This window comes from Pipistrellus hanaki (genome assembly GCF_964339955.1).
Source record: "Pipistrellus hanaki genome assembly, chromosome: 5".
In the NCBI taxonomy this organism is placed as follows: Eukaryota; Metazoa; Chordata; class Mammalia; order Chiroptera; family Vespertilionidae; genus Pipistrellus; species Pipistrellus hanaki.
In genome coordinates, this window is record NC_140507.1 from 101,620,701 (window position 1) to 101,744,883 (window position 124,183).

At 55.1% G+C, this 124,183-nt stretch overlaps 2 protein-coding genes across 2 annotated transcripts in view; one reads left to right on the top strand and one right to left on the bottom strand.

Moving 5' to 3' along the window:
- Positions 1-771: 771 nt before the first annotated feature.
- SEC24D (SEC24 homolog D, COPII coat complex component) lies at positions 772-68,294 on the bottom strand. Its single transcript, XM_084883398.1, has 23 exons — positions 68,144-68,294; positions 66,274-66,429; positions 56,393-56,519; positions 53,846-53,991; positions 52,547-52,780; positions 52,155-52,282; positions 48,479-48,590; positions 46,440-46,567; positions 33,614-33,752; positions 31,982-32,097; positions 21,848-21,972; positions 16,458-16,649; positions 15,978-16,071; positions 12,793-12,909; positions 11,181-11,351; positions 10,033-10,129; positions 9,793-9,938; positions 8,618-8,756; positions 7,566-7,684; positions 7,075-7,254; positions 6,422-6,619; positions 3,694-3,783; positions 772-2,610 (listed from the first exon to the last, which is right to left on the bottom strand). Exons 2-23 carry the CDS (start codon positions 66,389-66,391, stop codon positions 2,470-2,472), a joined length of 3,057 nt encoding a protein of 1,018 aa, XP_084739524.1. The 5' UTR covers positions 66,392-66,429; positions 68,144-68,294; the 3' UTR covers positions 772-2,469.
- Positions 68,295-84,096: 15,802 nt separating this feature from the next.
- Positions 84,097-124,183, top strand: part of SYNPO2 (synaptopodin 2) — a 137,708-nt gene continuing 97,621 nt past the window's right edge. The window contains exon 1 of the mRNA XM_084883397.1: positions 84,097-84,388. Coding sequence (XP_084739523.1) covers positions 84,284-84,388 — 105 coding nt within the window. The 5' untranslated portion in view covers positions 84,097-84,283. The remainder of the gene's footprint in view (positions 84,389-124,183) is intronic.

Sequence of the window (124,183 nt, forward strand, 5' to 3'; positions counted from 1 at the left end):
TGACAGTGTGCGCCTCGCACACCAGCATCGGGCAGGCGGTCACACTTCACTGCGAGCGGGAGGCTTTGCCTGTAAATCGGGAGCTGCAGTGGAGGGAGGGGAGGGCTGTCCGGAGCTGGGCTCCTGTGCGTGCTCTCGGGGTCCAGATCAGAGCTCTCGCCCTGGCCAGTAGCCGGTTAGTGAGCGCATCGTCCCGACGCTCCAAGGTGGCGGGTTCCATCCCCGTCAGGGCACACACAGGAAGCAACCCATGAATGGATAACGGACAACAAATGGGTATTCTCTCAAATCAGTTCAAAAAGGTGAGAGCTTACCTCTACTGTTCTGTTTTATTGAAATAGGATTTTTAAAGCACTAGGAATGGCTAAAAATATTGTCTTTAAAGCAATTTTAAGTATAAAAATAATTCTAAAGCAAAATTTTAAATATAAGCTCAAATGCCAGCTTTTCAGCCAACGAAATCCCTGAATTTTAAGTCCCGCACCTCCTGGGGGTGGTGCTGACAGGAAGGTGGGTGGCCTCAGGGCTGGGGGGTCACTCCCGGGGAAGGCCGCCGGCGCAGCCTGGGCCTGAGGGTGACCGGCCCGCGGACTGGGCAGTCCCTGGGGGTGACTGTAACACGGGGCTTTTTGCACACGAGTTTAATGTTGTAAAGTCAGTCTATGGGCAAAGTCTCATTTCCCCTCATTCATAAACGTAGTCTTTTTGTCAAACAGGCATTAAACCCCACAGAGTATCCTAAAGCTGATTTCTTCAAACATGGGTACTGGCTTTGTTTTTAAAAATACATTTTTATTGATTTCAGAGAAAGGGAGAGGGGGAGGGAGAGAGAGAAATATCAATAATGAGAGTATCATTGATCAGCTGCCTCCTGCACGCCCCTTACTAGGGACCGAGGCCTTAACCTGGGCCTGTGCCCTGACCAGGAATCTAACCGTGACCTCCTGGCTCATGGGTCAGTGATCGACCACAGAGCCACACGGGCCGTGCACGGATACTGTTTTTAAAGAAAGGTTTTCATGGCCCAAAGAATACCAAGATTTGAAAAATTACAATAAAAAAGACTGGCTTAATAAACTAAAGCCTTAGTCTATAAAAGGTATTACAATGGAAAATTCATATTTGTAAAAGTTTTATATTGGTGGCTAAACTGGTAACACCTTCAAAAATATTGTCAAGAGGAACCCGCGGACCTGTGCAGCTCACCCTGCAGCCGCGCTGCACGGACAGCCTGGCTCGGCTCCCCCACAGCCGCGCTTCCTGTGCCTGACACGGGCCGGTGTGCTCGGGTGGGCGAGGCGCTGGGAGGTGCCGAGGACACGCTTCGGGCCGGCGTTCCCGGCCAGACGACGCCACGGAGGCCGTGACCTCTGAACCGTCTGAAGCTGCCATCGAGTGGAGGTAGACTCACCTGTGGGCTCCGCACACACAGGAGACGCGGCTGGTGGAACTTTCCAGCACAGCTGGTCTGCATGGCCGCTCAGCCTGCCTTCAGCGGGCCGAGCGCCCTGGAGGTGGCGCTGGGGATCCCAGCCTCTGGTGTCCGGTGTCAGCCTAGCCAGCACCCGGCCTGTGTCTGCAGCAACCCAAGTGCAGGTGCCAGCTCTCCCCAAGCACTGCCTTTTCTCCCGCCCGCTTTGGGGGCGGGTTCAGACGCGGCAGCCGCAGTGCCTCCGCTTGGGCACAATTCTGGTCCAGGTTATCTTTCCGCCTCCAGACACACCATCTAAGTGCTTCCTTTGCTCTTTATTGCTTCAGGAATGGAGAAACATGTTTCCATCTGACCAGACAGTAAACAAATGAACATTTATTCCTAGCGATTCCGTCTGTCACTGGGCTCTTCCAAACGCAGGCGGTGCGGAAGGGCCCCCGCACACGTGCACTGCCTGGCCCGCGGCCCCCGCGCCCCTACGGGAGCCTCCGCCGAGCAGGGCACAGGCCCGGCTGGTCACCGCTGCTCAGAGGCGCTCAGCACCGCACGGGACCCACGAGGACTGCGGACGCCTGTGCCGACAGAACAGACGCGGGGACGGTGGTACCGTATACAAGACGTAATCTTGAAAAAATGGAGAACACAGGTGGTTCTAATAGATCCCAAGGTCATTAAAAGTCTGCTATGCAAACCTCAAGTTGAAAAATGTGTTCAGTGGGGTTACATGATTCTAAAAAATACAATGTAAAAATTAAGTTTTCCCCCTTGTTACAAATGGGAGAGGAGCCAGGACAAGTTTTACCCAATCTGTACACGTGGAAAATAATTTATGTGGCGGCAGAGGGAGCGGTGTGGCAGCCCGGTGGCGGCGGCGGGGGCGCGGGCGCAGGGCGGCCGGGCAGACGGTCCAGGGGCGAGCGGTCTCCGCGCTCCCCGTGAGCACCGCGCCGGCCAGGGCGCCCGAAGCCGCTGCGGCAGCCGGGAGCCGGAGCGGCCGCCGTGCGGGGAGCCCGGCGGAGGCGCGGGCAGCGCCGGCCTCAGTTGAGCAGCTGGCAGACGGCCTTGTGCAGGCAGCACAGGAAGTCCATGTAGGACGGCGCCCCGTCCAGCCCCTTGTCCTCCACCAGCAGCTGCCGGAACGCCATCTCCGGCTGCTCCCGCTGCTTCACGATCACCAGCTGGGAGACAGACAAGGCAGGTTACCCTCTCTGGGCTCAGTTCCTGTGTCCCCTCTATGTCCCTCTATGTCCCCTCCCCCCAAACCCCGTGTCCCTGAGGCCTGGGGGTGAGGGCAGTGCCAGGTCCACACCAGGCGGGAAGAACAGCAGAGAGCGATCGGCCGGCCCATCCCCGAGCATGGGGAGGGCTGAGGGGCTGTCTGTGGCTCCATAGGGGAGCACGCAGGGCAGAGGAGGCTCGCTCCGGGCGGCGGGCTGCTGGCACCGGAAGGCCCTCTGCGGAAGGCGGGCGGCGGGGAAGCGGCTGTGCAGCTGGGACGGGCGTCCCCGCGTGCCCTCTGACCCCAGCCCTCCCCCCGTGACAGGAGACCCCTTTGTCCGCGTTTCCTGGGGGCCAGGGTCCGGAGCCTCAGGGCGGGGCTCCCCTGCCATCACTGGGTCTTGTCCTAAGCTGCACCCAGCAGAGCTGTGTGGGTGACACTGTTCTGGAAAGTGCTGTGTTCACCTGGCAGCTCTCCCTGCGTTTACTGGCACGAGGCACCTGGCCGAGGGGAGAGGCTGCTGGACGGCACCATGTCAGGGACAGCCTGAGCGCGGGCTGGGCCGGGAGCCGCCGGCGAGCATGTCCGGCGGGCCGGCCCGTCACCGGGCCCGAGCCGCAGGGCCCTGGGCTGGAGGAGGCCAGGGGCTGGCCCTCGGCAGCACAGCTCCCTGAGCAGAGGCACGTGCAGCCCTTCGCTCGTTCTCCGAAGGCTGAGGGCTCGGAGGTCGGACAGACGCGGCAGACGTCACGACTCTGCAGTCAGAGAAGGAACTCTGCCCGTGTCCTGAACGAGCTCTGACTGGCCTCTGTCTGCCTCGGCGCTGAGGACAGCATCACAGACTGACCAAGCGCCCCCGCCCCGGTGTCCGGTGGGGGCTGGTCCTCTCAGGGCGGGCCAGGCGGCGGCCGTCCACGCCGCGCATGGTGGCCGGTGGGCAGGCGGCCGTACTGAGAGGAGAGCTGCCTGTCTATGACCCCGCAGCACGCGCGTTGGGAAGTCTGTACGTTAACTCGGAGCCTGCGGAGGCGCGGCCGCTCACCTTCATGGAGTGCGGCCTCCTCCGCTGCAGCGCGCCCACGATGGCCCGGAGCGCCTGCGAGTGCGGGCTCCCCACCTCGGGCAGCACCGTCTGGGGAAGGACATCGGCAGACAGTCAGGTACTTGGTTACATTGGTGCGGAGGCAGCAGGGAGAGCATTAGAATCTAACGTTAAAAACACCCGCTAACCCAGGTAGTTCACATTGACTTCGTTCACTTACCCAAACATCACAAATGTGAACAGTGCTGAACAGCCTCACCCTGCGGCTCACTGCCCAGCGGCTGTGCTCGGCCTCACTGACCCCCGGGGGCTGTGCTCGGCCTCACTGACCCCCGGGGGCTGTGCTCCGGCCTTACTGACCCCCGGGGGCTGTGCTCCGGCCTCACTGACCTCCCAGGGCTGTGCTCCGGCCTCACTGACCCCCGGGGGCTGTGCTCCGGCCTCACTGACCCCCGGGGGCTGTGCTCCGGCCTCACTGACCCCCAGAGCTGTGCTCCGGCCTCACTGACCCCCGGGGGCTGTGCTCCGGCCTCACTGACCCCCGGGGGCTGTGCTCCGGCCTCACTGACCCCCGGGGGCTGTGCTCCGGCCTCACTGACCCCCAGAGCTGTGCTCCGGCCTCACTGACCCCCGGGGGCTGTGCTCCGGCCTCACTGACCCCCGGGGGCTGTGCTCCGGCCTCACTGACCCCCAGAGCTGTGCTCCGGCCTCACTGACCCCCGGGGGCTGTGCTCCGGCCTCACTGACCCCCGGGGGCTGTGCTCCAGCCTCACTGACCCCCAGAGCTGTGCTCCGGCCTCACTGACCCCCGGGGGCTGTGCTCCGGCCTCACTGACCCCCGGGGGCTGTGCTCCGGCCTCACTGACCCCCAGAGCTGTGCTCCGGCCTCACTGACCCCCGGGGGCTGTGCTCGGCCTCACTGACCCCCGGCCTCACTGACCCCCAGAGCTGTGCTCCGGCCTCACTGACCACCGGGGGCTTCACTCCGGCCTCACTGACCCGCGGCGGCTGTGCTCGGCCTCACTGACCCCCAGCCTCACTGACCTCCCAGCAGGCTTTGCTCTGGCCTCACTGACAGTTTATGAAGAGGACGCAGGACCCTGTGGCTCCCCCCAGTCTGGAAACGACGATGGGGGCACCACGGCTCCACATTACATCCAAACGCTGCTTTCTCTGGGGAGGTGGCCTCCCAGAGTCCCCTCCGCTGGTGAACGTCACAGAACGCACTGCGTGGGCCGGAGCTCTGTCCGGGACAGAGAAGCTGCCTGCTTCCCAGCCAGAGCCCGGAGTGCAGCCGTCCTGTGAGCGTGCCGCAGTCACACACGCCACCCCACACGGCCCGTTTCCACGGGACTGTAAACGGCAGAAACTCGCCAGTCAGTCCCAGGCCACCTCCCACGTGTATCATGGGTGTTAAGGTGGAGCCTTATCCACCAGGTTACACGTGGTGAGGGTACCGTGTGCATGGCTCAAGGCGTCAGCTGCCCTGCGGAGAGCGGCAGGTGTGCTGTGTGCACTCGGACCAGGCTGAGAGGAGGCAGGTGGAGGCGAGCAGCACACCCGGCGTGCTCTCCGTGGGGCTGGGACTCATGCACGCTCATCAGCAGAGGTGCCCTGACCGTCACTGCATCGGCGCACTGCGGAAGGAGAGGTGCTTCCACCCGGCCTGGTGGCTCAGTGGATAGAGCGTTGGCCTGCAGACCAAAGGGTCCCGGGTTCGATTCTGGTCTAGGGCACGTACCAAGGTTGCAGGCTCCTCCCCCTCCCAGGCCCTAGCTGGTAGCATGCAGGAGGCAACCAATCAAACACATCCATGTTTCCCTCTGTCCCTCTCCCACTCTTGCTAAAAATCAATGGAAAAATATACTCGGGTGAGGATTAAAATAAATAAATAAAGACTTTAAAAAAAGTAGAGGCACTTCCTCTGTTTCATAGAAACATTCTTGAGATTCATAGAGTTGTCTACCTATACTGAATTTTTTTTTAATTTTACTTTTTTTGGAAATTGCATTTCTAATCATTCCTTAATTTCAACCCCACACAGATACCTTTCCATTTTTCTAAAACTTCACCTTTATCTTAGAACTGGCCTCTGAAGGGGATACGGCCCTTTGACTCCCTTAAAGCTCTGCTGCCTCCTCCCGGCCTCCACCCGGGGCTGGGCGCTGCCCTCAGACAGCAGCTGGGCGCAGACCCTGGCTCGCAGGAGCCGCCAGCGGCAGAGCGCAGCCGGCACGGCCAGGAGCGCACGGGCAGCGGAGCACCTGAGGTTCCTGGTAAATGGCCTCAGACAAGGTGCACCTCACAGCCCCGTGCTCCCTCCGCGGGGACCTGCCCAGGGGCCGTTTGGGGAGTGTGGCTTGCAGGGCGTGGACCGGCAATGCCTGCAGCTGAGCGGGAGGAAGGTTTCTGCCCGTTAGAGGTGCGGTTCGCTCCAGGTGAGCCCGCAGCCAAGAAGGACGCGCCCTGGGAGCTGAGCCCAGCCCGGCGGAGCCTTCAGAGAGGCGCTGCTCGGGCAGCGACGGCCACGGTGAGCGCTCAGGCCGCTGGCAGCTCGGCTCACGGCGCGTGTTCTGTTCGCTTGTCTAACACTTGCCACGAACAACTGTACAGCAGCTAAGAGTTACCCGTCAAACACGCGATGCCCTCGTCCTCACGCAGAACCACCTGCCCGTGCTCTGTACACGGGGCTGCACGCGAACAAAGCACCTAACGAAAGGACGCTCACCAAGTCCGCGCTGACGTGCGCCAGGGACGGCACGCTGAACAGCCCCTGGATGAGCTCGGGGGGGCAGCTGGCGCCCAGCCACAGGAACAGGCGCAGCCCGTCGGCCAGCAGGAACACGCCCTCTTCGGAGAGACGGGCCTCCGAGCAGCGGACGGCAGCGGGCACCGCGGGGCTGGGGCTCTGGGCGGCCGCCGTGTGCTGGGCAGACAGAGGCGAGAGCTAGAAACACGTCCTCTCCTCCCCGCCTCTCCCCGCCCTCCTCCTCCTCGGCCTCCTCCTCTCCTCCTCCCCTTCCCTCCTGGGTGCTCTCCCAGCTGGAACTGGCCTTCACAGGACAGTGCGGGGGCAGCCCAAACGCCAGGGCCGGCTTCAGAGAAGCAGAAGGCACCACCGGAGGCTGAGGGCAGTCCCTGCACACGCAGGCCCCTCACACCCTGACCTGCTGACCCCGCCTCCGGGCAGGCCGCTCAGTGCGTGCTGACGGGGTGTGGTGACTGAGCCCACGGACACACGTGTGAGGCCCCCCGGCACACGCAGGAGTCTAATGCTCTCGGGTCTCAGCACCGCCTTTCCAACCTCCCCCCGCTCAGAGGCTGCGCAGCCGGGCGGGGCCCCACCCCCGGAGCGCGCCCCGCCCGCCCGCAGGCGCTCACGATGGGCAGGAGCTGCGGGTAGAAGAAGAGCTGGGAGTCGGCCACGCCCATGGTCATGACCAGCTGCCGCTGGAACGCCCGCTCGTCCGTGGGGGTGTCGGGCCGGCCGAGCAGCACGCAGCTCTTGAGCAGGGAGTTCACGTACACCGGCAGCACCTTCATGGAGTCCGGCAGGATGAGCTGGAAGAGAGGCACTGTCAGGGCCCACCCTCGCCCAGCCCGCTGCAGACGCGCGGGAACGGAGCCGCCCGGGTCCCTCCCGCACAGCCTCGCATCGAGAGAGACAGCGTGCCGAGGGACAGCCATCGCCAGCGCTGTCTGGCTGTGCACTCCTGAGCTTCCCTTCCCAGCTTAACCATGAACACGGTCCGCCCAATGGCACACTCTCTGGCACTAAGGTCTGACGTCGGCATAAAACACCGCACCCCCATCCTCAGCTTGCTGGTCCCCGAGTCCTGCACCTGCTGGATGTGGCCACACGGCGGGCTCACCTGGCTGGCGGCGGACGGGCTGGCGCAGTGCTTGCGGTAGCAGGCCAGCATGTGCGAGGTCTGGTTGACCAGGATCTCCCGGATGAGCTTCAGGGGCTGGTGCAGAACCGCCTTGAAAGCTGCGGCACAAGCAGAGCAAGGTGCGTTTCCGCTCAGAAACGGATCCTTCACACAGAACAGAAACCAAACTGCTCCCCGCGGCCACACAGCGACGGCAGCCTGTGAAGCGGCAGCCCCTTGGCCAGCGCCGCCTGACCCAGCAGGACGCGCCGCCCAGAGCACACCGGCCCCACAGAGGCCGGGACGGTCCGACCGCCCCAGGAAGTCCACCCCCAGAGAGAGCTCCCCTGCTGGCACCCGGGTTCCCACGCTGGATGCTGTTTCTCCTAAACCCTCGTTAGAACCTCCTCTGGGACGGGGGCAGGGGTGGGGGTGGGGGAGGAGGAGGGACACAGGGAGCTCCACCGGGCCTCTGCCGGTTCGCAATCCTGTGGTGTGCAAGCCCGTCGGTGCAGTCAGGGGCCATCTGCACTGTCCCGAGCGCCAGGGGGACACGCACTCAAGGAGGCCGAGCGCCACGGTCCACACGTTCAACTCAGACCCGGAGGGAAACGGAGGCTGCCCCGGGGCTGCCCCTCGGCCCCCGAGTCCTGCCTTAGAGATACTGGCTGCCTCCTTTCCCTTTGTGCGTGTAGATCCTGAGTTTACGCACAAGCCGCTGCACCAGCACAGCTGTGCCTCCTGCTACGAACTGGACAGCGGGATGGAAAACAAGGGATGCCGCTGTGGCGTGTCCTGCGCAGCCAGGCCCGGGTGGTGCCAGGACGGTCCCGTCCGCATTCCCTAGCGCGGCAGCAGAGCTGCCCGCGGCTCGGCACCGGTCAGGGCATCGGACAGTCGCCCGGTGGTTCAAGTCCCCGGGAGGGCGCGGGGAGGTGTGCAAACACTCCGCGTCTGTGTGTTTGCACGCCGCCTGGAGCAGCCGGGCCTGGCAGCCGGGAACCTGAGCCGCCCCTGCGGGCCTGGCCTGGCGGCCGGCCGAGCTCGCTCACCGGACTTGGCGAAGAAGTTGACCAGGGCGTCCGTCTCGCAGCTCTTGTAGACGTCGGCCAGCTGCGCGCTGCAGCTCAGGGCCAGGTTGTGGATGCGCAGCCTCCGCTGCCCCCCGATGGTGGTGTAGAGCACGGCGCACTGCGGGCACAGGGAGGTCACAACACGCCCCCCCAGCCCGCCCTGGCAGTCTCAGGCCCTGGCTGAAAGGCCCCCCCCCCACCCCCCGCAGCTGCATCTATGACCGAAGCGGCCACGCCTGGGCTTCCCGCAGGGTCCGGGAGAAGCCACATTGTAATCAGGCTTCCCAGCAGCCCACACCTCCTCATCCCCCGGCTCAGACCCCATCGCAGGGACGGGAGAGCTCACCCTCCTGTCCTGTGGCCTCCGCACCCTCCCTAGGAGCGTGCGCGGTGGAGCTCAGGTTCATGCCCATCAAGCGGCAGAGGCCGCCCACAGAGGCCGGCACCTTCCCCAGAGGCCGGCACCCTCTCCCCAGGGCCAGCACCCTCCCCAGAGGCCGGCACCCTCCCCAGAGGCCGGCACCCTCCCCAGAGGCCGGCACCCTCCCCAGAGGCCGGCACCCTCCCCAGAGGCCGGCACCCTCCCCAGAGGCCGGCACCCTCCCCAGAGGCCGGCACCCTCCCCAGAGGCCGGCACCCTCCCCAGAGGCCGGCACCCTCCCCCCAGAGGCCGGCACCCTCCCCAGAGGCCGGCACCCTCCCCAGAGGCCGGCACCCTCCCCAGAGGCCGGCACCCTCCCCAGAGGCCGGCACCCTCCCCAGAGGCCGGCACCCTCCCCAGAGGCCGGCACCCTCTCCGCAGAGGCCGTGGTTCAGCCTGAGCGTCAGGGAGCTTCTCCTCCCGAAGGCCGGCCTCGCTCTACGGTGACGCTGGTGTGGAAGCTGGGACCCTGAGACTCATATCTCTGTTTCAGTTCCCTGTCTCCCGGCTCCGAGCCAGTCTTCCTGACCACCATGCCCAGTCCCCCTGGCGCTTGCTCAGAACACCCCGACACCGACCACGGCCGCGGCTCTCGGGCAGCGACGTGATCGCTGCGGAGGGACAACGGGAGCACGGGGAGCAGAGCCTCTGGGGAAGGAGCGGTCCCTGAGACCCGTCCGAGGGCACCGTCCCCGCCATCACGCGGTAACGGCAGGCGGGAAAAGAGCCGCACCTGGATCAAGGCCCCGCTGTCCTCGCCCAGCTTGTCGTCGTGCTTGAACTCCACGGTCACCGCCTTGTCGCAGTCGATGGCCGCCATCTCCACGTCGGTCGTGTTGTTCATGACGATCCCCCCGAAGAAGTCAGTGGCCCGGAAACCTGAGGAGGAGGGAGGGGGCGGCGTCTGTCACCGTCTCCCGGCCGCTGTGACCTCGCGGGGGACCACAGGCCCGGAGGCCGCGGGGGCGAGTACCTGTGCTGGTGCGGACCCGCATGATGGCGTCGAAGCCGATCTTCTTCTCCACGTCGTTGCGCAGGTCGGTGAGGAACTGCTGGCTGTCCGAGTGCAGCTGCGAAGGGAGGTGTGAGCCATGCCCACCAGAGGGCAGCGATACACAGCAACTGGTTTTACAATCTTAGCTCTCACCCGCTTTACCCAGAAATCTTAGAAAGGATTCCTAAAGCTTTTTCAAAAGTATATTTTCATTGATTTCAGAGAGGAAGGGAGAGGGAGAGGCAGAAATATCAGTGATGATGAGGGAGAATCTGTGATTGGCTGCCTCCTGCACGCTCCCTATTGGGGATCGAGCCTGCAACCTGGGCACGTGCCCCTTGACCAGAATCGAACTCGAGACCCTTCAGCCCACAGGCTCTATCCATTGAGCCAAACTGACTAGGGCTCTTAAGACGTTCTCAACTTTATTACAGGTGCAGCCTTTGGTCTTATCGAGTGCTTTGACTAGTCTATAGTACTGACATGGGTAGGCGATTTAAGGTAATTGTCGATGGCAAATAAAAACAGACAATGACTAACACCTATCGTCATTTCGGGAAACGCTGGTGCCCACTCCATGTTCCCAGGGGCAGGGACATAAACCGGAGGCCCTGACCCTCTGCCAGGTGAGGGCAGGGGGGCTGATCTGATCAGTAAGGTTGGGGGAGGAACCGAGGGCATAGCTGAGCCTCTTCTGCTCAGGCGGCCGGTACATTCTGCCCTCAGTGTGGTAGGTTTCCGAGGTCCCGTGTCTCCAGAAGCCGTGGCTGTGCCAGCCTGCGCCTGGCGCCCGTCTGTGGCACCAGCAGACCGGCCTGTTACAGGCTGACACTCGCTCCTCTCCGTTCTCCCCGCCCGGGCTCTCAGGAGGGACGGGACTATGAGCTGACCCCAATCGTAGCATTTAAAACAACTATGCTGTCGCTTTAAAACAGCGTCTAAATGCACAGAACAGGTTTCCCGCTGCGGGTATTCAGCGCCCGGCTGCCTGAGCTCAGCGCCTCACAGGCCCTCGGGTGGGGGGTGGGGACCGGGGAGGGGAGCCCCCGGCTCTGAGCTCCCGTCACCTGCTCACGGGCGCAGCCCGGCCAGGGCTGAGAGCCCGGAACCCGGGCAGAGCTGCTTACCTGGAAGTTGTTGTACTTGTAAAGGGTCCCTCCCGTGAGCTGCGGCACCAGCCCCACGGAGGCCACGTCCACGTACTGGCTGGGGAAGAGGAAGAGCGTCACGCAGCAGCCGTGGGCCACGCAGTCCCGGGCCAGCGCCTCGTAGACCCCGCTCTGGGGCTGGAAGAGGACCTGCGGGAAGAGCGTGGGAGGACTTGAGACGGACGGCGGGTCTCAGTGGAGCCCCCCGCGCTCACGGCAGGAAGTGCCCTGTGTGCGGCAAGCCGCTGAAGGTGCATACAACCATCAGCCATTGGGAGACACGTGTGTCTGCACATGATCTGACCCTTTGACCTTCTGACCCGACCTGAGAAGCTGCTCCGAGCCCTCCCTCTCGTCCTGGACGAGGCCACAGGTCCTGGCTCAGGTGACGTCCTGCCCACAGACCAACCCTTCCCCAGGCTGCACAGCCCCGGTGTGAGCAGAGCAACTGAGGGACGTCCGCATAGGAGCGGCCCATCCCTCTGCCTGCCTCCACCTCCCCCAGCTCCCCGCCCTACACCGCCTCGCCCTACACCGCCTGGTCCTACACCGCCTGGTCCTATACCGCCTGGTCCTACACCGCCTGGTCCTACTCCGCCTGGTCCTACTCCGCCTGGTCCTACACCGCCTGGTCCTACACCGCCTGGCCCTATACCGCCTCGCCCTACACCGCCTGGCCCTACACTGCCTCGCCCTACACCGCCTGGTCCTATACCGCCTCGCCCTACTCCGCCTGGTCCTACTCCGCCTGGTCCTACTCCGCCTGGTCCTATACCGCCTCGCCCTACACCGCCTGGTCCTACACCGCCTCGCCCTACACCGCCTGGTCCTACACCGCCTGGTCCTACACCGCCTGGTCCTATACCGCCTGGTCCTATACCGCCTGGTCCTACACCGCCTCGCCCTACACCGCCTGGTCCTACTCCGCCTGGTCCTACACCGCCTGGTCCTACACCGCCTGGCCCTATACCGCCTCGCCCTACACCGCCTGGCCCTACACTGCCTCGCCCTACACCGCCTGGTCCTATACCGCCTCGCCCTACACCGCCTGGTCCTACACCGCCTCGCCCTACACCGCCTGGTCCTACACCGCCTGGTCCTACACCGCCTGGTCCTATACCGCCTGGTCCTATACCGCCTGGTCCTACACCGCCTCGCCCTACACCGCCTGGTCCTACACCGCCTGGTCCTACACCGCCTGGTCCTACACCGCCTGGTCCTATACCGCCTCGCCCTACACCGCCTGGTCCTACACCGCCTGGTCCTACACCGCCTGGTCCTACACCGCCTCGCCCTACACCGCCTGGTCCTACACCGCCTGGTCCTACACCGCCTGGTCCTACACCACCTGGTCCTACACCGCCTGGTCCTATACCGCCTCGCCCTACACTGCCTGGTCACCGCCTCGTACAGGGTTCCCATGAAGACGGTCAGACCTCGCTCTGTGGGACCCAGCTCACACAGCCTTGTTTCTAGGACAGGCTTCCTAGTCGCCGTGATTCCCCGCCCTCATGCATCCCACGTCCTGGCCACGCCGGCCCCTCCCTCCCCTACATGGCACCGGGCCTCCTGCACCGAGAGCGGCACCCACCTTCTCCTTGTCCGTGTTGATCAGCTTCCTGTCGTCCCGGTTCCGCAGCTTGCCGGGCGCCTCGGCCGTGGGCAGGGAGGCGTGGAAGATGAGCAGCTTCCCGGGGCACTCGGCGGCCTGCAACGGCACGGGCCTCGCTTAGGGACAGTCCATTAGACAGAAGTGCTTCCGTGAGCCGGACAGAGGCCTCAGCAAACCCCCCCCCCCCGCCCGCCCCTGCCCCCTGCAGCCTGCGTCCCGGCCGGGCCCGGGCCCCTGCGCAGCCATGGGGAAGCTGCGGCTTTGGGAAATGCGTGGTGACATCTAAATGCAGGTCTGTGTCCCGGAGCTGTGACAGCGGGCTGTGTCTCACAGCGCTGAGCACACAGCCGGGGTTCCCGGGCCGGGACTCCGGGGCCACAGGAAGTGACAGGCTTCCGGCCGTGATGCTGCAGACACGCTTGAGGAACTGGGAGACACGAGTTAAACCTGAAGCGCACTTCGAGGAGGGAAGCACAGGAATGCCGCAGGGCAGCCCGGCCGGCGTGGCTCCGGGGTTGGGCAGCACTGTAAACCAGGAGGTCTCGGTTCGATTCCCGGTCAGGCACATGCCCAGGTTGCAGGCTCCATCCCAGTGGGGGCATGGAGGAGACTGCCGGTCATGATTCTGCCATCATTGATGTTTCTCTCGCTCCCTCTCCCCTCCTCTAGAATGCAGAGGTGTTGGGGCAACAGCCCCCACAGGACCCGCCGCCAGGAGGGTGCGGGGAAACGGGCTCAGACTGTCCTAGAACGGAGACGCAGATGACTCTGCTCTGTGGGAGCGACCGCAGGACAGGCATCGAACCTGCTCCCGGAGCGGGGAGGCCCCTGACCGAGCACTGAGTGTTGAGGGTTCCAGTGCCTCCCGCGCCCTCCGCCGCCTGGCACGCAGCCCAGAGCGTGTCTCCGAACAACAGCTCTGGCCATGCCCGGGCTCTTCTCCTGAGAACGCTGGAGCCTCCCGCACAGGACAGAGCCTGGTCCTTTAGGGGGTGGGCGGGCGGAGCGGAAGGAAGGGAGGGAGCGGGGGTGAGCTGCCCCTCCCCGGCTGCACACACTGGCTCCCTGTCTGACTCTCTGCCTGCGGAGAAGGTGCTGCCTCTGAGGACAGAGCAGGGCCGGGGCGTCTGCCGGGCCTGGGCCCCAGGGCCAGTGCCGGGCGCTGCCGGCCTCTGCGGTTCCGGTGGACGCCGCTGTCCAGCCGGATCGCCAGCGCCCGCCGTGTCCCGCACTGGGGTCTCCCGTCTCCGGAACAGACCAGGCGCCTCGCACGTTTGTCCCTCAGCCGGGACCCGTGCCCCTGGCCTGGAATGGGGCTGGGGCACACCAAGGGCCGGCTCAGCTGGGAGGTCTCCAGAAGTCACCTGCTGCTTGGGTTTGAGAACAACTTCCTTCAGAGACAAGCAGAGAGAAGCCCCGTGAGCCTGCCCTCGTGGCCCTGAGGGTGTCTGCTGTGCTTGGCGAGCATCCCAGCGTGGACTCCGGCTGACACAGCGACGGCCCGCCTTGTGCTTGCTGCGGCCGGTGGTGATAGTGAGTGGGGACTCCATGGCTGCCAGCACAGCGAGGAGGAGGAGGAGGAGGAGGAGGAGGAGGAGGAGGAGAAGGAGAAGGGGGAGGAGGGGAGGGAAGGAAGAAGAGGAGAAGGAAGGGGAAGAGGAGGAGGAGGAGGAGGAGGAGGAGGAGGAGGAGGAGGAGGTAGGGGTGGAGGGGAGGAGGAGGAGAAGGAGAAGGGGGAGGAGGGGAGGGAAGGAAGAAGAGGAGAAGGAAGGGGAAGAGGAGGAGGAGGAGGAGGAGGAGGACCAAGAGGATGAGAAGGAGTAGGGGGATGAGGAGGGGAGAAGAGAAGAAGGAGAAGGAGAAGAGGGGGAGGACGATATGGAGGAGGATGAGGACAAGAGGATGAGGAGAAGGAGGAGAGGGATGAGGAAGGGAGAGGAGGAGGAGGAGGAGGGAGGGGAGGGGGAGGAGGAGGAGGGGAAGGAGAGGAGGAAGGGAGGGAGAGGAGGAGGAGCCGGGACGAAGCGCAGGCTGCACCACCTGTCCATGCACGGGAGGGACACCCCGCACTGTCTGGTGAGGCACACTGTCCAATGCCCAAATCCAAGCACAATGCCGGTAATACATGTCAAAAATGTGGAACTCTAGGACTACTTTTTCATTCCTATCACTTCTATTACAGAAGTATTTTTTGTTTGTTGTAATTCAAATAGCAGAAAAAGTAAAAACTTTAAAATCTCCACCTCCCCCTTTCCTGGCGGCCCACCAACTCCAGGCCTTGGCTGGGCAAGCTCTGTCCCCTCGGCGCCCTGCAGCCCGGGCCTGTGCTGAGGAGCGTGAGTCCCCGCCCACTCAGCCGAGTGACGTCTTTAAGCCTCAGTACACAGTTTGTGACAGAGGTAACATGCATCCTGTGAGAGAACTGTGAGCATGCCTGTGCTCAGCATGGCAAACACACGTCACTGCCCGTTACACCTCCAGGTGCAAAACTCCGAAGGGAAAACTCAGGGCCCGTTAAAAAATAGGGTTCAATATATATAATTTTAAAGTTCGATACTTTTAAAAAGCCATGTCTATTTCTTTTGGCCTTACGGTTATGAGCTTTAGACTTAGTTTCACTATTCACACACTTAAGAAACATTTTGTAAGCAGAATAAGAGAATACGCTCCTGGGCCTACAGCTCTGTGTCTGATTGGGCCGCATGACTGTGCTTGAGCACGAGATGAGTGACACCTGTCACTCTCACGGTGATGGACAGGGCGAGCACGGTCCCGGGAAGGACGCCGGGTTCCAGGCCAGCCTTACAAAGCGGGGCCCTGCCTGCACCTGCCGGGCTCTGGGCAAGGCCCTGGGACCCCGTCTGTCACCGACAGGCGCAGGCCCCAGGGGAGATGGGGGGCGTCCTGCAGGTCTGGAAGTGCAGATCCTGTGGAATGCATTATGTTAACGTTATAATAATAAGGGGACTGAATGGGGTTCCTCAGAGCCAAAGGGGGGCTGCGCTGGGAGCCCGGCAGACCGGAGGCGGCACGCTGGGGAATGTGCCGAGGCCTGGGGAGTCCGGACCAGCCGCCAGCAGCACAGGCGCCTCTCTTCCGTGGGGGAACTCCGTGGTGTGTGTCTGGCTGTACACTGCACTGACAGCCACCGAGAGGCTCCTCACCTTCAGGGCCTCCATGCCGGCCTGGATGACGGGCGCGAAGACGGTCTCGTTCTCGGTGGACTCGGCGAACATCTCGGGGATCTGGTCCAGCAGACTGCGGGAGCGCCGGGCAAAGGCAGGTGGGCGTGTGCTTCCCCGGACACCGAGGGGCTCAGGGGTCCTCCCCAGGGAATCACAGCCGGTGCGGTGTGGCACCCACATGTGGATTTGTTTGGAACAGTTACAGAATCATTCCCCTTGCGGATGTTTATTCTATCCCACATTTCCGATGGTTTAGCTACAATTCCTGAGTAATTATTCCGTTATTGCCGCTGTCACAGGACACACCCACCCACAGGCCACGCCGCCTCCTGGGCCTCCGCACGGAGCAGGTGCGGGTGAGCGCGCTGACGGCGGCGACGGGGTCAGAGCCCCGCCCCCGGGCCCCCCGTGCGACGGGACCGAGGCAGACAGCCGCCGCGGGCAGGACGCAGCACTCACTTGTGGATCACGGCCTGGGACTCGTGGTAGTTGACCAGAAAGCCGTCCAGCAAGGGCACGAAGACCTCGGCCACGTCGGTCACCACCATCATCTGCGGCTGCGCCAGGTTGCTCTTGACGTTGAAGAAGTGCAGCACCTTGTTGTAGGTGACGAAGCCCACGCGGACGGCAGACGGCGCCTCCGGCTGTTCCCTGGGGGAGACAGGCCGGCCCCTTAGCCCGGAGAGGCCCCCTCAGCCCGGAGAGGCCCCCTGAGCCCGGAGAGGCCCCCTGAGCCCGGAGAGGCCCCCTTAGCCCCGAGAGGCCCCCTTAGCCCAGAGAGGCCCCCTTAGCCCCGAGAGGCCCCCTTAGAGAGGCCCCCTTAGCCCCGAGAGGCCCCCTCAGCCCGGAGAGGCCCCCTCAGCCCGGAGAGGCCCCCTGAGCCCGGAGAGGCCCCCTTAGCCCCGAGAGGCCCCCTTAGCCCAGAGAGGCCCCCTTAGCCCCGAGAGGCCCCCTTAGAGAGGCCCCCTTAGCCCCGAGAGGCCCCCTCAGCCCGGAGAGGCCCCCTTAGAGAGGCCCCCTCAGCCCGGAGAGGCCCCCTCAGCCCGGAGAGGCCCCCTCAGCCCGGAGAGGCCCCCTTAGCCCCGAGAGGCCCCCTCAGCCCGGAGAGGCCCCCTTAAAGACCCCGGAGAGGCCCCGTTAACCCCGGAGAGGCCCCCGGGCAGCAGCGCGCTCCCAGGGCAGAGCGAGTCCGGGTCTCACCGGGGCCATGTGTAACAGACACCCACGGGGGAGTCATGGCGGGTGGTGGGGGAGCACAGACACAGGAGCTGGCAGAGAATTTTACTCAGAATTCTGAGTAAATACCCAGTAGATGTTACTAAAAATGCTCGGGTTCCGTCAGTCCCACACTTCTGACACCTGTTCTCAACCCACAGCTGTTTTATAACCAAGCGAGGCCCTCCTTCCTCATACACAGAGCCCCCAGAGCCCGTCTGGCCTGACCGGGAGCATCGGAAGCCAGAGGAGGGCGCGCTGCACCAGACAGCTCTTCCTGGGCAGAGGGCCCTGCCCCCCGTGTGGCTCCTCCCCCCGTGTGGCCCCTCCCCTCGTGTGGCCCCTGCCCCCGTGTGGCTCCTCCCCTCGTGTGGCCCCTGCCCCCCGTGTGGCTCCTCCCCTCGTGTGGCTCCTCCCCTCGTGTGGCTCCTACCCTCGTGTGGCCCCTGCCCTCGTGTGGCCCCTGCCCTCGTGTGACCCCTGCCCTCGTGTGACCCCTGCCCCTCGTGTGGCTCCTGCCCTCGTGTGGCCCCTGCCCTCGTGTGGCCCCTGCCCTCGTGTGGCCCCTGCCCTCGTGTGACCCCTGCCCCTCGTGTGGCTCCTGCCCTCGTGTGGCCCCTGCCCTCGTGTGGCTCCTGCCCTCGTGTGACCCCTGCCCTCGTGTGACCCCTGCCCCTCGTGTGGCTCCTGCCCTCGTGTGGCCCCTGCCCTCGTGTGGCTCCTGCCCTCGTGTGGCCCCTGCCCTCGTGTGGCTCCTGCCCTCGTGTGACCCCTGCCCTCGTGTGACCCCTGCCCCTCGTGTGGCTCCTGCCCTCGTGTGGCCCCTGCCCTCGTGTGGCTCCTGCCCTCGTGTGACCCCTGCCCTCATGTGGCCCCTGCCCTCGTGTGGCTCCTGCCCCTCGAGAACCTCACGGCCAGTGGGGTCTGAGAGCCACGTGCACACAGTCTAAGTGGTGAAGTAGGTCATACACACAGCTCACAGGTGACCTCTGTGGCGGCCCAGCACGATAAAGCTCAGTACTCAGCACACAGTGACGTTTGTGAGGCATTCCAGACAAGGCCTGCGTCTCGCCCGGAGGAGGAGAAGGTGTGAATGTCCTCACTCAGTCCCTGCCAAGCATGTTCAGACTGTGTGATCTGGACTCAGTCCCATGTTCACTGAAGGCGTGTCTGTCTGTGAGTCCCCCCCCAGGCGCCCTCCGGCCCTCAGAGCGGCTCTGGCAGAGCCCGGCTCCCGCAGCCTCAGGCCTCGTGCAGCTCTGCCGCGGCCGATGCAGCCCGCCGGCGGCCAGCTCAGTGCGGGCCTGCGCGGGGCACAGGGCGCACAGGCAGGAGCGGGAGCGCGGACGGGAGGGTCAGCTCGTCTGGCCTCTCGCCCCTCTGACGCCTCAGCGGTGACACTCTATGACCTCCGCCTTCGCTCCTGAGGGGTTTGTTCCTCATCGAGGCCTCGACCATGGTGGGCAGTTACGCAGAGCCTCATGACCCTCCAAAAGCACCGGGGCTTACATTCTGGGTCTGCACGTGCGCGCGCGCGTGTGCACACACACACACACACACACAATCACACACGCGTGCTCACACCCCTGGTGCCCCACACTGAGCTCCACGTGCGAACCACTGTCCACGTTCCCTTCCCGCCTGCTGCCGACGCTCCTCTTCCAGGCCAAGCACAGACCCCTCCCCTCTGGGTGTCCCTGTGGCACCACTGGGCGCGGTTCCGTGTGAACTCCCACGCCTCGTCCCCGGGCTCTTCAGTCACACACGGATCCTGAGGTGCACCGTGCGGCGGCGGAAGCCCGCGCTCTCCGCCCGCGGGTGCAGGGGAGTCAGGGCTCTGGGGGTGTCCCCGAAGGCGAGGCACCGGGCCGGCGTACGCATCCCCGGCTCAGGGCGTGATGGCGCCTCACTCAGCCCGGCGGAGGGTTTACACCACGGGCCTGGCACAGGGCCCTCAGGGCTTCGTCCGGGGGCTGGCAACCAGCATCCCACGGGGTGTCCCACGCCTGTTCCCAGCAAGCCTGCCGTTACGTCAGGCAGAAAGCGTCCCGCAGATCACAAAGGGCATGCATTTTCTTTTAATGGCTGATCTGGAGTCAACGAAGACATAAAGCAGAAAAGAAAACGACACACAAGAACCGGGAAAAGGTTTTCCCACTGGATTGGGACATTTGCAAGTGACGGGAAAGGAGCATCTGGGTTCGTGGCCTCCCTTAAATCAAGTTAACGTTTTAAAAACGTCTAATGAGAGCATCTCACATTATTGCAAAGTGTTAGCATGTATTTCCATGGGGACATGTTTTTTTATTTGTTTTTTTTCCCATGCTTTTTTTTTTTTTTTTAAATATATTTTATTGATTTTTCACAGAGAGGAAGAGAGAGATAGAGAGTTAGAAACATCGATGAGAGAGAATCATCGATCAGCTGCCTCTTGCACACCCCCTACTGGGGATGTGCCCGCAACCAAGGTACGTGCCCTTGCCTGGAATCGAACCCGGGACCTTTCAGTCCGCAGGCTGACGCTCTATCCACTGAGCCAAACCGGTCCCGGCGGGACATGTTTTTTTTAATTTGAGAACAGGAAACTGTCTTAAATGTTCCTGTAACAGCATAACTGCCTGGTTACATCCTATGGAGAGAACACTAACCCGGCCTGTCCTTTACAGCAATGCCGCCCGCGGAATAAGACATGAGGGACTCAGGCGAACACCACATTCTGCTCAGCGTGTCTGCTCCCAGCTCCCTCGGCGCTCACCCTGTCAGTGGGAGGACTGACAGCAACACTGAGGATGCTAGGAACCACGCAAACCAGAATGTTCCAGACCAAGCACCTGGAGATCTCAGCTCAGCAGCATTACACACGGTCAGAAAAAATGAGAGTTTGGTGGGCACAACAGGTGGAAAACTTCAAACCGTGTCTTTCCTCTTCCAAAGAGTCAGACAGAAACGCCAGGTGACCTGGCAGTTTCAGAGATGTGAGTGCAGAGTTAAACGTAAAAAAACGGGTGCCCAGCAGGAGTGGCTCAGGGGCTGAGCATCGACCTATGAACCAGGAGGTCACGGTGCAGTTCCCCATCAGCGGACATGCCTGGATTGGGACTCGATCCCCAATGTGGGGCGTGCAAGAGGCAGCAGATCCATGATTCTCTCATCGTTGATGCTTCTCTCTCTTTCCCTCTCCCTTCCTCTCTGAAATCAACACAAATGTGTTTGTTAAGAAGCGGGGCCTTCCCTTTTCTAAAGATCAGCTAAGCGACTGACACACCTGACAGTGATCAAGACCTGCCGCGCGTCTACGGCTGTCTGTACATCGCCTGCTCGGCTCAGAGAAGCCAGCAACACCGATGGCCATGTTACACAGACAAGATAAAGCTACCACACACATTCACACACACACACACACACACTCACACACAGACACACACACACTCACACACAGACACACACTCACACACACAGAGACACACACACACACAGACACACACACACACACAGACACACACACTCACACACAGACACACACACTCACACACAGACACACACACAGACACACTCACACACACAGACACACACTCACACAGACACACACACAGCACACACACACACTCACTCACACACAAACACACACACAGACACACACACACTCACACAGACACACACACAGACACACAAGCTCACACACACAGACACACACAGACACACTCACACAGACACACACACACACACTCACACACACAGACACACACACTCTCACACAGACACACACACACAGCACACACACACACACTCACACACAAACACACACAGACAAACACACACACACAGCACGGAGTAAACCCGGGGGAGAAGGAGCACAGATCTGCTTGGAAAGGTCAAGAAGAGAGGTATCTGGTTTGAATGACAACTCTTAAGAGGAGTCTGTCCCAAAGCACAGGGACCCTGCGGCCTGGGACTGTCTCGGCCTTCTGCCAGGTCACCGATGGGTGCCAACAGCTGTGGGCCGCCCGTGGAGGGAGGGGTCACACTAAGAGGGGTGCGCTCACACCGTGTGGAAGGGAAGGCGGCGCAGTGAGGAGGAGGAGGCCCTGCTCAGGGACAGGGCGGAGGGGAGGAGCGAGGCCATGTCCAGGAGTCAGCGCCCAGCTGGCAGCGCAGACCAGACGGCACCCGGGAGGGCGGGCACCCGGGGGTGGGGTGGGGGACCGGGGACCCGGGGAGGACAGGCACCCGGGGAAGGCTGGCACCATGTCCCGCTCAGCGAGCCCTCCCTCCGAGGCTGCGCACCGGCCTGGCCGTGCCTCTCATGCCCTCCTCCATGTGCTCAGCACCCTTCCCTTTAGGGTTCTGCTGAAAGCACCTCACTGTTTCTAAACAGCTTCCCCTTCCCCCACAACCCAGCCCCACTTCTCCAAACCATCCTCAGGAATGGATGGTTTCCTTGTCACAGATACAAACAACCCTGCTCCTGCCGTACCACCCACTCGTCTGCCCGCCCTCGGACCTGGGGCCCTGAGGCGGCGGGCACCCACCCCAAGCATCGCTCTCCAGACGGGTGCTCGTGCCCGGGTGGGGCAGTGCAGAGGCGGTGAGGCAGCCTGAGCCTGTGCGCTGACTCCGAGGCGGCGGGCACCTACCTGGGCAGCCGCTCCAGCACGGCCTTCAGCTCCTCGCAGATGAGCCGCACCAGCCCGCTGCGGATGTTGCTGTAGGACACGTCAATCATGAAGATGAAGGCGGGAGGGCTGGGCGGCTTGTTGTTCTGCGGGAAGCACACAAAGGACAAGCCGGTTACACACTGAGAGCGCACAGTCAACCACACAGCACTCCCAGTCACACACTAAGACAGCCAGTCACAGCACTCCCGGTCACACACTGTGAGAGCGCACAGTCAGTCACAGCACTCCTGGTCACACACTGTGAGCGCACAGTCAGTCACACTGCACTCCCGGTCACACACTGTGAGAGCGCACAGTCAGTCACAGCACTCCCGGTCACACACTGTGAGAGCGCACAGTCAGTCACAGCACTCCCGGTCACACACTGAGAGCGCACAATCAGTCACAGCACTCCCGGTCACACACTGAGAGCGCACAGTCAGTCACAGCACTTCCGGTCACACACTGTGAGACCGCACAGTCAGTCACACTGCACTCCCGGTCACACACTGTGAGCGCACAGTCAGTCACACTGCACTCCCGGTCACACACTGTGAGAGCACACAGTCAGTCACAGCACTCCCGGTCACACACTGTGAGAGCGCACAGTCAGTCACAGCACTCCCGGTCACACACCGTGAGAGCGCACAGTCAGTCACACTGCACTCCCGGTCACACACTGAGAGCGCACAGTCAGTCACAGCACTCCCGGTCACAGACTGTGAGAGCGCACAGTCAGTCACAGCACTCCCGGTCACACACTGTGATAGCTCACAGTCAGTCACAGCACTCCCGGTCACACACTGTGAGACCGCACAGTCAGTCACAGCACTCCCGGTCACACACTGTGATAGCTCACAGTCAGTCACAGCACTCCCGGTCACACACTGTGAGAGCGCACAGTCAGTCACAGCACTCCCGGTCACACACTAAGACAGCCAGTCACAGCACTCCCGGTCACACACAGAGAGAGGGCACAGTCAGTCACACTGCACTCCCGGTCACACACCGTGAGAGCGCACAGTCAGTCACAGCACTCCCGGTCACACACTGAGAGCGCACAGTCAGTCATAGCACTCCCGGTCACACACCGTGAGAGCGCACAGTCAGTCACAGCACTCCCGGTCACACACTGAGAGCGCACAGTCAGTCACAGCACTCCCGGTCACACACCGTGAGAGCGCACAGTCAGTCACACTGCACTCCCAGTCACACACTGTGAGAGCGCACAGTCAGTCACAGCACTCCCGGTCACACACTGAGAGCGCACAGTCAGTCACAGCACTCCCGGTCACACACCGTGAGAGCGCACAGTCAGTCACAGCACTCCCGGTCACACACTGTGAGAACGCACAGTCAGTCACAGCACTCCCGATCACACAATGTGATAGCGCAGTCAGTCACACTGCACTCCCGGTCACACACCGTGAGAGCGCACAGTCAGTCACACTGCACTCCCGGTCACACACTGTGAGAGCGCACAGTCAGTCACAGCACTCCCGGTCACACACCGTGAGAGCGCACAGTCAGTCACAGCACTCCCAGTCACACACCGTGAGAGCGCACAGTCAGTCATAGCACTCCCGGTCACACACTGAGAGCGCACAGTCAGTCACAGCACTCCCGGTCACACACCGTGAGAGCGCACAGTCAGTCACAGCACTCCCGGTCACACACTGTGATAGCGCAGTCAGTCACACTGCACTCCTGGTCACACACCGTGAGAGCGCACAGTCAGTCACACTGCACTCCCGGTCACACACTGTGAGAGCGCACAGTCAGTCACAGCACTCCCGGTCACACTCTGTGAGAGTGCACAGTCAGTCACAGCACTCCCGGGCACACTCTGTGAGAACGCACAGTCAGTCACACTGCACTCCTGGTCACACTCTGTGAGAGTGCACAGTCAGTCACAGCACTCCCGGTCACACTCTGTGAGAACGCACAGTCAGTCACACTGCACTCCCGGTCACACTCTGTGAGAGTGCACAGTCAGTCACAGCACTCCCGGTCACACACTGTGAGAGCGCACAGTCAGTCACAGCACTCCCGGTCACACACTGTGAGAGCGCACAGTCAGTCACAGCACTCCCGGTCACACACCGTGAGAGCGCACAGTCAGTCACAGCACTCCCGGTCACACACTGTGAGATCGCACAGTCAGTCACAGCACTCCCGGTCACACTCTGTGAGAGTGCACAGTCACAGCACTCCCGGTCACACACTGTGAGAGCGCACAGTCAGTCACAGCACTCCCGGTCACACACTGTGAGAGAGCACAGTCAGTCACAGCACTCCCGGTCACACTCTGTGAGAGCGCACAGTCAGTCACAGCACTCCCGGTCACACTCTGTGACCGCACAGTCAGTCACAGCACTCCCGGTCACACTCTGTGAGAACGCACAGTCAGTCACACTGCACTCCCAGTCACACTCTGTGAGAACGCACAGTCAGTCACACTGCACTCCCGGTCACACTCTGTGACCGCACAGTCAGTCACAGCACTCCCGGTCACACTCTGTGAGAGCGCACAGTCAGTCACAGCACTCCCGGTCACACACTGTGACCGCACAGTCAGTCACAGCACTCCCGGTCACACTCTGTGAGAGCGCACAGTCAGTCACAGCACTCCCGGTCACACACTGTGAGAGCGCACAGTCAGTCACAGCACTCCCGGTCACACTCTGTGAGAGCGCACAGTCAGTCACACTGCACTCCCAGTCACACACTGTGAGAGCGCACAGTCAGTCACAGCACTCCCGGTCACACACTGTGAGAGCGCACAGTCAGTCACAGCACTCCCGGTCACACACCGTGAGAGCGCACAGTCAGTCACACTGCACTCCCGGTCACACTCTGTGAGAGCGCACAGTCAGTCACACTGCACTCCCAGTCACACACTGTGAGAGCGCACAGTCAGTCACAGCACTCCCGGTCACACACTGTGAGAGCGCACAGTCAGTCACAGCACTCCCGGTCACACTCTGTGAGAGCGCACAGTCAGTCACACTGCACTCCCGGTCACACTCTGTGACCGCACAGTCAGTCATACTGCACTCCCGGTCACACTCTGTGAGAGCGCACAGTCAGTCACAGCACTCCCGCAGGCACCCGGTGTTGTGCTTACACTCGAGGGGAATCAGCACCCAGCACAGTCCTGAGGCTGTCAACGGCAAAGGCTGCTGTCTGCAGGCCCGGCCCGGTCAGCCCCAGGGGAGCAGGCGAGGGGCTCCCTCACAACCCGCCTCAGGGAAGGGAACCCGCAAATGGTGCCGGAAAAGAGGACACATAGTTCTTGTCTTTGAAATGGCAGTAAACGGCATTAGCTTCTTATCGCTAATCTCAACTTTCTTCCTTGATAAGCATTTCAATGTTAAAGTCAGGAAATCACATACTAAAATACAACTATACTGAAAAAATGAAACTACATTGTTAAATACTTCCCACTTCTAACGTCCTCAGGATAAAGCATGGACCACGTGGCCTTTTCTCTCTCTGTTTAAAATAATCACGTTAACACAGAGCAGCTGCCACTGGAGCGCTGCTGGCCAGGGTCACACATGCGGGAGGGATCACCAGCGGACCTCACACAAACATTTAGAAAAGAGAGCCACAGGCCAACGGCTTTAGTGTCTCACACTAACAGAGAAAGCAAAGAGGGAAGACCTAGTTCATTTTAACTTTATAATAAATAATAGAAATGTCTAGAAACTGTACTTAGCTACAATTATAAAATTAATGATAGTATCTCCAAACCCGAGGCCCGACGCATGCAATTCTTCCAAGAGCAGGCCTGCCTTCCTCCCCCGCTGCTGCACCTCTTCCCCTGGCACCCGGGACCAGCTTGAAGCCCAGCTTCGTCCAGAAGGACGTCCAGTCTAATTAGCATATTATGCTTTTATCGTTATAGATTGTCCTACGAATTCATTCTATAAGCACTACGAGGCTAGCTATCACATTCTTCTAGTAAAAGCTCTTCATTTGAAGGAAGAGAAGCAGGCCTGGACGGGGAGCTCTGCGGTGAGAGCAGCGTCCGGATTCCCCCAGGTCGGGGCACATAGAAGAATCGCCAGCGAATACAGAAATATGTGGAACAACAAATCATCGTCTCTCTCTCTCCTTTCCTCTCTAAAACCAATCAATAAATAAGAAAACAGTGGCAGGACTTAAAAATCATCAACCCGAAAGCCTCGATCCTCTGGCATCTCCAAAACCAGACCAACAAGCGGTGAATGGAATCTGCTGCTCTTCACATGAGCAATCTGTTGCACTCACTCCTGGCTCCACCTCCTCTGACTCGGACACACCCTTATGCTGATGGACATGGAAGGAAAACAGCCATTCCCATCAATTACACTAACATGCATTCGTGGTCAACCCACAGGTGCCTTCCCATTCTGTGTGCTCCCCGTCACCCTGGCCTGGCCTGGCCCAGCCTCTCCGTGGCGCCACCGTACGCATCCCCACAGAAGCTTCCTGCAGCTCGTTCCCCGTGTGTGCAAGGCTAATCCATCGTCCCTCTCAAAGACGGCTCTTCCCGGCCTCTCTAGCCATGGCATCACCACACGCCAACCCAAAGGCTTGAGACATGGGGTCAGATCTGACCATTCCCTCTTACAAAATTTCCTTTCACCTTTCACCCCATCCCCACCCTTCCCAGCCCAGCTCTGTCATCTCGAGCCCAGAAGCTGTAAGGACCTCCGCGTTGGCTTCCAACCCATCGCTCTACCCACTGGATCCCGCTGCTTCGCCCAGCCAAGCTCAGGTCTGACCTCGGTGCAAACTGGCTCTGAGTGACACCATGCTCCGTGACACTGCATTCCACGCCGCTGCCCTCGACGACTCTGCACCCCTGACACCTCACTCCGTAACGCCCCCCCGTGACGCCCCCCCCCCCGTGATGCCCCCCCCGTGACGCCCCCCCGTGACGCCCCCCCGTGATGCCCCCCCGTGACGCCCCCCGGTGACGCCGCACTCCGTGACACCCCCCCGTGACGCCCCCCGGTGACGCCGCACTCCGTGACACCCCCCCGTGACGCCCCCCCCGTGACGCCGCACTCCGTGACGCCGCACTCCGTGACGCCCCCCCCGTGATGCCCCCCCCGTGATGCCCCCCCCGTGACGCCGCACTCCGTGACACCCCCCCGTGACGCCCCCCCCGTGACGCCGCACTCCGTGACGCCCCCCCCCGTGACGCCGCACTCCGTGACGCCCCCCCGTGACGCCGCACTCCGTGACGCCCCCCCCGTGACGCCCCCCCGTGACGCCCCCCCGTGACGCCGCACTCCGTGACGCCCCCCCCGTGACGCCGCACTCCGTGACGCCGCACTCCGTGACGCCCCCCCCGTGACGCCGCACTCCGTGACGCCCCCCCGTGACGCCGCACTCCGTGACGCCGCACTCCGTGACGCCCCCCCCGTGACGCCGCACTCCGTGACGCCCCCCCCGTGACGCCCCCCCGTGACGCCCCCCCGTGACGCCGCACTCCGTGACGCCCCCCCGTGACGCCGCACTCCGTGACGCCGCACTCCGTGACGCCGCACTCCGTGACGCCCCCCCCGTGACGCCGCACTCCGTGACGCCCCCCCCGTGACGCCGCACTCCGTGTCGCCCCCCCGTGACGCCGCACTCCGTGACGCTGCACTCCGTGACGCCGCACTCCGTGACGCCCCCCCCGTGACGCCGCACTCCGTGACGCCCCCCCCGTGACGCCGCACTCCGTGACGCCCCCCCCGTGACGCCGCACTCCGTGACGCCGCACTCCGTGACGCCCCCCCGTGACGCCCCCCCGTGACGCCGCACTCCGTGACGCCGCACTCCGTGACGCCGCACTCCGTGACGCCGCACTCCGTGACGCCGCACTCCGTGACGCCCCCCCGTGACGCCGCACTCCGTGACGCCCCCCCCGTGACGCCGCACTCCGTGACGCCCCCCCCGTGACGCCGCACTCCGTGACGCCGCACTCCATGATGCCCCCCCATGACGCCCCCCGGTGACGCCGCACTCCGTGACACCCCCCCGTGATGCCCCCCCCGTGACGCCCCCCGGTGACGCCGCACTCCGTGACGCCCCCCCCCGTGACGCCGCACTCCGTGACGCCGCACTCCGTGACGCCGCACTCTGACACGGCACGCATGACACTGCACTGACCGGCTCTCAGAGGTCACTGCTTCCCGACAGCCTTGGAGCAGATCCAGCTCCTCGCCCCCAGCATCTGCACCTGTAGGCTCACAGGCGGCTCACGTTGTGGCGACCAAAGCGCCATGCCGACCTTCCTCTCCTGCTCGCCCGACCGTGGCTCCTGTCTCACTCCCTTCTCTTTCTCTAAGAAGCCTCTCCTCCCTTCCCACCGCCCAACCACAGACACCACTTCACCCGCTCCGCTGGAACCGGCACCTCCATAGAGGCGACTCCCCATATTCACTCGCCGGGGCTCCTCTGAGCTCAGACCAGCATCCGATCGACCAAAGCACAGCGCCACAGGCCGTCCCAGCACCTGACGCTCGGACTCCAGCCGTCTGCACACGTCTCCCGCTCTCCTGTCCTTTCTGTGAGAACTACAGAACCCGATCGTCTGGATCCATCTTGCAATCTCTCTCGTGGAGCTGTCACCTCCCGGCCACCTCACCGCCCACTGGGAGCCCTCTGTGCCCCAGTCCAGTGCCCACGCACAGACCCTCACCCTCTCTCTTCCATGTGACCTTGGTGGTGGAAAGTGCACCTGACGTGAGACGTATGCACACCGCTGTGCTGCCATCACACCCCAAGTCTAGATGCCTCACCCTGCAGATAGCCTGCACCATCCACAGTCACTCCCATCGCCCCTCCCTCCAGCTCTGCAGGCTGCAGCCACCTCCCGCCGCTGCCTCGGTGAACTAAGTCCCTCAGTGCTGCGCATCGGTAGAATCGCACAGTGTCTGTCTTCGATGTGATGGCTTACTTCATTTCGTGCAAAGCCCTTAATGTTCTCCGATGCTGTAGCTGCGTCAGAGTTTTCTCTTTTTTTTAATAAATTTTTAAAAAATATATTTTATTGATTTTACACAGAGAGGAACTGAGAGGGACAGAGAGTTAGAAACATCGATGAGAGAAACACCGACCAGCTGCCTCTTGCACACCCCCCACGGGGGATGTGCCTGCAACCAAGGTACATGCCCTTGACCGGAATCGAACCCGGGACCTTTCAGTCCGCAGGCTGACACTCTATCCACTGAGCCACACCAGTCCCGGCGAGTTTCCTCTTTTTTAAGGAGAATGATATCCCATCGCATGGGTGGCCACGTGCTGTGCATCCGTTCGCCATGATGGACACTGGGCGCTCCGCCGCCTGTGAACGGGGTGCACTGCCTCCTGCAGACCCTGCTCTCGTGGGGTTCCCCAGAGAGCAAGTGCGGGCCACACAGGTGCTCTCCTTTGCACTCTTTGAGGACTTGCTCTGCAGCCTCCTTCCTCTCGCTTGGACTACCCCGTTGACTTCTAACCCCCCTACTCCCACCCGTGTCTCGCTGTGGAGGCTGCTGCCAGCACCCCCTGCGGAGGCCCAGAGCAGGTGGCAGTGCCAGGCTGGAGGGGGCACAGCCCGCTCCACCCACTCCTTCACGGCCCTCCCTGGCCGCCCCCCGAGCCCTGTGTGTGTGTTCCGAGGTGCCTGACTCTGTGCCTGCCGCACTCACAGCGGGGGGACCAGGCCTTCGCTGGTGAGCACCTGGAGATCAGGTTCATTATCTGCTAGTTCTGTCTCTCACAGCATAGAGCCAAGAGCAGTGGCGTGCTAGGCATCCAAAAGAATGTCAAACTGAAGTAATACCAGGAGGAAAAGCGATCTTTTCACTTAAATATAAAGGGAGGTCACACAGAACAGAGAGCCCTGAGCACAGCGTCACATGTAGTAAATGTTAAATAACTGCACACATTGGCATTAACTAAACTAAAATGAATAGGAAAATGTGAGTCTGCAATTCACCTTAAGTTCTACATGTTAAAAAAATACACATATAAATAAAATAAGATCTTTCTCATCATCCAAATCTGTAAAGCAACTCAGCGTGATACTTATGTCCATTGAAGCTATAGTTAAGCGTGAAGACGCTTACACATCCTTTATCACGAGCCTCACATGGGATAACAAAGGGAAGAAGCTCACAAAACAGCTCCGAAGCGCCCCGCTCTCATTGGTCCCGGCCTGCGGCGGAGTTCCCACCGGCAGACATCGGACATTTCCCAGGGCCTCTCCGGAGAAGAGGGTCAAGCACTGAGGCTTGTGTTTTCAGAAATAGAGCTGGCTCTCTGCTTCGGTTTCTACTAAAAAAGCAGAAAGTCAAGACACTGCGGCCTCGTTGGCAGAGAGCTGGGAACTCAGTCAGATTTATGCTCCGGTCCCAAAGGTCAGAGAGTACATTCTGCACTCGGACCTGACGGCTTTCTCACTTTAATTGGGACGTTTATATTCGCCCAACATTCTCCCGTCAACAGTGTCCCAACAAGCAAATGCCCCGAAGCAGTTGACACTTGAGGACATATTATCTCCCTGAAATAAAGCATTTGTACCAAGAATGTCCTTCTACTCCCCAAACTATGTTCAAGTGTTACATTTTAAACTAACAAAGCATTAACCCTTTATAGTAGGGGTGTCGAACTCAATCAGAGAAGGGGCCAAAATCTAAAATCCAGCCTAAATCGCGGGCCGAATGGTTTACTGAACAGTCATAAACTGACAATGTCATAAACTGACAGCGGAGTGCAGTGATGACAGCGCGGTGCGGGCCACATTTCAAGGCCTGGCGGGCTGGATTTGGCCCGCGGGCCTTGTGTTTGACACATGTGCTTTATAGCTATGTGCCGTAAAAAACAACCACATGCAAAACACTAAAACAAATGCAAAAGTTAAGTTAAAAACACGCTGAAGTCCGAGCAGCGGAGAAGCTTCCAGCTGGAACCTGTTCTGTCTGCACGGAGAGGGCAGGCCCTCGCCCTCTGCAGCTCGGTCAGGGCTCCTTCTCAGCCTGCTGAGCGCGGCCTCTCTGCAGGGGGAGGGTGCTGGTCAGGCCTGCTTCCTCAGGTGCCACATGGCACTCCAGCCATAAGCTGACATCTGACTTTAAGTCACCGAGAACTCTCAAGCCCTGAAGGCACCCTGTGATGCCACCAGCCCTGTGCCTGGAGAAGGGACACAGCCAGTCCTGGACTAGGCACACACCTGCAGACTCCCGCACTCACTGCTCACTCACACCCCGATCCACTGCCTGCCTGTGCCAGACCCATGGCCGACCACAGTTAGCTGGGACAAGACCCCTGCCCCAGGGAGATCAGAACCATGAAGAGGGAAGACACAGATTTAAAGTCCACAGGGATCACTGCTAAACGTATGGACCAAGTTCTATGAAAACAACAGCAACAACGGAAGATTAGTGAACGGCCACCACAGTGACGTCAGAGAAACCAAAGCCCGGCCAGGTGCTCGGGAGTAAGCAGGAGTCTGCTGCGGGGGGCGGGGTGTGTGTGTGTGTGTGTGTGTGTGTGTGGTTGGGGGAGAGCGCTCTAACAGAAGGATGACCTTGTACAAAGTACAGAGCCTCAATGGGGGGGGCGGGGCGGGGGGAGGGTCAGAGCAGGGGTGGAGGTCCGTACAGTGAGCACAGCGCTGGGTGCCGGTCTGGCCCAGCGGTCAGTGGTCTCATAAGGAAGCTCACATCCCTCAGCTAACACTTTAGCTAAGGAGGTGGGGGAGGGCCTGGCCACATTTCAAGGCCAAGTTCCCCAGCTGCTGGATGTCGCTCTTGTGGCGACAACAGATGGGAACACAGAAACATGCCCTGGCCTGCAGCCCGTCCTGCCGAGCTTTTGCCGGAAGTGAGGCAATGGCGTGAGAAGACAAAGCCAGTAAGAAAGAGGCGGCACTGCGGACCGCACGTCCTGCCTGGAGGGGACACGGCGTTAGGCCACTGCCCTCCGTGCCGCGCGTTTATAAAATGGCACTGCCGTGTGTGCTGCTTCTCCTTGTTCCCAGCGCCGAGGCCCCGCCCCCCGGGCACCGGCACGCTTTGTCAGAGCCTCGCACACGCGGTCGTTCACGTGGACTGACGCCGTGTGCGACACCGACTGCGGGACACTCACCCTGCAGTAGTCCAGAGTGGCCGCGTACTCGTAGGAGCCCAGGGACAGCTCCGGCCTCTCGCCGTGGTCCAGCCGCCGGCCCATGTGGTCCAGATGCTGGAAGTAGGACGGCGGGACTGACAAAACAAACGGGAAAGGAAATCTTTTGTTTTTACAACACAGACAACGCAGTAAGTTCTCAAAATTTATGGCGGGCAGAACGGAGTGAGGAGGAGCGGAAACAAGTATTTTGAGCTAGAATGTAATATACTCTGAAGACCCACCATCTAAAAGCCTGCCTTGGAAAGAATGAGGGTTTTCTAAAAAAAAAACCAAAAAAAAACCCACCCTCCTGACCGCCTACAAGTTGCTGAGGACAAGGAGCACTTGGGCCTGGGATCCTGGAGAGAAGCAGGACGCAGCCACTGTGCCCGCAGGGGTCACGGCCACTGTGCCCACAGGGGTCACTGCAGAGGTCTCACGGTCCCTACCTCATTGCCTATGAAAAGCAAGGCTGGCTTTCCTCAGCATTCCTGTTTCAGTCCACCTCACAGAAGCATGTGATCACATGGACTAGCCGTGAACTGGTATCTGTCACCCGGCAGCTGGGTGCCCCGCAGGCGCGGGGCGTGTGCACGGCCGCCCTCCCCGTGGCCGCCGAGGGCGAGGATGACTGTATTAGGGAAAGGCTCACGTCCCCTCCGTGGGGCTGACTTTGGTTCCCGTGGCTACGGGGCTCGCTCTGCCGAGGGCTGGAGGCCGTCCAGCAGCCGGAGCAGCTGGAGCAGCCGGAGTCACCCCAGCGAGCGCCTGCACAAATATGGCCTGGCATCTGGGACACCAGCCTGCTGCCAGGACGGCAGGCTGGCTGAACGCTGGCCAGAGGCGCCCAGGACCCCCCGATGCCCGGCTGACTCCTCTGTGAACCCATGGGTGACGGTGCCTTTTGTTTCCGAACCAGCAGCTCAGCACTCTCGCACATGTGACTACCACGTGGACTGTGCGTGTGAACTACCACATAGACTGCATGTGTGACTACCATGTGGACTGCATGTGTGACTACCATGTGGACTGCATTGTGAACTACCACGTGGACTGCACATGTTAACTACCACATAGACTGCATGTGTGAACTACCACATAGACTGCATGTGTGACTACCATGTGGACTGCATTGTGAACTACCACGTGGACTGCGCGTGTGAACTACCACATAGACTGCATGTGTGACTACCACGTGGACTGAATTGTGAACTACCACGTGGACTGCACGCGTGAACTACCACATAGACTGCATGTGTGAATACCATGTGGACTGCATGTGTGACTACCACGTGGACTGCGCACATGAATACCATGTGGACTGCATGTGTGACTACCACGTGGACTGCATGTGAACTGCCATGTGGACTGAACGGGACTGCACGGCTTGGACGTAAATAACCTCCGAGGTGCGACTGTTCTCCGCCCTGCTACCGGTGACGGTCTCTCTGAGCGAGTGGGCAGGGCTCCATCCACAGGGATCTCGGGATGTGGGAGGCCCATATCTGGAAAGGTTCGGGACAGGCTGAGCCCAGCGAGGAGGAGGCTCTGGGCCGGGCACTCGGGGGGGGGGTGGTGAGGAGTCCGCCCGCCCGCCCGCACGGCACTCACCTTCGTTGACGCAGCTGCAGAAGCCGCACTGGAAGTGCCGGCCGCCCTCGGTGAACTGCATGAAGGGGCACATGTAGGCTTTGCAGCGGTTGCAGCGCACGGGCCCCGCCTCGCCGTGGTCCACCAGGTACAGGGGCGTCTGCGGGGCAAGTGGGAGAGCACACGTGGGTGAGCCGCTCCGGACGCCACAGAGGAGTGGGGACAGGCAGGGCCTCTCCTCACACCTCGTGTTCAAGGCAGCGCCCCAACAGAAATTAGACGAATGCCTTTTATAAGCATGCATGCACATGCATGTATCTGTGTGTATGTGGGTGTATGATTACCTGTGCGGAGACAGAAATGAAAGAGGGTACTAATACTACTAACTGTCACAAACATCCTCAACTCTGTGCCCTGATCTCCTGCTGTTTACACTGATATACACACAGGAGGGACGCACACCATAGAGACATACCCAGGAGGGACGCACACCGGAGGGACGCACCCAGGAGGGACGCACCCAGGAGGGACGCACCCAGGAGAGACGCACCCTGAAGGGACGCACCCAGGAGAGACGCACCCAGGAGGGACGCACCCAGGAGGGACGCACCCAGGAGGGATGAACCCAGGAGGGACGCACCCTGAAGGGACGCACCCTGGAGGGACGCACCCAGGAGGGACGCACCCTGGAGGGACGCACCCAGGAGGGACGCACCCAGGAGGGACGCACACCGGAGGGTCACAGACAGCAGGGTCGGGTGGCTCCGGGCCCCTGCTGCGCGGTGCACTGTTGAGATGCCTGTCCGCCCCACACACAGCGCCGGGCACATGCACTCTGCAGGGCTCTGCGTGTGCTCACCAGCCTGGCCAGGGCCGCTGCTGCCGCTCAGGCCACACACCTCACACAGCCTCTCCGGCTGGGCGCGCTCTGCCAGAGCTGAAAAATAAACTCTCCAGTGGCTTCTTCCTCGTAAACACGCATGAAACCGCTGCACGTCTGCTATTTACAGCTCAAGTGGAAGGCTCAGCATTGGGAGTCTGCCCGCTTCCCAGCTCTTCCGGCTTCAGGCCAAAACCACAGACTGCTCTTGTTAGAAATCCCCTAACGATGACATTCTGGAAAAGCTTGAGAATTGCAGGATTTGGCACGTCATACGAGTTGTGTGCGTGTGTGTGTGTGTGTGTGTGTGTTAAAGAAGAAGTATAGGAAGCGGACTGCTCTTAGTGGAGACAGGAAGAGCAGGAGGCAGGTGGGGATGGGGCGGGGGGGGGGGGGGGGGTCAGAAGGCCATTTCTGCTCCTCACAGAAAACCAAGAGGTGCTATTTGCCCTGCCCAGATGTTCAGTGTGAAACCAACCCACTGCCGAGCATTCGTTCAAAAATAGGTTGCGAGGTCTCAGAGAAAGAAAATAAAGACAAAAAGAGGTTTAGTAAAATACATGAAAGACCAAGGGAAAAATGTCCCTAAGTTCAGAACATCCCCTCTGCCTCTCACGCCCCCCCCCCCCCCCCAGCTTGCTGAGGAACGAGAAGTGGGTGGGACTTTCTCCTTCATCTCTTCTGTCCCCGCGTGGCAGACCGGGTGCGCTGTCGGGCTGGATGGGGACGGAAGGAAACGCACGTTCAGTGACGAGCACAGGCCTGGCCCGGACCGTTAGGTAAGCGGAACGTTACCCCCACACAGACCTTCCCTCCCGCAGACCATCAGCCAGGAGGGTGAGAGGCATTTATTCATACAAATTCTGAAGTCAGCTAACTTGTTACTGTAAAATGTTACTGAAAAAATGATCTGGAAGGAAGGAATCTATCTTTCAGATTTTTGATGAAATCTACTGGTTAAAAGCGTAGATTTTTAAAACACTCTAGGAATCAGACTTAAGTACATTCATACATTAAAGTAGTGACTTACACAACGCTTCCCTGTGTACACTTTTGGTGTGACAGCCTGAAGTGGTGACTGCCTGTCCGCCGAGGCAGGCGGTGAGAAGGCGCTGGGGGACGAAGGGGAGCAGACAAGCTTGGGCACCAGAGCGCCTCCCCAGCGGAGGGAGGGAGAGCAGGTCAGAGCCAGTCCATCAGCTGCCCTGGGCTGCTGCCTGCCTGCAGCCCGCCTCCAGCACCAGACACGCCTTCCGGGTTCCGTTGGGAAGGAAGTCTGCAAGCTGCAAGCATTCCCGTCAAGCCTACTTCTCATCCTTCCCCCCAAAGCTCGAAGGCCATCGTCAGTGCCTGAGAGGCTTCAGGGACAGCACAGGATGACAAAGCAGAAGCAATGCGAGCAAAATTACCCTTATTTTTGCCGCTAGGATTTACTCAAAGGCAGCTGTCTGCAGCTGACACGGAGCACCAGTGCCGGCAGGTGCGGCCATGGGCCTGGAGGTGAGTCCCGGAGGGAGCCAGGCCACGCGACCTCCGCTGTAGGCACAGGCAGGCTCCGGGCCCTCTCTGGGAGACGAGGCACTGGGAGGTAAGGACGGTCTCCAGACGCCGCGGTGACAGCCAGGAATGCTAAAAGCTCTTCAAGCGCCTGTTTCTGGGGCCCAGGCCGGCGCCGCGCCTGCTGTGCAGAGCTCTCTCCGTCTCCAGACGCCACGGACCCCGCAGTGGGCAGAGCTCACACAGCCAGTCCACGTCTCCCGAGTCCCACTCCCGTGAGCACCCTTTTTGTAAAGCATCACGCCTCCCCCAAAGCTGGTCTTTTCCTTTCCAAGGACATTAGGTCAGATTTGCTTCCGAATGTTTTCAGATTTTATAATTTTAAAAAAATAAATGTGCTTAAAACCTTTGGCCTCCAGTGCCTTCCTGCCTGCTCCTTCTCTTCTGCTCTTCACTTCACTGGAAGGAGCGGACACTGGACCCACCCCCTTGGCGATCACCCCCCAGCGAGGACAGGCGGGAGCTGGGCAGCGAAGGGCCCCGCTGTCTGGGCCTGGGCTTGTTTTTACATTACCAGGGCTGCCAACCATGTGTGGGCACTAATTTTAATTAAGATGCTCTAATTGGGTAAGTGTCTTTCCTTTTGTGCATGTATCATAAAATCATAGTGGATGTGAGGCCACCAGAGAGAATATAATTCCTGAGAAATGAGCTCCGTGTGAAGAGGAAATAAGTGATTTCAGAACAAAACAGAACAGAACACTTCTGGCTGCTTTTCCTTGTGAAAGAGCAGATAGTGCGTATCAACCAGTAACTTCTTGGAATACTAATGCAATTTTGAAAGTTTCCTTATTTTAATTTAGAGGCCCAGTGCACGAAATCTGTGCAAGAGGCTCCACCCTCACAGCCCCAGCTGCGTCTGGAAGGTCGTTCGGCTGTCCGGTCTAATTAGCATATTGAGCTTTTATCATTATTGATAGTATCAGTTTTCTAAATCTTCCTGCCATTCTCCCAGGCAACCTTCCATGTGTACAGTCAGTACGGGGTCTATTGCCTGGGACATTAAACAAGCCAGCAGGTGAGGATGCAAGGGCACCAGGAAATTGTCACGAGTAAAGTTCTCTCTGGCATAGAGCCAATGCCCACAGACGGACGCAGAGCAAGCATCTTGCCCCGAGTGGGTGAGCAAACCCTGCAGGGACCCCGCGGGGCGGGTGTAACCTCTGTGTTCTGTCTGAGCAGCTGCGTACACACAGTCTGTGTGTTAGAGAAGTGATGAGCGGCAAAGGCAGCTAAATATCAAAAGCTGATGTCAGATCTGGACAGCTGATCACAGATCCACTAGGTGGCGCTGTACAACTAACAATGAAAGCCTTACAATTTCCTCAGTAAGAAAACACTCAAGGTAATGAAGCCCTAGCTGGTTTGGCTTAGTGGATTGAGCGTAGGCCTGTGAACTAAAGAGTCCCGGGTTTGATTCCAGCCAAGGGCACATGCCTTAGTTGTGGGTTTGATCCCCAGTAGGGGGCATGCAGGAGTAGCTGATCAATGATTCTCATCAATGATGTTTCTATCTCTCTCCTCTTCCCTTCCTCTCTAAAACAAACAAACAAAAAAAAACCTCAAAAGATGTTTAAATATTAGTTACAATTTTTATTTTTTATTTTTATTTTTTTTTATTGATTTTTCACAGAGAGGAAGGAGAGGGATAGAGAGCTAGAAACATCGATGAGAGAGAAACATCGACCAGCTGCCTCCTGCACACCCCCTATTGAGGATGTGCCCAGAACCAAGGTACATGCCGTTGACCGGAATCGAACCCGGGACCTTTCAGTCCGCAGACCGACGCTCTATCCACTGAGCCAAACCAGTCCTGGCGTTTAGTTACAATTTTTAAATGAAGCTTCAGGCTCACCACTGAGCCCAGAGGAAACTGAGTAAGAATTTGTTGAATGCAGGACAAGAGGAGGAGGAGGGGGAAGAGGGAGGAGGGAGGGTAGACATTATAAAAGAGGAGGCTCTGGGGGATTCACCTGGGGAAGGGGGACAGCCATGGACGGAAAGTCAATGAGAAGAAAGAAAACACAGAAGTCATGTTGGGCTGAGGGTCCCTGCCAGTTCCTTCATCAGAGCAGATGCGGTCTGAGCGGATGAACCCCAATATGCTAAGTTCACTCCCAAACACGGACGAAGGCGATGTGGAGCTTCCTCTCACGAAGGAAGAGCACGTGTGCGGAGGGAGCTGAGCTGGGCAGACTCAGGGGGAGCTGAGCCCGAGGAAGGGGTGCCTGGGTGACCCCCGCTCCCTGCTCTAGAGTGACACCCCTGCTCACGCCCGCAGGATCAGGGACCTTCCGCCAGGACCGGCCTGTTTGGAGGGGCCAGCTGGCCAGCTCTTCCAGGGGAGGGAGCTCACAGGGACCAGCCAGCACCCCCTTCCTGCCGGGTGGCAGAACCAGTCCACAGCCCCCAGGGATTCTGTGCGGGGACACCGCCCCACATTTCCTCCAGCCTCGACCAGGAGAGCTGACCTCCGCCCCTGAGAGCACTCTCTCCTGCTGTGCGGTCCCAGGCACCTGCAGGAAGCATGCTAATGCCGTGAGAGGATGAAAATGCACCTCACACTCACACACCCTGAGAGCCCAGCCCCTCCTCCCATAACATGGTGACTGGTGGTTTTCTGTTACTGGGGAAGCTGGGAAATGCTTCAGGATGAAGGTTACAAAGAACAAGCTGGAGGCCGACCCTTTTCACTCTCAGCCACATCTCCTTCCCCATCTCCCTCTGCACCGCTGTGAAACACCTGGGACAGGTCCTGCAGGCATTGCCTGCGCCCTAGATCAACTTCTCTGCTGACAGCGGCTGCTCCGGTCTCACTGTTGTCAGTGGTGCTGCTGTGAGCACAGGGGTCACGTCTGTCTGATGGGCGCTTCCGGTTTCTGAGGACACATTCCTAGGAGTGGGATCGCTGGTCAGATGGCAGTTCCATTTTCAGTTTTTTGAGGAAACTCCATGCTGTTCTCCAGAGTGGCTGCCCAGCCTGCACTCCCACCAGCAGTGCAGGAGGGTTCCTTTTTCTCCACATCCTCACTAGTACTTGTCATTTGTTGATTTGTTGGTGGCAGCCATTCTAACAGGTGTGGGATGGTACCTCATTGTGGTTTTAATTTGCATCTCTCGGATGATCAGTGACTGTGAGCATGTTTTCATACGTCTATTGGCCTTCTGTATATCCGCTTTAGAGAAGTATCTATTTAGGTCCTTTGCCCATTTTTTTTTTCCATAACATTATTTTATTTTATTTTTCCCCATTTCATAATATTATTTTATTTTACTTTATTTTTTTAAATCAATCTTTATTGTTCATATTATTACAAAGGTTCCTCATTTCTTCCCCCCTCCACCCCACCCTGCATTGTCCTTATCCATAGGTGCACAGTTTATGTTCAGTCTCTTCCTCCCTTCCCGCCCCCCCCAACAGTCAGTCCACTCCCCTCCCATATCGCGACTCTACTACAATGAACAGCTATTATTGTTCATCAGGTGTTTCAATCTCCTTTTTTTGTTGTTGGTTTTTTTTTTTAATTAATAAACTTTTACACTTCTAAGAATAAATTTTAAAATCTAATAATTTTAAACATTGTTGTTGTTTTTTTCTGCCCTGGGAATTGAGAGCAAACTTGTTTATTACAATACATGTAAACTTGCACTTAGGCTATCAAAAGGTGTTGCCATTCAAGTGTAAATGGACACATTGTTTAAAGATAGCTGCTGTCTGGAATTGGATTACCTGTTCTGGGTGGGAAGAGCTTGTCCTCCCCTTTCTTCATTAAAATTAAGTGTTAGCTTTAAAACCTCTTTTTGGCAAGAGACCTTAAACTTTCAGAACTTTAAATTTTTCAGATAGTAAATCAGTTACTTAGCATTTCCTCAAATCAATAATACCTCCACATGCCCGAGGATACACTTCACACAAGACATTTCCAAATAGATCAACCAACCTCATCCAGGCCCCACACAAGGCACTCACAGATCAACACCCCAGTGCTATACTAACTCAACACATCCAGATCTAAGCCTTCATCACTTGATTCAGCAGACCCTCAAGTTCCCACAAAAGTTTCCAGCCATGTCTGAGAGGCAGCCCTGGGACGGAGGCAGGCGAGGAGCGAGCTGTTTCGGGCCTGGCTGCTCCGGGCCTGGCCTCTGTTGCTCTGGTCCGTTCCACAACCAGCTGCTCCGGGTCTGGCCACTGCCGCTCCTGACCTGGCTGCTCCGGGCTTGGCTGCTGCTGCTTCGGGCCTGGCCGCACCCGACCCAGCTGCTCTGAGCCCGGCTGCTTCGGGCCTGGGCGCTCCCGGCCTGCCAGCTGCTCTTTTGCCCATTTTTTTAATTGGAATGTCTGTCTTCCTTTTGTTGAGTTGTATGAGTTCCTTCTCTATTTTGGATATTAACCCTTTATCAGATGTGTCATTGCCAAATATGCTCTCCCCTCAGCGGACTCCCTGTTCACTGTGTTGGCTTCTTTTGCTGTGCGGAAGCTCTTATTTTGATGTGGTCCATTCGTTTATTTTCTCTTCGTTCCCCTCCCCTAAGAGGCATCCGTAGACATACTGCTACGAGAGATGTCTGTGGTTCTGCTGCCCACGGTTTCTTCTAAGATTTTAATGAGTGGAAAAAGCTGTGGTACACTTACACCGTGGAATACTATGCGGCTGTAAAAAATAAGGATCTCTTACCCTTTGGGACAGCATGGAGGAAACTGGAGTGCATTATATTAAGTGAAATAAGCCAGTCAGAGAAAGACAAGTATCACATGATCTCACTCACGTGGAAGCCAATGAACAAAATAAACTGAAGAACCAAACAGACCCTGAGGCATACTAGTAGAAGCATGAAACACTGTCCAATCTCAGAGGAAAGACAGGTGGGTGGGAAGAGATCCACCAAAGACCTTGTATGCATATAGGCATCACCCATGGACACAGACAATAGGGCTGGGGCAGAGGGCAGGGGTGCGCTAGAATGGGGGGGGGGGGGGCATATGTAAAACTTTCAACAATAAAGATTAAAAAAATAAATTTTAAAAAAAGGGAAAAATAAGATGGTTACCTTGTTAAGTGAATAAATAAGTAAAGGACTCCTTCGCCATCCGGCTACCCCCACCCTGTCTAACCTGGGACCTGCGCACCCTCCCTGCCACTCACAGTCCACCACACCCTCTCCTGCTCCTCCCTTAGATCATCCTCTCGTGGCCAGGCTCGCTGCCCTGCCTCTTCCTGTTAGAATGCGAGCTTGGAGGAAGGAGGGAGGGAGGAGGGAGGGAGGAGGCAGGGAGCTCGTCTTTGCTCACTGACACGTCTCGGTACCTGGGCTGTAAGTACTTGCTGAAGTAAGTCCCTGTTGGAGATGACAGAATACATAATTGGCAGTCCCTTATGGCATTGGCATTGCCCAAGTAACGGTGTGTGATACGACTTCAAACATTCCTAAGTGCAGGTGTGAGTACACAATTACAGCCTGATTCTATAAGTCAGTGGAACAGAAACCCCCACCACCATTCCCTCCGGAGCTGACGCCTGGGAAACTCCACATTCACACAATGGTCTGGGGGGAGGCCTCCTCTGACTGCCGGCCGCTGGCCGGCCGCTGGCCCTGGGCTGGCCTCTCCAAGTGACAGCACACCACCTTCTGCGACTTAATTTGCTTTGAGCAAATCACCAAAAGCCGTTTGGAGGAAAGACTCAAAATTAGGGTCAAAAAAGTGGAAGAAAGAAATTTAATAAGAAAAAGAAGTGTACCCAGTGCAACAGCATCTGGGGAAATGAAGACATTTACATGTCACTGTGTATCGTAGTGAGCTAGAAGGGAAGATGACTTCTTAATCTATCAAAAGTAATAAAACTTGGTATGTATGAGCAAATACACATTTCCTATCCTTTTTCTTTAAGAAAGGAGAAATGTTGACAAGATTATGTTTTAAGTAAACAGAGCTTTTTGAAACTTTTTAAAGCATGTAAGACAACAGAGGGTGGAACTTAAAATCTCGTTCCCATGTTCCAGTGTGTGATATACTCCAACACACCGACGACACGCTCCATGTAGGCTAAGGGGCGTGACTTCTGTGTGGACGAGTTCCCTGAGCTGCACACATTAGATTTCATCACAATGACTCCTGTTTCACCTGCATTCTGCAGAAATACTCTTCAAGAAAGCCAATGATGATGATCTTATTTTTCAAAATAATGAATAACATTTCAAAGATTTTAATCTTGTTTTATATTTATGTTACCCTCTCCCCCTTTCTCTCTTATAACATGCATATATCTTCACATTTATAGTGTGATGATACTGGAAGAAACAAACATATGCAGAATCTTACTGTCCAGGAAATTCTTTAAGTACCGTATTTTTTGGACCATAAGACGCACTTTTTTCCCCCCAGAAGTGGGGGGGAAAAGTCCCTGCGTCTTATGGTCCAAATATAGCCTACACATACACTATTTGTTTCAGAATCTTTTTTTCTTCATTTCCCTTCTCTAAAAACTGGTGCGTCTTATGGTCCGGTGCGTCTTATGGTCCGAAAAATACGGTAACTGGTGCCCTGGTCACAGCTGTCTGTCTGGCAGTGAGGCCCCCAAGGCTATTTTCCGTAAGAGCCTACGTGCAGGAAATGAAATATTTTATTTGGTTACAACCTGGACATTGGAATAAGTGACCGAGCCTGAGTGGAGGTGACTCAGAAAGGCAGGCCCCGGCTCAGCGTGGCTCTGGGTGGCCAGCACCCGTGCTGACGGTGTAACTCCTCAGAGAGCATCCGTAAAAGCAGACGCTCCGTAATGTTTGCGCATAGATCCCCGTGGTGAGGATCTCATCCCACTACTTGTCCTCAAAACCCTGTTCGCTTCCGCACATGAATGGCATTGTGCCATGAAAGTATCAAATGTGCATCTGCCGCAGAAACGCCAAGAGCTGACGAAGGTCTTGGGAAGCCATAGGTGTCCTCCCGCACAGGATGCAGCGGGAGAAAGACACAATCACCTCCACAAACACAGAACTGCCACTGTGGTGGGGCGTCCGGGAGCTGAGGGTGCGCTGTGAGGTGCGAGGCAAAGCTCTCCGAGGACGTGACCTTGGACTAAAATCTAAAGGTTGAATAGGAATCAAGTAGCTAACAGGACAGGACAGCATGTGGGAGGTTCTTCCACCAAGGCCCATGAAGACCGAGTGAAACCACACAGCGGTACAATCTCTACACATAAAAGGCTAAGTGACCGACCATCCGTCCATCTATCCGATCAACCAACCAGCACGTATGGCACACACAGGCAATTTAAAAATAAGCACTGACTCACACATGTGTGATACATGTAAAGCTCTTGCAGGTGCCAGTGACGCGGGTATTTCAATCTGTCATTGTCAATCGTGAATTTGGTTGCTTTTGTTAACATTCAATATGAACCACATTGCAATTTATTCATCCCACTGACCAGTCAATACATATGGCGTGCACTGGTAATTTAAAAATAAGCGTTGACTCATACATGCATGATACATATATAGTGCTCCACGGTGCCAATCACACACGTGTTTTAATTTAATACTGCTCCTACACGTTTACTTAAGATACGTGCCTTTCACGGTCAGTGAACTGTGCCTCAGAAGGAAGAGGAGTCCTCTGGTGCCTGCAGAGCGGAGGAAGGGACCAGATACCCAGGGAGACTGAAGTCCCGGGGGGAGTGCATCGGCACTGATCTATTCCACGTAAGAGGAAACCAACTGGACAGTGATGTTCACACACAGGCATCCCAAACCCGGCCACAGACGCAGTGCAGTGCTGCTGTCTGGTTTACCGGTGGCATCACTCAACTCCACGTACAGTTAGATGGATGTAATTGTCCAAAATCCCACCATTTCCCATCTCTTTTTTTAGATCATATATTTATTTTTTTAAAATATATTTTATTGATTTTTCAGAGAGGAAGGAAGAAGGATAGAGAACTAGAAAACATCGATGAGAGAAAAACATCGATCAGCTGCCTCCTGCACACCTCCCTCTGGGGATGTGCCCACAACCAATGTACCTGCCCTTGACCGGAATTGAACCCAGGACTCTTCAGTCCACAGGCTGACGCTCTATCCACTGAGCCAAACAGGTTTCGGCCATTTCCCATCTTAAAGAAAACGTAAATCTAATGAAGTACAATCTTCACTCCTCTGCACTGGCAATCTATACCATTTCTACTCGGTTCTTAAAACAGAGCCTCGGAAATAAAGTCAAGGTTACAAAACACAAGAGCTTCTCAGCTAGCAGTTAGTGACAGGAGTGAGTATTTCATAGGTAATTATACTGAACGTGGGCACAGCTTTCACTTAAAACACACACCAGAAAATTAACATTTCCGGAAAATGGAACATTAAGCCACGAAGACACAGGATGCGCTCAGCGATAGCACACGCCTCCAAAGCAATGCTCCAGGGCGTGTTCCCGGGCCATCACCTTCGGGGGAGGCTGTTTCTATGGGCTAGCACAGCGGCATGCTTTAAAAGGTTCGTTAAACAGAACCGAAACTTTAAAAAGTGTAACGTACTAAGTAAATCCTTTAGATCAATGCCAATCAGGAAGTCTTGAAGGATGTCTCTTTCTAAATTGCCGTAATGATGGCAATATTAGTCCGATGAGGAGTGAAGTCCTAACATTTCACTAGACATAAAAACAAGCGAGTCACGTGCTGCAGAGAACAACAAATTAAAATGCTATTTGAACTCTAAGTGGTGCAGCCACTTTGGAAAATGCTGGAAGTGAATAATCGTGTACATGAGCCAGCAATCTGCCCACAGGCACCGACCGGAGAGAGGCGGCGTCCACGGGAATTCTTGCCCGAGAAGAGAGACAGAAGCTTCTATCCCGGGCCCCGGTGTCCCCGTGAGCTGGAGCAGCCGGGCGGCCACCCAGTGAAACACTCGCCCGCCGTGAAGAAGGGAAGCCAGCCTGCACGCCCCCACGCCCCCTCCTCGGTGGCTGCGTGGAGACGTCCGTGGGTGCACGCTCTGGAAAACCGTCCCGGGACAAACCCAACGGCCCGAGGAGGGCTGGGAGGGTGACGGAGGCAGTGCCGTCTTAACGGGCTGGGCGCGCAGTGCATGCCTCTGCCGACGTTCAGGGACACGTCTACTTAAGATGGTGCCTTTCACGGTCAGTGAGCTGTGCCTCAGAGGGAAGAGGACTCTGAGAGCACACGTTACCTCTGGGTTGTGGGGTGCTGCGGAGCACCTGGAGGAAGGACTGAGTCTGCAGTCGACAGTGAAACACATCGCAGAGAGGGGCCGGGGGCAAAGGGGCGGCATGTGCACAGGAGCCTCGGGAGCAGCTCTCCCCGCCCGGCTCAGTGACTCTAAAGGGCCAGGAGTATTGCATTATGTCCTGGGGCCGTCAGTCCTGAGTGTCCTGCATGCAGACTGAGCCTCCTCTCTGCCCTGCGCACGCCCATTCCCCTCCACTCCCACAGGAGAGCGAGGGACATCCTACAGGAGAAGAAAGCCATGTCCCCATGGGCCCCATCTCGCTTCCTTCTTCACTGAAGTGACGTAAGCAGGCCCTCCTCCCTTCCCTGTGCCTCACCCTTCCCCCCCAGCTGGCACGGCCCCAAGTCAGGTGCGAGTCTTCTCTCAGATGCCCGCCCCTTGCTCAGGTGCTGCTGTGTGCACGTTAGATCAGCTGGCCTCCAAGGACCAGCAGGGCAAGCGCAGGGTTACGCTGGGAAGAGAATCCGAGGCTCCTGCCTTGGGCGCGGCAAAAGGAGCCTGGTTCCCGCCTGGCTGAGGGGCCACTGCTCCAGCCGGAAGTACGGCTCTTCTCCCCCCTCCCCTCCTCGCCCTCCTGCCACACCAGCTCTGCTCCAGGGGCGCCTCTGTGTGCAGGCGGGCGTCCCCTGGGCACAGCAGGAGGAACGGCAGCCGCGGAGAGGGTGTGTGGACCACAAGGCCCACTAACAGCGCCCCCTTCTGCCTCCCCACCTGCCCACGTACTGAGGACACCCTGCCAAGGCGAAGCACGCAGATGCACGTGCTCCTGCTTCCCAATCACGCGGGCTGAGCAGCACTGCGGCATCTGGCCCGGGGACTGGCAAAGCAGGTGCAGGGAGACAGGACCTTGGGCTCTGTCATCTCCTCCCAGAACACCCGAGACGCCCTGAACTGGGACGAAGGTCTCACAGCGCGTGTGGCATTCGCATGCATCGTCCCAACAGGCCAGAGAGTGACCCGGGCCACCAGTGCTTGGCGCACAGGAGGCCCCAAAACGCCGCTTGTCTGATTTTTGTTTTCCTAACGAATAATGGATCGAATGGCAACGTGTCTCTGCTCTATGCATGTCCCTGTGTTCTGTTCCCACACACATTGCTGTCCGAGAAAACAGGCTGCAGGCAGAACGCCGAGCTGGCAGGCCACTGCGTCGCTCAGCACGCTTACCTCGTTGGCCGGCACGGTGGCGAAGGGCGAGATGACGGCGGCCAGGGGGATCTGCGCCTGCTTGGCCATGTCTGCCGTGCACGGGAAGCAGTAGGTGGTGCAGCGGATGTAGCGAGGACTGGCATTGCCTGGAACAGTCAGAGGCACACTCAGATCAGCATGAAACGGGCCCACGTGAGCATGTGAAGAGGCTGCTGGGTAATGCGTGGCCTGTGTGTAAGATCTGCCTCAGGGTTTCTAAAAAAGGAGGACTGTGCAATTCCACCATCCAGCCGCCAGGGGCACTGCGACTGCTTGCACAACAACCCTCTGAGCAGACAGGTGCTCCCACTGCTCCCACCGCAGGGGTTAACATACCCACTGCAGCCCAGGGCGCTCAGGCCGAGGCCAAGGGGAAATGGAGCAAAGGCTCAGAGCAGGCGCCCTCCCGCCTCCCAGCGACCCCTGCCGGCTGCGGAGAGCTGAGCTTCTGGGCCACGTGTGTCCGCAGGGGACACTTCCTCAGTGCGATTCCATTTGATTACGTCAGTTTTAAACTGAAAATCAAATCTAGAAATGAAAGTTCTACTTGTAATAGAAATGTGTTTTAAAGCACTTCAATCTATTTTTAATATACATTGTTTCCTAAGCAATTGTATCTATTTCATGGCATGACAAATACTTTGAATCTCTAGAATAACTTTCCTAAAATAAAACTTGAAATTAAATTATGATTAAAACCTGTAACGTATTATGGTGAAGAGGACGCAACCCTCAGCCCTTTGCTGTGGTGGCTACGGGTGAGACAGCGGACACACACATATTAACCCCGAGGCGGCGTGTGGCCTCGGAAGACGGAAGTGGATGGGAACGCACACCTGGCTAAGGGAGGCGCCTGCACTGTAAACAGACGCAGGGGGCCTCAGTGAAAAGTACAGTGAGCAAAGCCTCCGAAGAGATGCGGGGTTTCCCAGGCAGGCAGCCGGGGCAGCTGTGAGTTCTCACTTGTCACTGAGGGTGGCCAATGCTGAGACGCAGAGGCGAGAGGAGCAAAGCTCAGGGGGCAGGAGGAAGGAGCCTGGATTCATGTGCAGGTGTGTGACATGTGCAGGTGTGCAGGTGTGTGACACGTGCAGGTATGCAGGTGTGCAGGTGTGCAAGACGTGCAGGTGTGTAGGTGTGCAGGTGTGCGAGACGTGAAGGTGTGCAGGTGTGCAAGACATGCAGGTGTGTAGGTGTGCAGGTGTGCAGGTGTGCGAGACGTGCAGGTGTGTAGGTGTGCAGGTGTGCGAGACGTGCAGGTGTGTAGGTGTGCAGGTGTGCGAGACGTGCAGGTGTGTAGGTGTGCAGGTGTGCGAGACGTGCAGGTGTGTAGGTGTGCAGGTGTGCGAGACGTGCAGGTGTGTAGGTGTGCAAGTGTGCGAGACGTGCAGGTGTGTAGGTGTGCAGGTGTGCGAGGTGTGAAGGTGTGTAGGTGTGCAGGTGTGCGAGACGTGCAGGTGTGTAGGTGTGCAGGTGTGCGAGGTGTGAAGGTGTGTAGGTGTGCAGGTGTGCGAGACGTGAAGGTGTGCAGGTGTGCAGGTGTGCGAGACGTGAAGGTGTGCGAGATGTGCAGGTGTGTAGGTGTGCGAGACATGAAGGTGTGCAGGTGTGTAGGTAGCCATATGCGGCTTTTTGGCCCCTTGACTGTGACTCTGCCACAAAATACCACGGCCTGTGTGAGTTTATTTTGAAGAAGAGGTGTTAGAAGAAGTTTAAAAAATTTGGCTCTCAAAAGAAATTTCAGTCGTTGTCCTGTTGATATTTTGCTGTGCTGTGTTGACTAATAAGTTTGCTGACCACTGAACCAGGAGATCTCAGTTTGATTCCCCGTTAGGGCACATACCCAGGTTGCAGGAGCAATCCCCAGTTTGGGGCATACAGGAGGCAGCCAATCAATGATTCTCTCATCATTGATGTTTCTCTCTCCTTCTCCCTTCTTTTCTGAAAACAATAAAGATATATTAAAAAATAATAAAAATTATAAAACCTCAATCAAAACTCTTGTTGCGAGTAAATACCTTGGTCTTGCACCACGCAGTCCGTGGTGACCAGGGGCGGGACCTGGCCTCTGGTGCTGGTGGCATACACCTGTCCCCCTCGGGCGGCTCGGTCGCTCTCAATCACCTGGATCTGGTGGGGAAGACAGAAAGCAAGTCAGTCCCGTCGTCTCCACGCTCACCCCTCCCTGCACACACAACACGGCTCACTGCGGAGCCAGCTCCTGAGCAGCCAATGCTGACTGTGACAGCGTTAGGTCAGTCCTTCCCAATTCTACTCTTATACTCCGAGCTCTGACCCAACCCTTCAGAGAACTTTATTTTTATTCAATTTGTTTATTGGGACTTAAACATTTTTTAAAAATCTGGTAGAAAGCTGAAACCGGTTTGGCTCAGTGGCAGAGCGTCGGTCTGCGGACTGAAAGGTCCCAGGTTCGATTCCTGTCAAGGGCATGTACCTTGGTTGTGGGCACATCCCCAGTAGGGGGCATGCAAGAGGCAGCTGATCGATGATTCTCTCTCATCGATGTTTCTAACTCTCTATCCCTCTCCCTTCCTCTCTGTAAAAAATCAATAAAAATATATTTTTTAAAAATCTGGTAGAAAAATAAATTGAAAATAACTTTTTAAAGAAAATAATTTTTGCAACTGAAGAAAAGTCTAGAAGCCTCAAAATGAGATTTACAACATAAGACCCAAACAAGCCTTAAGGTCCTCCTCAAATCCCGTTTGGCCTTCAGCGCGCTCTGCCCCCTCCCCGCCCCCCGTGACTTGAGACGAACAGCCCGGTGGGCTCCCACAGGGCACAGGTCAGAAGACAACGCTTCGCTCGGAAACCTCAGGAATGTCTGAGAAAACATCTTGTGATGAAAACTGGAGGGACAGACAGTCTCTCTGCTGTATGTGCTTTGGGGTGACAGCAAGGAGCAGGAGCTGCGGTGTGGAACCAGAGAAACAAGAGGGAACCCTACAATTCTTTCCTCCCTCCGTGCGCCTCCTCTCTTCATGGGGATGAACGAGCCTGGGGTCGGACAGAGAGGAAAGATGGGAAACTGGAGAAAGGAGGCAAGTGTCAAACTGAAGTGCTGGCTTTGGAAGATACATAGTTGTTTATGTTCCAAAAGAAGTTACTCACAGTAACAAACTGTCTTCCCCAAACTCTGAATGATGCCCTGCCCACCCCCCAACTCACCCCTCCCGGCTGGCTGGCTGGCGCTGACCCGGGGTCTGAAGGCATGCCAGACTCCTCCGGCTCCGCCTGCCTGTAAGTACACATCCTGCCTCCCTCATTCAAATCACTGGACTGGGGTTCTAACTGGATTAAAGATATAGAATATGCTCCAAACACAATTACTGTGGAGCATAGATGAGACTCAAGCTAACACGGGCAGACACAGGAGGCAAACAGGATAATCAAAGCACTAATTACATTCCGTATTCCAACCGCAGTTCCTACAGCTCAATATAGCCTATTCGTTCAGAACTGGGATAGATTTTATATTATCAACATTCACTGTAATGGTTTCACCAATGAAGTGTCAAATATGACAGCGAAATAAAAATTATCTAATCTATATATTGAACGTAGATGGTTCTTAGTTTTCAAATAGATTATTTCCAAAAAGTTTGTTTTTAAATTTGCCATTTGCGATTTACAAGCACTGGCTCCAAAGAAAGGATGTCACACATGGTAATTACATTTCTACACTAACCTACACATTGGCTGGAGTGCTACGAAGAGAGTGAGAAATGCTCTAACAGTTCTAGTAATTTTAAAAACTATATTATCGCTTTTTAAATTGACCTCGAATGTGTGTGCTCAGAAAACAGGCCCAGAGGTGAGACTTATCACCAGAAATCCCAGCAGAGGCCCTGAGTGTGACCTGTGCTTCCAGGCTTTGACTCGTGACAAACCCAGGTCGCGTCCCGCAGGGGAGCCGGGAACCGCTCACACTATGGGCCATGGCGCTCAGGGCCATGGAACAGGACCAGGAGAGGCGTGCTCTGGGATAACGAACAGGCGGGGTGTGTGTGTGTGTGTGTGTGTGTGTGTGTGTGTGTGCACAAGTGCACAAAGGTGTGTCTCGGGGCTGCCAAGGGCAGGGATGTGACCTGGGGAGCAGGGGCAGGAGAACTGGCTCCTGCAGACACAGAGGGAGAGAGGGATCCTGAGGGGAGGCCAGGGCCTCACTTCCGGGGCCTGGGCAGGGGCTGGGCGGGGAGCACTAGTCAGACTGCTGTGCAGCAGGCGTTCAGTGAGCAGGATGTTATCCTTTCCTTCCAGAAGTGAGGATGCCGTTAGCAGCAAAAGCATCTGCTGTGGTGACAGGAGCATAACCCCTAGCGTTGCTCTTTCGTTCCTTTTAGGTACAACACACCGGACTGCTCTTCCTGTGCGCATTCCAGCGTCAGGATGAGCCCGGCACAGGCTGCTCTGGCTTTGTTGTTATGTTCACTCATCCACTCCACAGCATGAGAATGCCACCTACCACCCTGGCCACGGGAGGCTCTGCCGGGACCCAGGGGGGAGGAGGCGGGACATGGGCACCAGGACAAGACCAGGACCAGAGAGGCAGCCAAAGGGCTAGCCGGAAGGCGGGTGGGAAAGAGAATCGAGTGTTTTGGCCAAAGAGCTAGGAGAGGGGTTGGAATCCAGGTTCAGGGAAAGATCTTGACCAGGACTATCCGCACCTCGATACAGCCCTGAGACAGGAACCACTGAGGGAGCTGCTTCCTGAATGCCCGAGGATCACCGGAGAGCTCGCGAGAACAGATCCAGCCCCCAGAGGTCTGGCTCAGGGGGCCTGGTGCAGCTGAGCACGGATCACTAACAGCACCAGCTGACGCTGAGAGGCCGTCCCGGGGCACAGGGGGACTGGAAGCTCCCGAGCTGCCCTCCACAGCCCTCTTCCTCTTCTCCTTTTGCCCTCACCCTGGAATGTGGAACAAGGGCAGGGGCCAAACTGCAGCTGCTGAGCCTACAGGCCATTTAGGTGGCAGCACACCTCTGCAGTTGTGAGCAGAGCTGGGGGTTATTTGTTACACAGAGTAACTTAGTGAAAGCTGACTGATACAGTTCCTAGAGCAATCCTCTTCTCGGATGGAAAAGTTACAGCTCTAAGTCTACATTAAATAATTTTTTAAATTTATCTTTATTGTTGAAATTATTACATATGTCCCCCCCTTTTTTCCTATTGACCCCCCAATCCCACACCCACATCACCACCCCCAGGCCTTCACTACACTATTGGCTGTGTCCGTGGGTTAAATATATATGTATGTACGTTCTTTGGTTCAAAAATAATTTTGTTTTTTAATATGCAAACTACACTTTGCTTTCACTCTCCATGGAGATCTTACTCTTGTTAAAAAGGGTCCCTTAGTTATTTAGACAGTATGTGCATACAGGACACACTCTTACTACTAAGGACTCATTGCACATAATAAATACTGCCAATATAGTAACTACATCAGCAGATACTGCAAGTTCACAGAATAGCAAAGAGGAATCTACACGGGCTGCTCCTCAGGGAGCCCAGGTGCGTGATCCCTCTGCCCACACACACGGGAAGGAAGCCTTCCCTGCGTGGGGAGCGCCCGCCAGCGAAGGGACGGGAGATGCACCCTGGAGAGCGCTGGGAAGGAGGAGCAGAGAGCGCCCTTTGAGGGGGAGAGGAGGAGCGGGAGGGGTGCTTACGGGGCTGGGCACGGCGTCGGGGTCCAGCTTCCTCTGGGGCGGGGCCGGGCCCGCCATCTGCGCAGGCCCTCCGGGGAAGCCTCCCGGGTACGCCAGCTGCGCGCCTGGCATCTGGGCGCCGTAGTTGCCTGTTTGGAACAATTTTACAAAGAAATTACTAGAATCCAAACGCAGAGGCGGCCCATGGCAGAGCCCTGCTGGTCAGTGGGCACCCTGCGCCATCGCCTGGCACAGGCAGGGGCTGCATGGGGTCGTCCAGAGCCCTCTCTTCCCGGGGGCCATACTGTCAGAGTCCCTCCCTGGGCGGTGACAGGGGCCCCGGTGCAGGAGCAGTGATTTCCCGGAAGGGCAGCCCCGACACCCAGGCCCTGCCCTGGCCCTGCCCGTCTCACCTTGCTGCGGGGGGTACCCACTGCCCAGCGTCTGTCCTGGAAGCGGCGGGGGCTGCAGCTGGGCACTCGGAGGCGCCGGGCCGGGCGGAGGCATGGGTGGTGCCCCCAGGCCGTTCAGGGCGGTGGGCGGTGGGGGGAGCACCTGAGACCCAGGCTGCAGAATGGACGGCTGCAGAGGCGGCGGCGGAGCACCCTGGCCCGAGGGGGCCTGGCCAGGGGGCGCCGTGCCCGAACCTGTGGGGAAGACGAGCCATCACGGACACCGCGTCTCCATCTGCCCCGCCAAGGACACACGCAGCTTCCCGACGGGAAGCAAGAAGCACCCACAAACCCACGGCCTTCTCCCCACTAGAGGACACTTCACTCAGCACGTGACACAGACGCCACCTCACACGGGGACATGTTAGAGGGAACGACAGCATCATGATTTTAGTGAGAAGATAGCAGACTAAGTTTAACTCCGCTGCACTGACTTTGTTTGACATACGCCTTAACTAGGGAATGGCATCCAGGACAAAATCGACAGCCACACAGGAGACGGACACACGAGCAGTGGTTACGCAACAGGCGTCAGTGAGGTCGCCACACAGCCAGTCCGTGTTTGCACCCTGAGCTGTTCCCGATCCAGCCGGTTCAGAACCAGGGGCGCTGACACGCCCTCCAATCACACTGGACTATTTCCCTTCCTGAGTGTGAGCGTGGGTGCTTCACAGAGATAGAGACGGACCCAGTTGGAATCAGTGAGAGATAAGGAATATCTGAGGGTTTTCCCACTGATGCTTCTGACACTCACTCTCAGTGATGGAAACGTTCTTCGGAAGATGCAGGGCTGGCTGTGCTGCTGTCAGGCAGCAGCCCCTGGCCCGAGCACCCAGCACCGCGGGGCGATCAGCACAGGCCTGCCTGCCCGTCCTTCCCTGCTCTGCTGCCCGGCACCGGGGCCTGCCCGACCCCGTGCGGTGGAGCACTGCTCACCGAGGCCCGTACACACAGAGGCTAAGCTGCCCTCGCGCTTCCCAGAGGAAGGTCGTGTCCTCAGGCTTACTGTGACCGCAGCGTTTTGTGTTTTCTGTCGTGTACTGAACGTAAGGTACCTTAGGGTCCTTCAATTACCGTGAATGACTGGCAGCACGGTCAGGGGCAGTTAATTACAGCCATTCACAGTACAGATGAGCTAAGTCAAAACGTCCGAACACCACGTGGGCGCGCTGCGCCAGGGCCAGAGCATTTGGAAGAGAGAACCTTTCGCGTTCACGCTCTCCTGACGCGGGCGGCCGGGCACAGACAGGGGCACGTTACCGTAGCTGATGTGCATGGTGTCGAGCTGGCTGCCCAGCTGGGAGACAGATGCAGTGGGCATGGCACTGGGATACGATGACTGTGTCGCGGGTGGATAGGGGGCATAGGAGGATGCCGCGCTGTTGGCAGGAGGAGGGCCTGGGAATCTGAGAGAGAAGAGGATGTTAGACCATAGAGTTCCATAGGCACATGACATACACGAACACCAATAACTCGTAAAATTAAGTGCGCCTCTCTGGGCACCAGGGAAAGGACATGTCCACCTGTCTTCCATGTTCCGGAGCTGAGCTCAGGGTGAGTCACGCAGCAGCGTCCTGGCAGCCCCAGGGCTGAGCCTGCACATGGGACTCCCCTGGCCTCTGCGTGTTTCACCCCGCCCTGACCTTCAGTCACAGCCCACGGGAGCAGGGGAATGTGGAGGAGGGGGCACGGCCTGCGGTGCTGGCTGGCATCCTAGATGCAGCTGTCAGAGCGGGGCCACAGAGGCAGCGGTCTCCCGTGGATGTGGACTGGCCGGTTCAGAGCCCGGTGCCCCTCCATGGCTCAGCCACCCTCACACCACCTGAGGTCCAGGGGGATGAGGATCCAAGGCTCAGGGTGGTGCCTGCTCCGGTCAGCCGTGCCTGAGCCGGGAGAGCGAGCTCACCGGACCTGGAGCCAGAGCCCGCTGAGTGCCACCCACAGCAGGGGACGGCCGCGGCTCACGGAGCCAAGGAGCCTCATCAGGACAGATGGACAGAACCAAAGCTGACACCGGAGACCACACCTTCCCTGCGCTTCAAAGCACTGCTCAGCTTTTACATTTCTTCCCTAAAACACCTGCGATGCCGGCAGTTCACAGAGCGGACTGCCATGTCTGCCCCCTCCGCTCCCCTGTCCCGCTGTGACCCCATTTCCACAGTCACAAGCAGGACAGGCACAGGGAGCAGCACCAGCACCACAGCGCTAGGCTTCACCCAGAAGAGCGGCTGGGTCTGCCCTCTGACTCTCCCCAGACCTGTCACATGCAAACTGCTCAGCCGCCCGTTCCCTGCATCTGCCCGCTCCTCCTCTCACAGCCGCCCCTCCGTGCAGAGGGTCAGGACAAACCAGAGCCAGCGCCGGGCAGGAGATTCACCGGCTGCAGGACCGGGGCTCTTTACGGGGCCAGATTCACACTGGGGTCCCGACCTCGCAGCCTGACCCCCCGGGGAAGGAAGCTGGGAGACAGCAGCCTCGGGTGATCCTTGGAGAAGTTCCCACGCAAACAGTGCTCCTGGGCACAGCTTCTCCACATCTCCGTGGACACACAGCAGGGCTCCAGCGGGCGGGTGACGGTCCCTCCCAGGGACAGTCCGGAGGGTGCAGGCTGGGAGCACCACCTCCCAGGGCCCTTCCTTCCTTACGATAAACATGGCCTGGGCTCCCTCCTGGGCTGCTCTCACTCCCGCCAGCCCATCAAGGACCCTCACCGGACGGCAAATCCACTCTCTCCCTGGGCTGCCTCTGATTTGTTTTTAAATATTTATCAAGTCCCTGCAGGCACTGTGCTCAGTTCCGTGAAAAAATTGAGAGATGAGGGGGTTTAAAATTGCATTGGGAATATGGGCCATTGACATCTGAGAAATGAGAGATTAATACAAAACTCTGAAATAAGATGCCTAAAACCAAACAGTGAAAAGCCTGGTACAAACACAGTAACTTTTATATATTTCTAGTATGTACCGATGCTGCAGGCAGTGAGACCAGTCAAGCAAGGACCTTGGGCAGGTAAGGCCACCAGGATGGAAAGCCCCAGAGCCTAGCAACGGAGAAGCAATGGTGGGTGAGACCCCGCCCCTGCCACCCCCACCCCCAGGGTGACCTTTCCTTCCGAGCATGTTGCTGCTCATTGGTTTGGACCCCCTGACCTTTCCTCCTTGGAGACAACATCGAGGCCTCAGTTGTGTGTCAGCTCCAGGCCCAGAAGAGCAATAAAACCAGCCATGCTGACCTCAGGGCCAGCTGCAGGGGACAATGACTCCTAACCTGGTGCTGCCAGTCAATCAGTGGAGACCACACCCTAAAAGCTGCTGAATATTCTAAGCACACTTTCTCCTGGGACCTCCCCTACAATCCCTAGGACAGAGGGCCCCCTGCCTCTCCCTCCCCCCACTCCCAACACCCAGGCGAAGACCCTTAGCTCATCACTCCCCCGCTCCCAGGCCCTTCCTTTACTCCACAGCTCGCTTCCTCAGCCCGTTCTTCCAGGACCTGCTTCCCCGCCCTCCGCGATTTACCCAGGAAGTGTCTCTCACAGGCTGGGTCTGCTCTGAGCTCCTTCCCGCAGACCGCACCAGGCTGCAGCTCCAGGCTTGGGCGGCACCGGGAGGGCTCCCGCCACACCAGTGCTGAGCTGTCCCTCCTGACTTCCTAAGAGCCTGTGTGCTGGGGCGCTCGGCCATAGGTGCTTGAGGATGAGGCCAGACGGGGAGGTCAGACGCTCCGTGGACAAACACGTGGGTGTGGAGGGACCTGAGCCAGTGTCCGTGCACTAGACAAACGAGGGCTGGAATCCGTCCCACTCACCTCTGGGGAGGACGGCCCTGGGCATGAGCTCCGTTCTGGCCAAACTGATGTGGTCCAGGCGGCGGGGGGCCCGGAGGCAGCACCCCCCCAGGTGCAGCCCCCATGGGCCCTGCTGGCTTCATCGCACCTGCAAGGGAAGGCATGGATTCAGAGGAGGCTGGTCGTGCAGAGCCCGGACGCAAAGACCTCGGTGGGAGGGAAGGAGCGCCTTAGGACCAGTGTCTGAACCATCCGGGCCCATCAGTGTCACTTGACCGTGGCCGTGACAGAGAGCAGAGCAGAAAGGAAGCGTGTTCACACTGCACAGGCACTGACGCAGCACCGACGTTGGTGCCTGTGCAGTGTGAACATGCTTCCTTTCTGCGTCTGATGGCGGTGCCCTCACCGACCACTGCCTTTCACACACAGCTCTAGCATGGGGAGGTGCCGACTGGTCATAAGGAAGTCAGTCTGAAGGAAAGAAACAAATATCAGAGAATCCAAGATGGCGGCATTGGTAAACACCTAACCGCAGCCTCACACAACAATTTCACTAAAATACAAAATGGACATTATCCAAAACTACAGGAAAGTCGACTGATTGGAAATTCTACAACAAGAAGGAAAGAGAAAACCAGAAGGAAAAGCAGAGGAGCTGTAAAAGCCTAAGGTACGGAGACATGTTGCACGCGAGGAGAGGACAGAGCTGGAGAGGAGGGGGAGGCTGAGTGCCTGGCTGGTGTTCCTTAGCGGAAAGGAGATAATAGCTCCGGACTGTGCTGAATCCCAGATACGACAGCACTGAACCCCAGTTCTAGGTCAAACCCTGGGGACCCAGGCTCGTACAGAGGGAGCCTGGGCTGTAAGGCGGAAACCCAGGGGAGCAGTGAAAGAAAGTTCTGGAGGTGCGTACATTTCGAACAGAGGACGGACAGTTGACTGTGCCACTGGATTGCCCTAGCGGAAAGGAGACAAAAGCTCCAGACTGCTCTGAAGCCCACTTCCAACTCCACTTCCAACTGAACTGAACCCCAGTTCCAGGCTCATTGGATAAGAGCCTAGACTGTTTGGTAGTGGGCGAAACTCGAGGGCACCTTTCTTTCAGAGGTGCTTGCAGCGAGTACTGAAGGACACTGAGGAATTCTGAGACTCAGGAGCCTCATAGGACGGGGCTGACGGAAGCCAAGGCTGTAGGCTCCACCCTGAAACTCCGCCCCATCCAAGCTGAGCACAGAGACTTTTAAGGCTACCAACTCAGGGAAGCTGCGAAAATGCAGAGACAAGGAAACAGATCACAAACAAAAGAAATGGAGGACAAAAAGCGACTGGATATAGAGTTCAAAACCACACTTATAAGGTTTTTCAAGAATTTCCTAGAAAAGGCCGATAAGATAAACAAGACCTATGAGGATATGAAAAGGGATCAACTAAAATAATAAGGGATCAACAAGAAATAAAGAATACATTGTTTGAAATAAAAAATATTATACAGAGCCCTAAAAGCAGAATGGAAGATTGCAAGAATCAAGTCAAAGATTTGGAACATAAAGAGCCAGAAGACAACTCCTCCGCAGAAGCAAGAAGACAAGAGAATCCAGAAAGTTGAAGATAATGTAAGAAACCTCTGGGACAACTTCAAGCAAACCAACATCAGAATATGGGTGTCCCAGAAGAAGAGAGAGAGCAAGATATTGAAAACATACTGAAAGAAATAGTGACAGAAAACTTCCCCCACCTGGTGAAAGAATTAGACCTACTAGTCCAGGAAGCCCACAGAACTCCAAACAAAAGGAATCCAAAGAGGACCACACCAAGACACATCATAATTAAAATTCCAAGAGCAAAAGACAAAGAGAGAATATTAAAAGCAGCAAGAGAGAAACGGGTAGTTACCTATAAAGGAGCACCCATACGATTGTCAGCTGTTTCTCAACAGAAACCATGCAGGCCAGATGGGAATGGCAAGAAATATTCAAGGACCTACAGCCAAAAATACTCTACCCAGCAAAGCTATCACTCAGAATTGAAGGCCAGATAAAGAGCTTCACTAATAAAAAAAACTAAAGGAGTTCATCACAGCCAAACCAGAATTATATAAATTGCTGAAGGGGGTTCTTTAGGAAGAGGAAGAGGAAGAAAATAAAGATAAAAATTATGAACAACAAATACATAACTATCAACAAGTGAATCTAAAAACCAAGAGAATAAAAATCTGATGAAGAATATTAACTGGTGAATATAATAGAATCAGAGGTTTGGAAGGGGAGTGAACTGACGATTCTCGGGGGAAAAGGAGTGGGGGATGTGGGAAGAGACTGAACATAAACTGTGCACCTATGGATGAGGACAATGGGGGTTGGGGAAAGGGCAGAGGGTGGGGTGGGAACCTGGTGGAGGGGAACAATGGAGGGGGCGGAAATGAGGAACATTTGTAATAATATGAACAATCAAGATTTATTTAAAAAAAAATGTCAGTCTGACAAAAACAGTGCAAGCCTGAAACATCCTGATCCCATGTGCAGAGAGCCCAGGAGGCCAGGAGTTCTAACCCCAAATCCAGCTCATGTGTCAGCTACAGCAGGAGAAAGGCGGGGAGCACAGCCTGCGGCCCCAGCGTCACTCCGGACCCCACACCTGGTGGCAACTGCCGAGGGCCGGCTGCTCAGGGCCCAGTCACTCACATATGACACTAGGTGCTCAGGGCCCAGTCACTCACATATGACGCTAGGTGCTGGGGCCTCAGTACTCACATATGATGCTAGGTGCTGGGGCCCAGTACTCACATATGATGCTAGGTGCTGGGGCCTCAGTACTCACATATGATGCTAGATGCTAGGGCCTTAGTACTCACATATGATGCTAGGTGCTGGGGCCTCAGTACTCACATATGATGCTAGGTGCTGGGGCCTCAGTACTCACATATGACGCTAGGTGCTGGGACGGGGACTGATTTTTATTTACAAGCCACTCTTCCTCATGCGGTCTTTAAAGGTTTCTCTTTGACCTGTCCTCAGACACTTGCCTCTCTTCTTCTCGGAAGAGCTGGCACAGGAGGGAAGCGGGGCTGGCTAGCAGACAGTGGCTGCACAAGAACTGTCTTTGAGGACTGTTTGCCCTCTCACTCTAGAGCACCTGGGACACCCCGCACCGCCCCCTGCGTTCTGAAAGGACCGGAAGAGAAGATGCACGTCTGCGCTCCCCACTCCGCCTGCTGGTTTTGGCCGCAGCCGGCTCAGCTCCTGAGGGCCCGCCCGCCCTGCGACACGCCCTCAGCGGCCTCCCAGTGGTCCTGCCCGCCAATGCCCTCAAAACGGGGCTGCACACGCAGCATCTCCTTCCTCCGTGTCCCTCTAGGAAGTTAGTCCCAGACCCCGCAGCCCCAGGAAGAGTTTCTGGCAAAGCACATCCGTGCGCTCGCGTTCCGCTGCTGGTGACCTCGAAGGAAACACGGCGGGGAGGGGCGGCGTTCCCAAACAACACCCGCACGTTCACGAGTTTCTCCCCGGAAACGGGATTCCTCAGGCTGAAGAGAAAGCTCCTATAACTTTACAGTCCGTTTTATTTAGCAGTTTTTCATCTACCGAGAGTAAAACCAAGTACATGATTCTTATAACAACATACATTGTGATATGAAGTTCTAAGCCCCAAACCCAGCTCACGAGAAGGACAAGAGGCTTACAGGCACGGAAGTCTGAGCTCGCCAGCACTGACCAGCGGAGGCCCTGAGCAGACACCGTATCCCTCAAAGCCTGGCCCCACCACCACCAGGGCGACACTGCCCCCTCTGAGGGCAGCTCTGAGGGCATCTGGAACAAGGCCTGCGTACAAGGTAACCCCCAGCAAGTCCCAAGGCCTCTCCCCTGGCCATGCCCTACCCTCCTTTTCTCAAGAATTTATATTCTAACAACACATATGCACACTTGCATTTTTTTAATTTATCGATTAAGGTATCACATATTTGTCCTCAACCCCTCATTCCAATCCCCCACCCCTCCCTACTCATGCGTCCAGCCCCCAAGCCCCACTGTCCTTGACCAGGCTAGTCTCATATGTATGCACACAAGTCCTTTGGTTGATCTCTCCCTTTTATCCCCACCCTCCCTACCTTCCCTCTGAGGTCCAGCAGTCTGAGACACTTGCATTTTCATTTTAAACACTCTTTTGGACAGAAGCAGAAAATTCACGACACTAAAATAGTAACTAATTACATGATTACAAGAAACCAAAGATAGTCTCATGTCTTAAATAAGCAAGGAAGTAGAAATTTCACCAGCACCCCTCACACACGTGTCCGAGAATCAAAACCAGTTCTCGGAGTTACTCATGTTGGGGTGCTCCTGTGTGGATGTGCTGTGCATGTTAATCAACTTTTGTTTCTAAAAACGAAGTCATAACAAAAACCAAAACAAGATGCCAGGCCTTGCCACCTTCCTCCTGGACTCACAGGCCTGAGCCCATGCATCCCACCCTAGAGTCCGGGCACCCCCAGCCTGAATCCGCTAGCCCCACCGACAAAATGTATATGTATGCAAAAAAGAATATTTCCTAGACAAGATTTTAAGAACAACTTGTTCTAGTGGAACTCCACAGTAAATTTGCATATATGTAAATAATGCTAGATGGGGAGGAGAAGGAGGGGGAGAGAATGATATTCAAGAAGAAAGAGGAGTAACTTAAAATTTTCTTCCACTTATATGTTCTGACAATGAGACTGCTATATACAGGATAAGCTGGAAATTTTTATTCAAATACTGAAACTAGCCACTGTCAGTGTAATAGAAGTTGTTTATATCTAAGGGATGCGGTACAAGGTTGGTAGGCATCTCTCTCCCATTTTTGGGGGGGAAGGAAACCACGGTTTTTGGTGGCCTTGTTCCTGAAGGCTCCCCATGGCGCTGGTTAAAGGAAGAAGAAGCAAATGCACAACTCTGCACCGTTAGGTGGTCACTGACTCTCATCATTGATGCTCTTATCTCTACCTTACCTCTGGGTTGTAGTGTGTGTATACATTTTTCTGTGTTTTTTTTTAACACGAATATGGACAGGGCCAGTAGGTTAGCGAAGACCTAAAGGGAGGGAGAGGGGAGTGGAGGGGTGTAAAGGGGGCAGGGAGAGTAAGTGAGAGATATATGTGATGTCATCAACAATAAAAAATAAAAACAGTTCTCTCCCCGAAAGCGGCCTGTGCTGTACCCCAATCTTACTAAGACGCTCGTTCCCCTTTATTTTAGAAATGGCCTCCACAGCAGGCTCACACTGTGCCTGAGGACTGAGCTGGCAGAGCCGCCCACACCCACACAGGCCGGAAGGGTCAGAGGAAGGACCGAGGTCTTCTCAGGGTGGGGGCAGAGGGGATGCCAGGGAGGAGAGCTGGGCAGAGGCGGAGAGCACGGACATGGGACCGAGGGGCTCCCGTGCAGACGGAAGAGCCGAGCAGAGGCTGTCTTGTTGGCTGGGTCAGACTGCAAAGTCCTGCCTGCCATCTGGACTTTATCCGGGGCAAAGGGAGGGAGGATCCGCGTTATCTACAAAGACCCAGTCCCTGGCCAGTGATTGAGATGAAGAGAAATCAGGTTCTTTAGAGAGCGGTGTGAGGATTTTAAAAGGAAAGGAAAACCAAACCATGGGAAAGAACTACAGATGCTTGTGCCAAAAGGAAATATCAAAACCGCGAACCGCCTTCCATATAGAGGCAGTATGGCAGCCCGGCACCCCTGCCGACTCCACTTCCTCCCCGCTGGCCTCTCCGGATGGTCCTGAGCGGGAGAGTCTCCATTTCCTAGACCCTGCAAACCGCTGCTAGGGGTTCCAACCTCAGCAAAGCCGCCAGCGAGGGGCCCTGGCCAGGCAGCGGTGCAGTTCTGGGGAGAGTCAGTGGGGCCCTGCCAGGCAGGGGTGCGGTTCTGGGGATGGCTGCTGGGGGCCCTGCCAGGCAGGGGTGCAGTTCTGGGGAGAGTCAGTGGCTGCTGGGGGCCCTGGCCAGGCAGGGGTGCGGTTCTGGGGAGAGGCAGTGGCTGCTGGGGGCCCTGGCCAGGCAGGGGTGCGGTTCTGGGGAGAGGCAGTGGCTCTGAGGGACTAGCCGGGTGGGGGTGTCTGGCCTGGCTCTCTGGCTCCCTCTAATATTCTCTAAGCGTCCTAATGCCAGTTAACAAATCCCTTCTGTGAGAGTGGTTTGTTATCAGCAAAGAAACCCAACCAAAATATCACAGAGACACATGCCTTGGATGTGGCCCTGGATCTGACAAACTGAAGCCAAAGTTAGGAACGGCCGCGGGAAACGTGTCTCCAGACAAAGAGAAGCCCCGTGCGGGCGATTCAGACTCGGCGTGACCGCCGCTCCCAGCCTGCGCGGTCCCTGCCGGAGCCCGCCCTTTCCCTGGCCTCCCCGCCAGCCCCGCCACCCAGACGCCCACATCTGCCTCTCAGTGGCCAGACCAGTGGTCCCCAACCAGGTGGCACGGGAGACAAGTCCGGAGTTTGGTGCCACAGTGGCGGGCGAGCACCAGGTCAGAGGGGCAGGCTCAGGATGCTGTGAACGGCCTCCACAGCGCCACCTCCTACGGCAAAGAGCTGGGCCCCAACCCCGAGGGTGTGAGAGCCGCTCCTCAAAGTGGCGCCCTAGCCTCCGCCGCCTCCTCCTCCTCCTCCTCCTCCTCCTCCTCCTCCTCCACTCGTGCAGAGCGACTCTTCCTGACACGCACACAGGACCTGACCGGTCAGCTTAGAATGCTCCCAGTCCCCCTGCCCTTACCATAGACCGCCTAGGAGTCTTCAGATGCCACTTCCACCGCCACCGCCACCCCTCCGCTACTCCTGCAACGTGCCACCCACAAGCCTCCCCACCGGCCAACTCTCATCTTCCAGAACATTCCCTCCAGGTTCCCTTCAGCCCTAAGTCTTGGTTGGGTGCCCTGCCTTGTGCCCTCCCCGCCTGCCGCGTAGCAGTGCTCCCTGCGCGGTCGCTGTCCACCCCGAACGCCCATCCACCCGTAAGCGGACAGGCGAGGGCAGGTGTGTGTCTTCATGGCAACATCGCCCAGCCCCCTGTGCGCCCAGCAAGCCTGTGCCCCGGGTGCCGAGCACCGGCATTCCGGGCACAGGCGGGAGCACAGGCAGGAGCACGTGTGCGAGAAAGCACACCAAGGTGGCACTCCAGACCTGCGGGAGAGATGCTCCGAGGAGCCACCACCGCCTGCCTGGTGGGCCGGAAAGCCAACGGCACCCCCAGAGACCAGGAGAGAAGGCACGTGCGGCCGGAGACAGAGCACCCAGAGGGGCGAGGCCAGTTCAGTGCCGAGTTCTCCTACGGGTGTGGGCAGGGTCTGCACTCGGTGCCCCGAGGACTGAGTGAGGAGAGCGGGAAGCAGGAAGGAGGCGGCACAGAGACGACACATGTTGGAGAGTGCTGGCTGATGAGCGCACCGCTGGCCACTCACCGCTCCCTGACCGGCCGGCACCGAGCGCGCTCCCCGCGCCAGGCTCTGTCACCGCCGCCCCGAACGGCAGGCACAGGCGGCAGGAACGGGAGTGGCAGCGGATCCTAAGCCGAAGGAAGGGCCGTGGCAGAAACACCTGCAAGCACCCACGGAACCGGCTGAAGGAGGGCGCGGGGAGACCCTGCTGGGATGAGGGGGGCCTGGACTGGCTTCCGGGAGAGGGGGTGCAAGTCAGGGCCAGTGCGAACCGGCCTCCCGGTGGCAGCGCCCGGCCACTGCAGTGCGGTGCGGTGTGGGGGGGCCGGGGGAGCTGGAGAGAAAACGGGGATGAAGGCCGGGAGCTCACGCAGGGGAATGGGAAGCCAGAAGGTTCGAAGCCCACGGAGTCGGAATGGGTCTGGAATGAAGCCTGCGGCCAGGCCGGGCCTGGGATGGCAGAGCGGGAGAGTGGGGCTGTGAGGCCATTTTAGTGGCCAAGTGAGCAGCAGGAGGACAGAGAGGAGGAAGCAGGTGGAAAGATGCTGACAATTTTCAGCAGACTCCGGGGACCCACGGGCTGGAGAACGTGGCTTTTGTAACAACAAACCGTGGACGGTTTGGCCACGATGGGTGTGATGTGCCGGCCATCAGCGAGCCCCTGAGGCGGTGCGGAGCACAGGAGACCTGGGAGTGAGGACGGAGCTGAGGACAGCTCCTCACACGGACAAGGCAGTGCGGGGACCCACCGCAGAGGAAAGGGGGGCTGGAACAGGAAGGAGAAGCAGCAGCTGTAACAGCCACGCAGAAGGGGCTCCTCAGAAAGACGTGGCCAGAAAGCCACCAAGAGTCACAAAGGACAGACAGGTCACGGACACCAGGCGAGGCTGTGAGGACAAACGTGATAAACAGAGTCACAGTGGACAGGACGGCGCCTGCCGTGTCCCGGAACCGGAGGCCCGGATGGCCTGGTGGGAGGAGGGACCGTGGATGAGGCCCCGGCTACAGAGTGGGGAGGAGGCGGAGCCACGGGGCTGAGGCAGGGTGAGAGTCCCTGAGCGAGGAGCACTTGGAAACGGCTGCGGGGAGAGGAGAGGGTGGGCAATGCTGAGTGTGCCCCTGGTGTGAGCCTGGCCACACCGCCCGCTGCTGACCGCGGACTAGCCTCAGTACACCGGACGCGCCGCTCTCTTAACCGCGAACGAGCTGATCACCTACCTCTTGGCTCTGCAGGGGCATTAGAGAGGATAACGCACAGGACGTTTCTGATTCTCAGTGGGCACCAAAAAGAGTAACTTAGGTAATTATCCTGATGCCTAAGCCTGAGGGAAACGAACAGCCGGACAGAGAAAAACACACTCCACCCCCGCCACCCGCACCCCGCCCCCGCCACCCACACCCCGCCCCCGCCACCCGCACCCCGCCCCCGCCACCCGCACCCCGCCCCCGCCACCCGCACCCCGCCCCCGCCACCCGCACCCCGCCCCCGCCACCCGCACCCCGCCCCCGCCACCCGCACCCCGCCCCCGCCACCCGCACTCCGCCCCCGCCACCCGCACCCCGCCACCCGCACCCCGCCCCCGCCACCCGCACCCCGCCCCCGCCACCCGCACCCCGCCCCCGCCACCCGCACCCCGCCCCCGCCACCCGCACCCCGCCCCCGCCACCCGCACCCCGCCCCCGCCACCCGCACCCCGCCCCCGCTAACCCTGGGCCCTGCACGCCTGAGCCAGGCCTCTGAGCCCCAGGGGCTCACTGCTGAACACAAGCACAGCCCCTCCTACCGAACGCTCCACATGAACTGCTCAGCATCCTCTCCGCAGCTGAGAGAGCTGTCTGACACAGACATTCCCAAGCAACGTGGGCCCATCAGCCTGAGACAGGCTAGTGCTCGCCTCGCTCCTGACTGGAACCTGCTCTCACAGCAGCCCCTGATAAAGGGGGCTCACGTGTTAACTGGCACCAGAGCTGTGGGAGTCCCATCTGTTACTCCTTTCGCCCCACTTTTGCCCCTAAAGCCAAGATTCCCTGCTGGGTCTCACATTCCGAAGCAACCGATATTGTTCAATAATCATCTCAAGGCCACGTTTCCCGTGTTGTTATCATGAGCAATCTTCATGTGCAGATCTAATGACACTTTCCCAAAATCAAAACTGATTTTAGAATATTATTGCCAAACCCACTTTAGCCTATGGATACAGATACCGTTTTTTATTGAGTGTTTCCAATAACACCACAGCACTGATCAAAAGTAAGAGCAAGTCTGAAATTAACACTCAGGCAGCTTCTGTTTCCATGTGAACTTAGAAGCCACACTCGCTGTATTCCACACAGCAGCCACGCTGAGCACGCAGGCTCCTTCCGAGCCTTTCCCCGGTGACAGGTGACCCTAAATCTCAAGCACTGCTCCCACGATGGCCCCAGACCCCCCGGCCGCTCTCTGAGCCGGAGGGGACCGCGCACCCCGGGCGGGCAGGCCCGTGCCTTTACCTGGCGGAGCCCCTGCGTGCGAGGGGTCCCCGTAGTGGCCGTAGAGCGGGGGGGAGAGGCCCATCGCAGACTGCGACTGGGAGTAGGGGGGCGTCGCCACATAGCCTTGCTGACTCATCGTGAAAAGACCGTCCAGGAGGCAGCTCCACACCGAACCTGCAACAGAGGGAAACTGTCACCGAGGGGCCCAGCGCCCGCCCGATGCTATGACAGGGAAGCAGTTAGCGTTCTCTGGTTGGCAGGGAGGGGCAGGCACCGGGCACAGCAGACAGCCTGGACACCATCGCACCCCATTCTCCCCGAGAGCTCTAACCACTGCTCCACAGAGCTCAGAGCTCACCTCCGAAGTCCCGGGCAAACGCCCAGGCATGAACCCTAACAGCTGCCCACCGCCTTCTCACCGGAAGGCCAAATGTTTCACCCACAGCCTGGTGGGTGCACCTGCTAGTTCTGGGCCTTGGTTCCGGGGCCAGGTCAGCACAGAGCACACCGCGGGCCAGAACCGGTGCCAGTCAGCTGACCGACCAGCACGACTGCCCGCACTCTGAAACCAGATGTCCTATCGCTGTGCTTTTAGTGCCATCCTCATTAGTAACTGCAACCAGGCAGGCAGGACAGGGAGCAATCAATAGTCCAACGAACACAGCGTGAGATAAAGAAGTCGATCGTGGACTTATGAGTCATACGCGGACCAAGCCAGGTGGCAGCCCACAACCACCTGAGAGTGTCAGTGGTTTCTCGGGTGAAGATGACAGACTCTCTGGTTTGATGTCACACCTCTAGGAACATATGCACATGCATTTCAGGAACTGAGGAAAAAGTGCAATTTCCTGTGAATTTAGGCAGGCACCACACACACAGACACACACACACACACACACACACACACACAGAGTCGCAAACACACAATATCCCTCTTGATTCTACTCGGAAACCAACATCAAGTTGTTGAATTTTCCTACTTTTCCAGGTTTCACAAAATAAGAGGCATCTGATAGAATGGAGTGTTCTTCACAGTTTTTACAGGCGGAGAAGGCTCTGGGTGGTGGCGACAGGTGGCTCCTCCAGGCGGCCGGCGCGGGCTGTCTGGAGCGAGCGGAGGACCCTCTGGGGCTGCCCCTCCCCTCCCTGCGGAGAGGCCAGGGTGCTCTTCCTCCTGCCGGCCCACCAGGGTGCCTGCCTTCTAAAGGAAAGGGGAGGGTGCCACCCTGATCTCCACTGGACTCTGGAGCTGGCATCGTCCTTCGGCTTCCTTCTCACCTCAAACTGTAAGCTTCCAGAATTAAACCAGCCGCGTGGAAACATCCTAAAACCCGTTCCTCCCGCGGCCGGAGGCGGGGAGGGAGGGCAGGGGCGGGAGGCCGGGGCGGAGGCCTGCCCATCCCTGTCCCCTGCCCCCCCCTCCCCGCGCCGAGCAGACGTGGCAGCGGCCGCGGGCTCCCTCGCGCCCGTCGCCTGGTCGCGCACCGGCCGCCACGTCAAACTTCCTCAGGAGCCCAGTCAGCTCCGGACTCAGCTCGGGACTCGGCTCCGGGACTCGGCTCCCGGCACCGGAGGCCCCGGGCAGGGCGGCCGGCATCCCCCGACAGCGCGGCCCCGGGGCCCGGGCCGGTCCGGAGCCCGCAGCCCCCGCGGTGCACCCTCGGCGCTCGGAGCCCACAGGCCGGCGGTGCCCGGTGTGTGTGGGCGGCGGGGGCGCAGACCGCACCAGAGCGGCGCCGGGCTGGAGGGCGGGCGGGAGGCGCCCCCGCCGCAGCGGGTCCCGAACCCGCGGCCGCGCCGGGACCAGAGGGAGGGTCCCCGCCAGGCCGCCCGCCCCCGCGCCCGCTGCGCCCGCCCGGCATGGAGGGGCGCCCCGGCCCCGCGCTACCTGCCGCCGCCGCCCCGCGCTGCCGCCGCTCCGCTCCGCTCGGTCCGCGCTCCGGGGCTCCTGGGCTCGCGGCGCGGACTTCAGCCCGGCCCGCAACTGCCACGTCAAAACTCCGGCCGCGTCCCGCCGCCGCCGCGCCCCCGCGCGCACGCGCAGCCGCCGAGGGGGCGGGGCGGGGCGGGGCGGGGCGAGGGCGCGGCCGGGCCCGGAGTGGGCGGGGTCTGGTCTGGGTGGGGCGGGGCCTGGTCTGGGGGCTGGGCGGGAAGCGCGGCCGGGCCTGAAGTGGGCGTGGCCTTATCTGGGGCGGGGCCTGGTCTGGGGGCGTGGTCAGGCGGGGCGGGGCGGGGCTGGCACCCAGCCGGGCGGGGCTCCGGCCACCGGTCCTCTCTCTTTCCTTCTGTCGCCTCTCCTGTCCGGTTTGTGCGCTCCAGTCCGGCCAGAGCTTTCCTCCCGGTGCTCAGCCAGCGCGGCGTGTCCCTCGCGAGCCCGCGGGGAGGGAGGGCGGCTGGGGCTCATTCACTCTCACTCCAGGCTGCGGGCTCATTCATTCATTCATTCATTCACACTTCGCCTTTCCGAGTCTGTGACGTGGCCGGCTGCAGGCCCTGCCGGAGGCACCGACTCCGCCCTCCGGAGACTCAGCTTACGGGGCTGGTCTGCCTGCGCCGTGGCGGGCAGCCCGCAGCGGGGCCGGGAGGAAAGGGTGTCCCGCTGGAAAGTAAGGGGAGCTGGCTTCACTGGAGCTGGACCTGCGGGGCTTCTGTGGGCCCTTCAAGGGGTGTCCCTGACCCCACCCCATAACAGGGACTGGCACGTAAGGTTTGAGGCGCAGGAGCAAGACACTGAGCCCAGGCGATTAAAAGGAGGAGGTTTTAATCTGCGCACCCTCCCGGGCGAAGCTCGCTGGTCCGAGGTTGGGCGGGCCAGGGAAGGTCTCTCCAAAAGGCGGCCCAGGTACTTCTTTCATACAGCTGTTTCTGAGGGGAGGGCGAGGGCATGAGAGGGGTGGAATTCCTGCCTCGGGCCAGGGGTCTAGGAAGGCGCCAGCTCTTTGTCACCATCTACCTCGCAGATGCTTGCATGGGCTCTGGGCTTCCCCCCTGCCTCCACCTAACAGCACGTGATTAGCTCACTGTATTCTGTGAGACAGCTGAGAAAGAAAGGCCGCCTGTGTGCGACCCCTAACCCCCTAGATCTGCCTGCATGCTCTCTCTCTCTCTCTCTCTCTCTCTCTCTCTCTCTCTCACACACACACACACACACATACACCACTCCTACAAAGAAAAGGCCTTCAGCCGACTCTAGCTTTGCTATAGCTACCACTCTGATCAAACTTAGAAAAGTAAAACCAGAGCAGTATTTTGTTTTCAAAATATACTTTCTTCTGAGCTACAAGAAAACACAAGCTACTTGACATGTCCCCTTGCGGGTGAAAGGCCTCGGGAAATCCTACGAGGGACGATGCTCATGCTGGAATACTGCTGATGCTGAAATGTGCAGGCCTTTTAGGCCGCCGGCGAGGTGAAGACTGCCGATTCCTGCCCCCGCTCCTTTGCCAGGAGTCCAAGGTGTGTGCCCTGCCTACATCACACCCAGTACTGGTCAGGTTCGAAAATCCCCAAGGAAAGTTCTGTTTGACGTGTTTCTTATATGCTCAGTAGGGGAAGACGTTTTGTGGTGTTTCGGAAGCTCTGGCCTGTGCTGAAGCAGTGCTGCCGGTCAGAGCAATAGCGTGGGCGGCCACCTCTCAGCCATGTCGCAGTGCAGGAGAGCAGTCACTTGGAAATAGGAACATCGTGTGAGGACTGGCTGGCCTGCTGTCCCGATAAAACCACTACATTTGAATTTGTAAATTCACCCTCACCCCTTGCTCAGGGTCACCAGGACAATTTGTGGTTTCAGAGGGCAGTTTTGAATTCCTAAATGTTTGAAGCTCCAAGGGATTTTAGAGATATGGATATTCAATTCAATATTCAATTTATAGAAAATTTCACCCCAAAGCTGCAGAATATACATTCCTCTGAAGTACACCTGGGCCATTCTCAAAGATAGACCACATGTTAGGACACAAAACAAGTCTACAAGTTCAAGAAGACTGAAATCATATCCAGCATCTTCTCAGATCACAGTGGAATGAAATTAGAAATCAACTACAATAAAAACACCCAAAAGCATTCCAACACATGGAGGCTAAATAGCATGTTACTGAATGGGTTACCAATGAGATCAAGAAAGAAAGAAAGAAAAAAAAAAAAACCAAAAAAACACTTCCTGGAAGTATACAGTGAGGACTGAGTTCAACCCAGTCATTGTGCAGATCAATGCATTGAGGCTCGGAACATGAGTGACTAGTTTCTGTGTAACTTGGAAGGTATTCCTTCCGATTCTAATTCTAAATGTCTTTTCACCTATTACATTTTTTTGCCTTTGATAGAGCTCTGATTTGCTATTTCCTATGAACCGGCTGTGCCTTTTTCTCCTGTGACTGCCTTAGCATCAAGATTTCAAACAACGAAAATAAAGGACCCCACAGTTCACCGTGATGGGAGGGATGAGTGGCGGGGAGTGTCACGTGGTTAGGATCAGCTCTGTGGGCTGAGGGGCACCATGCACATCTCCCTTCAAGGTCGCCTGCCCCACGGAGGGTACTGGCCGCGAGCCTTCAGCCGCTTGCCTTTGCCCTAGCCACAGCCTTGACCCTGAGGGCACACTCTCAGGAGCTCAATGCCAACGACTAAGCGTGATGGTAGGACTGTCGGCGGCGGTCTCCACCCGCCCTGGGACGCCCAGTGGGAAATGGGCCCAGGTAGGACCTTCTCAGCTGCACTCAACAGAGGTGTATCCAGGCACACTGCCCCTCTGTCCCAGGTGTGGGCTCCACAGGGCGCCTGAGGCCTGTCTCCTGCTCCTCTTCCCTCGCTTTCTATTCCACACAGGCATGGCCTCACTCACTCTTGTACGCCCAACTCCACACAACTCTCTATTCTACCCAGGCATGCCCTCACTTACTCTTTTTTTTTTTTTTTTTAATATATTTTATTGATTTTTTACAGAGAGGAAGAGAGAGGGATAGAGAGCTAGAAACATCGATGAGAGAGAATCATCAATTAGCTGCCTCCTGCACACCTCCTACTGGGGATGTGCCCAGGTACATGCCCCTGGCCAGAATCGAACCTGGGACCTTTCAGTCTGCAGGCTGATGCTCTATCCACTGAGCCAAACCGGTTTCGGCCTCACTCACTCTTGTACGCCCAACTCCACACAGCTCTCTATTCTCCACAGGTGCGGCTCACTCTTGTATGCCTAATCCCATACTGCCATCAACTTTCCAGGGACCTGGCCTGACAGCCTCAGAGGGGAGGTTGAAACAAAGCCTGGAAGGAGCAGTTGAGTCAGCCCCATAAGCCCCAGGCAGCAAGGGGAGCCCCCCAAACCCAGACATCAGAAAGGAGGGCTTCTGGAACATTCCAGGAGCAGAAGGCAGCCAAAGGCAATGAGGGAAAACTGAAGAGAAGAGGGGAGAGCCAAGGAGGGGCAGTGGGCTTTGGGTCCAGGCAGCCATTGTACAGAGTCTGGTTTTCCCTCTGAGCAGAAAGGGAGTCATCTCAGGTTTTGAATTGAAAAATAACATGCTCTGAGTTACTTTCAACGTTTTTTATTTACATGGGAGACAGCATCCTATATAATAAAGATGTAATATGCAAATTGACCCTCACACATCACAAGATGGCTGCCCCCACGTCATCACAAAATTGCTGCCACAAGATGGCTGCCCCCACATTGTCATAGATGACCAGCAGGGGAGGTCATTTGGGGGCAACCAGGCCTGCAGGGGAGGGCAGTTGGGAGTGACTGGGCAAGCAGGGGAACAGTGAGATGTCAATCAGGCCAGCAGGGGAGCGGTTAGGGGGTGATCAGGCTGGCAGGCAGAGTGGTTTGGGCAATCAGGCAGCCAGGCATGCAAATGGTTAGGAGCCAGCAGTCCCGTATTGTGAGAAGGATGTCTGACTGCCAGTTTCAGTCCTAGACAGGCAGTCAGACATCCCCCAAGGGGTCCAAGATTGGAGAGGGTGCAGGCTGGGCTGAGGGACACCCCCACCCCCCAGTGCATGAATTTCATGCACCAGGCCTCTAGTTTCTTCATAAAGAGTGTGTTCAGAAACAGCTTGGGGGGACCTGGAGAGCATCACGCTAAGTGAAATAAGGCAGTCAGAGGAAGACAAGTAGCAAATGACCTCACTCATATGTGGAATCTAAGTAACAAAATAAACTGATGAACGGAGTGGATCCAGAGACATGGAGGCATGGAACAGAGTGCAGAACATCAGAGGGAAGGCGGGGGAGAGTGGGTGGGTAGAAGGTAATCAACAAAAGAACATGTATGCACATATGCATATCCCATGGACACAGACAACAGGGTGGTGAAGACCAGGCTAGAGGGGGTCCATGAAGGAAAGAAGGGGACATAGGTCATACCTTCAACAATAAAGAGTTTTTAAAAAGAATGCAGTTTTCGGAAAACATTTATTTTTCAAAGTCTCCGTGTCTATGAGATTTTAGAGTCAGAAATCCACCCTTCAGTCATCTGGCTGCACATTACCCTGTTTCCCCGAAAATAAGACAGTGTCTTATATTAATTTTTGCCCCAAAGATGTGCTAGGTCTTATTTTCAGGGGATGTCTTATTTTTTCATGAAGAAGAATACGGTACACATTTATTGTTAAATGAAAATAAAGGAAATTTATTACCTGTATACGGTGCGGTAGTACGGTAGTTGTCAACACAAACCAGACAAACTGTGAATCCTACAGTATCAAGAATTTACTCATTTATTCAATGACAATCATGTCATCATCTTCTGGAACATCATCATAACAACCCAATGCCTGAATTTCCTGGTGAATTTCTTGTGACTCCATTTCTTTCAGAATCAGTGGACCAAATCTCTCATGTTTAGCCTGGGGGGGGGGCTTATTTTCGGGGGATGCCTTATATTTCACTCAGAAGGAAACCTGTAAGTAGGCCTTATTTTCGGAGGATGTCTTATTTTCGGGGAAACACGGTAGCTTCCTTGGGCTCAGACTGGAGGGGAGAGGTGGGAAGTGAGACTGGAGGGGGAAAGCAGGGGGAAGTGAGCCCGCCCCCGCCCTGCACAGCTCTGCACGCCCAGCTCGCTCCCCCTCACGTGTACTGCTGGGGACCCAGAAGGTTTTCCGGGCGATGGCGAGGAGGCGCTGTGACTGCTCTCACCGCTCGGGTTCGCTGGTCTACGGAAAGAAGGCAGGGGAGCAGGCCCTTCAGGGTGAGAGAAACCCAGCTTTTCCGTAACAAACTGCTGGTGAGGAGGGAGCTCTCGCCTTCCTAATATGAAAGCTTATTGTTGGAAATCCCACGGCAAGTATTTCCCCTTTGACGCTGGGATTGGGCTGAGAAATAAGCAGCAGCTGGTGACTCCCTCAGACAAAGGCGGGTGAAGGAGAGCAGGTGCCAGCAATCTGCTGAAGTCTGAGCCACAGGCGTGGGGAGGCTCACACTCCGTGTCCTAGGCGGGCATGGGCAGGGGGGACCTCGCTGACCGCTGACCCAGAGCCCACCCACAGGTGTCGGACTATATCCCCACTGACGAGAAGAAATGATTCCTCTTGGATTCCTCCCGCTAACCCATTTATGTGATTCACTGGACAAATAACGCAATTCTCTGCTGTTGCTGTAAGTGACGGCAGGCGTTTAGGTTTGGCAATATTGGAGTTGTGGCCGCGATGACTCATTTTTTTCTGGAACATGCCTGCTGCTGCGTGTGGGCAGGTGTGGCTCAGCCCGGCCTCCTTACCGGAGGGGGATGATCGTGCACCTTCTTTGTCTCTTCTTGATACACTTTCCATCCTGACTCTCCAGCTGCCTGCAGGCTGGAATGGAGATGCGGTGGGCAAGCCGAAGTCACCGTCTGGGTGAGGGCAGGCCTGTGGGATCGATGATAAGAAATACGATGACAAGAGCTCCTGATTCCTCCATGTGCGAGAACCACCTCCTGTCCAGGCGAACCTCCCACAGACAAGCTGAGAAGTGTACCCGCTGGACGGACAGGGCGGGGCTGAGCTTGAGGCCGGTTAGTGAGTCTGGTTCCCACTGGCCGCATGGACCACAGACCTGGCGGCCCGGCTGGAATGCCTTCTGCAGGAGGGACGTTCCTGTTTGGTCCAAGAGGCGAGGGCGTCGCTGGCCGGGACCTCAGGTGACGTCTGAATGAGAAAGCCGAGGCGCCCTTTTCCTGTCCCCCTACCAAGAGCTGAGTCCAGACCCAGGAGGTCTGGGGTCTCGGCCACTGCGGATCCGTGCAGGTGGCCCACAGAGCAGGTCAGGATGAGGGTGGAGGGTCTCGTGGGGAGCCTGTGGCAGGGCCCTCGGTGGGTCTGCAGCGTCGAACGGGGAGGGTGCTGCGAGCTGGTGCCCACCGGTCCCTAGTTTTCTGGGTCATTTCCCAAAGTGGAACTTTGCTTTGTAATCACAGACGTGGGAGAGGCTCACGCACACTCTGTGTCCCAGGAGATCATGGCCAGGAGGTGACCCCGCTGACCCCGAACCCGACCACCATCCTGGGACACGCTCTGCCCGCTGCCCAGCCAGAAGCCTTGCCAGGCCGCACCTGCCGGAGCCGCCGGATCCTGCTGGGCCTCCGCCTGGCGCCACGGTCTGAGGCCTGATGAGCAATTCTCGCCGGGCCTGGGGCTGTCCAGAGCATTGCAGGGTGTGTGGCCGCATCCCAGCCTCTGCTCACTAATAGCCAGTACCAAGCCGTCCCCGCCCACAGTCCTGACAATCAGAAACGTCCCCAGACATTGTCCAATGTCCCTGGAGGCAAAATCCCCTGTTCCGGGGACAGCCCCACGGGCTCGGCTGCCTGTCGCTGGGCCCAGTAACCAAGGCCAGAATCCTATGAGGCATTTACTGAGAAGGCCCACCAAGAAGACACAAACATCCAGTCCTGTCGTGTAGCAAGGAGCAGGGGACATGGTTATAAAGGGGAAGGGGCTGGGGTGCTATGTGCAGGTCTGGGGGCTGCAGACATCAGTCATCAGGCGATGAGACGATGATGATGATGAGATGATGTTTTGACTCCTGGTGGGTCAGTCTGACCATGCTTATCGGTTCTGCTTGCTGGATTCACAGCTGAGTCACCTCCCCAATCACTTACACAGGCCTTGAAGAGGAAACTTAAGGAAAACTGAACCCCCTGTCCTATATAACAAAGAAGTAATATGCAAATTGACCCTCACCGCTGTTAGTGAGGGATGACCAAATGACTAACCAGCAGGCTGCGTGGGGCGACCAGGCCAGCAGGGGGGGCAGTTGGGTGCAACCAGGCAGCCAGGCAGGTGAGTGATTAGGAGCCAGCAGTCCAGGATTGTGAGAGGGATGTCTGACTACCAGTTTAGGCCCGATCCCCAGATTGGGCCTAAAATGGCAGTCTGACATCCCCTGAGGAACACCAGATTGGAGAGGGTGCAGGATGGGCTGAGGGGACCCCTCCCCATGCACTAATTTCGTGCACCAGGCCTCTAGTTCATGTATAAAAACCTTAACCTCCTATTCATTTAAGTATATATGTTCTAAGATCTAAAATAACATAATTATGTTTTTGGATTAGTTCAGGTGCTCTGTCAGCTTATAGGTCCCCCATCCATTCCACTGCTCTAGTTCCGTGGGATCGGCAACCGCCCTGCTGTCCCCTGGCCCCACAGCTGCCCTCGCCAGGCCGAGCCCCTGCTCTCACTGCTTGTCCCCTGGGATCCTGCCCCCCCTGCTCCCAGCATTTCTGACGTCTTTGAACAGATACTGGGAAATGTCCTTGGCTCTCCTGGAAGTCCTCTGGCATTTTGTTCTGCTGGATGGCACCCCCTACCGTCCCCACACAGTCTCCAAAGGTCTAGCTTTTGTTGTTGCTGTTGTGAGTCATTGGTTTCATTGTTTTTCCTTCATTATAACCGGCTGATCAGCACGAGTCAGCCCACAGGACACAGCCAGCTCCTGCCGGTCTTAGAAATCTACTTTCTTTGTTTGTTTTTGTTTTAATATATTTTTATTGATTTTAGAGAGAAACGAGAGGGAGAGAGAGAAACATCAACGATGAGAGAGAATCATTGATCAGCTGCCTCACATAGGGGACCAAGCCTGCCACCTGGGCATATCCCCCCCCACTGGGAGTCAGACCTTGACCTCCTGGTTCAAAGGTTGATGCTCAACCACCGAGCCACGCCATGTGGGCAGAGATAAAGTTTTATGACAACAGCCACACCATCACGTGCCTATTGTGTGAGGCTGAAGAGTGGCTGCCGTGGCGATTCTCGGGCCACAGTTCACCAGCCGGCTCCAGATCCACCCCCTCGAAGGCAGCGACCGGGAGCCTGTATCTCTGGCGTCCGGTAGACTGCAGCTGAGAATATACGTTGCATTCAGTGCTTCCTTTGAAATGGCCAAAGGCAATGAAAGATGTTATTATGTATTAAGTCAAAGGGCATGGCTGGTTAAAGAATCATGTAAAGGGTCTAGCTTTACCTATCAGTTTTGATTTGTTCAGTCATGGACCCTTTTCACAACCCATGTTCCCCCCAAAGTACCGTTTTCTCATGGAGAAGAGGACAGCAAAAATGAGTGCAGCCGTGCCCACCAGCCGTTCCTAAAGGTTGAAAGCCCCGGTCTGTTCATTGAAGGTGGTTTCTTACTTCATCTTCCTGTTAAGAAAACGGCGCCGGGGACATTGTTTTGTGTGACACGTGGACATACTCTCTGAAATCCAGCTGAAGCACATAATGACTTGTATTTCATACGCCCGGTAATGCATTCGTTGGTAACAGAACTGGATGGAGTTTCCTTCACCAGTAGACAGTCCTTGAAATAGTTGTCCTTCCTTTCCACCTCCTTCTCGGGCAAACGTGCGGAAGAAGAAGTTAGCATTGGCCCACGGCACAGAGGGACTCAGACAACAAAGAAAGGACGTTTTTGCGAGGTCAGGGTTGTTGAGGCTAGTTGTGCTTGGGCTAAAATAATACTTGTCTACCTTGTTTACCAAGACAGTGTCACTTCCAAACCTTACAGTTCTTATTCCCGATTTGTTCTACTAACCCTTAGTGACGCTGTGCTGGACTACTGTGCATCCTGAGTATGACTGTGTTCCTGTTGTTGAAGTAATTCTGTGACAAAGGCATGCTGACCGTCCTATACATCTGACCAGTCTGAAAAAGGCTCCTCAGAAGGCTGAAACTCTCCCTGCATGACTGTGAGCTGTACCTGGGTAGCATCTAGTGTCTGTCTGTCCACTGCGGGATCGCGGCAGCTCTAATGATTTGCACCCCAGGGTTTCCTCAGCCAAAACCGTTTTGTAAAGAAACTAAAGAGCTTGTTTTTCAAACCAATGGTTACACTAACTGGAAAGCATGTCTCCGCTTCGCTGGACTTCAAACAAAGTGTCTCACATCGTTCCAACATCTGGATCTCATTTACGGGGAAGGCAGGATAAGATGGACTTGGAAAGAACGAAGGGAAATCGGTTTTAATGATCATTATCTGATTCTTCTCTGAACCGAAGACTCCCCTTCCCCAGGCAGGCTGCGTCATGTTTCGCTTGGAGTGTAGGAACAAAAGTTGCAGTGACCTAATCCTCTCCTCCTCTCCCTCTGACTTAAAACAACCCAAAACATTGCTTAACAGAAAATGGCGGGAAAAACAGACATAATTTTACTTGAAACTTCTGTGCAGTGGTTCTAATAGAGTTCACCTACATGGCTTTTAAAAATTATCTAATATTTTTTTATTGATTTCAGAGAGGAAAGGAGAGGGAGAGAGAGAGAAACATCAATGATGAGAAAGAATCATTGATTGGCTGCCTCCTGCACACCCCCCCACTGGGGATTAAGTCTGCAACCCAAGCTTGTACCATTGACTGGAATCAAACCAGGGACCCCCAATCTGCAGGCAGACGCTCTATCCACTGAGCCAAACCAGCTAGGGCTACAAACATGCTTTTTAATTGTCTGCAGTTGCTAAAACACTATGTTTCTGGAAAAACACAACACAATTGCACTAGATTTTATAGTTTTTAAAAATAAACTGATGATCTAAATTTGGGTGATTCTTGGGTTTTTAAATGCATTAATAAATGAGATCCATTGGAAACAATGTATTGCAATCACATATCCATTAGATTCTCCTATAACGATACCATAACATTGCATTTTAAAATGGTCCGTTGGTGCGGACATCCGTGCATGCTTAGGCACGCCGTTCAAACATGACTTCAGACATTTTCTCGACATTGTATAGATAATGGGCAGAACAGATGCCGTTCTCAAACATTTCTTCTCTGTTTTGATTTTTTTTTTTAAACCATCCTACCTTTTCATCAAAGCGGGAAAGATTCTTTGAAGACGTTTTAAATGATTGCAGAGAAGAGGTTTTTCATGTCTGATGGCCAGGTTCCCGGTATGGTAATCATTCCCAGTCTCACACTCAGGCAGGAGAAAAGAGGAGGCGGGAGAGCCGATCTAGCAATGTGAAGAGACACAGGAAGTGCTGCCTAAGTGACAGACAAACCCCGCCCGGGCCAGCGTGCTGGGATGCTGTGTCCTTGCCCAGGACGGAAAAATAGAAATGGGTCAGGCGGGTGTGGCTCAGGGGCTGAGCATCGACCTATGAACCAGGAGGTCACAGTTGGATTCGAGATCAAGCCCAAGTTGAGGGCTCGATCCCCGGTGGGGGGTGTGCAGGAGGCAGCCCATCAACGATTCTCTCTCATCGTGGATGTTTCTATCTCTCTCTGCCTCAGAAATCAATAATAATAATTACCAACAAATTTTAAAAGACGGGAAATGGAAGGGAACACTGTCCCTAGGGCTGGCTCAGGCCCGTCGTGGGAAAGGCTGGGAAGACCACGTGCAGGAAACCCTGTCTGTCTTCAGGGGAAAGGCCTCGGCCCGGGCGCCTCTGGGTGCTCACACTGCGCTGGACTGGAGCCCGGGGGCCGACCCGGGCCGCACCCACGCGGCGGCTCCACGCGAGGGCCTCAGCACAGCACGGATGTGTCACACAGACTTCATGGCTTTGCGTCTCCGGAGCTTATCATTGCCTTTCCTCCCACTCGTCCTGCTTCTCAGACCCCTGTCTCTCTGTCTCTCTCTGAAGCCCATTGATTTACTTGTGTGTTGTCCAGCTTCCCCAGTGAAATGTGGGCCCCAGGGGATTGGGCTGGGGCTCCTAGCTGCCCGCCTGGGCCTCGACGAGCACCTGGCACTCATTCCAATGCCTTCCAAATGAATGAGTTATAAACGCAAATGTGCACAAATATCTTCTTAATCAGCTCAGGAATATTGTGTTATCATTTAATCCATTTCCTGCCAGCCTCGCCCCCTCTTCCTGGGCTGGTGGAGGGCCAGTGTCAGCTCTGGGGCCCCGCTGGTGGTCTCAGTCACTGGTCCTCACTGGTCACCAGACTGTCTGGGACACACGCGTGGCTGAGAGTGTCGAGCGGGTCTGGGCGCTCTGCTCCTGGAACCCAGCCTCCGAGGCCTCGCATTGCTCCTGCTGGAACCCCCAGATACCAGACCCTCCTCGCCAGGACTACATGCCTCTCTGCTTCCCACCCCTCAGGCACACTCTTTATGGGGCGTGGGCCTCACAGAGCCGGGAATACGCGCCCCTTCCCTTCCTGCTCAGCTGAAGCCTGAGCCAGGGAACCGGTAAGGTCCTGACCACTTTCTCGGGACAGGAACAGGGGAGCCTGAGGAATGGACGGGCACCAGGGTCTCAGACGTCACCCGACGCATCCATCTGAGGGAGAAAACCAGGGCAGTTGGAGGCCTGTAGGCTCTGCCTCCCCACTAGGGGCTGAGCTGTGTCCCCCTGAGTTCTTATGTTCAAGGACTACACCCCAGCACCCCAGGGGGCACCTGTCTTTGGATAGAGGTGCTTTCAAGATGGTCAGGCTCAGGTAAGGCGTTCTTCTAAGAGGGGGACAGGCAGGTGCAGAGAGCAGACCCTGGGAAGACAGGCCTCTGCCAGGCAAGGAGGCGGCCATCTTTTTTCATTTTAACACTAGAGGCCCGGTGCACAGGATTCCTGCACTGGTGGGGCGTGGCCTGTGGGGATGGGCCTGCTGTGGGAGCGCCACTCATCCTGGTCAATGGAGCCGCTGTGGACCCGCCCTCTGAGAGGCTGACCCCAAAGGGGAAGCTCCTGCATTGAGCATCTGCCCCCTGGTGGTCAGCACATGTCATAGCTCCTTCTGGCCATTCTGCCACTCGGTCCCTGGGCTTTTATTATATAGGATATATTTTTATGGATTTCAGAGAGGAACTGAGGATGGAGCCTGCAACCTGGGCATCAAATGTGTAACCCAGGCATGTGCCCTTTCCAGGAACCAAAGCATGACCTCCTGGTTCACAGGTTGATGCTCAACCCCTGATCCACGCTGGCTGGGCTATCTTGACCTAGACTTCCGGCTTCCGGACTTGTAAGAAGACGTGTTTCCGCTCCTGTAGTCACCAGCAGGCAGCCCATAGCTGTGCAGCCCTGGCAAAGGACTGCAGGCCCGTGCCGTGAGGCCCGCAAGGCAGCATCTCGGCTCTGAGGCCTCCACCGCGAACCACAAGTCGCTATAATCACAAAGGTCATTTCTCTCCAGACCCCCTCAGCCTCAAAGCAGGTGGGGGCACGGGCTGAGCAGGACATTGCCCTCTGGGGGGCGGGGTCTTTTTTCCCATGACCCCTCCTCACTGGGATGCCCAGCACCACCTGCTCAGAGCGCGTGACCTCAGGAGCCACGGAACACCTGAGTGGCACAGGCCCTCCGGGTCAGCAGAGGGTGAGCTCCTGGTTCCCCAGGTGCATCACTGTAACTGGAGTCATCGACGCTCATCCCTCGCGTTGAGATCCCTTCCTGTGTGTTTCACTGCTCACGGCTCTGTGACCGGCGCTCATTCCTCCAGAGGCTGAGGGCGAGTTTTAGGGAGAGCTGTCTTTCCCTGGGATGTTCATGTCTTCCATCCTACGTAATCTCATGTCTTACCGTTGTCAATCACCGTGTGCAGGGGAAATAAAACAATAATAACAAAATATAATGTTTCAAAGCTCCAGTTTTTAACATAGACTTTGGAGGGCATAGTTTAGTGACAATTCCAAATAATAGTTGTAACCCACGGGGGAAATGGTTTTATTTGTTTAAAAAGATAGAAGCTATCATGTAAACCTCATGTTTAATAATTTATTGATGTTACCTTACAGTTCCCTTTAAAAATTATAATTAAGTTTTAGATAACCCAGTACTGAGGGTTCCATATATACAAATCAATCAATGTAATACACTCCATTGACGAAATACATGATGAAAATCATATGATCTTATCAATAGATGCAGCAAAAGCATTTGATAAGATACAACATTCATTTATGATTAAAACACTTAGATAGCCCAGTACTATCTGAAATGAAAAGCATGCAATATATATTAGTAAAAACTAAAGTAGCAAAATGAAATAGTGGGTAGAGCAATAATATTGTTATTTAATTCAGTGACTTTAGAGAAAAATGTCCTCTGGTCTTAGAAAAACTGAATGTCAAAACTGTGTTTTCTTTTTAAAAAAATACATTTTCATTTATTTCAGAAAGGGAGAGAAAGATAGAAACATCAATGATGAGAGAGAATCATGAATCTGCCGCCTCCTGCAACCCAGGCATGTAGCTAATGTTTTAAGGTGCCTGTTGATTTTATTTTTTTTTTAAATTACAGATTACCTTCAATATTACTTTGTTTTTGTTTCATGTATACATCCTATTGGCTAGACCCGTGGTCGGCAAACTGCGGCTCGCGAGCCACATGTGGCTCTTTGGCTCCTTGAGTGTGGCTCTTCCACAAAATACCACGGCCTGGGCGAGTCTATTTTGAAGAACTAGCAGTAGAAGAAGTTTAAGTTTAAAAAATTTGGCTTTCAAAAGAGATTTCAATCCTTGTTCTGTTGACTGATGAGTCGGCTTACCACTGGCCCAGAGTTAAGGAGAGAGACCTGGGATTGGGGGCGGTTAAGGTCTGTGAGCGAACGTGAGCCCACGGAAAGGGCGGCGTGAGGAGAGGGAAGGAGTAGCTGACCCAGAGCAGCTGGTGGAGGTGAGCCCTGCGGAGGCCGATGCCCCGCCAGCGGCGAGCAGTTGTGCCTCGGCCCCGAGCAGCGGCCCCGAGCAGCGGCTTCGGGCCCCAGGGACGGCGGAGGGCCACTCAGAGGCGAGGCTGCGGGGGTTCGTGCCCTGCGGAGCCTTCCCCGCGGTGGGGCCGCCTGGCTGAGGAGCAGGGGGACAGGGGCAGTGGAAAGACAGATGTTACAAGTGCTTTTCCTCTCCTTTGTTCTGACTAGCAGTTTGTGTTAGGATGGCACTTGCAACAGGCTTTTCCTTTGTTGTCAGGAGAGATTGGGAGAAAGCCCGCCCACCTTCCTGGTGAGAATCCAGTGCCCCGGGCCCCCTGACCCTCGGTGTCTCTGGTGCCCGCGTGGTTTTGGGGGCCCCTCACTCGGAGACGAAGACACGCGAGGGCACGCACGGACCCTGGCTCGGAGCGGGCGGCATGCTGCTCACTGTGGATCCCTCCTCCTGTGGACACGCAGTGTGGACAGCGAGGTGGCGGCTGCCACAGGGGCACACGCAGATTCCCAGGCTCCGTACCTGTGTGTGTCTCCGTGCGGAGGGATGTGGTGGGAAATGAAATGCTCCGTTTGAATAATCTCTGTAGATTCAAAGCACTAACTGCCTCGGAGCACATGTGAAACCAAGGCGTATGCTGGGCCACCCGGACCCAGAACCCGCGGTGAGAGGCTGCCGAGGCCAGCGCAGGAGACGGTGTGCGTGGGGCTGGCTGTTCCCTCAGGCCCCACAGGCCCCTCCGCCCAGGAAGGAGGAGAGGAAACACTGAAGCGGAGACACTCCACAGGCTGCCTCAGGGTGCGTGGTGATGGGACGGTGGAGCTCGGGCTGCTTTTCAGAAAAGGTTTTATTTTTTTATTTTTTAATATATTTTATTGATTTTTTACAGAGAGGAAGGGAGAGGGACAGAGAGTCAGAAACATTGATGAGAGAGAGACATCAACCAGTTGCCTCCTGCACCTGGGATATGCCTGCAACCAAGGTACATGCCCTTGACCAGAATCGAACCCGGGACCCTTGAGTCTGCAGGCCGACGCTCTATCCACTGAGCCAAACTGGTTTCGGCCAGAAAAGATTTTAAAAGCGGTCCTGCGTTCCTTTACTCCCTCTTCTTAGGGGGTTAGTGGCACGGGCTGCAGACAGGAAAGTGAAAGGAGGAGGAAGAGGAGGAGGAGGAGGAGGAGGAGGAGGAGGAGGAGGAGGAGGAGGAGGAGGAGGAGGGGGAGGAAGAAGAAGAAGAAGAAGAAGAAGAAGAAGAAGAAGAAGAAGAAGAAGAAGGAGAAGAAGAAGAAGGGGAGGAGGAAGAGGAGGAAGAGGAGGAGGAGGAGGAGGAGGAGGAGGAGGAGGAGGAGGAGGGGGAGGAGGAGGAGGAGGAGGGGGAGGGGGAGGAGGAGGAGAATCATTAAGCCACGGAGCCCCTTTGTCTGCCCATGCCAACCTTCTGGAGAGAGTAAACCTTAGCAGCTGACTTCCCTGAGCTCCGACGTGAGCGTCCCCCCTGGCCTGCGGGCTGCGACCTCCAGGCGACCTCTGCTGCCTGTAGGATTATTAAAGGGAAACAGTGCCATGGTTGCCTTTTTTAAGCGCTGGCTCTCATCCCTCTGCGCCAGAGAATTTGTTCCCGCCTCAGCTTGCCCCAAACGGGACGGTCCCGGCGGGCCTCTCCCCTCCCCGAGGTGGGCTGAGCGAGGGCGGGGCGTGAGCCGGAGTGGGCCGGCGCCTCGGTGCCACTGGCCCTTCAGCACGGCGGCCGCAGCGGCTCTGGTCCTGCAGCCTCCTCCGGAGTCTGAGACTGCATCCTGCCGCGGCTTCCCTCTCCAGCCTGCCTGGGCCAGCTTCCCTCTCCAGCCTGCCTGTGCCAGCTTCCCTCTCCAGCCTGCCTGTGCCCAGCTTCCCTCTCCAGCCCTGCCTGTGCCCAGCTTCCCTCTGCAGCCTGCCTGGGCCAGCTCAGCGGGCAGCATGGGCACGGGGGACTGCATCTGCATCTCCATGACCGGAGGGGCGCCCTGGGGCTTCCGGCTGCAGGGGGGCAAGGAGCAGCAGCAGCCCCTGCAAGTGGCCAAGGTAGGTCCCTGCCGGGCGGGCGCCGTGCAGGGGGGCGGGAGAGTAGCCTGCCCACGTTCTGCTCAGACGTCAGGAGGGCGCCTGGGTTTCAGTGCTGTCACTGAGTTTTCAGGAGGTTGGCTTGGTTTGTTTCAAGGAAGCCTGGGAGGAAAACACAGAGTGATTAACCAGTAATTGCCGGGTGGGGTGGGGGATGTGTCCTATTAATCAGATGGAGAAAAGCCGAGTTCATTAGCTTCTGTGACAATGGGCAGGACGCCGGGGCTGTCTTGTGGGCAATAGGAGAGACTCAGCGAGTTATTGTTTCAGATCAGGGTCCTTGGCTCCGCGTAGCAATGGCCCCCGAGTCTGTGGACTCCCATGAAGTGCTGGAGCGGACGCTCACGAAAAGGCGGGTTCTGAGCGATCGTTTTTAAAGTCTGGCGATGTCACACAATCTGTTTGAAAGGAAATTCCTTTAAGGATTTGACAAATAAGTGCAAAAACCCAAGGACTCTGTCCCACTTGTGTGCATTCGTCAGGACGCTCGCTGTGCTGTACGCAGCTTCGTGTAACGGTGAAACACGTATGATCGCGGTCCGGAGCGGGCGAGATGCTTTGCTGCCAGATTGCTTGTTTCTCAGCTAACACCCTCCGGGTTTGCCGGAGGCGTCCTGCAGCTGGGCTGCAGCTGAACTGAGTTTTAAGACGCAGGGAAAGCAGCAGGCTTTTCTCTGAGCGCGGTGTGAGGAACACGTGAGACTCGTTTCCTGTTTCTTATCTGCACTGAAATGGATCCGGGTCGTTAGGAAATACAGGGTCCGCTGGCCTTTGTCGCTATTCTTCCTCTGGACTTTTATGTTTCCCTGAGGGGGAAGTTTGTGAACTGTTCTGCTCCGGCTCGGAAAGCCCTTCCCGGTGCGGCGGGGAAGCCTGCCCCCTGGCGGCACCCGCAGGCGAAGAGCAGGCTTTGGAGCTGGATTGTTTCTCGCTCGGGTCAGCCTCCCTCCAGCAGGGCTGGGCTGGCCGGGCTGGGGGAGAGTCCGGCACAGAGGCGGCTTCCCTGTGTTTCTCTGGAGGCCATGGCCGTGGGCATCCAACAGAACCATGCCCACTCCGCACGGGTGGCCCTCGGAGCCTGGGTTTGTTCTGGGTCCAGAAGAGCCGCCGGCTGGCTCCCAGGACTGAGATTTGGGGTCTAATTCCAGCTCTGAACTAGCGTGCAGCCCGGCCTGAGACAAACAAACCTCTCGCCCTTTGTGACTCGTGGGCGTGTGTGCGTGTGTGCGCGTGCATGTGTCTGTGTGTGTGTGTGGGTGTGGGTGTGTCTGTGCGCCCGTGTGTGTGTGTCTGTGTCTCTGTGTGTGTGTGAGTGTGTGTGTGTGTGTCTGTGTCTGTGTGTGTGTGTGTGAGTGTGTGTGTCTGTGTGGGTGTGTCTGTGTGTGTGTGTGTGTGTGTAGGTGTAGGTGTGTCTGTGCGCCCGTGTGTGTGTGTCTGTGTGGGTGTGTGTGAGTGTGTGTGTGTGTGTGTCTGTGTGTGTGTGAGTGTGCGTGTGTGTGTGTGTGTGTGTGGAGAGAGCGGCGTTGTCAGTGGGTGGGAAGGAGAGAGAAGGGGGCAATCGGCGGCCCCGTGGTGAGGGCTGTGGGCCGGCGTTCTAGTCCGCCTGCCAGTTCCAATGCGGGGACCGCGTGGCTCGAGGCCGTCCCTGAGGGGAGCGGGCTTCTCCCGGTTCTCGGAGTGCTTGCTCCCAGGGGAGCCTCTGTGCGGTGTTTGGAGAACAGGGAAATGGCGAGTGAGGTGCTCTGTGGGCCTCTCTGCTGCGGCGGGATCCACAGGGCATTATGCTGCTGGAGCAACGAACCGTTCAGGCCTGCTCTCCGAGCCGTCTTTCAACACTCAGACCGTGTGTCTGTGGGTTTAAAAGAAGCGCCTGGATGTTTGACTTAATTCTTGTGTGTGTGTGTGTGTGTGTGTGTGTGTGAGAGAGAGAGAGAGAGAGACAGAGAGACAGAGAGACAGAGAGACTGCAGCCTAGTTTTCAGCATATGTAAAAAGTGACCAGAAAGCCTTCCAAAGAAGATATAACCTCTGAATCACTATGGCAGTGCCCACTTCATAAAAATCTATATTGTCTGTTTTTTCCTTAATTCAATCTTACTGTATTTGTGTGTGTGTGTGTGTGTGTGTGTGTGTGTTTTAATTAATCCTCATGAAGGAGATTTTTCCATTGAGTTTTAGAAAAAGTGGAAGGGGGGGAGGGAGAAAGAGAGAAACATCAATGTGAGAGAGATATTGATCGGTTGCCTTCCACATGCAACCCAGGCATGTGCCCTTGGTGGGGAATCAAACTGGAGACCCTTAGGTCCTCAGGCCAATGCTCTCACTACTGAGCAACACTGGCCAGGACTGATATTTGATTTCTTATACCAGCTCTAGAGGCCCAGTGCGCGAATTCACGCACGGGTGGGGTCCCTTGAGTGGCGGTGAGCTAGCTGGAGTCCGTTAATGGATCCTCACGGAGCTCAAGGTGAAATGAAGGTTGTTCCGTCAGGGACTGCCTCCTCCTCCAAGGACTGCGATGACTTACTGGGGCCCCGTCACCTCCCCGCAGGCAGAGGAGAGAGACAGGGGCTGGGAGGGTGGCTGCTGGCAGACAAAGCTTTCCTCCTTCGGAAGAAAGTGCACATAATGGATTAGGGAACTGAAGAAAACGTTCATTTCCAAAGACAAGGGAACGCCAGGCAGTGCCTGCGCCTGCCCTGGACGTGGGACCGCCACCACGCAGTCCTGTAGGTAACAGCCCGTTCCGGCGGTCACGTGACCCGTGTTGAGGTTTCCATGGTTCCGTGTGGACGGAGAGCCGAACCAGCTCTGTCAGGCCGATGGCTCTCTCCCTGGCGCCGTGCCCGGTTCCTGCTGGGTGAGGTTCAGGCATGCTCAGCATCAGGCTGGCTGACCCGCCGCAGACCCAGCTCCCACAGTGCGAACAGAAACCTCAGGCCCAGAGCGTTCCCCTGACGTGGACACTCAGGGCCACAGCTTTCCGCTTTGTTCTCAAGAACAAATTGAATTTTATAAAGGCCCAATTGATCAGTAATATCATCCGTTTTTGTTTTTTTTTTAATTTAATAAATCTTTATTGTTCAGATTATTGCAATTGTTCCTCTTTTTCCCCCTCCATAGCTCCCCTCCATCAGATTCCTATCCCACCCTCTGCCCTTCTGGTCTCCCCCCCCCCCCCCCCCCCCCCCCCCCCCGCCACTGTCCTCATCCATAGGTGTACGATTTTTGTTCAGTCTCTTCCCACACCCCCCCCCCCGCCCTTTCCCTTTCCCCGAGTGTACGATTTTTGTTCAGTCTCTTCCCACCCCCCCCCCCCCCCGCCCTTTCCCTTTCCCCGAGAATCGTCAGTCCACTCTGTTCTTACATCTCTCCATTTGTGCTGAATACACGGACGGGGAGCAGGTATCCCCGACGCAGCGTCCTCAGACTCACTGCGGAGGGGGCTGTGGGAGGGCGGCCGCGGGAGCAGACGCGGCAGATGTGGCTGCCGCCGGCCGCCCTGGCGGGGGCCGTCCTCGCGGAAAGCTCGCCAACATTTACTTTACAGACTCCTTTTCCCAAACATGGACTTACATGGCCATGTTCCTGGACAGACTCTTGGCAAGCCCATTTGAAAAATCTTTACATAAAGAAGTGAAGAAGTTTCTGTTTTACAAACAAATGTCCTGGATGGCTCAGAAAGAACGTGTGTTTTGAAAATAATGGCTCAAGAGATGTTTGGACGGTTTATCCTTGACATGTTTTAACACTTAGAAAGGGAAGCTTTCAGCCACAGGTGTAGACCACGGTGGTGCTTAGTCTTTTGTTATTTTTTCATTCGAAGTTTCACATAACTGCTTCTTAAAATGGAAACGACAAATTGCAGTCCCCCGCATAGGAGGCAGAATTTAATGCTTCTTATCTATCGCTGCATCATCTCTCTTTAAAGCTTTGAGTGAAATTGTGCTGTTTAATAGGCAAAACCCTTTAAAATAACACAATTCCCATTCCTTAGTGCCTTCAGCGAGGTTTCGAACATGTTTCAAATGAAATCATTCCAGAAACATTTTCTCAAGAGGAAAGAAAGGTTTTAATGTGTTTGAATGTGTATGTGTGAGGGTAGAGGCTTCTTACTACATATAGAAAGCTGTGGCATCTTTATTGGAAAATAGACAGATCACTTAACTTTTTTTTATTGATTTTGAGCACTAGCCTTCTACAAAGCCCAGAGGCAGGTGTGCCTCCGGGAGTCAGCACCACGTGCTCCCTCCATCGCGCAGACGCGTGTAAAGCTTCACTCTGCACAGCGTGCCTTCCGACGGGCCCTGTGGAGAGACAACGGGGGCAGCCCTGACGCCTGCCTCTGGCCATCACCCGGCACAGCACCCGGGCCGCTTCCTCCATCAGCCCTTGTCCTGGGCCTGGGCCTGGGCCACCTTCTTCGCAGGCACTGTTTCTTCAAATGGCCCCTCCCCCTAAGGAGTCCTAGGAAAAGCGCGCTCACTTAGAGATGGGGAATGGAGCCACGGACATGCTGTCACCGGGCACAGGTGGCCCGGGTGGCGATGTCACGGCAGAGCTGACCTCTCCTGCACGGGCGAGCAGTGCCCAGCGGCGAAGGCAGGCTGAGCTGGTCGCAAAGGGAGTTCGCAGAAGACACCCCAGTCTTCACCTGGCTCTCACCCAGCCCATCAGGGAGCCCCAGCACCCGAGGTCATGGACATGTGGCCAAGGTCGGAACCTCTGAAGCAGAGAGGGGGGGCCAGAGCTCACTGACTGTGGCACTTCCCCTCTGTGCCTTCCCGGGGCGATAAGGGGAGGGGGGGCGGTAAAGGGAGGGGGGCGGTCAGGGGAGGGGGCCGGTCAGGGGAGGGAGGGCGGTCAGGGGAGGGGGGCTCCCACCCTCCTTGGCACGGGAGCCGGTAGATCGTAATGATGGTGGGAGGGCTTTCCCATTCTGCAGCCAAGATGGGGTGTCTGTGGGAGTGGGGGGGGAGGGGGAATACGGGGTGCTGGGAAGCTGAGAAATGACTGTGGAGCCTGGGGTGCTGCAGGAGGGGGCGTGGCATTTGATGCCCTGGGGGATGCCCTCTTGGTCAGGGCAGTTGCTGGCCTGCCTGGTGTCCATGCGCACAGGGGGATGGGGAGGGGAGAATAGAACCAGAGAGAGATCCAGGGGAGGCAGAGAAAGAGAGACAGAGGCGGAGGATGACTAGCACCTGGGCCACTGGGTAAAGCAGGGACCCTTGTGTTTTCTGTGGATGAAGGAGAGTTCCGGAAGTGGCGGGACTTGAGCCATCATGCCAGTGCCCCGCACCCACAGTCCAAGCTCCTAGCCAGCTGCCGGCAGGAGCAAACTGGCATCACCAGGAGCCCCGGCGGCTTGGAGCGGGTAGAGGAGTGGAAGGAGCCCTGATCCCTGGGGGAGGGAGCAGTGGGGTGGCATGCCCTCCGGGGCTCCTAGGAGGAACCTCACGAGTGCCCCAGCATTTGGACACCGGGCAAAGGGAGGACAGTGAAGGCCACCCAGTGTCAACCAGAGAGAAATGCCAGCTCACTGGTTTATGAGTAAGTATAATATATCTGTCTTCCTTCCTGCCTTCGACCCGGGAGCTGGGAGCCAGAGGTGGTTAGAAACAGACCACACCCCTGCCCATGCCAAGCCAGAGCCAGGTGCCTGGCAGGAGCTTAGGGAGAGAGCTCAGAGTCAGACAGGAGATTGAAGCCTGGATTGGACTCCGCTGTGTGAATAACCAGAAGCCACCGGAAATGCATGGGGATCAACCAACGTATGATGAAAGGAGAGACTTGGCTTTATCATGAAAGCAGTTCCTGGAGAAATAAAACAACTTCGTGTTTATAACTGAGTGGGTTTGACACTTCTCAGAGGAATCACTTAGGTTCCTATGACCAGTCAGATGTTGGTGAACTGTGAAAATTCATGCCTGGCCGGCATGCTTCGGCAGTTGAGCGTCAACCTATGAACCAGGAGGTCACGATTCCCAATCAGGGCACAAGCCCGGGTTGCGGGCTCCATCCCCAGTGTGGGGCGTGCAGGAGGCAGCCAATCCATGATTCTCTCTTATCCTTGATGTTTCTCTCTCCCTCTCCCTTCCTCTCTGAAATCAACAAAAATATATTTGTCACCAACCCATGTGACTTCTGTTAATGATCATGTCGAAGCTATGTTTCTAGGTAGAATGAGAAAGTACTTAGAATCACGATCGGGCTTTGGGCTTCATAAGAAGGTAAACTACTCTTTCTCTTCATGCTGCTTGTGAGTCAGCACTTTCATAACCGGGGCTGCTCTTTGCTCCGGGCCACGCTTGCTTTCAGCTGGTCTTCAGTCCTTTCTTGAACGTTCCTGTCAGAGTCCAGAGCTCTCTAGTTAGACGTAAGCACTCGGAACTTTTATTGGGTGTTAACCTAAAGTGATCATTGTTTATGAAGATATTCCAATATTGCAACTTCTGAAAGTCAGTATGTAATATCATTGTGATGTACACATTATACCCAATGATAACATTTGCATATTTTTTCATGGTAATAGTTTAAAAATAGGTAGATTGGCTTTCAAAATAGCCTAACCTCCCTCTGTCAGTGAATACATGTTCAAGCATATCAGCTAATTTAGATATTTAACTAAAAATACTTGACCTGTAACCTGTATGTATCCCATTTGAAGCCAGTTGGGTAGATAAAGTTTTATGACTCTCAATTTATAGATAAGAAAACTGGACCTGAATAAATAATATGCAAGATAATTGTCCAAAGTCCATGTGATCCTTTCCCTCTGCAGGCCTGAGAGGGGACAGGCTGTCACTTGGTAACACTGGAAACAGTTTGTATGAACTATAACCTCACCAAATCTAAGTTTTAAAAACATTTATTATTTTTATTTTTAAAATCTTTATTGTTGATGGTGATACAGATACCTTCTCCCTCTCTCCCCTCTTTGTCCTCCTCCACCTGGTTCCCACCCAGCCCTAGGCCTTCGCCAACCCTATTTTCTGCATCCATAAGTAATGCATACATGCATGTAAGATCTTTGGCTAATCTCTTCCCGTCCCCTTCCCTGCCTCCCTCTAAGATTCGTCAGTCTGTTCCAAGTCTCCATGTCTCTGATTCTATTTTATTCACCAGTTTATTTTGTTTATTAGATTTCTTGTTCATTTATTTTGATTTATAGATTCAGTTGTTTATATATATATATATATATATATATATATATATATATATGTGTGTGTGTGTGTTTATTGCCATTTTAAAGTTCATATTTCTCCTTCTCCTTCCTTCTTCTTCCACTTCTTAAAGAATACTTTTCAGCATTTCATATAATACTGGTTTGGTGGTGATGAAATCCTTTAGTTTTTCTTGCCCATGAAGTTCTTTATTTGACCTTCAATTCTAAATGAGAGCTTTTCTGGATAGAGTAATATTGGTTGTAGGTCCTTGCTATCCGTCACTTTGAATATTTCTTGCCACTCCCGTCTGGCCTGCAAAGATTCTGTTGAGAAATCAACTGACAGTCATGTGGTTACTCCCTTGTAGGCAACTAACTGCTTTCCTCTTGATGCTTTTAAGATTCTTTCTTTGTCTTTTGCCCTGGGCATTTTAATTATGATGTGTCTTGGTGTGGGCATCTTTGGGTTCCTCTTGTTTAACGTTCTGTGTGCTTCCTGGACATGTATGTTTATTTATTTATTTATTTATTACCAGGTAGGGGAGTTTTCTGTCATTATTTCTCCAAATAGAATTTTGATATCTTGCTCTCTTTATTCTCTTTCTGGCACCCCCATAATGTGAATGTTGGTATACTTAAAGTTGTTCCAGAGGCTCCTTTTTATATCTTCAAAATTTTGGATTCTTTTTTCTTTTTGTTATTCTCATTGGGTGTTTTTTGCTTCCTCATATTCCAAAATGTTGATTTGATTCTCAGACTCTACTGTTGAATTCCTGTAAATTATTCTTTATTTCAGTTAGTGTATGCCTAATTTCTGACTGGCCTTTTTTCATGTCTTTGACATTCTCACTAAAATCTTTGAAAGTCTCACTAAGTCCCTTGAAGCTCTCATTAAGTTCTTTGAGTGACCTGTTAACCATTGTTTTGAACTCTATCCAGTAGTTTGCTTGCTTCCATTTCTTTCATTTGTAACATGTTTCTTTGTCTCCACATTTTGTCTGCTTGCCCGTGTTTGTTTCTATGAATTATGTAGAGCTGTTATGTCTCCTGGAAATGGTGGAGTGGCCTTGTGTAGTCAGTGTCCTATAGGGTCCAGTGGCTCAGCCTCCCCAGTCATCTGAGCTGGACACTCTAGGTGTGCCCCTGGATGGGCTGTGTGCACAGTTTCGTTGTAGTTGAGCCTTGACTGGTGTTTCTGGGAGGAATTGACATCACTGGGTGGAATTGGTATCACTGGGAGGAATTGACCGCCAGGCCAATTGGCTGTAAGGACCATCTGTGATTACAGTGGGAGACTGCTGTGCAGGAGACACCCCTATGCAGCAGGACTTGCTTCAGTGGGGCTTTGGTGCTGACTGAGCTTGTCCCTTGAGTGTGTTGCTTGTGGATGTATAGAAATTGTAAACTTGTATGGTCTGAAGCTGTCCACAGTGTACACTGACTCTGGGACCACCCATAAGGAGCTACAGAGCAGTCTGCAAGTGGCTGCTGCTTATAATGGGCTTAAAGTGATCAGGCAAGGCTCAGCTGTGAAGTAAGGTAGGCTGATCCTGAGTCTTGGGCTTTTTATTGGTAGGTTTGGTGCATGCTGATGCCTGCTGCTTCTTGTTTGAGAGATTTTAGCAAAGTCTGAAGCCAGAGGGATTGAGTCTGACTACGTTCATGCAAGAGGAACACTTCCATCTCCAGCAGCCTCCATGTCACTCAGCTACAATCCCCTTTGGCTTTTATAGCCTTAGGTTATGGGGACTTCTCTTCCCAGCTCTGGAACCCTGGTCTGGGGGTTTTGTGTGGGGCTGGGAACCCTTGCTCCTCACAGGCAGCCTCCGCAGAGATGTCCTCCCTCCCAATTAAAACATCAGCACACCAGCCTGTTCTAGTCTCAGTGCTCTTTCTCCTTTACTTCTGTAGTTGTAGGACTTCCATTCAGCCAGCTTTCAGCTTTTTTGTTTTGTATTTTAGCTGTAATTTTGAAGTGATTGTGGGAGGCAGCACATGCCTGCAGCCACCTAGGCCACCATCTTGGTTCTCCTGAAAACATTTATAACCACTTCTTCTTTGAATGGCCTGAGGAAATGCCTCTCTAAGCTCATGAGCAAGGGGAGGCATGACTGGATAGGGAACCGGTTTCTTATAAATGAACCTGAAACATACATGAACTCCAAGATGTTCTATTCTCACAGATTCACATGAAACCTAGCGCCAGGAGGTTTTGTAAAAGGAAGTGGAGAAGCTCTGGCTGGTGAGCTCAATTGATTGGAGCATTGCCCCGTGTATCAAAAGGTGGCGGGTTCTATTCCCTGTCAGGGGACATGCCCAGGTTGTGAGTTTGATCCCTAGTCAGGGTGTGTATAGGAGGCAACCAATATATGTTTCTCTCTCTCACATATATGTTTTTCTCTTTTTCCCCTCTCCCTTTCTCCCTTTCTAAAATCAATAAAAACATACCCTCGGGGGAGGATTGAAAAAAAAGGAAGTGGAGAATTCCCGCATGAGTTTCATTAAACAACCCTAAAGAGTAAACAATGGTCATGGAGTTCATGTGAGAAATAAGATGATACTTACTCTTTAGGGTGGTGTGTGTGTGTGTGAGGGGGGGAGTTGGGGGTGGAGGCAGGGAGTTCTGTTGTTTGACTGCCTCAGTGAGGACACGTTTACAGCATTGAGTTACCTCAGGTGCTTTATTTTTATGACCTATCTACCGTTCTTCTCTTACTAAACAGCAGAGATGGCCACATTCTCAAAAGCATATGCTTGCAGTGATTGTGAAATCCTTGGCAGATAGCAGGTCACTGACGACAGTAGCTATAGCCTTGGTATGCTCTTTATTCTTTTAAAAGTATTTTTATTGATTTCAGAGTGGTACAGAGAGGGAGAAGGAGATAGAAACATCAATGATGAGAGAGTATCATTGATGGGCTGCCTCCTACACGTTCTACACTCAGGATTGAGCCCCACAACCCGGGCATGTGCCCTGACCATGCACCATGCAGGCTGGGCATAGACCTGGTGTTCTAATGGTCTGAATGCAGCTTTCTCGAACTAGTGTATACATCCGCATGTTTCAGATCAATGTGCTAAACATGTGGTGGACTTGCCATTGGAGTCATTGTGAGTAAAAGACTTTGGTTCCCAAAGACATCACAAGAACCGTCTTCCTGGCCATGGGTGTTGGGTGCTGGACTTTGCAGCAATGCACCGGTGCGTTTTCCAGGACAGGGCAAAGTGATCGTGTTCCATCCGATTCTTCCTGGTGCTGCACGTCCTTTACCCCCTTCCTTCATCTCCGTTATTAAAACTGTCCTGCTGCCCAGGCCCTCACCCTGTCCCTCAGATAGGACACCTCTGCCCTGGTCCTCCCGCCCCCACTGTCCCTCGGAGGGACACCTTTTGCCCTGGTCCTCCCGCCCCCACTGTCCCTCAGAGGGACAGCTTCTGTCCGGTCCTCCCCTCTGCCCCTTAGCTTGCACTGTCCTTATCTAAGAGGCAGTGGTGAGCACACTGGCCTTTTCAAGTAGGAAAATCACTTCCTGAAGGAAGCATTTCAACAGCTCTTTAAAATCTCCGTTTCCCTCATTTCTTTCTTTTTTTAAGTTGCTTTCAAAGCAATTAACAGGGGACATATTTTGTTTATTATTCTAAAATATGTGCTGGGAAACCAATGACCCGGAGCACTTTGTCATTCCAGAAAAGGTCAACACATGTTTGACATTTAAAGGCATTCTTCACCCCTTCAGGGTGGAAGCAGCATGGAGAAACGGCCAGGGCTGGGCTACACCAGACACACGTGTTCTCTTACCTGTCCTGCAGAAAACTCCCTCCAAAGATACCCGCCTGTTCTGATGTTATTCCTACCGGTCTCTGGCCTCCTTTTTCTCTGCATCTTCAAAAATAAAAAAAAACACATCTTGGTTTGTTGCCATCGTGTGTGATTTTAGCCACTTTTAATCGCATCTATGAAGAGCTTTGTAAACACTATCATTTGGTTTAAATTCTGTAATTGGACATTGCCTGACCCCAACCCCTTTTGCAAAACAGATCCAGAAGTTTCTTCTGTTCTGAATGCCTCCTTATCAGATACAGCCTGAGTCCTGGCTGTCTCACAGCGGCAGGAGCGGATGTCAGAGCCAGGAGCCACGTTGCTCTCCAGCAAAGCGGGTGCACCTCCCTGTCCAGATGGCCCTCCAGGTTGGACATGTCACCGTGGTCACGTGTGGTCATGTGTGGTCACGCAGGAGTGGCTCTCCGTCTCGCAGATGGGCCGGGGAGCATTTCTGTGGGAACCTGAGGAGTCAGGCCCGCTGTGGTCTCAGGAGTTGGCGATCTGTTTGTTATCTTTTATCGACAGCTTCTTTTTGGGATTTTTCAGTAAAAAGTGTGTCATTGTGTAAGAATTGAAGCTAGGTAATATCGTGGACGTCCACTTAATCAAGTGCCATAGAACATAAGATACGGCAAGACTGTGTCCCTGTGGGTGGGGTCACCCGGGCATGAAGTTCATAACCATCTGGCCAGGGTACCGTGTCAGTCCAGTGATTAAAGTAGATTCAATGTTATGAGTTAGTGCCCATTTCCTTCTCCTTTTTAAATTTAATTAAAAATATATTTTAATTGATTCCAGAGAGGAAGAGAGGGGGGAGAGAGAGAGAAACATCCATGATGAGAGAGAATCATTGATCGGCTGCCTCCTTGCACGTCCCAAACGGGATCGAGCCTGCAACCTGGGCATGTGCCCTGACCGGGAATTGAACCTGTGGACTCCTGGTTCATAGGCTGATGCTCAGCCCCTGAGCCACGCCGGCCGGGCGTGTCCGTCCGTGCTCCATTGACTGGGCAGAAAACCGAGGAGCCTTCGGGCACTGGGTGCCCCAGAACAGAGGGCCCCGGGGCGGGCCCCGGGCAGCCCTGGTCTTGGTGAGAACGCTCCCTGGCCCTCCCACTTTCCTTCGAGAAGCCATTCCCCTGCCTTTTCCTTCGAGAAGCCATTCCCCTGGTTCCGGGGAACAACTCCGAGCTGCACCCTCTCCTCCCCACCCCGCTCTTCCTGGGGGCAGGTCCCTGGCAGCCTCTAGAGCCCCTCACTGAGTGAGTGACCACCTCACTGAGAGAGTGACCTCCTCACTGAGAGAGTGACCTCCTCACTGAGAGAGTGACCTCCTCACTGAGAGAGTGACCACCTCACTGAGTGAGTGACCACCTCACTGAGAGAGTGACCTCCTCACTGAGTGAGTGACCTCCTCACTGAGAGAGTGACCTCCTCACTGAGAGAGTGACCTCCTCACTGAGAGAGTGACCTCCTCACTGAGAGAGTGACCACCTCACTGAGTGAGTGACCACCTCACTGAGAGAGTGACCTCCTCACTGAGTGAGTGACCTCCTCACTGAGAGAGTGACCTCCTCACTGAGAGAGTGACCTCCTCACTGAGAGAGTGACCACCTCCTCCGCAGGAGAATGTCAGTGAGAAATGACACTGAAATAACCTTCCTTCTTCCTCTGGGCCGGCTCTCCCGGCGAGGGAAAATCTAAGTGTCCAGAGTATTCGCCTGACAGTGGTCCTCGACGAAAGAAGAGTTTTCTTATTTTTTCTCACATGCTTTCATTTCATTTCATTTCTCCTTCAAAGAAGGGGGGGATCTGCCAAAATCGTTTGGCTCAGTGGATAGAGCGTCGGCCTGCGGACTGAAGAGTCCAGGGTTCAATTCTGGTCAAGGGCATGTAGTTTGGTTGCGGGCACATCCCCGGTAGGGGGTGTGCAGGAGGCAGCTGGTCGATGTTTCTCTCTCATCGATGTTTCTATATCTCTATCCCTCTCCCTTCCTCTCTGTAAAAAATCAATAAAACATATTTTAAAGGGGGGAGGGGAGAATCTGAGCTAGATATTGTTTGGAAACTGACCCCCAGACAGGACAGAAGCATTTCGCCGCGGACTGCCCCTTCCTGTGTGGCCGCAAACACACGCTGAGCCTGGGCCCCTCTGTCCGCTGGGTGCTGGGCGGCGATGCTGTCTCTATAGACGGACAGTGTGACTGGTGGGGAGCCGGGATCCAGGGGCCGTCCATGGTGCCGCTGCAGCGCCGTGTAAGGAAGTGCCCTGTGATCGCACCAACACCAGGGAGAGACGCAGGGATGGGGCCTCTGTCTGCGACCTCCTCACGCTGCTCAGGAAGGAAGTGGCTCTTCTGCACACATTTATCTTCCTCAGAAGCCAGACAGGCAGCGGTCCGACCCTCGGGACCCCGGAAGTAGGAGGAGGTTGATGGCTCAGCAGCCAGACGGACCTCTGTGGCAGTTCTCCCATCCGTGGGATTCCCGCGTTCGGTAAAAGGCAGCATTTCACAAACCACTTACCACGAGTTCTGTTTTGCAGCTTAATCCGTGCGAGGCAGCGGGTCCCGAAGTCACATAGTTCTCACGGCTAATGCAATGATCGCCCCACGGTAAAACAGTACCGACTTTTTTTGTTAATCCTCACCTGAGGATGCTTTTCCATTGATTTTTAGGAAGAATAGAAGAGAGAGGGAGAGACAGAAAGAAACATCCATGTGAGAGAAACACATGGAAGGGTTGCCTCTTGCACATGCCCTGACCAGGAGCCTGCAATCAAAGTATGTGCCCTTGACCAGAATCGAACCCGAGACCCTTTGGTTTGCAGGCTGATGCTCCATCTACTGAGCCATACTGGCTAGAACAAAACAGGAGAGACTTTTAAAAGGAATGTCCCTCAAAGTGTGCAGAACTGGTTGCATGTAATTGTGTTGATCTGTGTTTAGGCAGCTCTGACTTCCCATTCACATTATTTTCTGTGCCTCGGTTTCCTCCGCTGTACACAGGGGTGGTATTGCCGTCTATCTCTCAGGATGGGGCTCAGAGCCAGAAATCACACGTGTAAATGCTTCCCACCCAGGGCATCCGAGACCTTTACAAAGCCGCCGTCACACGTGTGCTCTGCAGTTGGTTCAGCCGCGGTCTGAGGTGGGAAGCCGCTTCTCCCATTGGGGCCTTCGAGCCGATCCGACAGGCTCTCCCAGGCCCTCCCCCCAGGAGAGGGCATCTAATGGTTCCAGAATCGCTCACTCTCCGAGAGCAGCGGCAGCATATGGAAACCATCCCAGCGAAGGAGTTGCTCCGAGTGCTTTGAAATATAAAAGAAAATAAATTGTTCCTGGGGAGTAAATATAGGCCACGGTCGCTCTCAGAGCAGGCGGGACGTGCCAGGGCCTGGGGGCGGGCGGAGAGCCTGGCGTGCCCGCCCCACCCCCACACGCTGGCCCGCTGACTGGACGTTATTACTATATAAGGCTCTTTCCCTAAAGGAACAGTCGGCATCAGCATCAGGCACGGGGCCAGTCCGTGTTTCACACTCGGGGAGTCACTTCCTTACATCAGGACCCAGCTAAGGGGATAAGAACTTTGCAAAGGGCCCGCGGGTGGGATGCAGCCCTAGGAGTCGCCTTTGTTTTTATTTCTTTCCTGAAATACGGACCATCTCCCACCGGCTGTGCTCAGCGGGAGGGGCGTTAGGCTGAGTTCTGTGGACCGCACGTTCCCTTTATTAGTCGCTGTGGGGTCACAGGGGGGACCTGTTTAGGTGCTGGGTGTCTGGGCTGCCTGCCTGCAGAGCCGCAGGAAAGGAAATGCTGTCAGGACAGCTTCGCCGCCCGGGGCCGAGCTGGGGCAGGGCAGGACGCCCCGCACTGGGTGCTCCTTCCTGCGGGGAGTCAGTCACGGCGCCGAGCTGCCTGGGCTCCTGGTACAGCACCGGCTGGGCTGGGCCAGACTCAGTGGGTGCACTTCCTTCTGTTCGGCAGTACCTCTCACGGCCCTGACTCCCCTGGTCTTATTCCAGGAGGGAAATTCCTCCTCTGTCTTCACTGCCCCAATCTCCTTCCTCCTCCTCCTCCTCCTCCTCCTCATTTCTCTCCCTCTCCCCCTCTTCCTTCTCCCCCTCCTCCTCCTTCTTCTACTTGTTTTCTTTAATATTTTTATTGACTTCAGAGAGGAAGGGAGAGGGGGAGAGAGATGGGAGCATCAGCGAAGAGAGAGAATCATTGATCAGCTGCCTCTTGCAAATCCCACACTGGGGACCAAGCCTGCAACCCCGGGCATGTGCCCTTGGCCAGAATCGAACCCGGGACCTTTCAGTCCACAGGCCGATGCTCTATCCACCGAGCCAGACCCGTGAGGGCTGTGTTCCATACTCGCCATCAGTTCCTTTGGGTGAAGTACGTCAGAGATCATAAAGCGAGTTCCTGGTAGACTTGGACTCGATTGGCTTAGATCCACATCTCCAAATGTAGAATTCTGAATCACACCGTGGCTCGATCCCACCAGCGGATTGTTTAAGGTCTATTTTTTATTATTATTAAAATAGCGAGACTTGAAAATGCCTCCTATTTTTGGCTTATAAAATGTAACACATTGTCATGGTAAAAAAAAAAGCAAACATGACAGAAAAGGATAAAATAAAGTGAAAAATCCTTCCGTCCACAAATAGCACATTATTCACATTTTGGTGAATAACTTTGGAGTCCCTGCTCTCCACACACACACACACACACTCACACACACACACACACACACACACACACACACTCACACACACACCCGCCGGCAATCGCTCTTACATTCAATTCCAGTAAAAACCCCGAACATTATACAACGTGATCACAGACGAGATGACGGAGTAGCTCAGTGCCATCCGCCCATCACAGCTCCTGTCCCGCCCGCTGGCTGCAGCCGAGGATGAGGCTCCCACGCTCGTGCTTCCGTTTTCCCTCCTGGAATCCGTGTTCTCAGGGACCCACAGCGTTAGTGCGGCGGGACAATGCAGACTCTCCAGTCCCGTCTGCGCGGCTGCTCCCGGCTCAGTTCTCTTGGCAGCAGCAGGCCTTGCTGTCCTACTGCGTGTCAGCTCTGAGGTGGCCTGGTGCGGAGAGGAGCCTGGCGGCAGGCCGGTTCCTCCCGGCACCAGAAAATAAGGAGGAGGAGGAGGAGGAGGAAGAGGAGGAGGAGGAGGAGGAGGAGGAGGAGGAGGAGGAGGAGGAGGAGGAAGGATATTGGGGCAGATCGCAGAGGCGTAGAGAGCAGATGGCGCAGGGACTGCAGACGGCACATCGCTGGGCTCTCCTCTCCTGTGCTGGGGCTGGGGGTGCCCTTCTGTCCCCTCATTTGCCGTTGACCTTGCAGAATGTGCCTTCACTCATATGCAAATGGGAGCATGCGCCTGGCATTTCATTCCCACCTCACTCACAAACCACTCCTCTTCAGGACTTGGAAAGACCTGTGTATACTCATTAGAAGCCCGGTGCACGAATTCGTGCACAGGCGGGGTCTGGCCAGCCTGCCCTGCTGGGGCCCATTGGGCTGGGCCAGCTGCAGAGAGGGGCCTGAGCAGTTGGAGGGCTGGCCCTGCCCTCAATCAGGATCAGGGGGGCCCTTGGGTAAGGTGACCAGACGTCCTGCTTTTGGCAGGACAGTCCCAATTTTTAAATTTGTCCCGCATCCCGCGGCGTTTTAAAAAAGTCCCAGTTTTTGGAAAGATTGCACAACAAACTAGGGAACGGTGGGAGAACAGGAAGGGAAGATACGGTTTTCGGCGGCCATGTGGCTATTTAGCCAGGATATGAGTTTTATATTATTTCTGTTAATGTTATAATGTTAAACTTTAATAATAACAAATAATTGTTGAGGACTGATTATTGAGAACTGCTTATCAAAGTTCACATTGTTGATCAGTTGTTAGAATTGTGGAATACACGCTGTCCTTACCAGGAACTAACGCTGCAACTAAACGTGTTTTTTCTACAGTAAGTAAAGTGTGGACATCAGAAAAATCACAATTAAGTGTTGAGACTTTGAAAGCCATTTTATGTGTGAAATATAATTAAACAAATTCTTGTTAAATTTCATGACCTTTTAAACAATGACAGCAATCTACTAAAAAAATTCACTCAAATGAGAAATATGCCAAAAAATAAAATAATACTATACATAATTTTTTATTTATTATATTTGTAAATTGTACTTATGTTGAAATTTAAAAAATATATTACAATACTATTTTTGTGTTCTATGAAAATTTTTGTTGCTCCATATAGACCAAATTTTTAATCAAGAACTCCCCCCTCCACCCTCCCCCACATACCCCCTGGTCAATGGTGTCCTGCTTTACGAATGTTAAAATCTGGTCACCTTAACCTTGGGCAGTTTGCCAGCCCTACCCATTGGAGGTGGGGGGCCTGATTAGGGGCAGGGCCAGCTAGGGGGAGGGGCTGAAGGTTGTTAGCCAGTTGAACTCCCAATTGAGGGGACAATTTGCATATTAGCCTTTATTTTTTATTTTTATTTAAATAAATTTTTATTGTTCATATTATTACAAATGTTCCTTTCCCCCCCCCCCCACCCCACCATTGTTCTCCTCCACCAGGTTCCCACCCCACCCTCTGCCCTTTCCCCACTCCCCATTGTCCTCATCCATAGGTGCACAGTTTATGTTCAGTCTCTTCCCACATCCCCCTCTCCCCTTTTCCCCAAGAATCGTCAGTTCACTCCCCTTCCATACCTCTGATTCTATTATATTCAACAGTTAATATTGTTCATCAGATTTTTTTTTATTTTAATTTCCTTGGTTTTTAGATTCACTTGTTGATAGTTACGCATTTGTTGTTCATAATTTTTATCTTTATTTACTTTCTCTTCTGAAAGAACCCCCTTCAGCAATTCATATAATTCTGGTTTGGTGGTGATGAACTCCTTTAGCTTTTTTTTTTTATTAGTGAAGCTCTTTATCTGACCTTCGATTCTGAGTGATAGCTTTGCTGGATAGATTATCTTTGGCTGTAGGTTCTTACTATTCATCACCTTGAATATTTCTTGCCATTCCCGTTGGGCCCGCATGGTTTCTGTTGAGAAATCAGCTGACAATCGTATAGGTGCTCCTTTATAGGTAACTACCTGCTTTGCTCTTGCTGCTTTTAATATTCTCTCTTTGTCTTTTGCTCTTGGAATTTTAATTATGATGTGTCTTGGTGTGGTCCTCTTTGGATTCCTTTTGTTTGGAGTTCTGTGTGCTTCCTGGACTTGTAAGTCTAATTCTTTCACCAGGTGGGGGAAGTTTTCTGTCACTATTTCTTTCAGTATGTTTTCGGTATCTAGCTCTCTCTCTTCTTCTGGGACCCCCATAGTTCTGATGTTGGTTCGCTTGAAGTTGTCCCAGAGGTTTCTTACATCATCTTCTGTTTTCTGGATTCTCTTGCCTTCTAGCTTCTGTGGAGGAGTTGTCTTCTGGCTCTTTATGTTCCAAATCTTTGACTTGATTCTTGCGATCTTCCCTTCTGTTTTTAGGACTCTGTATAATATTTTCTATTTCAGACAATGTATTCTTTATTTCTTGTTGATCCCTTATCATTTCTTATTGATTCCTTATTAATTCTAGCTGATCCCTTTTCATATCTTCATAGGTCTTATCGATCTTTTCTAGGAAATTCTTGAAAAACTTTATAAACGTAGATTTGAACTCTATATCCAGTCGCTTTTTGTCCTCCATTTCTTTCATTTGTGATCTATTTTGTTGTCGCATTTTCGCAGCTTCCCTGATGGGGAGGAGTTTCAGGGTGGAGCCTACAGCTTTGGCTTCCATCAGCCCCGCCCTATGTAGCTCCTGGGTCTCAGGGTCCTTCAGTACTCGCTGCAAGCGCCTCTGAGAGAAAGGTGCCCTCCATTTTCACCTGCTGCCAAACAGTCTAGGCTCTCCCCCAATGAGCCCGGTATTGGGATTCAGTTCAGTTGGAAGTGGAGTTGGAGGTGGTGTTCAAAGCAGTCTGGAGCCCCTGTCTCCTTCCCGCCAGGGCAATCCCGCAGCACTGCCAACCGTCCCTTCTCTGTGCGCAATGCCAGGACCTCCTTTTGCCGCTCCCCCAGGGTTCCGCCTTACAGCCTAGCTCCCTATGGATGAGCCTAGGTCCCCGGGGGGTTCAGAGCAGTCAGAACTAGCCCCAGCACAGTCGGAGCTTTTATCTCCTTCCCACTAGGGAACGCCAGCCAGGCACTCAGCCTCCCTCCTCTCCAGCTCCGTCCTCTCCGCGTGCCGCATGTCTCCGTACCTTAGGCTTTTAACAGCTTCTCCTCGCTTCCTTCTGGTTTTCTCCTTGCTTCTCGTTGTAGAATTTCCAGTCAGTCAACTTTCCTGTAGTTCTGGGTAATGTCCATTTTATATTTTAGTTGTATTTTATTGAAATTGTTGTGTGCGGCTGTGGCTAGGTGTTTACCTCGGCAGCCATCTTGGATCAATCCATATTAGCCTTTTATTATATAGGATGGAAAATATATGGCTTTTAAAAATACATTTTTATTGATTTCAGAGAGGAAGGAAGAGGGAGAGAACGATAAAAACATCAACGATGAGAGAGAATAATGAATCGGCTGCCTCCTGCACACCCCACACTGAGGACCAAGCCCATAACCAGGGCATGTGCTCTGACCAGGAATCAAACTGTGATTTCCTGGTTCATAGGTCGATGCTCAACCACTGAGCCAGCTGGCAGGAAATATGTGTTTTTGAGAACCGCCAGTTTCTGCTCATTGGTAGGATAGACAGGGAAGACCAGTGAGCTGGTCTCCAAAAGAGAAGAGTGCTTTTGGAGGCGAGTGGCTTTAGGGGATTTTAGCCAATTTCCTAGAAAAGCCAAGGAGGGTACAAGCTCACAGAGTGGGCAGAGATGTGTGGGGTACCCCAGACTGGTCCACCCTGGTCCCCCACCTCACTCACCCTGGCCCTTAGCCTGGTCCACCCCAGATTCCCAGCCTGGTCCACCCCAGGTCCCCAGCCTGGTCCACCCCAGGTCCCCAGCCTGGTTCACCCCAGGTCTCCACCCCAGGCCCCCAGCCTGGTCCACCCCTGACCCCAAGCCTGGTCCACCCCAGGTCCCCAGCCTGGTCCACCCCAGACCTCCAGCCTGGTCCACCCCTAACCCCCAGTCTGGTCCACCCCAGGCCCCCAGCCTGGTCCACCCCAGACCCCCAGCCTGGTCCACCCCGGTCCCCAGCCTGATCCATCCCAGACCCCCAGCCTGGTCTACCTCAGGCCCCCATCCTGGTCCACCCCGGTCCCCCAGCCTAGTCCACTCCTGACCCCCAGTCTGGTCCACCCCAGGCTCCCAGCCTGGTCCACCCCAGGTCCCCAGCCTGGTCCACCTCTGACCCCCAGCCTGGTCCACTCCTGACCCCCAGTCTGGTCCACCCCAGGCTCCCAGCCTGGTCCACCCCAGGTCCCCAGCCTGGTCCACCCAGGGCCCCCAGCCTGGTCCACCCCAGGCCAGCCTAAAGTAGCACTGCCCGGGACCAGTCTTTCTTCCTTACCTCCTGCAGTCCATTTTCTAACCATCCTTTCACGTTCAGTTCAGTCCAGGTGTTTGCACGAATCCAAACAAGACAGGAGGGCTTTCCTCCTGCCGCCACAGCACGGCTCATGCCGGGACCCAGGCGCTGGGCGCTCGGTCATGCTCTGTTCACTTGTGTGGGGATTTTCACAGCGAATGGGGGGTTTTCCCCAAGGAAAACGTGATGCCCCCAGCAGCAGGGAGTTAGTTTTGCGTGTCCTCTCTCTGGTGGTTTCTCGCACGTGAAAGACCCTCCACACATCCCCCAGCTCCGGTCTGGATTCGCCTCTATCGCTCTGTCTCGTCACCATGTGGCACCTCCTTTAGAGTGGGTCAAGGAAAGATGCAGAAATATTTCGATTTAAGAAAGTCTCATGGGCCGGGCCGGGCGTGGCTCAGTGGTTGAGCACTGACCTATGAGCCAGGAGGTCACTGTTCAGGCCCGTTCGGGGCGCATGCCCTGGTTGCAGGCTTGGTCCCCAGCGGGGGCGTGTGGGGCAGTGGATCTATAGTTTCCAGTCATTCTCCGCTATCCTTATTCTGCTTTCTGGGGTGACCGGGAACTGCCCGAAGTCTGTGTGAACTTTCTCGGTCACTCTTTTGTACGGACCAGCCGCTCAGCATGTCTCCACTCCTCCCCCACCAGCTCCGGGTGTGAGCTAAGGCCAATGCCATCCTGGCTTCCCCTCCACCATGTGCCTTTCTCAGAGATTCGCCCCCAGACCAGCTGCTGGAGGGCAAATAGCTACAGGTCCTCTGATGCCAGGCCTTTCATCTTCCATTTACCATTCTCCGTCTTTCTGGCACGCTCCTGGAACAATACAATCTACGTTCTTTCTTTCCAGTTTGCACAACATTCCTAAGAATTTCCTAGAAAAGGCCGATAAAATAAATGAGACCTATGAGGATATGAAAAGGGATCAACTAGAAATAAAGAATACATTGTCTGAAATAAAAAATATTATACAGAGTCCTAAAAACAGAATGGAAGATCGCAAGAATCAAGTCAAAGATTTGGAATATAAAGAGCCAGAAGACACTCCTCCGCAGAAGAAAGAAGACAAGAGAACCCAGAAAGTTGAAGATAATGTAAGAAACCTCTGGGACAACTTCAAGCAAACCAACATCAGAATTATGGGGATCCCAGAAGAAGAGAGAGAGCTAGATACCAAAAACATATTGGAAGAAATAGTGACAGAAAACTTCCCCCACCTGGTGAAAGAAATAGACTTACAAGTCCAGGAAGTACACAGAACCCCAAACAAAGGGAATCCAAACAGGACCACACCAAGACACATCATAATTAAAATTCCAAGAGCAAAAGGCAAAGAGAGAATATTAAAAGCAGCAAGAGCAAAGCAGGTAGTTACCTATAAAGAAGCACCCATACGATTGTCAGCTGATTTCTCAACAGAAACCATGCAGGCCAGATGGGAATGGCAAGAAATATTCAAGGTGATGAATAACAAGAACCTACAGCCAAAATTACTCTACCCAGCAAAGCTATCACTCAGAATCAAAGGACAGTTAAAGAGCTTCACAAATAAAAAAAGCTAAAGGAGTTCATCACCTCCAAACCAGAATTATATGAATTGCTGAAGGGGGTTCTTTAGGAAGAGGAAGAGGAAGAAAATAAAGATAAAAATTATGAACAACAAAAACATAGCTATCAACAAGTGAATCTAAAAACCAAGGGAATTTAAAAGTCTGATGAACAATATTAACTGTTGAATATAATAGAATCAGAGGTATGGAAGGGGAGTGGACTGACGATTCTCGGGGAAATGGGGAGTGGTGGATGCGGGAAGAGACTGAACAAAAACTGCACCTATAGATGAGGACAATGGGGGGTGGGGAAAGGGCAGAGGGAGGGGTGGGAACCTGGTGAAGAGGAGCAATGGAGGGAAAAAATGAGGAACATTTGTAATAATATGAACATTAAAGATTTATTAAAAATAATTTAAAAGAAATCAAAGGGAAACTCTTTGTGAAGAAGTCATCACAGGGTCTCGCCTCGAGCCATCATGGAAAGAGTTGAGATCCTTGCAATCAGAAACTACTTATTTTATTTCTTTAAATTCTCACCCAACGATGTTTTTCCACCGTTTTTTAGAGAGAATGAAAGAGAGAGGGAAAGACAGAGAAAAATTGATGTGAGAGAAACACACCAATTGGTTGCCAGGGAGAAGCCCATAACTGGAATCGAACCCAGGCCCTTTTGGTTCGCAGGCTGATGCTAAGGCTAGGGCCAGAAGCTCTTTAGAATCTAAAGTTTAGATCATTAATCCCAGGAGTTGAGACGAGACGGTGACTACAAATGTTTTGTTTGCAAGTGCCATCTTCACCCAGAGATTTCCTCTCTGTAACAGTCTGTGTGCAGCAAGAGCACAGACTGACTTTGTGAAGAGAAATTTCCCTGGAGGCGCAGACGTGCATCAGCAGGTCCTGGCAACCGCAGGATGAAGTCTAGATGCGACCTCAGGGTGACTGCAGAAGGGCAGCCGCTGGGAGCATGGAAAGTGTGACGGGACCATCGACCTTGCACTTGAGAGACGGCTCCTGGGATGCAGCTTGCCCCTCGAAGAAGGACTTTTCTCCACGGCTCTCACAGATAAACCATCAGCAGTTCAAAAACCTGTTCTGGTCTTGGGGCCCAATGAAATATAAAACATTCATTGTTGGTCATTATTCCAGGAAAATTGTCCTTTTAAAATATTTTATTATGATTATTTTTTAAATATTTTTATTGATTTCGGAGAGGAAGGGAGAGGGAGAGGGAGATAGAAACAGCAATGATGAGAGAGAATCATGGATTGGCTGCCTCCTGCAAGCCCTCTACTGTGGACTGAGCCAGCAACCTGGGCCTGTGTCCTGCCCGGGAACCCAACTCTGATCTACTGGTTCATATTTTGACCCTCAACCCCTGAGCCATAGTGACCGGGCAGGAAACATGATCTTGATATTCAGGTGACATCTTCAGACTTGTGACTTCTAGTTACTGACTCACTCTGCCTCCAACGGAATATGGAACAACCCGTTCCTCCGTCCTCCGCAGCCGTTCCAATAGAGAGTCTGAAATCCCAGTCGTCCTCCCCGTAGTTCACCTCGTCACAGACACACCCGCCTCGAAGCCTCTGCACCAGTGAACGCAGTTCTTCATTAACTAGAAACCCAGTTCCCAAGCTGACGAGGGGATGCCCGCTAGCTGGAAGCTCAGCAGAGTGGGACTGGGGTTGGGGCTGGCCAGGCTCACTGTAGGCTACGCTGACTCCGCAGTCAGGCTCCTGTGGCATCATTCACAAGGAGTGTGTCCAGCTAAGTTCTTGTCGTTTCCGCTTCATTGTAAGAACTTTTCTGCGCCATCTCCCAGTTGGGTCTCCACCATTAGGGGAGCGATCTCAGGGTACAATCAGCCACACCTCTCAGATGGATGAGTCCACCTACTCTCAGCGCCAGCTCTGATGCTCATTGTAATTAGTAAGCAGGCCTCCTCTGGCTCTGTGGAAAGTGTTGTTCTGATGTGCTTCCTCCAACACCACCAAGCACTTCTTCACGTGGACAGGCCTGGGGCCTCACACATGTAGCTCAATCCTGACCCTGTCTGCCGGGGCAGGGGCAGGTCCCACAGGTTAGGGCTGAGCCCCTCAGACTGCCCCCGCTTCAGCCCCGGAATCCAGACAGTTCTGTGCTTCTGACGGACGGGCTGTGAATAGAAGGTCCTAACCCTCCCACCCCCCGCGCTTGGGCTCCATTAATTTGTTGAGTGGCTGACAGACCAGAGAAACCTTTACCTGTTTGTGAAGATGTTGTAAGGATGCAGATGAAGAGCCAGCGGAAGGGGTGCCGAGGGTGAGCGCAAGGACCCTGAGCCCAGGAGTCTGTTCCGTGCCTCCCTCCGGCACGTGGACCTCTCCATCGTCCCGGAGGCTCATTAATCTCCCTGTGCAAGAGCTTTCATTTTTTTAAAAATTTTAATTTTCATTTATTATTTTTAAAGTATTTTCTCAAAGGCATTTCATTGATAAATGTTTTTTATTTTTATTTTTTAAAATATATTTTATTGATTTTTTACAGAGAGGAAGGGAGAGGGATAGAAAGTCAGAAACATCGATGAGAGAGAAACATCGATCAGCCTCTTGTACAACCCTTACCGGGTATGTGCCCGCAACCAAGGTACATGCCTTTGATCGGAATCGTACCCGGGACCCTTGAGTCCGCAGGCCAACGTTCTATCCACTGAGCCAAACCGGTTTTGGCAAGAGCTTTTATTTTTTCATTGCAATTATTTTTAATATATTTTTTTTATTGATTTCAGAGAGGAAGGGAGAGGGGGAGAGAGAAATACATCAGTGATGAGAGGGAATCATTGACCAGCTGCCTCTTGCTCGCCCCACGCTGGGGATCGAGCACACAACTCCGGTTTGTGCCTGACTGGGAATCAAACCCCGACCTCCCGGTTCATAGGTTGAGGCTCCACCACAGAGCCATGCCTGCCGCTGGGCTCAGAGCTTTTATAGCCTTCGCCTGCAGCCCCTGCTCCTCCCCAGAGGCTGGGGGTGGGGCTGGCAGCTCCAGCTCTCGTCAGTGGTCTCTCTGGTGACCAGCCCCATCCTGAGGGGTCCCACCCTCAGTCCCCTCATTAGCATAAATGCAAGGGTGTCAAAAAGGCCCCTAAGGAGCAACAAAGAGCCCCCTTCACCCGGGAGAGCCCAGAAGATTAGAAGTTGGGTGCCAGGCACCAGAGACAAAGACCAAATCCGCTTCTGGTTTCACCATGACCACAGAGAGGTCCCCATTCCCCTTGAACCCCCCAACGGACGAGGCAGTCCAGGCCTGGGAGCCCCATAAGGCACGGGTGCCAGGGCCTGGGAGAGCGAGGTGTGCGGTGAGGGCATGCGGTCGGCAGAGACGAGTCTTCTGAGAACTTGTTCGGTTCCAGGATCCTGTGACCTCCTGTGTGCTGGAGGGTAGGTGTCAGGCAGATCTGATCCGATGGGTTCAGAGAGCCCCTCCCCGGTGCCGGAGCCTCTTTCTTTCACTGCTTTGTTCTGTGCAGCCTCGGAGCCCATGGGCAGGTCTCTGCGGTAATACTGCAGACTCTGTGCTCACTTCCCACAGTTGCATGGAGTCCTTGTGTCACATGCACAGGAAAACTCCTGTGAGGAGGACTCTGATGGAGATCTTGCCGCCTCACCATCATGGAAAAAGAAGATACTAAGTTTTAGAATCTCTTTAGTTTATTAACTCAGAAGTTGAAAAGAACCAGGGTTAAAACTCACCAGCTTCATATATATATAATTGATTTCAGAGAGGAAGAGTGAAATAGAGAAACATCAATGATGGGAGATAATCATTGATCAGCTGCATTCTGCACCCCCCCACCCCTGGGGTTCGAGCCCACAATCCGGACATGTGCCCTGACTGGGAATTGAACCGTGACCTTCTGGTTCATAGGTACTCAACCACGGAGCTGCTGGGCTTGTTACAAACGCTCTCAAATTCTCAGTGAAGATGCTTAATGAGGGTGTGGATGCTCTGGGAGAACTTAGAAAGGTGGCTGACAGCCTGGAGGTGACTGGTGGGTGAAGCTAGGGGTGGAGAGCAGCCAGGAGGTGATGGGGATGATAAGACTCATTACAGACTAGAGGAGGCTAAAGGCCCTGGGGCTGGAAAGGAAGAAATGGAGACAAATGAGAGAGGGAGACGCCAAGAACAGGGGAGGAGTGAGCAGCAATTTGGAGGATAGCCATGGCCGTGGCCTTGGTTGAAACGTTGCATAAGAGGAGCAGTTGTGGTGAGGAGAAACTAAACTTAACTTTCAATAAATGGACTTTGCTTTCTCTGTGGGATGTACACAGCAGCTCTACAATGAAGAGTTAGGAGTGTCTGTGGCTCCATAGCTGGGGATAAAAGCAGAAATATATAAAGTGAGACCACAGGGGCAGAGGACAGAGCTCAGGGAAAACCAACATATAAAGTATGGACGATCAATCTCTTACACACACACACACACACACACACACACACACCCGCCTTCCCTCGGAGATCCCTCAGTCTATTCCATGCATCCATGTCTCCGGATCTGTTTATTTAATTCATTAAATTCCACACATCAATAAGATCATGTGATACTTGTCTTTCTCTGACTGGCTTATTTCACTCAGCATAATACTCTCCAGGTCCCTCCATGCTGTCCCAAAGGGTAAGAGATCCTTCTTTTTACAGGTGCATAGTATACATGGACACAGACAATAGTGCAGTGAAGGCCTGGGTAGGGTGGGGGCAGGGTGGAGAGCATCAATTAGGAGGTGGGGAGGAGACATCTTCAACCATAAAGATAAATCCTATACAATAAAAGGCTAATATGCAAATAGACTGAACGGCAGAACAACTGGTCACTAAGACATGCATTGACCACTAGGGGGTGCACACAGAAGCTGCCTCCTGGTAATCAGTGCGCTCCCACAGGGGAGCACCACTCAGACAGACATTCCCCAAGGGCTCCTGGACTGTGAGAAGGTACAGGCTGGGCCAAGGCCCCCCCCCCCCCCCCCCCGTAAGTGCATGAATTTCGTGCGCTGGGCCTCTAGTTTAAAAAAAATATAAACTGAGAAAGAGAAGCCAATGAGAGAAATTAAAAGAGGTCACTAGAGAGATAGTAAGAGCATATTTCTGATAAGAAAGGAGACCGTTTCAAGGACTGGGTTTCCAGTGACGGGGATTTCAGGGTTCGAGGAAGAGGATGATCAGAACACGTGAGACACAGGAGGCTACATGGTGGGAGGGAGGCCCCTCGGCACCTGCTGGGCAGTGAACGGGACTGAAGGAGAGCGGGAGACCCAGGCAGACAATGCCGTGTGAGGTGTCACAGGGGCGGAGAGAGAGCACCTGGCGTGGCAGAGGAGGAGTCAGGAGAGTGAAGATGGTTTGCGTTGACAGGAGAGGGATTCTGAGAACAGTGGAAGGAGAGAGAGGGAGAAAGAGGGCAAGTAAGACAGAGTCGTTACTCTCTTAGCAAAATCAGGGGAGGTGGGAGGGAGTAAACCCATAACCTCAGTGCTCACTATGCTGATATCCTAAGACCTACTATGCTAAGTAGACGGGCGGGTGGAACAACCTTCCAGAATGACCTTCTGGAAAGACTGGGGCTGGGGAGGTGGGTGGGGGGCAGGGCTGCAGGGCCATGGGGCTGCGAGGGCCTATGCTTGCACGAATTTCATACATCGGGCCTCTAGTTGCATGGAAGTATTTTTATGTTAGGAAAACAATAGATGTTAAAAAGTTCTGTAAAGGAACAGAAAAACAAACACATCAGATCATTATGTGAAGGCTTCTAAAGCATTTGGGTCACTGAGTGTGAATTTTTTATTTATTCAATTTATTTATTTATTTATTTTTACTTTGGGCAATAGGAGGACAGAATTGGAATAGGTATAATCCTCAGTTCATAGCATGTGTCCTGAGTTATTTTTATTTTATTTATTTTTAATATTTTTATTGATTTCAGAGAGGAAGGGCGAGGGAGAAAAAGAGAGAGAGAGCTAGAAAAAAATCGATGATGAGAGGGAATCATTGATCGGCTGCCTCCTGCACGCCCCACACTGGGGATCGAGCTGGCAACCTGAGCATGTGCCCTGACCAGGAAGTGAACTGTGATCTCCTGGCTCATAGGTCATTGCTCAACCACTGAGCCCCCATGCTGGCCGACTGTATTTTTCATAAGCATTTAACACATATTTAGAAAAGGGTGTCAAGCTCTCCCTGAAAGCACCATCAGTAGCCTGCCTCCGTCCATGCTTTCCTGGTGGACCGGTCCTGCAGTCAGTCTGCCAGGGTCGGTCCGTGGGCGTGTGGGCTGCCCCGGCATCTGCTGTGGTGAGGGTGCTGCTCGAGCATGTGGCCTGCTGCCCCAGCCAGGGCTCCTCAGCGTCACCGGAGGGCGAGCTGCTGGGTCTGGGTGTGGATGACCAGGTAGAAGGCAGTGCAGCCCCCTACAAGTAGATGCCCGATGTTCCACTTCTGCCAGCACCACGTGGCACCTGTGGGTCCACATTGCTCCAACACTTGATATGATCCGATTTTTAAAAAAATACATATATTTTTTTATTGATTTCAGAGAGGGAGGAGAGAGAGAGAGAGAGAGAGAGAGAGAGAGAGAGAGAGAGAGAAAAGCATCAATGATGAGAGAGAATTATGGATTGGCTGCCTCCTGCACACCCCCCCACTGGGTGTCGAACCCACAAACCAGGCCTGTGCCCTGACCGGGAATCGAACAGTGACCTCCTAAGCAGCGCCGGCCGGGTTGATCAGACTTTCTCACATTCACTGTTCTGCTCTTAAACGTCCTTTCTCCATGGTCTCCGTTGCGTTTCTCTGACCTCAGGAAGCTGGCTGAATCTCCATGTGTGCTTTCTCTCCCTGGATGACCTGTGCATGGTTCGGTGTGTTCTTCCATTAGGCCGCCTGTGTTCTTTTTACTGATAGTCAGTCCTCACTCCTCAGATGGAACCTGTCGGCTGTGTGTACAGTGAATGGCCCCCCAGTTTCACAGCCTTCTCACGTTACTGAGGTTTCTGTCGATAAATAATAACTTGAATATAAACATCAATTTCCTTGTGGGTAATGTTTTGGGGTCTTGTTAGAGAAATAGTTTACCTGTGCCAAGGTCTAATACACAGACACTTACATTTTCTGAAAGTCTTGAGTGTTTAAAATACATTAAAGTGTTTTTTTCCTAAGATGTTTTACCAGATGTATTTTTTTTTTTTACAACAAATCTTTTATTTTTCTTGCATGATAATGATTTTTAAATTCCAGAGAATTTCTGCTGCTTAAAAAAATTGTTTTAATTGTTTTAAAGGTTAAAAGTAATTTGGTTAAAAACAAACAGAAGCTTCTTCCTCTCAGCAACAGAGTTTGACCATTGCTATTCCCTGACCGGAAATGGTATCAGATGTTATGACTTCACAAATGCAAATCAAGTACTTTAATGTCTTAGTTCTTCAGCTGTAGCTTTGTTGTTCAGATAAGAAAAGTAGGAAAGAATTTGTTAAAATTGCCCTGGCCAGGTTGGCTCAGTGGATAGAACGTTTGGTTTGGGCCAAGGGCACATGACTGGGTTGTGGGCTTGATCCCCAGTAGGAGGCGTGCAGGAGGCAGCTGATCCATGATTCTCTCTCATCATTGATGTTTCAATCTCTCTCTCCTTCTCCCTTCCTCTCTGAAATCAATTAAGGAATATATATTTTTTAAAGAATTTAGTAAAAAACAAAGCCTGGTGTCATGCTATGTAGATATGTGGTTATATATGTGAATATGCACACGTGTGTGCACATGTGTGTGTGTGTGTGTGTGTGACTCCAGGTAGCAACATGAACACTGTGCTCTGTAAGGATGATCTTCTCCTGCATAAACATCAAGCACCTGCGCCTTGGAAAGAACTTGTTCTTCCAGGAGCCAGTTTTCTGGTTCATCCTGAGACACTGACCATGAGGTCGGCGGTGGAAATGCTTGTAGCACGTAAGGAGAATGAGACGCTGGGAAGATTTAGAAAAACAGCTACATATCCAGCCACCATGTCCGAACACCGGGCACCTCTCCCTCTCACAGGCAACGGGTGAGAAGGGCTGGAGAGCGAGCAGCTGCGCTGGGCAGGGGCGGCGACAGCCGTGTCTGCCGCAGTCCTCCTCCCCCCCCCCCCCAACGACCTTCCCACTCAGCTTTCCTGCCACTTCCCTGCAGGACACATTCCAGGTTTCATGTTTCCTAGAAGCTGCAAGGTCTCTCCTCCCCCGCCCGTTCTGTACTTTTAAAACCAAACTTCTCTAACGAAGCAGCCAAAACAGAATTCCAAACGAGGCCAGATGTTTCCCTGTGTGCAGAGAGTCCTTCTCCCGCCCACTCTGTGCCCAGGTGTGTGTGTGTGTGTGTGTGTGAGAGTGTGTTTGTGTATGTGTGATGTGTGTGGTGTATGTGAGTGTGTGTGAGTATGTGTGTGTGTGAGAGTGTGCTTATGTATGTGTGATGTGTGTGGTGTGAGTGTGAGTGTGTGTGTGTGTGGTGTGAGTGTGAGTGTGAGTGTGTGTGTGTGTGTGTGGTGTGTGTGTGTGTCCTGTGTTTACACATAACAGATCACAGCAGGAGACACACTCAGCCACCCGCAGAGGCCTGGCCGCGGGCCGGGCGGGGAAGCGGGTGGTGGACTCAGCAGCAGCCGTCCTCGGCTGTGAGCGCTCGTTCACATCAGATGGAAAGAGGTTCATCGTGGAAACAGGTCTGACTTCCTTAAAAGGCAGCCGTTTCTTTTCCCTCCGCTTCTCCGAGAACTGGCTGCCCAGGGCATAGCTGTGTCCTGACTCACGCGGGCCTGGCACACGTGTGCGGAGGGGCCAGAGCCGGACGGCCGGGGCGGCCTCGGCCGTGGGGCCTTCCCCAGGGCACGTCAGGGGCCGCGGTTGTGAGATAAGCTGTTCTTAAAAAAAAAAAGGCAGCTCAAACACTGAAATAATAAGACTTTTATTTGCCTTTTTAACTCCATCTGTCTGGCTTTCCTATTTGCCAGAGACAGGACAAATATAGTTAGTTAATCAGGTAGTGATTCTCTCATTGGCTTCCAGGTGTTTCCAAGGCAATGCAGGGCCTGCTTAGGCGCCAGGGCCAGCACAGGGCGTGCAGGAATGTAGCTGCACCAGGCAGAGGGCACAGGCCGGACTGAGGCTGGTACAGAGTGAGTGCGCGTTCTAAGGCTGCGTCGGACAGAATGGCCGTGGGCTGGCGCTGCATCCCCACTGTGCGCACGGTCTCTGGAAATGCGACACCGCCTCCCTCATCGGCGCACAGTGAGAGCTTTAAGCACTCACTGGCCTCCAAGGCACAAAGACTTGCTCCTGGAACACTTGGGGGGGGGGGGGGCAGGGAGAACCAGGAGGCGGGAACAGGACCACAGAGACAGGGAAGCACGGAGCAGAGTATGGGATCTGGGATCTTGGAGGGAAGGTGGGGAGGGGGGGGAGTTGGGGGGGTGGGAAGTGATCAGCCAAAGACCGTAGATGCATCACCCACGGACACAGACAACAGGATGGTAAAGGCCTGGGGCAGGGGTGAGGGTGGGCTGGAGGGGCTCAGTGGGGGGGAAAGGAGGACACGTGTAATACTTTCAACAATAGAGATTAAACAATAAAAGAATCAGACTCTCACTCGCAGAGCCTGTCCCAGCGCCTGGCCCCCAGCTTGTGTCCTCTCAGCCGTTTGCAATTGTTTAGAGCTGGGCTTTGAGCCAAAACCTCTTTGCAGTCATTGCACTTGGGATTCCCCACTGTTTTGGCTACTTTTATGCACCAAAGTAATTAAATGAAAAGAGGAAAAACATATTCCTGGGAATATCAATTTTTAAAACTGTTCTGATGTCAATAAACATCAATTAAGAGTTCACCAGGAGCCCAGCCAGCATGGCTCAGTGGTTGAGCATTGACCTCTGAACCCAGAGGTCACAGTTCAGTTCCCAGTCAGGGCACATGCCTGGGGTTGTGGGCTTGATCCCCACTGTGGGCCATGCAGGAGGCAGCTTATCAATGATTCTCATCACTGATATTTCTATCTCTCCCTCTCCCTTCCTCTCTGAAATCAAATCCTCATCAGATACTGTATCTATACGTATATATGTGTATATATGTGTATCTATCTATGTATCTAACAGATAAATATGCTAATTAACCAGGGACAGGAGGAGGTTGTGCAAGCAGCTTAGGGGGCGGGACTGCAGCGGCTCCGGCCTGCGCCGGGGGAGGCCTGGTCAGCAGCGGCCGTGGCTGCTTCAAGGGCCTGAGAGGGAGGCGGGGCTGGACTGGCGACTCGAGGGTGGGCGGCGCCGCACGATTCGAAATTTCGCTCTGGGCTCCTGGTATATGTATATGTATATGTATATGTATGTGTATGTGTATGTGTATGTGTATGTGTATGTGTATGTGTATATATGTGTATAAAATCTCCATGTCGTTTAGTGCACTAGGATAAGAAGTATGTATTTCATCCTCCAACTTTATTAAAATTGCACACTGGAGCAATTTTGCTGAGCATGACATAAATCTTAGGATTTTCACAGCTCACATGTGAAACTGTGTTTTGGACACCAGTCTCGTCATGGAATAGCCAGGCAGAAGGCGGGCAAGCTGGCCAGTCAGGATGTGGGATGCTAAATAAACAGAGGAGTGAAGGTCAGAGGCAAACCCAGGTGGGAAGCGCGTCTGCACTCAGTGTAGCTCAGTTTCCGCCTGAGCGACTCCAGCTCTGTGACTGTGAGGCTCTGTCACGGCTCTGACCCCGGATCCTCCTCAGAGCCTGCGTCTGCCGCTGACACGCTGCCTCCCGGGCGGCGTCTGGTCCCACCAGATCCTCCAGGCCAGGGAAGAGGGGATGGGTTTCTGCCCCAAGGCCCGGGGCGGACGGTCCCCCAGGAGTGAAACCACGCTGGGTCTGGGGTTTCCTCCTGGGTCCTCTGAGAGTCCCTGAGGAAGGTCCCGCTGCCCACGCTCTGGCCTGCCGTGTGGTCACATGGTTTGCTCTCAGCTCTTTCCTGCCTCCGGAGGACGGCCCCACGTGCTGTGTTCCCACCGCAGATCCTGCTGGGCCCACATGCTCACTCAGACACACGTTCCACGTGACACGTGAAGCCGGAGGGTCACCGGCCTCCTCCCGCTCAGGAACGCCGGGCACACGTTCATTTCTGTTGGCGGTGCGGATAGGCTGATAGGACAGGACAGACAGACATCATGTGTGTCACATGCCGACCTCCGGGGAAAGTGCGCGGTGAGAAGCGCGTTGTGTGCAGGGCCCTCAGCCGCTCTGAGCGCAGCCAGCGCAGAGGGAACAGGCTGTGCTTACAGGCGAGGCCGCTGCCTCGTGCAGTGCGGCCCCATGGGCACTGGCTGCCTCCCCTGGCCGCTGGCTTCAATGGCCCATCTGTGCCAACGGCACCAAGCCACCCCTCACAGCACACACCTGCTTCCCGAGCTGTGTCGTAGGGACTGGGGTGTGCGTGCTGACATGCCCTCTCCTGCCGCTGCCGGGCGGGCCCCCTCCTGGGCCCTGATTTCCCTGCCTCGCAGGGGCTCCCAGCCGCTTCCATCTGCGTTATCGACAAGACACCCAATGCCGGGATCCGACAGGACCCAGGTCAGCGCCTCAGCTGTCCTCTCACCGGGGAGGAAAGGAGGTCCAGAGCCGGGAGCTGCTCCGAGCTGGACAGCCAGGAGGTCGGAGCTGAGTCTGCACACAGCGCCCCGGCCTCAGACGATTTCTCCCAGGGCCACGCCCGCTGCCCCCAGCTCCCCGCACCCACAGGAGGGAGAAAGAGGCGACTTCAGGTTTACAGCCGTGGCCTCTCCGGGGTCCAGTGAGGTGGGGTGCAGGGCCGCGGGCTGTGGGCACGGAGCCCGGGAGGCACCGGAGAAGACTGAGCGGTCCCAGTGCTCGTCCGGAGCCTGTTTCCTCCTAACGGGACCGAGAGGTCAGGCCTGTGACTGCTCTGCAGAGAGCAGCGGTGTGTGTGTGTGTGTGTGTGTGTGTGTGTGTGTGTGTGGCGTGTTCTGCGGGGGCTGAGCATCTGCAGGGCCGTCATTGCTCCGGGCCGTACCTGTGCTCTGTAGACAGAACCTGACGCTCACTGAGCCTCGCTGTGCTGTCCATGTCGGAGAGGAAGCACCTGCAGGATGGCTGTGAGTGCCGCCGGGCAGCTGGCCAGGAGAGGCAGGCTCAGCACCCGTCTTCCCTTTTTAAGGCGCTGAGTTACATCGTACGCGGGCTGATTATAGAAACGAGCACAGTATCCTCTTACTTAAAAAGCCTATGTGGATCCTCCTTGGGCCCCATCGGGTGGGCGGAGGAGGTCTGAGGGTGCTGGGCGCTGCGGAGGCCCCACCCGGGCTCCCAGGGCGGGAGGGTTGCCAGGCAACCAGAGCCGCTGTGAAACAAGCCCTGTAGGTGCAGTAACAGGACTGGCAGGTTGCTGTCCGTCGGGAGGTGTTGATGGGGTAAGGCTGGGGGTTATTTGTTCAGGACTGATCCGTCCATGGAGGGGTTTACAGGCTAATTGGTTGGGACCAAGCCTCACACAGAGCACTGGCCCGGTCCTGCTGCTCCTGCGGGAACGCAGCCGCCGTGGGGCAGGAGTGTTGATCTCTGAGAAAGCCTGCCACCTGCAGAGCGCCTGTGGGAAGAAGCGCATCTAAGACATGTCCTTCTACAGTGAACTGTCACCGCTTCTCAGCGAGAGACAGCCACGGACGGCACAGGCGTCCAGGCACAGCTGCCCCAGCGGGGCTGGAGACTGCAGACCGGTCCCCGCCACACCCAGGTCTGCGGTGGCCCTGCTCTGGAAAGGCTGGACATGGCTTCCAGAGCTCAGGCCGGCCCTAGCCAGTGTGCTCACTGGGTAGAGTGCTGGCCAGTGGACTGAAGGGTCCCAGGTTCGATTCCGGTCGGGACACATACCTCGATTACAGACTCAATGTGTCTCTCTTACATCTGTCTCTCCCCTTCCCTTTCCGTCTTTCTCAAACCTAGGAGTGGGGAGCTCAGGTCACCCTCACACAGATGAGATTTTTTCTGATTTTGTAAATGCCGGTGAGGAGGACTAACCTGTTTATCAGAGTGAGCCAACATGCTTCCACCCACTTACCCGGGGATGCTGTGCGGCAAAGTTTGCCTGTGCTGTGTTTTTATCTATCTATCTATTTATCTGTCTGTCTGTCTATCTATCTGTCTATCTATCTATTACCTATCTATTATCTATCTATCTATCTATCTATCTATCTATCTATCTATTATCTATCTATCTATCTATCTATCTATCATCTATCTATCATCTATCTATCTATTACCTATCTATTATCTATCTATCTATCTATCTATCTATCATCTATCTATTTATCATCCATCTATCTATCTATATCTATCTATCATCCATCTATCTATATCTATCTATCTATCTATCTATCATCCATCTATCTATATCTATCTATCTATCTATCATCTATCTATCTAGCTATCTGTCATCCATCTATCTATATCTATCTATTATCTATCTATCTATCTATCTATCTATCTATCTATCATCTATCTAATCTATCTATGTCTATGTCTATGTCTATATCTATATCTATATCTATCTATCTCTGTCTATTATCTATCTATATCATCTATCTATTTATCTATCTATATCATCTATCTATCTACACACACAACACACACACACACACACACACACACACACACACACACACAAACTCACACACACACATGGAGTAAAATATAAAGCAGCTCGGAGGCCCTGGTCATGGCTGCGCTAAGCCCCATTCCACAACCACGTGCTCCAGCACATGGTGCTTGCCAGCTGCAGCCCGTACAGAGCTGCAGCGAGCGCACATGTTCAGTGCAGTTTTCTGTGGAACATCACAAGCGCTGAGCAAGGAGTCGTGTCTATTTTCGTCACTGAGTCTTTGCAAGTGCTTAGGAAAGTTCTGGTCCCTGGCCATGTGAAGAAGAAAGAAGAGAAAGAGAAAGAGAAAGGAAAGAAGGAAGGGAGGAAGAATGGAAAGGATAAAGAAGAGAGGGATGGAGGGCAGGATAGGGGAGGAGAGAGAGGAAGGAAGAGGGGAAGAGGAGAGAGAAAGAAAGAGAAAGAAGAGCGGGGAAAGAGATAGATAGAGGGGGAGAGAAAAAGAAGGGGGAGAGAGAGAGAGAGAGAGAGAGAGAGAGAGAGAGAGAGAGAGAGAGAATACAGAAGCAAATGATAAAACCAGTGAAGTGAATTCTGGGATGATTGTGCAGCATTGTGACTGGAGTTAACAATACCCATGGAATATTTTCCAGTTGGGAAGGAAGTAGGTCTTAAAAGTTCTCATCAGCAGGAAAATATTTAAGTATGGGAGGTGATGGGTGTTAACTTACTGTGGCAATCATTTTGCATTATGTTCATACTCGTATGTCAACCCATCCTATTGTGTGCATCTAACACTATCCATCGTTACATGTCCATTATATCTCAGCCAAACAATAGATGCGTACAGAAAGCAAAACCAGTTAAGTGGCTAGTATTACTTGCCTTAAAAATAAGGAGCTGCCCAATGCTTTGGACCTTTTAAAAATTAGATGAGCCCAGGCCAGCATGCTAAGTGGTTAGAGTGCCAGCCTGCACACTGGAGGGTCAAGGTTGATTCCAATCAAGGGCACATACCTGGGTTGCAGGTTTGACCTCTGCCCCTGGTTGGGGTGTGCTTGGGAGGCAACCAATGATCTCTCTAACATTAATGCTTCTCTCCCTCTCTCCTCTCTGTCTCTTTTCTCCTCTCCTCTCCCTTCCACTCTCTCTAAAAATCAATGGAAATAAATATCCTTACTTCTGGGTGAGGATTAAAAATAAATCAGATGATTTTTTTTTTTTTTTTTTTTTGGTTTGCACGAGTAACTGAATCATTTATATCTCAACATTTAAGTCAGCATATAGAATTCAGAATGTCCTGTGAGGAAATCGAACAGCCTCTCCAGGTTTTAGGGTAGATTTCTAACCTTGTTTTGGCCAATTGTTTTCCCAAGCATTGAAGAGCTGAGGTTTCCCTGCCTCTGGTTCTTCTAGGATTTGTGGGACTTGGCACTCGAGTGAGGAGTCTGTGACTGGTGCACGGGCGTGAGCTCTCGGTGGCAGAGGGCGAGGACTCGGCCTTCCGCCTGTGACTGGGGTCCTCGCTGGAATAAATAGTAAAGGTACACACTGACATTTCCATTCATGAGGGCACTTAATTCTCCCTCATGAGGGCTTAGGCTATCCTTGTTTTTAGCATTTATTGAATACTTACAAAATGATAGACTCCATAGTGAAGTGACTTTTAAATTGATTTCAGAGAGGAAGGGAGAGGGAGAGAAGAAACATCAATGATGAGAGAGAATCATTGGTTGGCTTCCTCCTGCACGCCCCCACTGGAGATCGAGCCCACAACCCTTGCATATGCCCTTCACCAGAATCGAACCCAGAACCCTTCAGTTCACAGGCCGATCGATGCTCTATCCACTGAGCCAAACCGGTAGGACCAAGGATGTTTTTTAAAATAGACTTTTGGAGAGAGAAGGAGGGGTGGAGAGGAACATCCATATGAGAGAGAAACATGGATTGGTTGCCCCCCATATGTACCCTGACCAGGGACCAAACCCGGAACCTTTCGGTGCATGGGACACGCCCCCAACACCCGAGCCACCAGGCAGGCTCCTGTGTTCTAACACCAGTGTCTCTTCCCGACCCGGGAGGGGTGGCCCAGCCGAGAGGCGTGTGCAGAGAGCCGGCGACCGGAGAACACTGGAGTCCATGGTCAGCCCCAGTCCTGTCCCCTGTCCCCTCAGCGGGTGCCTTTCCTCCAACCAAAAAGGCTTCGTTTCCTAAAAAGACTTCTAACCACAGGCCTCCAGCTGGTTACAGGAATGCTCACTTCAGAGGCTCGGAAGAAGACGGGAGCGGTTTCTCCGGCCGCCGGGGTCCTCACAGGGGCGCCCGGGCCCACAGGAGCGGGCAGCGCTCAGGGTGGGAGTTCAGGACAGCCGTGCCCTGAGGGCTACCTGTCCCAGCCTCCAACCTCAGGCCGGGCTGCGCTGGTGACCCCGGCTCGCCTCTGCCCGGCTGTAACAGGCAACACACCTCCTGCCGTGACAGCCAGCGTCCCGAAGCCACGGGTCTGCTGCTGGCCACCACACTGAAATGCGCCTCGGACGGTCCTGCTTGCGTTAGCCAGAGGACGCCTGGGTTTCCCGCTCTGTCCGAAGCCAGCCCCTCTATCCCGGGTGACCGAGAAACCTGCTGGCACTGGACACAGACCCTTTTCAGGGTCAGCGTTTGCTGCAAAATGGTGTTTTCTGTGTCAACATGGGGTTGAAACATAAGACTCCTGCGTAAGGTTTTTCCTGCGATTTTAAAGTCCGAACGTTGAATAACCTTTGTTACTGATGAGCGTTTAATACAGTCAGTTCGCAAGGCCATTAGCCCTGCAGGCTGTCTGTACTGAGTGAGGGTTTTCCGTGGACACAGCCCTGTGCCAGGCCGAAGAGGGATTACGTTCACGAGCCCAGGAGGGGAAGCCTTCTGCACAGCTGCTTCAGGCCTGTGAAATGCCCAGTCAGTCTGCGGCTGAAATATCGGTCACACGTTTGCTCTGAAAGGGTGCAGATGGCACAGAAGCCAGGTTTTTACGTAACTGAGATTGTATGACTCAGAGGTCAGCATGAGAGAAACCTCTTAGCTGCCGGGTGGGGAACTCGGCACAGAGGGCAGCTGGTATCGTCCGGGGTTTTCCTGAGGATGGATGACCCTACACATGTTTGGGTCAGAACCCGTGAGGAGCCATTGCTGGTGTGTGCAGGAAACACATTCTAACCACTCCCAGGATGCACAGCCCACGGGGGCCTGGCTCCGGGTGGGGCGCGATGGGCGGTGACCCTGACCCCACAGGTCGGTCTCCACATTCTCCGTGTGGTGTCTGGTTAATGCCACCCCAGGCAGCACCCCCTCACGGGCCTAAGATGACTGCCCGTCACTGCGAGGCTCTAGCTCCCCTCCCCAGAGCAGGCTGGCAGAAAGCGTGTTTGCCCCAGAACTCACCAGAAGCCAGACTGCTCCCCAGACCCATCGCGGTGGCCAGGGAGGTGCCCGCGCCCCTGGCAGCCCAGCTCAGGACCCTCGCCTCCAGGATGGGACGCAAGAGCCACAGGTCACCTCGGGGTGAGCGCCTGAGGACCCCGAGGATTGGAGGATGGGGAGGATGGGGAGGATGGGGAGGATGGGGAGGACGGGGAGGATGAGGAGGATGAGGAGGATGGGGAGGATGGGGAGGATGGGGAGGATGAGGATGGGGAGGATGGGGAGGATGGGGAGGATGAGGAGGATGGGGAGGATGAGGATGAGGAGGATGAGGAGGATGGGGAGGATGGGGAGGATGAGGATGGGGAGGATGGGGAGGATGGGGAGGATGGGGAGGATGGGGAGGATGGGGAGGATGGGGAGGATGGGGAGGATGGGGAGGATGAGGATGGGGAGGATGGGAGGATGGGGAGGATGAGGAGGATGGGGATGGGGAGGATGGGGAGGATGAGGAGGATGGGGAGGATGAGGATGAGGAGGATGAGGAGGATGGGGAGGATGGGGAGGATGAGGAGGATGGGGAGGATGAGGATGAGGA

Bases quoted from the DNA above. Each gene is read 5' to 3' on its own strand.
- SEC24D (XM_084883398.1), bottom strand. From the start codon at position 66,391: ATGAGTCAGCAAGGCTATGTGGCGACGCCCCCCTACTCCCAGTCGCAG. The intron at 48,591-52,154 runs GTAAGCACCCCT...CTTCCCCACCAG, and splicing joins CCGACGCCGTGCCCAGCCCC to ATCCAGGTGATTGAGAGCGA. The intron at 7,685-8,617 runs GTGAGCGAGCTC...CTTGTGCCGCAG, and splicing joins CAACTTCTTCGCCAAGTCCG to CTTTCAAGGCGGTTCTGCAC.